Raw genomic sequence first — 135,419 nt, forward strand, 5'->3', positions numbered from 1 at the left:
TGTTTACTATGTTTTGATTGATGCTATTGTTCTTCAGAAGTTTAATTCATATAAAGGCTGTAATGGTTTTTCAAACATATCTTGTCATGGTCGAGTTCTTATTCAGAACTGACACATGAGTCACATTTTCACAACTTGGTGGAAAAGAACTGCACAATAAAACAGACATAGTTTTTGGTTTTCTCACAGTCTGAGAGCCGCCAGTTTCTTAGAAAAGAGTTTTAGGTAGAAAAACTGTAAGTGTTTGTGATTCCATGAAATAACAGCATAAGGTTTAAAGATGTAGCCTCTGAAGTGCCACGGATTTGAAGCATTTTTAGAATGTAGGATGTTAATGTTGTTGATTTTGCTGAGAAGGTTTTTGCTTTTTGAAGGTATTAACCAACATGTGTCTCTCTAAAAGTGAATATGTATGAAATTGCCATAATCATTCCACTACAATTTATTGCCTCTATTATCTTAGAAACATAATTTCTCTACAGTTGTGGCTGTATTTTTACAACAGCAGATCCCACTTACTTCTTGTTAGATCCAGTTTCTTCAGCACATGTCATCAGGTGTTCTTTGGCCAGTTTGTGTTACAGAACTGGGTAGTAGTGGAGATATGTAAATGGCTGCTGTAATAGCAACAGTGAGGCTACAAGTAGCTTTAAAAGCGATTACACTGCGGGTAATAGACACTGTATTCCGTGCAATGAGAACCAGCTGGGCCTGTCCTCTGCTGAACATCTTTTGTTCATCTTGAATCACTTTCTGACACACACATGCAGTGCCTGAATGGAAAGGCAGATGTGGGTACACTGATGCATACAATAATCAGGTGATAATGTACACTGGACATGAGTTTAAAAGCACGTACGCATGAGCACAAGCAGACACATGCATATGCATGCAGACAAGCAGGGGCTTTAGATCCTCTTGCCAAGATCATTTGGGGTGAGCCTCACAAATGTTTGGGGAGGCTGAAGTCAAAGGTAACTGATCCTGGCAGGCTCATGGGCAGTAAAATTCCACTCATCACAGCATCTAACAAATCATCTCCTCCATAACTTCCCTCACACGTCCAGAACCCTCTCTGTCAGATCAAAGACTAGTGAATCATCATGCATCCATACATTTGGCATCTTTCCTCTGTTTTCCTCTGTATCCTTCCCTTTCTCCTTCTCTCTGAACCTGTTTTTTATCTCTCGACACCTCTCAGTCTCACAAGCAGTCGTTTCTGTTCGAGGGGTTGATGTGAAGGAGGAAGGCCGCGCATGCGACGAGGACGTGTTTTCACCGAAGTGACAGCAGAGAGGATCTGGGCTTATTAAGGCCATGCCCTCGACCCATGTGGAGCTGGTTTTAAAGGTGTCAGACAAGACAGAGGTACGTCATTCTGCTCTGCTGAATTATGGACAGAGCTCGTCTTTGATCTGAGAGGCAGGTCAACCCTCTCTTTCTCTGTCTCCCTGTCTCACTTCATTTTCCCTTCATCTCTCTCTGAGGGTTCTTATGAGAATCACAGGAGACAAGAATCCCTCTCAACTCCTCCGAGTGCTGGGTAAGATAGAAATGAATCATCTACCAACATCCACAGAGGATAAAAGAGCAAATGATCCAGTAAATTCCTCTTATAGATGTTGTGGTCTATGGTTCCAAATCAGAATGTTTTTCAGACTTTGTTGAGGTACACAAAATGGTCAGCTCAGGATGATTCTGCTTCAAAGAGGAAAGCTCAAGATTATACAGATTTTACATCCCAAAGTGTGTATAGTGCAGTGCCAAGTTCACAAGAATGTATATTAAATTATTACATTAAAGCGTTCTCAGACTTTGTTTTGCAGTGGAATAAAATCAGGAATGGGTTACATTCAGTTTGAGACGAGGGCAAGCTGTCATCCTCATCACTGGCTGAATGAGCATGCTTATCATTGCCCAGAGCGTATACAGTGGATGGAAAAGTGCTGGCCAGGGGCCCCTCTTGCTCCTTTTCTTCTTGTGAAGTGTGTGTGTGTGTGTGTGTGTGTGTGTGTGTTTGTGTGGAGCCCACCATGCAGACGCTGTGCAGGATCAGCCTCTCACTCTCCAAGACAGAACCTTCTCCCAGGGGCATGGAGGCCTCCTGCAGCTGAGCCAGGGAGCTGTGGGTCAGAGGGCATAATCAGGAAAAGTGTGTGTGAGTGAGTGTGTGTGTGTGTGTGGGTGTGTGTGTGTGTGTGTGCACGCACTCCTGCATGTGCCTGTTTGTTCTTTCATGCCACACACTCACACATATCTGAACATTTCTTTCATATTTGCATGTGTGAAACATTACCTTCTTTATAAGGAGGCTGTATGAACTAGACTAGCAAAATGTAACCACACTTTGACCTGAGCTGAGGCCAAACCAAGTTCTGAATTAAGAGCTCTGGCATCCTGTAAAAGCAGTGTGACAGTCGCCATTACCAGTTGAACCCGAAACACAAAACAGACCAGGGTTTCCCGTAGGCCAAGTGAATTTTCAAGGGAAAACCAGGATATGTCACCATACCAATACTAAGTAAGCACTCAGGGATTTAAACAATGTTGTGCAACTTTCAGGAGGTACTCGGTTCTGCCCCATTTACAGCCACCAGTCTCCCCGGACATGCAGAACACACATAACCCGGGCACATGCACTCGAGATACTGCAGTTTGATTATTTTTAGATGCTCTTGGTGAACTAAATTGTACCCTACAGTGTAAATTAGCAAAATTGCTTCTTAATACAAGGGAATTATTCAGTACAGTTTGATTAATGATAGACTCAAGTTAACAGTTGAAGCCTTGTTTCATCCGGTATTATATTTTGGTGGGTTAAGTGGCCTACTGTGCAGAAATGTGAAAGATTTGTTCTACGAACCATTCTTTTCATAAAACAAGCAAAAATCAAAATGTTGATAAGTATAATTTTCTTAGAAATAAGACACATTAAAGCAGGTCGCTCCTTCAGTGTCAAGAAGGTTATTTTTGATTAATGAAACATCTTGTTAGCAAAAAATATTATCTTACCTCAGAGGCAGTTGTTTTTTCCTCTCGTATTTCCTTTATTTTTTAAACAAAGAATGAGATCTTTGCGAGTAATACACTGAGCATAGTCAAAAATCCCACAACAATACAGAGACACAGAAATCTCCAGAGGTCAGTCAGCTGATTTGGACAAACTCGACATTTTGGCAGCGGATAAATTCAGCTCTATAATGTGAGCCACCTGTGCGCCGCTCTGCGTAGGGAAAACATGACAGATGAAGAGGTGGACCGCTGACAAAACGCATGGAGAGCGCGTCCACTGGATGTATCCGCAGAAACCGGAGAGCTCTTCGGTTAGTTTAAGCCTCCTTCCTGTTTGACTTCCACATTATAGGAACTGTGAGAGCGTACAGACTTTATTCGATTAAAGATCAAGCGGATAGATTTCCTCAAGCCCGACGAATTTGTGCGTAAATCGCCCTCCACAGAGCACATACTCTGCACTGAAGAGGGAAGCATAGTATTTAAACTGTACATGAGTGGTATAAAAGGCCTTGCAGAGAGTGACTGGACTGTGGCACACAGCCTTACAACTCAGAGAACAGATGGATTTAATACGGCAGTTAATTCGGTAGTTTTATTGATCTGAGAGGCTCTGATGTTTTGCTTCAGTAAAACCTTTCAGCTTCATCAAAAAACAGAAATAGATATTTCTACAAGGGGCTGATATTATTAAATAGAACAAAAATCACCGACGATTCAAGATTTATAAAATCATTTTTAAAAAGCAACGTTTGTTTGAAATAATTAAACATATAATTCATCATTAATTGTGGTTCAACTTGGTATTTCAGGGGAAAAAATACAAGGAGATACTCCATTTGATGGAGGGACTAACGGTGCGCAAATGGCAGAGAAAAATCAAACAAAATTTACGTTGCTTCTGATAGTAAATAAGTGTCTTGTTTCCGTCATATCCCAGACACATGAAACCATGACTGGTCCCTCCTGCTTATTAACGGACCGGGACGCACACTGGCTCCCCCTCCGCACTCCAAACCCCTCCCCTTCCAAGCTCAAAAGTATTTAGCATCTGAAACCGGGGAAAAAGTTTCCAAAAAAATTTAAGGAAAAACTTCCTGCGTGAGGAGAAACGTGCCAGCCTGCAGTCTGAAAGCAGTTTCTTCCAGAGCAAGAAGCGCAGAGTGAGACATCTTGACATTATTCCTCTCATCTTTACGGATAACTTTTGACATTTTTTGTAACCACGGCTTCAAAGGTGGACAACGTTTTTTCCTCTCTATCCCTGCATTTCTTCAAGAGAGAAATGGAAGAGGGCTCCAGTTCTCCTGTCTCCCCAGTGGATAGTCTGGTGACCAGCGAGGAGGAGCTGGACAGACAGCAGAAACGCTTCGCGAGGAAGAGGAGACACAGTAAAAAGTCCAGCGAGGACAGCAGCGGCAGCAGCCCGGGTCCGGTCAAACGGGGGAAAAAACCGAGTCCCAGCAGCACTCAGTCGTATGAGGAGCTGCAGAACCAGCGGGTCCTGGCCAACGTCCGGGAGAGGCAACGGACTCAGTCTCTGAACGAGGCCTTTGCGTCTTTGCGCAAAATTATCCCCACGCTGCCTTCGGACAAGCTCAGCAAGATACAGACGCTGAAGCTCGCCTCCAGATACATTGATTTTCTCTGTCAGGTGCTGCAGAGTGACGAGATGGACAACAAGATGTCCAGCTGCAGCTACGTCGCGCACGAAAGACTCAGTTACGCGTTCTCCGTGTGGAGGATGGAGGGTGCTTGGTCTATGTCAGCATCTCACTAGCACCCAGAAAACTTCACTTACAATGCCAAAGCGGTGGGTACCACAAACTGAAGCAAAGAAAAGCTCAACAGTAACAGAATTAGCAGTCTTAGACAGCAACATTAACGACGGAACAAATGTTAAATAAATCAGTGGCTTCATAAGACAATTATTGATATAAACAAAGAAATATTAAGCAGTTAACGAGGAGTACGGTGGTGTAGGCTGTCCCCAAAGTGAGGCTGATTCAAAGATATGTAAAAGACATCATACGTGTATGTATCGTGTGCGTTTTCCTCCTGAAATTCATTCCCCTTTCTTCGTTAATTTTCTGCAAAATGTGAGCAGTTGGTGCTGGTAATTTGGCCACGTGTCGTGGATTTAACCTGCTGCTGCCAACATTTTGATTCACAACATACACAAAACTGTGGCCGGATGTCGAGATGAGTCGTGTGTATCAAAATTTAAATTCACATGTTGGTGAACTTGCCTGTTCGGGGCGCGCTTGTTACGCGGGTGGCAGATTTCACACCGAGGCCTCAGCGTCCTTCATACGCCGGACTGTGCGTCTGCAGCTGGATGCTGCTGTGCGCCAGGGCCTGGGTGACCTACACAACTGGTCCATCAGAAGTCCACAAGGTCCCACAGACGTCCAGTCAGACCTAAACGCACAGGTTGAGTTCAGGGTGTGGAAAAACGAACATTCATTTTTGAGAAAAGGAGAGACGTAGGCGGATTAACACAAATAATATTCCTGGAACATTTTCACATGCCAGGCCGAATTAAGAAATGCCTCGTTGACCAAAAAGAACAACAAGACTGTTCTGTTTTGTCCAGAAACTTTTAAATCAGCTAGTTGTGACTTTTGCAGCTAATCCTTATTCAACAGCATTTCATAATGACTGGGTAAAAAAAAATAAAAAATACGTCCTGGGCCGCAGCAGCACGCAGCTGTAGTGCCACCACGGGTAATTTATATCCACAATAGAGCGCTTTCCTGTGTGGAGACCGCAGGAATGGGCAGCTCGGGTGGACATGAAAGTTCAAACCAGTGTGAGACAATAAAAACAGAGGCCCGTATTAACGAGCAGTCGAGATTTGGTCACGTTATTTTGCAGATTTTTCAGGTCGGTTCGCACATGTCAGTGATAAGCCCCAGTGACAGTTTAAGAGCCGTTTAGGTATCAGAGGACATGACAGCTGAGAGCAAACTTCTCTCTGACTTTTGTTTCACCTTCCCAAATAAGTGATTTTAGTGGACTGAACTTGTAATTTTGGAAAAGAGGTGAAAAGATAAAATCAGAAGTCAGGCAGCTCTGACGGCCTGCTAATTTAAGAACAAACGATCACATCCTCCAAGTTTTTTTCAGGTAATATTCCACTTGTCACTTTTAAGTAAGTTTGAGCTCTTACATAACAATAATTTAACGGCCAAGAATGGACTCCTCTGCACCAAATTGAACAAAAATAACGTTAATGTGAGCTGTTGATTTAAGGCCACTTCTCATTAGATGGTCTGAATAAGGTTTCCCCGTCACTGAGCACAGAGTGGGAGACACTAAATAACCCCCCTGGTTAAACTAAGTAGAAGCAGAGTTTGTTTAGTTCTCATGGGCCTGACATGTAGTTAACAGACCGCCCATCAGCGAGGCTTTGTTGTCTTATAAATCAGCACCGGTGCGGAGAGGGGGAGAGGAATAAGCTTCATTACAGTGATTTGTGTAAGCACACTAAATTTGAAGGTTTTTTTCCCCCCCCCACTGAGTTTAATTGAGCTCCATGGAATGTAAAAGAAAATAACAAATCACTGAAAGGTGCAGACTGACCTCTCAAAATATGTGACATACACAGAAATGAAACTCTCCTCTGTCCTCCGGGATGAATTCATTTGCTTTTTGCATGGATTAAAATTGGCGAAATGAAAATCAAAAATCACATTTATTCATGAGCACGAAGAGGGACCAGTCGAAAAAGAAGCCTTTACACATCGTGTCCTGAGTGACCCTACTGAGATATTTCAGTAAAGACTCTGAGCCTGATGTTGCTCTGAGGAATTAGATTTTATTGTTTTAGGAGCGTCCACTCATCCGCAGCGAAATGAAGACGCGTCAGTTTAGTCAGGTGCTTCAAACTGGAAGCCAGAGAAACTTCACTTCAGCTGCACGACTACACTCTAACACAAAATGTTCTGTTGTCATATGGTTTTACTCAGCTCGGTGGCTAATAATTGATTCATTAATGACTTCCCATATGCTAAGCGAGCCAGTGAATGTGAAGCCAGTGAAAAAAACCATCAGATGCCTGCAACCTCACACAGAAAAATCCCTCCAAAATATCCCTCATGCGTAAATTTGCTTTCAGTTTCCCCCACATTATCAATAATTTTCTTTTCAAATGTCTTTGTCTCCATCGCAGACTGTTTACTTCTACAAAGTATGAAGAGCAAAAGGGATTAATTGAAGAACCCATCGACCTCAAAGGCATGGCGCAGAGACGTAATGTGACCCACAACTACAAACTCTTGTGGAGTGTGTGTGTGTGTGTGTGTGTGAGTGTGTGAATGCAGATTGATCACACTGCTTCTGACTGTCTGGAGCTGTTTGTGGCAGAGAGGAGGAGGAGGAAGAAGAGGAAGAAAATTTAAGGCAGATCCTCAGTGTGTTTTGGCCAGAGACGGTACAGCTCGGATTCAAAGCCATCCCTAAACCGTTTTTTTTAGAAGGATATATATTTTGTTTTTTGTTTTTCGAAAGACTTTAAAGCAAAGTTATAAATATATATATAAATGAATGCATATTGTACATACCTGTGTAAGTACGCCTATAGCCTGTAAAGGGACCAATGCAATTTAGAGTCATTTGCTGCATGGATTTATGTCACCGACTTTCTTTAGCAAGTCTCCAAAACTCCGTCCAATGTACATTTTTGTTTTTGTTTTTTTTTTTTTGCCTATTTATTAAAACACATATTTTTGAACGAAATCTGGTTGATTTTTTAAAATCGTTATTATTATTTCCGCTCTAGCTTCTGAGCTCCCACAAACACATCAAATAAATAGCACGTAGTTCAGCTGGGTAAATAAAATCAGTCGAACTGTTAAAAGTTTCTGGTGAATTTCCATCTAACAAGATTAGAGTGAAAAGTCAGTTATTTAGACCAGCCTTAAACTCCGTGTTTCGCTTGTTAAGGTCCCCCTTGTTAAATTAAAAAAATAAAATACCAACACTATGTATTTTCTTCACTGCTGGGTGTGAGAATTTGCCCTTTTTTCTCTCCCCTCCTCTTGTTATGGAAAGAAAACGCCGACTTAAAAAAAAAGGACCATAAAAAATACAGCTTCATTAACAGTGGAGGAAATTCGAGCCAGTTTAAAACTCAGCCATATAAAATGCTTGTCCGCTTAAATAACGAGTAATCATTTCAAATGGCGATGCCTTTGGGCTCCCTAACGAGCAGGGAGCCCCAACAAGCGCAGATAAGGACAATAACTCTCAGCCTGCAGTTTCTTAAAAAAATAAACCCGGATTTCAACTAGACGACTGAAGAAATCCCTTTGAAGCTCTCGCTCTCACTCTTAAAACATTAAAATTGTTTACATCTCGTTTTCCCAGACGTGGTTAGATGCAATCTAAACACTGAAAGGAGCTCATTGTTAACGCGGGGCTACTAGTGTAAACGGTCGCCTCACTGTGCGCGGCTGTTTCACCTCAGCTTTGCACTGTGGGTCTGCTGCTGAAATCTGAAATACTTTTAGAGCCTAATAATTTTACCACCAGCAAAACAAACATCCAACTGCCATTTCAACTGTGTTAAATCGATATTACATTTTAAATGGATACGGGCCAGTAGATGGAATACCAGTCAGACAGTCCCCAGGTGGAAAACTGCATTAAAATAAAAGTATTAGGAGATCATAAATACCACATAGCGCATAAACCAACTATTGTTTTCCACAGGCAAACCCTAAACTTTTGTGGAAATATTATAGCAGGTCGTTTATATTACTGCCAGCCTGTCTGATAGTCTCAGAGTCAGTGTGGCTTGAAGGGGAAACACCTGCAACCACAGCAGCTTTGTCCTTCTGCTGCTGATGCAGCAAACCCACATTATTGTCTTATTTATGAACGTTTTCTGCATCCAGACTTTGTGATGCGGCAGGCCAGTTTCATGTTTGAGTCCTGGGTACATCAGCGGTGACCTGACAGCATGTCATGTATCCCCTGCTTTCATTTATTTAACTCTGCATTCACAAAGGTAAAAAAAATATCACCTATTTTCATTTCTGTGGCTAATTCTAACCCTGCCCGGTCAGGAATGACGTTGCCCGGGTCCCACAGTGACAAAACACTAAATCTGGGTCAGTACACACACCTGCACACCTGATCTACAGAGCAGAGCAAACAGGGTCATGAGCGACGCCGGCAATTCAAAGTCATGCTTTCTATATGACCAGATTCAAATACTCACCACTTGAGTCATTTCTAGCAAACATTTTACGCAATAAGAAGCTAAATCCTTTCTTAAGACTTGTAAAATCTTTCACAATAACATGACAAAGATGAACAAGTCTTGGCTTTTGGCACGGTGGTCTCAGATGTTGTTGGAGAGCCCTTCCTACCTCGGCCGGCTTATCCATAGGAACCCGTTTGATACCTGCTCATTATTCCGGCCCTCACAGCTGAGCAGCACAGAATCACCCGGGGCCACTGCTCCAGCGGTGCGAGAGATCCAGATGTTTCCCGTAAAATCAGACGGAAAAAGCTACAAAACTTTAATTTGCAGTAAAAGGGGAATAAAGTGAAGGTTTACACTCTGTGTGCCTCAAACGGTATTCTGTGCTCGTCTGGTTCAGTAAAAAAATCTGAAGGTTAGCCTCATACCACTTTGGAGGCTGATGTCGGCATGACTGAACTTCCCCTGTGTGTATGTGTATGTGTGTGTGTGTGTGTGTGTGTGTGTGTGTGCTTTCTGTGTTGGCAAAGCTGAAAGTCAGCTGCGTGGATGCATAAAATGTTACACAGACTTGAGGTACACTTCAAGTATTGATCTTTGTCTTTCTGTCTCTCGCTGTGTGTTGTGGAGGATCATCTGCTCAGATGGATAAAATTACATAACAATCACTGCCATTAAATTAAATTACATTATGGCTCATTAGTCGCATGTCAGTCATTTTACAAGAAATGACATGTTGTTCATGTTCAGAACACAGGCAACACTGTTTAACATTATGAAAAAGGTGCTGACTGTGCTGTACACTTTCTGGACACAACTGTTGAGTGAAATATCTGAAGATCCTTGAGGTCCTGGAAGATGCCGCCGTACTGCACGGGAACTGTATTATTTGTCTAATACAGTGAAAATAGATGAATTGACTTTGGTGTTCGGACATATCGACAGCTAAACTAATAGAGTGATCCTGCTGCTTAACAGACCAAACCCCACATGGTGGGGTCACAAGAGTGAGATGCCTCTCAGAGTTCCTGGCAGAGTCTTGGCTGTCAAGGCAGCCTGGATGAAAAGGAATAAGAAGTTCTGGCCTTTTCTTCAGCCTGTCTCTGCCTTTCCCTCATTCCATCATTTAAGCAGGATCCCTTAAGACTTTGATCCTGCACAGAAGGGCCCCGCTGTATTATCATCAGGGCCCAGGACTAGTGTTTTTTCTTTTTCATTTCTTTGGAGAGGGTGGGTACACACAACTATATATGAACACATATATGAATTTACCTAACTGGCCATAGGAATATGTTGAGAGAAGATATTGGCTTCAAACATATCCAACCTTGGAGTGCTTTATGACACAACACGGCCTTAATCAAACACTGACAGACTCTCAGTTTGGGTGACAGGAGATTCGATCATCTCCGTACCTGTTTGAGGATGCTTGAGGGAACAGCTTGACTCCCTCTCTGCTCCTGGTCCTGCAGTCGCTGACCCTGTGAAAAGAGAGAAGTGATACCACCATGCTGAGTGCCCCTGTCTGCATCCAAACCTTTCTGCTCATGCAAGGACAATCTGATTGTTCTTCACTCTCTTGAAGCTGGCTCTATCTTTCTTATTAAATGACTGAATGTCATCTCTCAACTCTAAAATCTTACTCCTAATCGCATGACTAATCAGGGGTTTGTTGTGGACTCTGGATGCTGGTGGGAGTGAAATTGGACAGGAAAGAAGTCATAAAAAGCACTCCCCTAAAGCATTTCTATGGTGCCATTCAGGAAAAAGAAGAGCAGCCATTTTCGATTTGTGTCATATTGTGGATCTTTCATCACATGTTGTTGCCCCGTAAGCAAACTCTGGGCTGTCATTTTGTTTTGTTTTGTTTTTTAATTCGCCAGTATGGGATCATTGTCATCATAAAAAAAACAAAAAACATGGAGGATAATCACTAAGACTCACACTGTTGCATGCAGAGAGCTCAAGGCTGTGACATGCATCACTGTTTGTGCAGATGCTTCCATTCAAATCCTCTGAGGTGTATGAAGGGTAATTAGGGTGTCTCCAAAAAAATCCATCGAGCAGGCAATAAACAAATAAATAAACTAATAATATCTGGATAAACATTCTATGCTGAGCACGATTAGACCCTTTATGGTTTTGAATATGCATGGGAACGTGACTGCACTGCATTACTCTTTATATGCGTTTGTGTGTAACTTGGCTCTGAGCCTTACAGCACATCTTCTCTTCTGGCATTTTCTTTTGTCCATCTGGTCTCCTTTCTCTCTCTCTGTCTCACTCACACAAACACATACGTACACACAAAGTGTATAATATAAACTACTATTTAAACTAATTCTTTCATCCATCCTGTTTCTGAATGAATCAGCCTTCACCAGCCTCTCTGTTAGTCTGCCTACGCTGGCCTTATCTGGTTCTTTCACAAGTAGTTGTGGCTAAGACGGGTATGGACATAAGTGAGGCTACCACTGATTTCAGTGTCCACAAATAGAAAACATCTAACTTTAGTCAGTGATGGGAGCCAAACAACAATTACAGCTTTCCTATCCAGTTCAGATGAAGGGCAAGCTGGAAGACGTCATCTCAGCATGCGTCATTTACCATATTCACAAACACAAACAAAACTCACTGACAGCCATCACTGGGCATTCGTTTTACAGATGCTGAGTTGTATGATAAAAATAACTGGCATAATTTGTCTCCACCAGAACCGAAATCTCGCTACATTTCTCTTCCCTACTCATCCAAGAGTCAGTAACAGTTCCAGCATCTTTCTCACCTCCAGCTGCGAAACTCGTTTCGTCTGGGGGCCGTGGAAGAGTCGAGGGCTTCTGGTTACGTTTGTGGAGCGACATGCCAATGGCCCCCTCCATCGCTGCGATGGTCGCCAGGGTCAGCAGATGTCAGTGGGTCGCGCTGGTTCAGGAGCCAAACTCACCTTTGTATTCACTTGTACTTTTACTTGTGGGAAGTGAAAAGGAGAACTTCTGAGGATGCAGTGTTGACTAACTTAAAATTAAATTTAAGTCTAAATTAAATTATTTACTCAAGGTAACACTGACAAGGAAAGCTTCTGCTACATATTTAATACCTTCTTCTTGTATATAAGTAACTAAATCCTTTAGATTACATATATTTTGTATATTTCACTTTAAGCTTACACTCCACTGAAACAATTAACAAGGGGTGACCGGGGGCAGTTGTAGTATGGGATGGCTGAAACACCTAGAAACACAAATGTGGGCCAGATATGAAACCCAGAGAGAAAGGTGAGGTAAAAGAAGTAAAAATATAACTTTTCCATCAGATATTTTGGACCAGTTCACCTGAGATAAAAACATGTAGTGCCTTTTTACAACCGTGAATCAAATATTTTGATTTACAGTTTAAAAAGTCCTACATCGTATAGAACAGCCAAGTTAATGATAATCGGTTGCTAATAGTTTTGTAACCTGGACATATTTCATGAAACCACTTGAAGAGATTGTTTCTGTAGCAAATTGGCAATTCCAGTGTAAATGGTTTTTAATTTATGGGGAAAATCACTCTCCCTGGTGTCCCCTTCTAAATAAATAAAAAGTTAGAAAAATAAAATATAGACATGTTCCGAGACTCCTTTCCAAGTCACAAAGTATTCTAGCAGAGCACCAGCAAAAAGGGGACAGATTGTGCAACAGCGTACCAGTGGACAGTCTGAGGACATGTACTGTTTAAACACAGTCTACATACAGTCACTGATGAATGCCCTTGTGGCAGGGCTTGAAATAGCAACCTCAACTACGTGGACCTTGACTGACTTCACCATCTATTTAACTTTGATATTCAAAGAGAATGTGCTGAACTATATACTTTAAACAATCTACAAATAAAAAAAAATATTTGGATCATGTTGGTTTATGGGGAATACTGTTCACTATGCAACAAGTTGCCTTTACCAATGCCTCACTTCTCTTTGTCCTCAACTTCCTCCTGTTGTGATCTGGCTTTTTCTTCTTTACAGAGATCTGATCAAAAGGAATGAACTGAGGTAGGATTTTCTTTTTGTTTGGACCTTGACCTTGAAGATAAATGTAAGAAAATGGCTGGCAGCATGTTTAGTGGACTGTCACTGAACTCTGCACTGCTGCTTGTACTCTTGACACCCAGGCTGGCAGTGACTAAGCCTCTGTGTTATATTTGCATCAGCTCCTCATAGCCCTTTGTGTCTCTGACCTCTTGATGTCAGTACACGTTCAGCACCAGACTAAACACATACAGTAGCAAGACAAGCAAACGCCGCACGGCTTTTCAAATACTCTAAGGATCAGACGTCCCAACTGGACTGGTGGAACATCCAGTGGAAAGAACAGCAAACGGTCACAGATTCCCTCATGTGCATTTCCATTGTTTCCAAATTCATGCTTGGAATAACATAAGTTGAGGGAAACTGAAGACTTAATATTGAATTAGTTGGAATTTTTGTCAGCTACAAAATGACTTGTATAAAGATTTGCCAGTGCATTTTGCCAAAATGTGTAGGAATGTGTTTGAAGGTCTGACATGACCATATCATGACAATAAAGACATTTTTACAGTTTAAAAAGAAAGGTTTTGTTGCATTTGTTATGCCTACCTGCATCCCTATCCCTGTAACATCTCATACAAACATAACTGAGTGTAGGAAGTGCTCAACCCATCACATTTTTTGTTTATCTGTTGTGTGTTGATGATCCAAAACTGATTCTAATGACTCATCTGTAATTAGTTTTGTCATTTGAGCAGCTGGCCAAAGCCTCATTGCCATTTAGAGTCAGTCAAACCTGCAATTAAAAAGCGCGGTGATGAGTACAGCTGGGAGGATGAGGCCTTTTATAACGTATACCGGTGGCCGGGTAATGACAGAGCAAACTGACAACAGCCGATGCTGCAGGAAGATGAGCGAGGAAAGAGAGCTGCCGCACACCAGAATGCCACTGTGGGGAAACGAGAGGGAAAATAGATGGGGGGGTTTCCCAGATTTCAATCCTCACTGACATTTCAGTCCTTTGTTGTGGGGAAGAGGCGGACATCTTGTGGGTTTGCCTTCATGTTGGAGGAAAGTTCCTCTGCCAGGGACTCCACCTTTCCTCTGACCCGACCTTACTGAGGGGGTCGCAGGAGTTGTGTGTCACTACATGACAGAGAAGACGAACGTGTCGACGCCTATGGTGAGCTAAAGGTGAGCCAGACAGTCTGTGTGTCACGAGCGCAGTCGTTAGAGCGTCCCTGAGCACCAAGGAACCGTAAAGAGGTCACATTCCCAGCTTTATGTCATCCTTTTTTACTTTGGGGAGCCCTCTGGGCTCTTTACAGCATCTGTATGATAGTAAATATTGTCCCTCATGTCTCTGTTTAACCCTTATTCTCTCAAGGAAGCAGAGATGTGCTCCTTTTAGTTTGCCTTTGACACTGCCTGGCATCTCAAGCTTCCATGATTTACAAAGATTGTGACGAGTCTACAAAGCCTTAGGCTGCGGTAGTATTTGCACTGTTACTCTCTAAGTTCAGCGTTTGACAGGAAAGCAGTGGAATGTGTGTTTATTTGAGGGGAGGTAAGGCGGGATTGGTTTTGTTTGCTTTCTGACTGTTGTCTTAGCGTTAGTTCCACCACCAACCGGGATTCACTGCTGTTTATTTGGACACCAGCTCAGACCTTTGACCTGTCCAAATCAGTGGCTAATCCAAGTCAAGACTACTGTGGGGCCCTTGATGCCATTCCTGCAATGCTGCCTCCCTCTGGGCTTAAATAAGAACTACAAAAATCTTAACACATAAAGGTCTGATTAGAGGTTTCATTAGAGGCAGTACTACTGAAAATGTGAAAAGTTGTAAAGTTCAAAGTTCGACAAACTGCCTCATGTGACATCTCAGCTGCAGGGTCTGAAGACTTTGAAATGAAAACCTCTGGACCAGCTTCATCTCTATTTGAGGCTAGCGGCTCGAGGACAACATGACAACAGTCAAGCTGCATTGTGGGTAATGTGTAATAAGTGCCAGGTTTTGACAAGGTATGGAATAGAAAAGATCATCTTGTCCATCATGAGTCTGAGAATTTTACTATGCTGCAATGCGCTGTGGAGTGCTTTCTTAAACAACAGGGTAAAGTATAAAGTAACCTGCCAAATCTAAATCAGATAAGCTAAAAAGTTGTATGACAAACCTATGTGCACAATTTTTTTAGCTTTCTCTCCGTGTGAGGACAGACATCCCTCATACCCGACAGTGAGTATGTGAATCGGTGAATTTTCTATGCAATCAAAAGCATCAACTAAAAATTAACTTGAAAAACAGACATTGCAGTTTTTCCAAAACAATACTTTATATTGTGATGTCAAAGACAACATGTTAGAGCAAAGGTTCCCGAGAAAAATGCACTAGTTCTGTAACAATGGTGGAACAAGTCAAAAAACGTAACCGATTAAAAAAAGAAACAAAAAGAATATGCATTTTATACATATGTAAACCTAGAACTGTTTGTTTTTGAACCACAGTGGTCATAGCGATAACTGGCTTATTCAGTGGAATGGACAACCAAAGCAATGACCAGGCATCTGGATGGAGCCCTTTGATAAGTCCAGATGTGACGAAGGACAAAAATGTCTTCCCAAAAGTCCACCAAAGTCACATCCTGCCTGGTACAAAAAAGAAAAAGTTTTCCACTCTGTTGTTGCAGTTTACAAAGCGTCCCCCTAAGACAATCTGTTTTTCTACATAAATACAATAAAATCTATCGTCTGTGTTACAAGTGCTAGATATTTTGTCCTATTTTTTTTCGTAAAATATTCAAATGAAGTCTTCCAGGTTTGCTGATTTCAGATCTTACATGTGAAAAAACAACAACAACAAAAAAAAACAAACATAGAAAGCACCCAAACTCCTCCCCAGCAGAAACAAAAAAGCAGTACAAGAGATAAGACAGTCTGGATACAGTGAAAGTACTAACGTCCTTCAGTGCTCATTCCCTTGTGCTGATATGTGATATGGGACGGACTGACGGACAGACAGACAGACAGGCAGGCAGGCAGGCAGGTAGGCAGTGCATGCAGACATACAGATCATGCAGAGAGAAAAGAGGAGTGGAGTGGAGTCAGACCAGGCCATCTAAATAAATAGTTTTGAAGCTGGCTGGACTAAACTATGAGGGTTAAACCAAAAAGAAGATATGCCCCCTCCCAATAAATGGAAATCATAACAAAATGGAACATCGCTGCTTTTTTTTTTATTACTAGACATTGTGTTCAGACTAACAGTGAAGACAGACGGCTGGACTAGCCAGACAGCGCTAGTTTTGGCTGGAGTCAGCGTATCCGAGTTAAGGTGACGCTGAGGACAGTCTGACATTTTCATATTCCAACCACAAATACCTCCGTATGCATGAAGTATCGCAATAATGTGAAAATGTTCCTGGAACGAACTCTTGACAAAGTTACAAGAAATACAGGAGAAAGTGATTGTTGTGTAGGCGCCTGATTTAACGGGAATCTACAGAAAAATCACATATCTTACACATGACTATGAACTTAAATATGGAATAAGACTAAAAAATGTGACGCCCAGCAATGCTTGGACCTTAGTTGTTTCTTTCATGGCTATTTTATGACACACATTTCATGACGAGGACTGATTCTGATTTGCAGATTATTACTTTTACATTTACAAAGTGGCAGTTAACATAAACATGACTAAATTTTTACTTTTCTGGCTATTCAGTCAGACTGAGGAAAGATACTCCTGCCTGATTGAGATTTGAGAAAATTTCAATCATCAGATGACAAATATGTTCCGTAAGACATAGAAACTGTTAAAAAGAACGGTCCCAGTTAAAGGAGAAGCCATAAACGGAGTTTTGGTGTTCTGCGAGGACAGAAAGACGTGGGCTCAAACACCTGTGATCTTTTGGATGCAGGACAGTCTCGCTGAATCAACAGGCCACCCTGAAACTCCACAGCATCACTCAGCCGATGGAAGAGGTTTCACATGTAAACAAGATGAATTTAAAGGAATGTTGATTCAAATTAAAACCAAGGACATTTGGTCTGATAAGGAAATAAGTGATGATCATGTGAATCATTTGTAAGGCCCATCAGAGGGAACTGAAGTAGGGGAATAGCGTGGCCATGTTCCAATTCAAATCCACCCATCCCATTTTTCACGTTTTTAGAGGGTGAACTCATAAAGCTTTAAGGAAACAGATCATCACTTTGGTAATTTTTGAGATGCTCAGAAACCAGCTTTTTGATATTTGTCTCTAAATACTCTCAATGAATCCTGTAAATATGAAAATTTAGAGGTGCCAGCATTGTGTTTTCTTACAGTAACATCTACAGGAATACAATCACAAGAGTGTGAATCGTACAAATATGTGCAAGGAAACGTGAGGCTGAGCAGAGGGCATAGACACACCTACTGTATAGTACCAATAGGAGGACTAAAGCCAAAAACTAGCAAACAGTGCTGAAAGAAAAGAAGATGACCAGTAAAATGCTACTCAACACATGAGCAGCCGTAATCAAGGACAGTACACGGTGCCTTCAGTAACACCCTAAAAAGGGCCGAATGTATGCAAGACCCATGAAAAGTATTTTTCAATACCAACTTCAATAACAAGGTCATAGTATTTCATTATGTATAGATATATATATCTATAATATACTAATTTCTTTTCATATATAAATCTACTATGAACAGACAGTAAATACACAATTGTTCATCATTACATCATTATACAAAGTAGAAACATTTGCATCCCAACCCTCCCACAAAAACCCTCAACTCAGAAAAAAAGAGGCCACTAAAAACAGAATCTGAACCCTCACCTGTTGTGAAGTATGTCAGCTTTACAATGTAACAGAGAGACAAAGAGGGGACAGCCAACAAATCAACAGGGAAATGCATTTAAAAAAAAAAAAAAAAAAAAAAATAGTACAAAACAAAGTCGCTGGAGCCCACCGAAAGAGCAACACAACCGGAAAAAAATATGACACATAGGAGGGGGAAAGACGGACAGAAGTAGAGTAGTCATTGACAACTGTGTGTGGCAGGAATACTCAGGAGATCGACGTCCTATGTACAGTAAACGACAGTAAAAACCACAGCATTCTGTTTCATGATCACTGGAAATATACACTAAATGTCATTAGCTTGTAGACGAAACAAAAGCGAGAGAAGGTAGTCGGGCCCAAAACAAGATGGTAGGATGGTTACAGGCAGGAAGTTAACTTCTGCATGCTGCGACTATTTGTCAAATATGTATTGTTTTAAAGGGAAAAAATACCTTGTACCTCTGATATTTTGGATGCAGCAACAGACAACCACATTTTACTACAACTGTGCTGATGGCTGGTGTGTTGTACAGTCTGGCTAGTTCTGCTAGGCTCTGACAGCCATTTAAGTTAAAGTTCTTACTCGTTAAAGAATCCCAAATCGTTAAGCTCAGGGTGAACAAAATTAACCTTTTAATCTTTTACTTTTGTCTTCTCAAATATTAAAATATTTACAACTACTCTAAAGGGATTCAGATATGTCAGATTCAGTGAAATGTTTTTGAAACCCAACCCTACAGCAGGATTCAGAATCCAGAGCAGAATCTGAGCTACATGTGCTATTCAGAGTTGCAATGATATTCATTAAACATGAGCTTATCCCACTGGCTGTATCAAAGGACCATAATAAAGAAAAACAACTATAAAAATATGTGTCTACAACTGAATAAAGAGCAGCTTTTGCTTCACTGTCTATGAACAGATGTGTATACGTACACACACACACCTGCCTCACAGCACCTGACATTTGGGCAGCAGATGTGCTTAACAAGGGCCTAAAGATGTTAAACCAGCTGCAAGAGCCTGTGCGGGACTGGAAAATCCCAGGTGGTTCTGTCATTGTTACCACCAGGACACAGTGGTCTTGAAGAGACGGCTCAACAAATTGGTCCATATGAAGTTAATTCCTCTATTCCCTCATTATTCTGCAAAACGGAGATTGAATCTAATGTAAAAATTTAATGGTTGGCCTTAACAGAGATGATGATCATTTGGCTTCATTTTTGTCTTAATACCACTTGAATGCCTTTCCAACTCTGTGCCTTTGCTAAGGTGGCATTGATGTGCAGTGCCACCCGGCGTGCACGCCTGCACCGACTAACTAAGCTGTTTCATATTGTTCTCCTAACCAAACATTGTATGGTGCTGTCAAGATATGATCTACAACATTGAAAGAGCCTTTTGATAGTCCTTTACACCTAAGTGAAATTCCATTATTTTCCAGGACAGTTTTTCATGGTAAAAAGTTTGCATGTTCTTACCGTGCCTGCGCTGGTTTTCTGCAGCTCCCTCTCACAATCCAAAGACATGCAGGTTAGATTAATGGACTGGTTGCACGGCGGACGTTTTAGGATATCACAACAAGAAAGTCACAGATTACATTAACTGAATGTTGAGATCCTGCTATTGGCTGGCTCAAAGTTACAGAGACACGTAATAAAACTGAGCCGTTGTTACTGTTGTTGGATCCATCTGTGTTTTTCCTGAAGTGACAAGTCAACAAGTTATACTATCTGAAGGTGTGAATGCGAGCACCTCCCACCAAATGTCAGCTGCGACTGTGTGGAGGACAAGTGGACGTAGTGAAGGGATGGTTGATTGATGAACACTTAAAATAATAAAACGTTTCAATCGGATGCCTGTCCAAAAACTTCCCTCTGGCTGTAGGTCTGTACCTGATACATGGCTACACTGAGCAATACTAATCCCAACTTTTAACTTCCTTTTAAAATGAACCACCTTCAAATCGTGGCTGGGAACTACCTTCTAAGCTGAGATTATTAAAAATGAGGGGAAAAAGGAAAGACAGAGATACAGTAGGCTGCTTGCAGAGAATTCATAAGTAAACATGCCAAGGTCCTCCAGTCTATGTGCCAACAACATGCAGGCATTGGGTGTCTTGCCAGGATAGAAATGGGGAGAAGAGGCCTCGTTCCCAAACCTGTTTTTTAAGGCAAAGCTCTTTCAGTAGAGTTCAACAGAAAATCCACCAAGTTTGGAAAAAAAGGCACAAACGCACAGTCACTGTCAGTCATTTTGGAATCAGAGCATCTGCTGACCTTTATCATCTGTAATTTTCGACCACACTGCAAGAAATTCAACCACTTTTGTTCCATTCATCCAGATATCTTTAAAGAGCAGGAATGATTCATCCGTAGTGCAGAGTCACAATCACATCAGAAAGTGAGATCAAGATAAAGCACAAAAAGAACAGATTGATAAGAAAAGAAGATTGTCTCTGTACGGTGAAGTACATCTTGTCTAGTGTTTTAAAAGCACTGGTACACAAGGTTGTCAGTGTGGGGTGGTTGAGTCAATCCTCTTATATCCAAGGTCCTGACCAGGCAACACAACACTGATCAGTCTGTGCGCTGCTAATCAGTGAATGCCTTACTCATCTTCAGTGTTCGGTTTCCTTTGAGCGCCACTGTTGTCAGCTCTGCTTGTTCTGTCTCACAATAACATGCCATCATGATATGGCAGAGGTGAGACACAGGAGTGGCATTTAAGTTGACATGGACTCAGTGAGGACACTGTCAAAGACTGGTCTCAGTGGTCAAAGTTCTCGGCTGTTTCTTTACATTGGAGCTTCCTCTTCCATTGGTTCCTCTTCAGCCCTGGGGAAAAGATAACATCAAAAACACTGCTGTAATATTACCAGTTTAAAGTATTGTGACAGTACACTTTAAGGACTGTACATGTAGTTATAAAGCTCTGACTTCCAAACAACCAAAGAACCAAAGAAAGGTAGAAAGATAATATGAAAATATCTTCCTCTCTGTTGTCAAACAGTCACACTTACTTGATTACTTATTGTCTGTTCAGTAAATATCGAGCCAGCAGCCAGTTAGCTTAGTACAAAGACTGTGAAAAGAGCTCACCTGGATCTCTCTGAAGGTAACAAAATCCATATAGTAGCACCACCAAAGCTCACCATTTAACATGTTGGATTTTATTTCTTTAAACCACGCATAAATCATAAAAAATGACATGTTGAGGTTACATGGGGGGTTATGTGCCCGACTATTTCTTGGCTCGGCCCGGTCACTTCCTGGAGAGTAGTGCTGATCATCTCATATAACTCACAGCATAAATTCGAATTAACATGTTGAATAATTGTTTTAATTAGACACTATGGTACACCAGTCACTGAGGCCTACTAAAACACAGACAACACCATGTACCTCTTTACAATCTGCTTGTTGGCGACAGACAGTGAGGCCATGGCAGACACTGTCTCGGCTTCCTCTGCGTCACGCTGAAGGGCTTCGCTCAACGAGCAACCGAGTGTGGAGGCAGAGCGTTGCAGTGAGCGCCAGTATTTGCCTAAGACAAGGACAGGGTGAAAGTCTAATGAGAACAGTTGCGTTACATGCTGGGCTTTTCACAGCTGAGAGATTTGATGTTTGTGCTTCTACAAATTTTGCATGTGAGCTAGTTTGTTTTACTTAAAAAAAAATATTAATAACATCTACAGATGCTCAAAATATATAAAAATAACCAAATATCATTTAGGAAGACACAGTCTATCACTTAGTCACGCATGTTGTGTCTCAGTGCAAATGATCCACTCACTGTGAGCTTCAATAACTTTCTCCAAAGAGTGGACAGCATTGGCGTTCGGCCTCTGCTGCAGCACCTTGTCAGGGATGGGGTCCAACTGAAACAAACAGAAAATAACATAAAATCACAATTCCTGCTTACCGTTTAATGTCAAAAGTGGAAAACAACAGCACTGCATGATTTCCCAGTATCCTCTAACAAAGCCTGGGATGACACTGGAATGGAACCTTTGGGAACATCTGCTTGGTGCGTTAAAGGTCTCCAAATGTCTCCTTTTTCGATACAGTGGGTATGGCTGAATATGTGTTTTTATGAATGCGACTGACAGGTGCTCAGAAATGCTGCAACAGAAACACGACGGAAACCTCACTTGAACTAATGCTCCTGGTTCCCTCCTGGTTTAAAGGATTGCTTTTGAGTGTGGACCATAGCCCGGTGTTGAATCACTCCAAGAGGTGGAGAACAAGCTCGAGCTGCTGACACAATAGAAAATATGCCTCCAGATGCACACCTCCGCCCACTCGTGGAGAGCTTTGCTACTCTTTGACACAAGCTACAATGTGTGCTTTGTACTGTGTCCCACGCTAAGGACACATACTGGTGCACGCAAATGCGCATGGAAACTGCTTGCTCATGCAAACACACACAGACATGCATACTCAAGCACAGTTGAATACAAACACACACACACACCTTAGGGAGCCTGGCTAAGCCTATGAAACTCTCCAAGCCACAATTTAGAGGAAACAAGGCTATTCCCCAATGTGCCTTCCCAACCCGGAATGATTCAATTTCCCCTTTGGCTGACTGCACATACGACACTTTCTCATCCCATTTTGTCAAACAGGGCCATTCAGCTCCACATTCCAACACAAACGACATGCATCCCTTTTCTCCTTCACCCCAAAGGAATAAAGGACCAACTGAGAAACGGGTTAAGGGAGGCATAGAGGAAGAGAAAAAAAATGGGAGAAGAATGTCAGAGAGAAGAGGAAAAAGCCATCGTCGGTCGGTCTTGCTTGGCCAAGGCTGGAAGTTTTCTTTTAATTAAAACAAACAGTGTGTGGGAGGGGTCCACGGGTGCCGAGGGAAGAGGCAGTCGGGGGAGAGGGATACTTTAATCCGGCTGTGGCACGACAGGCTACATCATGCGCACAGGGATGGACAGGGGTGCATGTGCCCAGACGCACACATACATACAGTTTGTGCATAAATATTTATGTTGGGTTGTTTCCTATTTGGCTGACATTCTCATCCTGGGCAACTTAGAAAACCGTCCAACAGCAGAGTGGGCTTAATTACATCATTTGCTATAAAGACATCACAAGCAACCTGCAGATTCTATGAGTAGACATCATAGTTTAATAGTTTATCCATGCAATCACTCAAACCCAACCTTATATTTTCACATTGCAATCAGGAGGAAAACAAAAAAAGCTCTAAACTGCTGAACATAAAAAGGCTCACCCACAAAAGGGATGATTGTCAGATAATTTCATGTAATCTAATGACTCTCATACAGATTTTTTTTACAGTTAGTTTGATCAATTCCATATTTATGTATTAATCACTTCGACTTAGAGGTTCTGTTCAACAGTTACCCAGTTTCTAAGAGAGTCGATTGTTCATTTCAGATGGTGTTGAATTCTTTTTGCAGGGTTGGCGGCTGAGGGATGGCTGATTAATCTGTTATGATTTTATAATTAATATAATTTTAAGATATCTATATTTATTTTTTAAAGCACTGGAAACAGACATACAAACTATTCATTTTAAAATGAGTGTTTTGTGTGTTCAAATGGACAACAGTGCACATTCGTCAAAGTATAGTCCCACTTCTTCAGACTGTGAAGTAACACACTGATACCAACATAGTCCCTTGAGTTTACTTGAGGTAGGGCTGTTTTTGGTTGGATTGGACAATCAAAAACCTACACACTGGGGAACTACACAGAACTGTCAGCTATGGAGATCATCTTTGAGGGATCTTAATTCAAACCATCAATCTTTCAGTCAAAATGTTCTCCTTCAACCTTAAGGCTACAGCTGCCAACTTTTCACCATAGCCCCAGGCAGTCCCAGTTCAGCCCATACTAACCCAGCTCTCTGTCAGGGGTTCTCTGGGGTTTCTAGGGGATCACCTAAGTGCAAGGTTGGACGGGGGCAGCCTGTCAGCTTGATGGACAGCTGGGCCTCACGCTTATAAACCTTAATGGCTCTTGTCAGGGTACTCTAGGGGCCCCCACCTGGCAGGTATGGCAAACACACACACACAGACATGCATGTGTACTATATGCAAGCACAAATTTGTCTGCCACATTATCCACAGCAACATTTCTGTTAATTTAAGTTTGAGATCCTGGCTGTACCTGCACTTCTGCATCTTCACACCACCAGAAGTACAGCAGTCTTTAAGAAAGATGGAAATGTTCCTCAAACATGGTCTGCTGTGACCACGAGAACTGATTTCTGATGCACTCTTTTTCTCTGTGTGACACAGCTGTCCAACACACTAGCTCCTGGCCAACACAACTGAGACACCATGAAAAGCCATGAGGTGAGAGCGAGGAATGTGCCTGGTAAAAACATTCCTGAGGGAGGCTGAAAGCAAAACAGTGGAAAAAGGCGGAAATCCACTTGTTCAGCAAAAGAAAAGTGCATAAGGCATCCATTGTTTACTGTTGTGTGCATGCATGTGCATATGTTGGCAGTCACTGAAACCGGTTGATTATGTTATGCTAACTGAACAAGGTAATGATGTGTACTGTGCAAAGCAGGCGATCTTTTCAGAAAGGTGTGTGGGTTTGCCTTTTAGTTGGAGGGTGGCGGTGAATACTCAGGCCCAAAGGAGGGGCAGTTGATGTTGAGCGTCTTACTGTAACTGGAGTGTAAACACACCGAATAACCTCATTGACAGGTGGTAACAATTAACATATTAGCCTGTTGTTTATCATATAATTGCTAACAACCGTGGCTCGAAGTGGGCCAACATCTGTTTGCGAGCAATCATCAATTAGGCTTGGGTTCAGAGTTGACTAGCGTAGTCGCCAATGCATCATTCATGAGCTATTTAACTAAAAAGACTTAACGATTACGCACTACAGTGGTGGGGGTGAATAAAAGACCCCGTAAAGTCCATTCAGCAATTTTCATCCTTCTCTTTCCCAGCTAATTTGAGCAGCTTTCAAAGGAAACCTAATGCTCATTATAGCAAAGCTCGTCTTGACCTGCCAATAAAAGCACAGATATGTTTCTCACACTAGCAAGCAGTAAAACGCTGGAAATACAACCTACACAGGAGGTGAAGAGGATTTAAGTAACACCTTTAGGATGTTTTGGTTCCAGTGCGAAGCTTGCCAAAATCTACCTTTTCAAACTGCCACAACAACAAAAACACTAATAAACACACAATTAGGATGGTAAATCTTACCCACTTACATTGTTTTTACTGGAAATGAGATGTAATTAGTGGGCTTTGCAGCATTATGTCAACTCCAAAGTTAATTTATAAACTCTTTTGAACTTTTGTAATGCAGAAACTCATCTCTGAGTCCAAACTGATATAACAAACAGCAACACTCACTGGCACGTAAGCATCATTCAAGCCATAATTCGTGGCTTAAACTACAGTATCTGTACAGCTACATAAATGTGGTAACGTCTTGGGTTCTGGACACTTCCAGACAGCTGGTCAGCTGTGCTTCATAAACAAAAGCACAGCTGACCAGCTAATCCAGCTGTGGTCCCATGCCTGGGCCTACTCATTCGCTCCATTCACAGTCAGCCAACACACACATGCACAAACCAGAATGTGTCCTCTAGAAATAACCCACTCAGTGGACATATTCAAACAAGTCCAAAATTAGTACAACTGTTGGTCGCTTGCCGAGATCTGCCTTGATGCTCCACCTGGTTGGTGAGGCTATAGTACCTACTGAGGTCTAAAACTGAATTAAGTCTTCTGTTTCTTCTTCTGATTCTTTTTGCCATCAGAGGCCATAACTGGACATTTGTCTGCAAATGAGGAAAAAAGAAACAAAACACCAGGCCTTTTCTTTTATCTCTCCCTCCAGCTCAATTCCTCACTGATGTTTCCACCTACATTCCAACTCCATTACAGAGGCCATTGCTGAGATTATGATAAAAAGACTTGCTTCCTGCCATTCTGATCTGATCAGGAACATTTTAGGCTCTCTTTCTTGTTTGTGATCAGCTATCAAAGCTCCACACAGCAGAATGATCTGCCTTTGTTCAAACAGCTGACATCACTTGCTGCCAAAGAGCCAACCAGTACTGTACAGGCTTTGCTGGTTTAATTTTTACTTGAGGCTATGTGTGGTGTTCAGTATGTAGCATGCTGTATTCCACAAGTTGCAATTCTAAACAATATAAAATTGCCTCCAAAATTATGAGGAAAAGAACAACATCTGACTCATTTTTTGTAAAATAATCTGTCTCAAAAATAAATATAATTAAAGTATATGTATATACGATATAATTAACATACCTTTCCAGACTTTGAAGGCCCGCAGAGGTTCTGCACTCTGTACAGCTGTTTTATAACAATAGTTTCCACCCTCCCAACTTCAAATGATTACTCCATTTCCTTTTATTATCTGATGCCTACAGCTCAGGCTGACCCTGCTGGAAGAGGTGCGAGGGTAACCGTTTTCAGATGTGTACTAGTGACAGGGCCCCGGGTGCTCGGGTGAGAGGGGTGTCCTGCAGGGCTGAGGCAATTGACGCTCCTTGCCTCCAGCCTATTTTCAAATTTTCAGCTCCCCGTGGCACCCATCCAGTGACCTCCTCCAAAACCCCTGCTGAGGCCGACTCTCTGCAGCCTGCTGAAACCTAAGAAGCAAACCCCCGGATCCAATTCCTTATTTTTGCAGCAGGGCGGTGTTGTGAGGAACGAGAGCGTCCTTCAAACTGGAAGTCCTGAGTGCAAACCTCCGTGACAGCAAAAAGCACCCGCCCTGCTGAAGTGTCCTTGAATTCCTGAATCCTTACCAGATGTAATGGCTGGTGTTACTCTATGTAACTTTGAGTCATTGGTGGGCACAGCACAGGTAAATAGAATTATTAGATTAAACCTCTAGTTGATGCTTCCCCCTCTTATGCACAAGCCTGCTTCAGCAGAGCTATTCGTTTTCTTTGACAGCTTTGGCACGTTGAGTGGCTTTCCTCTTTAAGAAGAAATATTAACAGGTTAACAACACAGTGATTTAAAGAAGCCCCAGTCTGTCCCCTGTCATTTTAGTCCTGCACAGTTCATTTGTCTGCGGTGGTCAATGTCTTCGTGTTCTACAGGACGGTGGTCGGGTTGGTCACAGTGACCGAGTTTTATTAATGTGATCCTGTGTTATTGTTCTGTTTGTTTTGCTCTGACGCCAAGATCCACATGGAACAAGGCCATGTGGCTTTTTTTACAGTTCCAAGAACTCATTTATAGCTTTAGCTGTCTGCAAGGAACTGGAACAAGAGGCTGAGGGATGCTCAGATACCACCTTTAACAAGGCAGATACTGATTCAGAGCAAAACGTTTAAGTATCTACTCAGTCAATTAGTCCATACAGTCTTAATTTGTTTTGAAGTTGAGACTGAAATAAATTCAACCGCACACGACAACTATTTTAATTTAGCAATATAACTACTAACTGTGAATGCTTTCAGAATGCCTGCTGTGCAATTTGTGTAACCTGACCACTGATTTGAAGCCATATTAAAACAAAGACCATAGCAAGTGCAACAACCTTTAAATAAATGTCTCAAGACATTTGCCACTGACTGTATGGTAGGTTTCTCACTACAACAATACATTGTTACACCATATTGTGATGGCCATATGCAGTTAAATATGCTATGCAATGTACTGTTTCTACCTAAATGAGAACTGTAGACCCATATGCATGAGGAGAACTGTTCTTGATGTCTCACCGGGCAGAATATAATGGCTTTAACAGGTACAGTAAGATTCCAGCGGCAACCAACACTCAGGGTGCTTGTGGTTTGGCTTGCAGCAATACTTATAAGTGGTCAGGATTTGTTGAAAAAAATAAAAAGTTAATGCAAGAGTGTCAACGTGGATATTCAGTTTTGATATGGAGTTGACTCGTGATGCAGCCTGGACATCCAGTATCTGGACAGAAAACACTGATATTTCTGAACCAAAAAGACACAGAAAAGTGTAGTTGCACTCAGTATGCACCATTTCTTCTACAAATATAAACTAACAGTCACACCTTCTACTCTTCCCATAAAGCTATACAGTATGATCTCTATTCTGTAACACAATTTAGTAGTCCTTCAGCAAGGAGATATCTTGGATGCATAATGTCGGGGGAGAAAATAAGACTTGAGAAGTTCTTCCAAAAAAGCACTCCAGCCTCTCCATTAGCTGGAAGAAAAGAGTGGGCAGCTTTGAGTAGTTGCAACTCTGTTGTGTGCCATGAATCACAGAGCGCTGCTGTTTGTTCAGTTCCACGGCCCAACCTACACACTACCACAATTAACCTTCTGCCTGGAAATCCTCTCCCTCTGACGTACTTGTGCGTGTGTCTGTCTGTGTGTAGTGTGTGTGTGTGAGTGCGTGTGTGCGTGTGTGTGTGTGGTGTTGACTTCCTCTCTGAGTGGTAGAGAAAGCATAAGAGAACATGGAGGGAAAATGGTTTTGGCAAAGATAAAAGAACACTTTTTGTCAGAGGAATATACAAGCCTGTCCTGTATTTTTAATTTAATATCTATATAATGGGGCCATCAAAATATTATCCTGCACCTTTTCTGTGTTTGGTAGTTAAAGTAATTATTTTTGCCAACACTGTTTGAGTGTTTGTTCACAACATCATTTTAATAGCCATTCATGTGAGTCACCTACTCAGTGGACACAAAATCCAAGAGTTGCCTGAGATGTAAACATTCAAAGCAAGAGTTGGACTTTTTCCCACTTTACAAACAATCAGGAAAACTTGTTGTTGTTAATACTTTATGTTCACGTACTTGATCACTTGGTTTATTTTGAATTAAATGTAGCCAGAAGTAAAAAATTGTGGTAAATTGAGTGCAACTGCATTCGGAGGATTTCATGCAGACAGCACAAATAAACCTTCACCTGATTGTACTCTGCATGTTCAGTTCAATGAAACAAAACGTACAAACTGTACTAATGAGACTATTATTAATTAAGCTCATTAATGCATTAATTAGAGCAGAACTGTAAATCTATGTGTACTTTATTACTGCCATTAAATTGAACTTTGCCAACTTGACAGTAATATAATAAAAAACAGATCATATTTTCTATAAAAGGATATTTCTGGTGAGTGTATGCAGGATATTTGTGGTGTATGTTTGTAGCTCCCATCATAAACCTCAGTGCTTACTCAAGTGCACAATTCCAGATGTATTTGTCAAATCTTAGTGGCCTGCTCGAGGTCATTTTGACAGTAAATTATGAGGATATTTTGAAGGTAATTCATCCCGCCTCCTCTTGGCTCTCATCTTACCTCATTGCCGAGCAGAGCAGAGACGCAGGCTTCGGAGGCATCACATATGGCTGTGAGGTCATGACCCCCCTCCAGGGCGAGTACCAACCGACCGCCTGCCAGACCCATCAGCTGCCTGGTCAGGTAGCCAAAGCCTGGACGCACAGGAAATGACAGCAAAAAGAAGGCAGAGAGAGCAGGAGCAAAAGAATGAGATGGGGGAGCACTGATGTTCAAGCTCTAACTTCCTTTTTGGATATTGATCAAAGAAAAAAAGAGAAAAATGGGGTTTGGGCATGCTTGAGGAAAGGGGGTGACTGCATCAGAGAGAGGAAGAGGAAAAAAAAGAGAGTGCACTGTGGATTTACTGGGGGCCAAAAAACAAGCCATAATATAAGCCAGGTTTAATTTCAATAAATGCGGCTTTGCGTTTAGGCTTGGTCACAGCCTTTGATCTTTTTCTTTCAGGGCGAGGGGAGTTTTAATATATGCATTCAGCCATACTTTCTTCTCCCCTGAATTCTCCCCATATCCCGTCTTCCTGCAATCCTTTTTAAACCACCCATATCACCCCCTTCACAACCAGACCCCTGCTCTTATTTGAGATCTGCTGGGTGGTTTTATAAAAGCCCTTTGCTGGCACGCCAGGGTTCTGGATCTGAATACACAAGTCAGACACAAGGCATGCATTTGAGTGTCTGTGTGTGTCTTTTTTTTCCCTTGTTATCAATTGGAATTACCTCTGCTGGTTGTATCTCAAGGCTTACCAGTCATGCTGCAGTTTACATCCACGTCTGTCCATAGTCACATCATATACTGTATTTAGTGACCGATAAAGAGTTTCATCACACGGTGCAATTACAATCACCTGAAGCTCAATATCATCTTTACCAAAGAGGTTGTGGTGGACTACAAAGCTTTAAATCTGGCTGCTGCTGCAAAAGAGCTACAGATTCTAAAACATGGATGCTTCATACACAGGTTCATCCTGGCAGCAAAGAAATTCCAAGCAATCAGTTTCAAGGTAGAAATCCAAGACCAGTGTCACCAATTCAGTATCTGACCAAAAGGTCACAGTGACCTTTGACCACCAAAATCCAATCAGTTCAGTTCTTTGAGTCCAAGTAGGTATTTGTGTCAAAACTGAGAAGTTGCAGTCATGTTTGTTGCTGGTACAGAGACATAAAAATTGTGTTGCAACTTCACGAGTGAGACCGCCTGAATCAAGTTTTTTTAAGATTTATTTATTTATTTATTTTTTTCCAGTGTGGCATAAAAAGGGAGAAATTAACTGTGTAGCTGCAGTCAGTACTTACATTTGGCTGTGAGTTTGTATCCTCCCAGGGGTGAGGCATGGCCGTCTACCGCATCAAAGCCTGAAGATACCAGAACCACGTCTGGGGCAAACTCATTGGCAATAGGCATAACCACCGTCCTGGAGTAACCAACAGGAAAGAACTGTCAACAAAATAATGTTTTTTATGGCGGTGACTGTATAAGACAGAAAAGTGGGAAAATTTTCTGAAGTCATATATAGGACACTTTGTTTGAAAACACATGCATTTGGTTTTTGGCTTTGCTGCCCTCCACAGGAATCCCAGAAAGCAAAAGTGGACTAAAGATTCAAAAGCACTGACGGCATGGAAAGCTTGGTGATAAGAGAAGTAAAGTTTAGAGAGGCAGTCCCCTCGTTGAGTCCATTAATAAGTCATGCTGCCCGTCACTAATAGATATTAGACCGTTTGAACAGGAGGACTTTGCTACAACCAAACTTTTACATTCAGATGAAAGAAACTGCTGCCACAACAACTTCAATGTACAATCAAAATCACCAAGCCTGATGAGAAAAGTCTTCAAGATTTTAATACATTATAGTAAAATATTCTACCATATTTTCAGGACATTTAACTAAGTCATTCACAGTTTAACATGCACTATAGCAACAGTTGATTTGATATTTGATCGTGAACTCTGTCACCTCTGATGGCTAAGAGAAGACGACTATTAAATTATGTATGTGGAGATACGCCTTCAGTGTGTTTACTGTCTCTTGGATGATGATTGTTGCGTTTGGTGGAACCATGCAGAGAAACTACATGCCATTTTTGCAGTACATCAGCTGCTCTATTTTACAATTCTTTTATGGCTTTTCTCTCTCTTTCAAGGTTTTCAAAGCAAACATCCACCTAATGAGTTTGTATGCACAGTATGTGTGTGGCAAAGAAAATTACAGCATGCACTTTTTGAAGTGGAAAGTTCGGAAATTTGAAGACAGCAATACACTACAACATCCCTAAGTAAAAAGGAGAAACGGAAGGACAGATTTAATTGCATGTGTGTATGTGTGTTCAGTATGCAGGATAATTCTGACACTGGATGGGTGTGGTGAATGAGGGCTGTTTGTGTACAACCTTCATCTAACAAACAGCTGGCAGGGATGGACTGCAATGTGTCATACACATAAATCCAATCAGCAGTGGGATACTGTGCAATGATTCACTGCAAGTTGTGGCTGGAAAATCCAGTTCAGTTTATATGGTGATCTTGCTTGAAAAAAACGTAAATGAAGTATGTGCATTTAGTACTAAAATAGTTTTGCACAGGAAGATTATAGGTATAGATCATGTAAGATTAGACTAGTTTGAATTGATAGGCTTCATTTTATTTTTAAATTTAAATGAAATAAATAAATCGAATTACAAATCAGGTAATGTACGCATATCTTAAGTCAAAAATAATTCAAACTCTAAGTTTCATTTTCTGTTTGAATACCCGTAAGGGTATCAGGAGGTGATCACGTAACTGATGTATAATATTAGAGTTGGCACACTTATGGTTTTAGTTGTCTTTTTAAAAGTACAATGTGTCATGGTAATCTGGTTTAGCATGATTTAGTTCATAAATAGTTGGACTTCCCAGATGGCAAATCAAGTGGTTCCCTATGACTCAGGTTCTACCCTGGAATTTTTGGGGACCTGGGATTATTGGACAAGCAGTGTTTTGGTGAGATCTGTGAGTGACGGAGTACCACAGGGTCCCCCCATAGGTCCTCTGTACTTTGCCAACCTCAGAAACACGGTGTTGGTTTGCTGGCTGTGGGCAAGCAGCGTGCCCTGAACTCCGCAGGCCACTGGTTTTTCCATTTCTTGTTAACCACCAAATTATAACCCTCAACTGTGCACACCACACCCCCGACCACAACACAAAACACATACGTACACACAGCTGTCTGGGGGAGAGGCGGGAGGCAGCATTAGGAGATTTTTGGTAGGCCCAGACAGCAAGGACACACGGAGTGCGTGCGTCACTGTGTGTTAGCGTGCATCTGGCAACATTTCAGAGGAAAACCTCATGTAAAGAAGATGAAGGAATAGGATGGAAGACAAAAGTTTGAATGAGAGAAATAGAGATACAGAAAATGAAAAAGCCTGAGAAACCTGTTGAGGGGAGGGAGCCTAGAAAGAAAACATGGACTGAGACTGAGTGAGACATGAATGAACAGTGGATGAAAGATGGGAAAATTATGTTGGCACAGTGAGGCAAGTGAGAATGTGTCTAAAAAGCATTAGACATCATCTGTTGTGCCAACACATCATGTTTTTCCCACACATGATCTGTTGCATCAACAGTTCATAAGCTTCAAATCAGACAGCATTCAACAAGACAAACTAGACAATTGTGCAAAATGAACAACCACTCTGTCTAAGGAAGTTAATATTTTCCAGCTCCAGTTTCTGAGTTTACCGCATGTGTTCACAGGTTTTCTCTCTCTTTCTCCGCCTACTCACAGACTTACATACACACACAGAGTCTTGGCCCATTAACATTTGGGCCATAAAAGACCCCACACTAAAGGGAGTTGGCCACAGGCAAGCATGTGGGCTGACACACGGCGCAGGGGGAAACCTTGACCGCCAAGGATACTTTAATTACAGAGGGCTCCCCAGTCCCCCTAACCCCCCACCCCCACCCCTCCATCCAACCTTGAATACAGAGACAGTTCTGGTCACGATGATGAAAACTGCTGGTGTCATCAGTTCCAACCCCCACCCCCAGGAATAATATACTGACATTTAAGGAAATAAAAAACCACAGCAATCAATTAGCAGGCTGGCATAAAGGGAAACTAGTGGTTTTAGGGAAGGTTAATTGTGCGTGAATCAGAGGCTATGTATGTGGAGATGAAAAAGCTTTTCTCTTAATTACGGGGGAGGGTTTACAACTGAGCGGTGGGACATCCTGAGCAAAGAGGCTGTGATCTAAACCACTGCTGCCTCTCTCATGACTATAAGTTGTCTAACCTGGGTGAGCATGCGGTGTAAACTTTTGTTTGGCCTTGTTTGGTTTACATAGCAACAGGTGCATGTGTCACAGCATCAGCTGAGAAACGCTGGACTTGGGCCCATGATCGTATGTGTGAGTGAATTTCTGGGAATGATGTGTGTGTCGCTGTAGTTTGGCCATTCATAAAGTTAGGACTTAAAAAAAAAATCAATCAGTCAAATCAGTGGAGCAGGGGGTCAAGCTCCAGATCCTACAGACCTCTGCCAAAGTAAGTGGACACTTTTCACAGGCTGAATAGTCCTCATCGTGATGAGTAAACTGATCTTAATGCACCCCCCCTTTAACTTTAATCCTTATCAACGATTGACGAGTGATAATTAGGCTTGAGTAAATGCAGAAGCTTCGTCAAACGCAGTCATACATTTGATACTTGCCTTGGGAGGCCCTGAAACTCATGAAGGGCCTTTTTTTGATTTGCTCTGCTCTGACTAATTATTCCTCTTCTGATCCTGATGAGTGTATTCAGTTTTTGGCAACTGCTATGATGCACAATTTCAAGTGCACACAAATTCATTCACACAAGTTAATACAGCAGTAGGTCTGGGCATGGTGGTAATTTTCAAAACATCCTCTCTAGGGACTACGCATCTTTGTGTGATTACTATAGTCCATAATTTATCCTTTTCCACATCTTGATTAAGCCTTCGAATCCAATGTACTCCAGGTTTCTAACAAGCAGGGCAAAGGGCTGAAATGTGGCACTTGTGCTGGGCCGTCGACTATAGATAAATCATTTAATACAGCTTGTGTCAATCAGAATGTGGTAATTTGTTAATCCACAGTACAGAGACAATATGTTTAATGTTCCATATCTGCTTAATCTGGATTTGATGCAAGTAGCATGAATCAGCTACAAGTTGGGAGAGGAGCAACAAAGACACACCTGTTTGGAAAGTTCCACAGGTAAACGGGTAACAGGTGATACCATCATGATAGGATATGAAAGCGGCATACTTGAAAAACTCTGTCGAGACCGGATTTGTCGCATTATGTTTTAAGATGCTCCAACTCTTTGGAATTGGGAATGATTTCAAAATTAATTTCAGCAGTATTAGTTCTTATGGTTTATTTCGTCCATAGATATTAGAATATACCAGCTATCAAATATTCTAAAAACACTATGCTAGATAAAATCCGCCCATATTTAGATTTAGGGATGATTACCATCACCAGTTAATTCCAAGGATTTTAAGGACTCATCATTGGTGGAGAGATGCAACCTCACACCTGCAGTAAACAGGCCAGGTGAGGCCTGTTTTAGAAGAAAACATACTTTGTCCTTTAGAGGGAGCCGTGCTCATCAAACCAGTCAACAAATGGTTAAACTGCAGAGCTTCAAGGCTTTCCCTCTCCGTTCATAAAAAAAAAAAAAAAATCAGAGGAGAGCGGGAGAGGAGAGAGAGAATAAGAGAGCGAAAAACTCACACACGCACACTTACACTTCAAAGCCCTGTCATCTGGCACTGAGGAGAGCTGGTTTGAATTAAGTTTAATTCTCCTCCTCTCTCGTCTTTCCAAGTTCATGGCAGAAGAGGGAGTGAAAGGAGGAGAAGGAGAGAGAGAGAGAGAGAGGGAAAGAAAGGCAGAGACGGTGCTTCTGGTTTTCATTAGGGCCAATTTTCTTATCTTTTTTCTCTATGCTTTCTGGAGGCTCAGACTTGATCCCCTGCAAATGCAACGTGGCACAGGCCAGCAGAGGAATGGGAAGGTGCCGACTGCAAGGCACGCATCCCCTCCCGGAGAGGAGGAACGAGAGGACCACAACACACAGATAAACAATGAGGCTGAAAGAGTGAGACAGGCTGTGTGTATCAGGTGTCCACTCACATGCGGTTGTGGTTGTAAATGTTAAAGCACACTGAATGTAAAAGCTGCAGGTGTGAGCATTTGTGCGTTTGTTTCTCTGCGTTCTTGTGCATATTCATGCACCTTCATTTAGAGTTTGAGCGCAGACTTTCTGCATTTCAGTGTGTGCTAATGTGTGTGTGTGTGTGTGTGTGACTTCGTCCAGTACTGTTACAGCCACGGGGATTAATGGCGCCAGGGTCTGAGGTGGTACACACCCAAACTCTCGTTTTTCTTTACTTTATATCTTTGGACCTCTTTCACAACACAAACTATACTCATTTAATAGCCTAAAATAACATAAACAGAACACACAAACACAGTGCAAGCCTCTCCAGATGCTTGTTCACTCATTTGGATGCAGGCACCCCTTACATACACGCACCGAATCTACTATAGGCTCCGTCAAGGTCAATAGCCCACTATTCTATGATATGCAAATCAAATATTATATGTTAAGAGGTTGTCTTCAGTGCCTAAAGGCAGAAAGAGGAGAGTGGAGAGCTGGAGCACATAGAGGTCTGGGGTGCATTAACAGGCTAAGGTGTGCATCCGGTGGCTTGCGTGCCAAAAGCTGCGAGAAGACAGTGTCCTGTCAGTTTGATGTGTTTGGCTCAGGCCAAATGGACACATGGCTGCAAACACGAGTTCGTCTTCAAAGAGCGCTGGAACCAATGCAGCCCTGCTCCTTAACAGCTGTATGAACCAGAGATGTGCATGAGATGAGTCCATGCCTGTGCACTTGCAGGCCTTTCAAGCTGTGTGTGTGTGTATGTTTTTCATGTGTGGGGGTGTTTGTGTGTGTATATATGTGGGAGATTATAAATAGTCCAAGAGAGTGGACCCAATAGGAATCAGGCCTGGCATGAGAAGAAGCTCTCTACCTACTCAGCAAATCTCAGCAGACCATTTGACAAACTACAAACTTCTCTCCAAGACATTTCAGGCCAGAAAGTGACCATCAAAAGGAATTAAATCTACAGTCCATTCAGACCATTCGGCCAAAGCTTCTCTCCAAGTGCCAGGTGATATCATATCTTACCTAAACGCAGCCAAGTACTCTGCATCACCCATAGGAGGTTCTAGTCCTCCAGTAAAGGCCACATTCACATTGAAGCCTTCACCTGCTCCACTGCCCACCTGCAACACACACATATGCAAGCCATGGTTATTTTATCCAAATAATTCAAACAAACAGATGGGCAGACACACAAAGTGGTGCTACATCCGACCTCGTCAGGTGCTCCACTGCCAGGGAAGAAGTTCCCATCATCGTAGCGATGCAGTGACAGGTAGAGGACACTGGGGTCTGTGTAGAAGGCCTGTTGGGTGCCATTACCATGGTGAACATCCTGGACACATCAAAAAAGGACAAGCTAAGGTAAAATCTTAAGCAGCGTGTAGCAAAATGAGGCATTAACAAAGAATATTCTCAGGATAATTAGCTTTTGACTTTTGTGGCTCAAACAATCAACTAAACACCAGAGGCTTAACAGAATTGGCCTTGTTTCATGGGTTTCATGGAGACAGAGCTATCAACACATGCACCTGTGCTAAGACCAAGTGAGTGACAGCCAGAGACTGCAACACTGCCAAACACTCAAGTCTGTATCTCAGCTGCAGTCTGCTGTGATGTCAAAAAGGGATGGGTCAGCAGGATTCAATAAAACACTCAGCTTCACGACAACAATTAAATGACCTCATTGTCTACATCCCAAGAATGTTTTAAAAGACTGATCTTAAAAATGTCCCTGTTGGCTGGAGGCAAAGTGGCATGACAATGAGTTTGCTGGCTGCGCTACACGTCCCCCTGTGACAGACAGAGAGGAAATGAAAAGGCCCTTCAAAGGCTTTTAGGAATGGGCATGACCAGCTGGGGACGCCACTGAAGAGAAGCTCTCCTAGACAAGACCGAGGCTTTGTCATACCTTCTACTAAATTACTTTGCGTCTCTTTTGAAAGTTTGAGAGTCTGACCTAAATAGCTGATATGTTAAGCTCTTTTTTCCCTCTCATATAAGCACAGTACTCTCTTTGGGACTGTTGCACTGTTCTATTAAAGCAATTGTAATTTTGAATTGCGGACCAAGAAGTCTGATGGGCACATGCATGCATTCCTGGGTTTGAATTTGGCTTATTTTTACACAATCTCCTGCCTACCAGATTGTGAAAAGAAAACTGAAAACATGCAAAATAAATAAGATATTTAACTACAACCAACATTACGTCAGCTGCAGCGTTCATTGTTCATGGGCTGATCATTGTGATCAATCCCTGTAGGGCTAAATCTGATTGAATTCCAGCAATAAACAGCTGCTACAGCTTGACTGTGTGGTATGTGGAACTCACCCAGTCCACGATGAGGATTTTACTGACATTGAGCCTCTGCTGCAGGAGTTTGGCTGCTATCGCGATCGAGTTGAAGTAACAGAACCCCCTACAAGTTGACAGAGAAAGCAATAACGCAGCAATAATAACGTTCTAAAATGAATTTATATTCACTAGCATGAGAAATACTGTACTTGAATGCAGCCATGACATTAAAGTTCACATACAGAGCCTTCAAAGGTATTGGAACAGCAAGGCCATTTTGTTTGTGAGACAAAATTTTCAGTGAGCAAAACTATTGGAACACTTTTACTCACTGAAAATTCTGAACTTTTGTCTCACATTGGTCTTTTGCTCTTAAACCAAAATGTGTTCAGTGTACGGCAATAACAAATAAAATGGCCTTGCTGTTCCAGTACCTTTGGGGGCTCTGTATACGTTATGTGCATATACACAGGAATATTAGAAAACAGAATGCAAATTGTCTAAGCAAAAAAAAAAACAAAAACAACAAAAAAAAACAACAACACACTTTTATGAGGTACAACGGAGGAGGATGCCAGGGAAAATGTAAGTTCTGAAGGGAACTGAATACAAGGGGTAAATTAAATCAAAGAGAAATTTACTTACATTGGCGTATTCTCCTCAGCGTGGTGTCCAGGTGGTCGAACTACTGCAAAGCCATTCTGTCAGAGACAAAAAATAATCATTTATACAAACGTATGTCAAACAGTTACCGTGCATAAAACATTATGGTCTATGGAAGCTGCTTCTGTGCGACCATAAACTTGCTCACTTTAATGTAACAACAACTTTTCTGGTCAGACGATGTTGACAAATCGTCCTACATAAATTAAAAGCAATATTACTAATTACTAATTATTAATCTCATAAACCACAATGTGTGTAGGTCAATACCAAACCTAATCCCTGTCACCATTATTACTTTTCAAAAAAATGTCTGGGGACTTGCAAGACTTGCAGCAAGTGTTTTTGGGGCTCCCACTGCTATGCGGGGACATTAGATAGATGCTCGGGCTGATGCAGAGTGAAGCGAGCTGGACTAATGATGTTGAGTCAGCTGCTGTGGATTAGCAGCCAGCCAGGAGTTTATTGTAGAGACAACTGCTTCAGCTGGTTTGAAGACACTTGGTTAAAGCAGGCTGTGTACATACGTAGGTGCATGAGAGACGAGGGGAAGGTGGACTGTTTGTCTATACAAGACGAAAATAACAGTGAATTAAAATAGAAACGAGGGAGAGAAATAAAAAGCAACAGATGGAGACAGAGAGACGTTTGTGCATGGAGCAGATTTATGGCGGTCTGCGGAGTTCAGAGAGTTGCTGGTGCAGGTGGAATTTGGTCATTTGGCTGTGGAGGATCCTCAGAGGACCATCTGTGCGAGTATGAGCGTGCATGTGTGAACACGTGTGCGCGCATGAACGTGTGCTCACGTGTGCATGTATGTGTTAAGATCAGGTTAAGCTGAGGGCAAGCCAATACTTGTGAACTTTAACCCTAGCTGAAGCAAGTCCATATTGTTCATGTTTCAGTTACGTTTAGCATTTTTCCTCCTCGGATGTGAGATGCATTTGATGTTCCTTTTTAAACTATGATATTAACAATCACACCACGTACCGCAGAGAAAATCCAGACCATTATTTCTCTAAAGTAATACTGCCTGCATGTAGAAGAGGCATTAAATGCTAGCACAGCTAGCTACCTCTAAGTGCGACGGGTGCTCTGCAGGTGGCTGCGGTGTAACGCTAATAAAACAGGCCTGTTAGTGTGGATTGTTGGCATTTGCAGTGCCAGTGCACCAGGCCTCCCTGCTGTGTTCAAACAGTAAGCAGCCATTGCCACAGACACAGGAAGGCTGGCTGGTAGGCAAAGCGTAACGGGGGTGGGGATGTCTGTCTGGGAGGTGCTAACGAGACTTTGGGTTGGAAAGATCTGGAAAGGAGGTTTCTCTTTTCTTAAGGTGTTGGAGCAGTAATGTAACTAGCAATATTCTCACATACATAATCGCTCACGGGCAAAAAGCATTTACTCTGCCTCATTCTGTAAAGATATTTGGCCATCTGAAATGTAGCTCAGCTGGAAAATGGAATGAGGCAGTCAAATGCTGACAGGCAGACTAAAAACTCAAACCCTTAAATGTTCTAATCAAGAGCCTATTTTGGTGGGGTCCATCTGAGGTTTGTTTCATGTTGGCTCCATCTTTAAAAAGTTATTAAATGCATACACAGAATTACCCACATATAAAGGCCGACACAGACATGACAAATGCATCCCTCAGTCATTCCAATCCCTAAAAACAAAGCCTGGCAAACAGCTAAGACTTCGCCGCTCATTTGACTCAACTCGAGCACCCAAACTGACCTTCAGTTCTGCTGTTGCTACTTTGAAGACGAGCTCCACCACCGAGCCGACGGCCAGACGAGCCGCACTGGACGAATGGACGTCGTTCCAAATAGTGTCGCTGTCCACCTGCACACACACACACACACACACACACACACACACACACACACACAGTCATCTCTTGTTTCTGTCACGTTTTTTATTTTTTAAAGGAGCAACAAATATGCAACAAATATGGTACTGTTTTCCATTTATTTAGCAATTGTAAAACTGTGAGGACATTTGAAATCATTTAGTCTGTGTCATTTCACAGCATCAAAGTTGGTCTTTGAAAGTGGCAGCGACTTCTGGAAAATGTTTTCACTGACATGGAGGGAAAACAATAGAGAGAGAGAAAGCATGAGGCAGTAACACATATTTGGAAGCTTACTCATACAGAAGAATGGTCAAACCTGCACGTACCCGAACAGACAGCATCGTTTCTGAACATCTGAACGTTTACTTTAGCACATTAAGGAGCAAAACAACTGAGTTTTAAGCAGTTCATCAATACAACCAAACCTACCTTAAAAACATAAAATATTTCTTAATAATAGGTTACTCATTCTGGCATGTAATGTAATTTCATGTGTCTGTTTTGAGGTAACAGGTGTGCCAGTTACGTTATTTTTAGTTTGCCAATATGTGAAAAAACATTAGATGAAAAGACAGATTTGAAGTTACTGATGAAAAAAAATAAAATTCACATAACAAAAAGTCTGCATACAAACAAACTGGAAATTCTGCGTTAATTTATTTCAGTGGGTGAAAATAAGATTTCAGGATTGATTGTGTGTATAGTTAAATGTGCGTGTATGTCTGTGTGTGTGTGTGTTTCTGAGTATGTTCAGACACAGGGCCACCATTCAGTGGTCAAGCCTGATTAATGCTGAGGCACGCTTGGCCCTCCAGCCCAATCACAACAGTACACACACACACACACACACACACACACACACACACACACAAGCACGCATACAAACCAAATGGACCATAATATTCTATGGGACTGACAGTTAGCAGGGCCATGCACAGGATAATATACACATCCCTCCATCAGGCATGGCAGATACTGCAGGCAGATGGAGGATATGATAAACAGAGAGAGAAGAAGCTGGCAGAAGAAAAGAAGAAAAGGAAGGTCTGTATGTCAGTGTGTTTGAACTGTGCACACATGTGCGGTGCGGCCGATGCCAGAGCTCTGGCGAGGCTTTCTGATGTAAACCCGAGGCTCTTCTACTGTGAATATGTCAACTTTAACTAGACAGCCCAGGCCAGATCTTTTCATCCACGCTTACGATCTTTCAGTCAGTCAACTGCACCGACTGGTACATGAACTCCTGCCACCCGGTCCTTCAGCCAGTCTGCAGAGACTGCAAGAGACTCAAAAGCTTTTCAAGGCGGCCGGACCACTTTGCTTTCCTCTTGTCTCCATTGACGGGAGTGATCAAGGCCGGAGGAGGACTCCATAATAACATCCACAGGGAAGAAAAAAGCTCTTGTTAAGTTGGGCCAAGAAAGACTCTGTCACGAAATAAAACTGAGGCTCATTTACCAAAGACTAGGAGCTACAAGGGAGGGAGAGAGGAGGTATAGAAAAGCATTGTTGAGTGACTGATGGAGATGAATATGAAGAGAGAGAAAGTGGAAGACACGTGCAGTAGTAGCTGAGTCAGTGATGGAGTGAGCGAGCAAACGAAGAGCCAAGTGAGTGAGTGAATGGGAAACCGAATCATATATACAAGTCAGGTTAATGAGCACAAACAGACGCTGGTCTAAAGCAGCATGTGGAGACTGAGTGGTTTATTATTTCCCATGTTGATGTTAGTTTTGCCTCAAGCCAGGAGCGGGACACAAGCTAGTCAAGAAAAAAGTGAAAAGGAACAAGTATGTCTGTGTGTGTGTGTGTGTGGGATATAGAAAAGAGCGGGAACATGCTCGTATGACAGAATGATGGTTCTCCGCAGGCTGACAGCCTAATTTCAGCCCCTTTCCTCTGTAAATCTGTGTGTGTGACTCGTACATGTGTGTGAGAGAGAGAGGAAGGGAGAGTGTGTGTGTGTGTGTGTGTGTGTGTGTGTGTGTGTGTGTGTGTGTGACAGGAAGACAACAATTTAGTCCCATTTGCCATTATAAAGAGCAGAACAGAGCAGCGCGGAGCTCCGGCTCTTCTCGTTCCCACCACAGCAGCAGCAGCAGTAAACCCCAAGGGAGGGAAGACGGGAGGGGAGGGAAAGAGACGAGGGCCAGGAGGTATGGATGACATGTAAAAGAGTTGGACATGTAGAGAGAGCAAGCAAAGGGCAGTGTAGGTGTTATGTGGGTGTTGGTGGGAGGGTCCTCAATGCTGTGACAAAGACAGCACACACGCACAAACATACACAGGTGTGAGACTGATCGAACATATCAAAAGACAGCAACTCGCCAAGAAGTGTCTTAGCACACAAACATCCCCAAACACACTGCTATGCACACAAGCAAAAACTTACCCCCCACCATACCAATGCACACACACACACACACAGTTTGTATGTTGAAAACATCTGGTTATAATTACAAACACGGCGGAAAGGCGAGCAACAGCTTTTGTTGCCTCTCGTCCTTGAGGGGCGGTGTTTGTGTGTGCGTGTGTGTGTGTGTTTGTTTGGTGGAACAAGAACAAATGGGACCATTATTTAGGCAGGGAGCGGAGAGACAGAAAGTGAGCGAAGGCAAACCAAGTTATTCTACTACTATTTGATGATGCTGAAACTATGCTCATTTTTTTCATTACAAGGTCAGACGCTGCAGTTCCAGTTGGGTATTGATTAGATTAACACAATGTTGTAAAAATGCAACAGTCTATGACAACAATTTTCCACTGAATAAACCAGCGTGACTAACACCGGCAATTTCCACGTCGTATCACGAACACAAATTACAAGTACTTAATTACACAGTGAATATTTGTAAAATGACTTGAGTTTGGATTGACTTACTTACCCCTATGCCTCCACATGGTAACCTCACAAACATGGGACTCACTGAACCTGAAACAGACAGAAAGAAATGGAGAATTAGAAAGAGTAACAGAGAATTAGAGAAAGACTGAGTGAAAGGTCACCAGGTGAAAAGGTAACTTTCTGGACTCACAGGCACAAATGGGTGAACGACCCCTGAAGCTGAGCATTTGACTTTCTGACCTGATCCAACAGCAAGAGTATACAGGGGCACGATTTAATTGGCCAAGGTGAAGACAAAAAAAAAGATCTGATTGCCCTGGCAATCAAACCTTCTCTCTTTTCAGAGGGAATGAAGGTTTTAGGCCAGAAAAAGATCTTTTTTTGTCACAGAAAGTAGAAATGTACTCAACTGCAAAACTTTTTCTTTAAAACTGATCAGAGGATGTTGAACTCATTGACTGATTTTCTTTACCTGTTTTACAAGAAATTTTGAACTACCCAAATTATAATAATTATTTTAGTTATTATAATAATAACTAAAACTAATCTCAATTCAGTGCCGACAAGCAGATTGGTGTTAAGTTTCAGGAGTACGACAGCAGACCTGTGAAGCCGAGTGCGACACTCGCATTACCAGGTTTAGGGGTCTCCCTGACCTGAATCCCTGACTAGTTGCCACCTTTGCGGGTTTCTAACTTTCCTCTTTTCCATTTTTAATTCTTTGTGTGTGCAAAACCACCTGCAGGCTGAACTTGACACAGGAGTATCTGGTAATTCTCCTGTGTAAGCAGTAATAATAAGGGGAATTTATGTCTTCACTGGAATGAAAGCTAAGATGACCACTGGGGTTTGGCCCTTAGGTTTCTGAACACACACTCATGAGCATGCGCGCACAGCACACACACACAGAAACGCGCACACGGCGACACCTGCGCTTTAAGCCACAAAGGCTAAGTGACTAAGCAGCCTGTGCGACTTTAAATTAACAAGCTTCAGCAGGTCCTCACCTTATAGTAACACCTCCAGGACTTTGTTACGACACGGTTAAAGCATTAAAGTAGATTCCTTTAACAGACACTGCGGATTCACGCATTCACATGAAGGACTTGGTCTGAGATTTAGTCTGCTGCAAGAATTCATATACACTGATGTGTACAGTGTAATTGTTTGTCTTGAACTGCACTCCTGCACTAAATCTTTGGCTTGCTGTGCTTGTAAGCAGTGTTTAAAATACTGTGAAACACAGCAGTATTACTGTTCACCTCAGCAGTCCTTCATTTCTGTGTGAAAGTCTGATTGCCTAGAAAGACACACTGACAGATCAGGTCAAAGTTGGGTTTGTGAATTTGGGTGCGTGCATTCATTCGTTGTTGTATGTCTTACAGTCTAGTTTCTGCCGCAGTGGGTTGGTTCCATACAGCAGGACGTGGGCTTCAGAGTGGACCGTCTGCAACTCCTCCAGTGAGGCCTTTCTACCACGGATACACTGGTCACAGAGGAGGACGGAGAAGAAGAGGACACAGGAAGAAAGAGGGGAGACAGAGAGAGAAAAAATATGCACTTGGTCAACAATCTGTGCTCACCATCCAAACTGCCAGAATCACATTGCAAGATGACAAGTGCTGCATGAAGGTAGTCACATTGTCTGGAGTTCAGAATACTTCATTCAGTGCTAAATGTAGGAGGTTAATCTGGTTCATTTTCAATCCATAACTCTCTCATAAGTGTCAAGTGAAAATGAAAACACGGTGCCCCCTTATGGTCATAATAATAACCTACAGCTCAGAGCTGACAAAAGCCACAGCAGAGGATAAGAGAAAGAAAACCTGCCACTGACATGTTGCAACACCTTGTCGAAAAATAAACAAACTCATAAAAGTTACATGATGTGCTAACCCTAAATAAGCATGTTTCCTATTATTAATATTGGTCACAATTTACAATCAAAGACTGAAAAGCACAATAATCTACAGATTTGTGGTACTTGGCTCACTGCAACTCCAGGACAGGATAATTCAGCTGTAAATGTGTCCTCACCTCACAGTGTGCCCTGAGGCCTGTTTCCTGTAGTCGGGACCAGATACTCTGGATGCGGCCTGCGTGCTCTGGATGAATGGTTGTGTTCCCACAAATACACTGGTGCTTCTGCATCAAAGAGTCGTACACCAGGCCTGGAAAGTTCCAAGAGTTCAGAGTTTCACAGTAATTGTACATCTTTGACAGCGAGCACAGGAGCAGTTGTCACGACGAGATTCCTCTAATGACAAGTCTTATGCTGTGATTATTTATTGCACCTGTTTCTTCATAAACAAGAGGTCATGTGAGAGATAAGGTCATTCTGCACAGTAAATTCATAGTGGATTACATCATAGCGGGGGGGGGGGGGGGGGGGGGGGGGGGTGATAGCAACAGCTTTGTGCATATACGCAGCCATTGCATGATACCTCATCACACTGTGTGGTTTCCTCTAACCTGCTGTGAGCAGGATGAAAGCGTTCTAGATTACTGTATGTGACTCTAATTAATGAGAGATCTCTGTGTGAGCACAGCACACACACCTATAAAAAGCAATACTGTCATTTTTAGCTGCAGTGAGCAGTCTAAGACCTACATCATCACCATTTTTCATCACACCTGTAGTAAATCGAGGCTTGGCAGGCGGCTCCTGTACTACCATGGGGAAGGAGGCGGAGGCTGGAGAGGACTGAGCCCTGGAGAGGGGCCGGTGTCCGGAGAAGCTTACTGACAGCCCAGCTGCTTCCATGGAGGCTTGGTAGTTCCTCAACTGATGGATCCGCTGCTGCTCTAACAGCAGAGCCTGCTGCTCACACACACGCACACACACACACACACACACAAGGTGAACTGAGAGACCATTGGACTGCAGTATCTTTCTCTTGCCAGAAGATGGCACTAGATACTTGATAATATCAAGCTGCATATCTATGAAGATTCTCAGTCATCCAGGTCATAGTCAAGGTTGGAGGTCTCCGTTAAGTTCCAGCAACTGGAGGTGAAGTTTTTCGAAAGACGTTTCGCCTCTCGTCCAAGAAGCTTCTTAATTCTAACTGATGGTGTAAGTAATGGAATTTATATAATGTGGGTGTGACAAAGGCATTGGGGAACAAAGGTGTCTCAGGTCCCTCCTATTGAGTGGGCCGTTAGGGTCACCAAGCTGCTGTGCTACACAATAACAGGCAGTATTCACAGGAGTTGATACTGTGTTACGCAATGACACACCAGCCTTATCTTCTGTATAGTGATCACATGACAACATCACATGAATATGACGGGAAATCCGTCACACATTCAACTCAGAGGTTTCTAACCTTAAGGGCTTCAAATAATTTTCATGTGAACCTTTTGAAAACTGTACATATGTGGGTCTTTACACTAAGAGGAGTCTCATCAAGCTGTCTTGTTGTTCAATTCTGATGGGCGTGTCTGCTTACACTATGGGCGCCATGGCGACAGTGAGAGGAGTGCCTGATTGAATTTGCCCGAGCGGCCAGCAGGGATGGGCTAGACAGATGAGGACATGGTGTCCGGAGTGTGAGTGTACATGTGTGTGTGTGTGTGTGTGTGCGTGTGGATGAGTGTGAGCAATATAGATAATGTGTATTGTTTGTGTCCATGGGCAAGTAATGCAAAACTGGAGACTGAGCAGAAGAGGGTTTCTGTGTGGGCGTGCAGTGAGTATTTAGAAAGGCTGAGAATGTGATTGTCCATATGGAGTCGTGTTATGGAGTAGTGTGGAGGAGGTACACTTGCCCTAAGCCATTCAAAGAAAAACACACTACTTTTCATTAGTAAAACATGTGTAGTTTCTGCAAGTTATGTTTTGTGTGACTTGGGGGGGAAAAAAGGCATCTAAATACAGCTTAAAATATGCCGGAGTGTGGGCTGGAGAGACCGTCAGGAAGAATAGAGCATAGAGTGTAATGTTTCAGTCAGTCACTGCTAGCTCCATCTGTCAACTGTTGTTAGATAAGTCTCATCCATGGAAAAAAACAGTGAAAAAGATTGCCCCATAGTGTCAAGTTCTAATTATTTTGAACCTGAACATGTGTATGATGAGATAATGTTTCTGTGAGGGGATTTTTCGCTGATTTGATTGCTTCCTTCACCCTGCACCCTGGACTTTCTGAAAAGCTGATTAAAGTTGTGGAGCCTGCCTTTTACTTGACTCTGTTTGCAGGCCCAGTCGCTCTCCAATTTCCGTCACTCACTCTTACCTGTCGGAAAAGAAAGTCCTTCTCGGCCTGTCTCTCCCTGTGCTCCCTCTCCTCCTGCTCTTGGGGGTCTGGGGGCTCCTGCTTGATGACCAGCCCTCGTACAGGCGCTGTCTCCTGCACAGATGTGGAGGAGGAGGATGAGGAGGAGGACAAGAGCCCCTGGTGCTCCCTGAGCTCCTCTTCTGTTTCCTCTGGGTGACTCTGGTGCTGCCTGGCCGGCCCCGAGGTGCTAGAGCTTGCAGCCGAGACCTGATCACCGGGCTTGGACATGATCTAGTAGAGGAGAAATGAAGTTCAAGTGAGATGTTTCACAGTGCACTGCTATTACTGGAGGTCAGATTTAAGAACTAACTAGCTAACTAACTCACTCACTCACTCACTCACTAAATAAATAAATGATTCAGACAGTTTAGATTGCCTTCATCATTAGCAACAAGTCTCACTCACATACAGTTAAAATGCTGTGGTGAAAAGTGCGGGTTAAAAAACCACAACGTGAGTTTTCTTTTTCGGGTGACTTTATAAAACATCCTGCTGATGAGGAAAGTTAACAGAGCAGACAAGAAGAGGGTAAAGGTGAGCAGATTACAGTAAAAAAAACAAACAAAAAAAACAGAAAACACAGTCTGTAAAAACATAGTAATCAATTCATTTTTCATGGAACACTATCTCAAATCTGTCACTGGGAGAAATGAATTATCAAAGTGTCAGATAAAAAAAAAAGCCCAGTAACCAAAAGTCATCAGGACAGAAAAACAAATTCAGCTTCAACAAGTAAAAAGAATGAAGGAAAAGTTCAGCAACTGAACATCAGGGACAACAATGTATGACAAACCGCTTTAACAAGTGTTGGTCAACTGAAGATGTTTTTAATTCCAAAAATAGCTGGCTGATCTGCTCAAGCACAAAAAAAGGAATATGTGAAATACCTCAAGTTTAACCAAACAAAAGCAAACATGAGCCAAGTACTTTTTGTACACATGAAGATAAACCGGACCCGTACTCTGAACTCTGATGGGTTATTCATTTATTTTAAAAACTCCTCAAAGCACCTCTGAGAATATGTTTGACATTCAAATGCAGGTAGTTAAGTTCACTCTGGCTGGGCCTGAACAAGAGGAGAAAACCGAGCAAAGGACATGAGGGAGAAAGAGAGGAAGAAATGCAGAGGGGCGATTGTCGGAATCTTGTTGTGGCAGCTGTCCCCCGTCCCTCTCGACAAAGACCTCAACCTTGTTGTGTAGGTCATGATTGGAGTGGACCACTGTTTGCGCATGGAACACAGACACACACACAGACACACACACAGACACAAAGACACACAAAGACACACAGAGACACACACACTTGGCTGGCATATTGCCCAGGGAACAGTCCATTGACGTCAGAGAGCAGGCTCTTGCCTCATCCCAGTCCCTCTTCTCCAAACAAACTCAAAACACTCATCCACTCCTGCTGCTCTGATTCTCACTCTTCCTTTCTCTCTTGCTTTGCTTTTTTTACTCTCCTTCCAACAGCCCTTTCTGACAGAAGAAATAGTTGCTGGGATGTGAACCATGAGGGGGACAGAGGCTGCATAAGCCTGTTGAATCAGTTGGAAGACAGAGAGGGAGAGCGGGAGGCGGGGAAGGGAAGGTGGTTGTATACACAAACACTTGACACTAGTTGACTCTTGTCACTATCTGTCTGTGTCTCACACACTCTTCCACAACAAAACCATGTAAGTGAGTACACCACAGAGCTGCCTTAGCTGTCTCAGGTAATTAATGGCAAGCAGCAGGCTCAGGCTGGAACCGTTTCAAGATTCCCTCGGTCCTTTCTTTGCTGCCAACATGACTGTTACAGCCAACTTTTAAGTTAGCAGGAAGGGCTCCTTTTCACTGCTGACTTGACCAAAAAAAGGGAACAAGAAAAGGATGGGAGGATACGAATGATTCATGTTGTACAAAGTGGTGGGTGTCCCTTCGTGAACTCGGTAGATCGGTGAAACTTAACATACCATAACACTGGGACACTTGTAAAGCTAGTTTGTGATAGAGAACTCGTACAAATGCTAAAGTATCAAATTTAATGGTGGTCACGGTGGTCCTTATTGCTATAATAAAAGCTAGTAATAAAAATGTTCAGCAGAGACATGCTGCTATACCATAAGTGCACTGCAAGTGTATTGTTTTCCAGCACCTGACTTTATTATGAAGCAATCAATAGCATTTCTTGGGGGTACTTCAACATTTTGGATCCTGCTGGGTTGTTCTGAGAGGCAGAAAAGAGACAAAACAAAATAAAGACTAGCTGGGGACACGTATTTTATTTATATTGCATTTTATAAGAATGGGACTGCTGGGTATAACTGCAGTGACTGCAGACCAGCCTGTTGTCAGCAAGCTGGATTTTTGCAACAGTGGAGAAAAACAAGGATTTGACGGCTGCATTAAAGTGTCTGCAGATGTCATTGTCAGAACCTGTTTTGCAGCAGATTGTGATTTTACTGTTACTGCGCCCATAAATAACAACATTAATAAGTTGGTGGGATATGGTGCCAATACTTTGACTGTGCATCATCTGTGCCAATATTGCACAACTCATTCGCTGTGTTATTCTTACTTAATTACTGATTTCTGTTTTTGATTAAGTAATACAAAGGTTTGGATTAATGCTGATAAGCCACTGAATATAGTCAGTTACACTGCCAAATTTATCTCAGAGAGTATCACACATCTCAAGGGAGTTAACTTCAGTATTCCAAGTGATATTTAGAGTTTTGACTTGAAAAGGCAGGTTAGAACACTGTTAAATGGGGCAGATCATTTTAGTTAATTGTCCTTTTCAAGCCATACAGAAAGTCGCCTATCGACAGACAAATGAACAGCCAACGTCCTCTCCGTCTCTCCACAGCAACAAGTTCTGAATTTAATTGAACACAGAGCCAGTTTTCCTTAACAGTGTGGTAAACGGTGATAATTCCAATCTGTGCATCAACTTAAATGCTTCAAGTGGTGTAGGGAAAAGGATTAGGCTACAGATAGGGTACACCCTGAACAAGCTGCCACTCGCCGCTCTATCGCAGGGCTGACACACTGTACAGACAAACATAGCGCAGTCACATCTACTGGGTATCTGGAAGGCAACTAGAGGAAATTATGTAAACACACAAAGTCTGCAAAGAGAGGCCTCAGCTGGCCAGCAGGTTCAAACCTGGTACTGCTTCCTGTGAGGCAAATGGGCACCACAGCAGCCAGCCCATATTCCTACAGTGATAGGAAGCAACATCTGAAGTACTGGAAGTTGTGAATTATTGGTGATATGTTATTAGAACTGATAAAGTAAAAGGGAGGTTCCATAAATCGCTGGTACAGGTGTTTCTACCCATTATGTGCAGCTTCATAGTGATCGAACAGAAACTTGAGCTGCCTCAAAACAGACCGGAGGACCTTAAAATCGGTAGTAAAACAACTCACGATGGGGGTTTTAGGCATTTTTTTTATAAAGCTTTCATTGATCAAAATTATATTACGTTAACTGTATGATAAAGAGCGGACACATTTCATCCAGGGGATATTGGCCTTCCGGTCACCGTGTGCTCTGTGCCCAGAGGGATTGCGTAGACAGTTAAGTCTAAGTAAATTCAAATTCAACACAAAAATATGGCAAAGATTACTCATATTTCATAAGCCGACATTATATCAGATCTGCACTGAGCACTATTATAAGGTTATAATCCTTATTAACCGGAATATCTGATGTAAATGTCTTAATTAACACGGATCTATACGGAATGGACTGTGATTCGATACACTGAATTAGAGAAGGAATCCTTTTGCACACAAGCACAGTGAATTTAAAGCACGGAGTCCAAACACACTCTCAGTAATTAAAGGCGCCCTTTTTTGATTTTGCAAATCTTCCTCAACAGTTAATATAATTAACTTTTGTGAAATCTACCCGAGAAAGTAACAGAGAAAACAACCACACCTACCTAACCTAAATCAAATAAAGATGTCATGTTATAACGTTACTCTTTTCACTTATAATAATCACAATGGCTCAAATACAGCTTGCCAGCACTTCCCTAGTTCATATTTTGAGTGGCCCGGAAAAGAGCATTAACACAAATTAACGCAACATGAAAATAATCTGGCTTTACACCTGAGCTCGACTTCATTAGCTGCAGTCACAACAGCATGAAGTCTCAAAGACGAGGGAGTGGCCAACAGCCCAACAGTACAAGGTAATAGAGCTTAATCCTACAGGAACTTCAGCGCGCACGCAAACAAACACACACACAAACACAAACAACCATCTCCCTGTTTACAATGACCTTATAATGCTGCAAATCCCCTCATCACCTTGTGCACACACACTCACACACACACTTCTGCACACACACCCACAACGATGCAGTGAGTCACACATCCTGTGTGACCATATATGGAGGCCGCTTCCTCTACAGCACAGTTGCTAGGGCGACAGGAAGAAGTAGGGATACACGAACACAGACAAGAAAGACTTGCTGGAAGACTTTCTTTCAGCAGGCTGATTCACCCGTCTCTTGGAGCAAAGACAGGATTCACAGACATTAACCAAATCAATGTCGCGTACATGGACAAATACTCCTACACAAACAAACGCCCAGGCACACTTGTGCACACATGCATACACATGGCTGTTTAAATGTTGCCATGAGCCCTATTCACATGGGACTAGTTTAACCTGGGGACCTCCCCACCACGTGTATCAGTGTTGCAGAGGTAGAGCATCTGTCCTTCAGGAACACGCTAATATAGTTTAGAGTTGTTTTTGGACATTGTCTGCATGTGTTACAAGCATAAATACATATTTGCAGTTCATTAAGATCAAGCAAAGCACTTTTCAATGTTGGTTTTGATAAAATGCTATACAAATAAAATGTACTATTATGATTATTGTTCGTTATTATAAGTAACAGATGTTTTGTGGCTGTAACCTTTTGTTGCTCCTGACTTTCTTCATCATCACTCCTTTCAAATGTCAGTAGAGCCAATCAAACACCACAGCTGTTGACTGTTGTTCAACATATCATGAGCCAACATCAAATCGCATATTTGTTCAGCTGTCGGACAATTGAAAACAGATGATAAACAAAAAGATACAAGCCCAAATCTGTGAGATGCTAATTCGCAGGGGACTAATATTCTCATATGATTTCTATTTGACGAAATATAAATCGTAAGGTGGAGGTGGAACTTTTGTCTTAAAATTATGGGAGGACTGATTGTACAGGATTAAGATCACATAGAACCTCTAAAATTATTAGAAATTACTAGAGGTCCACAAATACTACGCCCGTGTGAATAAGGCCATTGTTACCATCGTTCACACACACACGCACACACACATACACACACGCACGCACACTTAGCTACCTTGTTGATGATGATGTGCTGCTGCTGCTGCTGTTGGAACTGTTGTTTGTGTTTTTCCAGGAACTGTTGGTGCTGCTGCTGAACCACCAGCTGCTGCAGAGCCTGGGCCTGGCCGCATTGCGGCTGAGGCAGAGGGGCCGACTGGGTCCTCCCCAGGGGACGATGGCCCCGTGCAAGTTTGGAGACAGAGGGTGACGGTAGTGGGAGGCCACCCAGACCGACTGTGGCAAACGCAGAAGTTTATGAGCTGTGTTTTATTTTGTAGTAGTACAGCAGTAGTATAGCAAAAATACAGTATTGTATGCTATTATGATAAGAATGATACACCTAATGCTAACTGCTGAGATGTAAAGAAGGTAAGTGTCACAGTTAACACTGACCGATTGGACTGTGGCCCTGCTCCAACAGTACCATGTGTTGGAGAAGGGTGTTGTGACCAGCCGCGCCCCCTCCGGCCCCCTCCCTGTCCAGAGCTGAAGACGCCAAGTAGGAGGGCAGGTGGGTAGTGGGCAGGAATGGAGAGGTCAGAGGAATTCCCTGCTGTAACGCAGGCAATGCCAGACGACTCTCAGCGTCTTGGTGTCCTGATACCACCTACAAAAAAAGAGGAGAGGCAGAGATTGAGACACAAAGACGCAGAAGGAAAGAGGCAGGCGGACACAAAGGGAGGCAGATGGACAGAGTCAAAGAAAGGTCAAATTTGAATGAGATGGAGAAAAGCAATCAGAAGGAGAGAGACACACATTATCCTTTTTCAGTTTTTCTGTGCACAGGTAGAAACCAAGCTCAGACTTGGCATATTACATGAGCGTAGACAAGCTTTAAAGATAACAACTCAGTGACTTTAATGAAGCCATTATTACTCTCTGTGGAAAACTAACAGGATAGAGCATGTTGTCTTTCCATGTAAACCACCACCATCTATTAAAGATGCAAGATTCATTCTGGGTGCATGTGTTGCAAAATAAACATACAGTACGTTGGTGAAATTAGTAAGGTTGTGTTGTGTCATGATAATAATCTGGACTGACTGTACTCACAGCGCCAGCAGGGCCTGTGGCTGGCAGTCCCAGAGTGATGTTGGGCAGAGAAGGGGAGGTGTAGAGAGAGAGCTGGCTAACAGAACCTTCCCTCGCAGCCAACCTCTGAAGCAGGGAGGCCTGAACACACACATCCACACATTACAGTAAATACTCAGAGTTTAGACACAAAGTACTTCACTTTGCCTATCTCTCCCTCTCTCACGAACACACACACAAAAACATACAAACATGCATTTATAGAGCCTTAACTCTATTGTTACAATAGATAAACCATCTCCTCCTGCAGTCCATTGGCCACCTGTCTCCTCTCAACACACACACGCACACACACACACACACACCCAAACACATGGCAGCCATGTTTACCTCTCCTGGGCTGCTGGAAATGGTGACCCCGTTCTCACTGGGGATGTTACTGGAGCTGTTGTTGGGGGAGCTGGGACCTGAGCCTGGTGCACTGTTGCATGCAGACTCTAGAACACACACAGCACAGGAATTGGATTTCTCCAAGTGCTGTCGCGGGCCAATCAGCTTTCTGAGCTAAAAAATGAATCTTGTATTCTGTGACCTTGTTGTGTTGCAGCCCTTAAAAACAAAAGTATGGACTTGATTTTGATTTTTACATCAAAAACCTTACTGATGATAGCATTTAATTTTATTTGTATGACAATGAAAAAATAATCCATGTTGCAAGGCAAAATGCAACTACTGCTGTTACATGGGGTAGAAAGGGGATATTTTAATCTCACCAGCCACATCTAGGGACCGTTTCTTGGCGGTAGTGATGGGACCATCTTTCCGTCGGAGAAGAGGACTGCTGCGGCGCTCTGTCACCTTCTGCCTTATCCGGGAACGAAGCTTCAGGTTGGGCTCAGAGGCTTACAAGATAAGATGATTTTTTAAAATTTGATAAAGCACTACTGAAAATGTAAATAAATAAATAAATAAATAAAAAAAGTAACGTCAATATGGGCATTTGTCAGCAAATGGACCATCCCATCTAAAAGCATTACACACCAGATTAGTCCCATAAATGTGAAAATTACAGAACGTCTCTCGAAACTGTCGCTTTGGCACTCAACTTTGTGGTAGACTGCTGGGCTGCACAAGTGGGAGGTTGTTCGCAGGCATGCAGCGGGGTTAATGAGCTCGTCCCTATAGGCTACACTGTATGTGTTGGCTGATGGATTCAGGAGCTGAGGTTAGCCATCATCATGCGACAGTGGGAAGCACTGCAACAAGAGGGGAAGCAGCCAACTGGCAGCTTTCTTGACCCCACGCTTAATGATGTAGCCTCCACGCTCTGCTAATGAACACTGCTTGTTTCCAGACGATGTCAATTACGAAAAACTGCCCGTGTGTGTCTTTGTGTTTGCTTGTATGAGTATGTGTGTACCCGGTTCCATATTTATTGGAACTGCAACTGCAAACAGATGCTCATGTTCGGGATTTGATGCAGAGCTGTACTGGCGAGCGCTACATGAGGACAGGAAGGAGAATAAGCTTGCAGTATATTCTGGGAGCCTCGTCAGGGTCAGGGATGGACCCTGCCCTCTTCTGCACAGTCTTGCTTTGGTGACTCTCTGCCAGACTACCCCAGACACACAGGGCTTTATTCCCTCCTTCACTGGCTTCCTTCCCTTCAATTAGCTGGTGCTGGGCTGTTGACCAAAGGTTGAACCTATGCTCGTAGCTCACAACCTTGTATCAAACAGACCACGCTATGTTCATTAGACTCAGAGAGAGAGAGCTGGGACTTTTTTGTATAGCCAAGTGGAAGCAATTGATTCTTCTTTGTATACTGCAGCAATTTATTATTGAAAGTCAAATTCAGGGTCATTATAAACCCTTCTGCCCTTGCTTCCTGCAGCCTTGAATGTCCAGGTAGGATGAAGCTCCACAAAGTTTTAATGTACTTCAAAGAGGTGCAAGCACTCAATAAACCTCCTGGTCAGTGGGGTAGAGATGTTCTATTGTGATTCTATAACCTCTAAGTACTTTGTCAAATGCACTTTCAATTTTAAGAAGAACATGGTGCAGAACTTATGAAACTCAATTATTTAAAAAAGAGCTTCTTCTAAGTGGAGGGCGGTATTCCAAAGTCTTTGTTAAGAGGGTTGCGCATGTAATGCTATGCATTAGCTGAACTGGAGGAGACAGCAGCAGACAATGAGAGAAAGAGTGTAGTGCATTTAAGTTCAATTTTACCCTATTGTACAGGCAACTGCAGTGGTCTTTCCACATTATCACAATTATAGCCATAATTATAATACCATACAAAAACTGTAATTGAAAATCAGATTTTCATCTTACTATGCATGTGTTGAATCGTAAACAAGCATTTGACATCTATTTTGTTAGGCTTCACAAAGCAGGTGTCACAGGAAACATTGTTAGCATCCACTGTGTAAATCTACTGTCAAAAGACTACGAAGGTGATACAAACTGTGGGTTATCTGCTGGGAGAGGAGAGGACAAGGAGGAGGAGAGACGAGGCACAAAAAGATGGATGAATGGTGGAGGGGGCTGTCAAGGTTGTGCCTGTTTGTCCTGAGTCATTAAGAAATGGATGGATAAAAGCAGGAGTGGGGAGAGAGAGAGAGGGGCGGGGAGAGAGAGAGAGAGAGAGAGAGAGAGAGAGAGAGAGAGAGAGAGAGAGAGAGAGAGAGAGAGAGAGAGAGAGAGAGAGAGAGGTAGTGCACATGCAAGGATACAGGGAAGGTTAGAGGGAGGTTAGGAGGACAGTGAAGGAGAACGCAAAGGAGAGTGAAGTGTGTGTTTGCTGGGCACTGGTCACCACGGGGGCGTCCACCTCAGGACACAGTGACTTTGAAGGGTGTTAATGCCGACTGGGCAAAAGCACACCAGTGCGCACACGTGCGAACACACTCGCTGCAGAGGGCCCAGACTGATTTTAATGCTGACGCTGGCATTTGACCATAATCCTCACTTCCTTCTTCAACTCCATCCATTCCTTCCTCTGGCAGAACTTCAGCCCTGCTTAATTGCTGAGGCTTTCTCCCTATTTTTTTTCCTCCACAAATGTTCATAGAAGCAACCAATGGCAAAGGTGGCTGTTCCTCTTTGTTACAGCATATTTTCACTATTTCATTGTCCTACTTCATTGTCGTTGTTTTTTTTAAGTTTTTCAGATTTCCTGGCACATCTGATGACTGAGGCCATTGGAGGCCAAATTACATTCGAAGGCGGGGAAGTGACATAAGAAACAATATCCCTGAATCCAAGGTAAGACTGTTTATCCACTTAATATGTTATGTACTATATGAAAACCGAGTGAAGTCTCAATGTCTACCTGTCTGATGACATGTCAATACCAGATTAAACGTCTCAATAAGTGGTGCTTAATGTTTCAGTAGGGAGTGTGGGAGGAAACTGGTTCTCTTATACAAAACATATTGATCAGTTGTTCATCTGTTGTGACAGATGGGAGTCCCGAGCTGCAAGAGTCATGCCGGGGGAAGCCGTGCAGCTCTTTCAAGGAGGGGCAAAGAGTGAGGGAGATTTATGGAAATCAATAGAGTAGTTTGCAGAAACTCATCAATGCAGCTTCCCAGAAATATATATCTTACGTTGATGATACATTAGATAGCTGGGTTGGAAGGAAACACTGCAGGTAGACAGACACACATTTGCTGTGTTGTGACTGAAAGCATTAACTCTTAGAGATTTCCAAGAGACATAAATTTAAAATGCATACCTGTCTTTCCTGAAGTGAATATAAGCTTAGTGACACCAAAGAGCTCAGTCACTGGACTCTATGGACTGGATGTATTAAACAAAGTACATGGAAGTGCTATACTTCACATGGACATACTGCAGGATTTAAATGTTCAGTGCACAGAAAGGAGTGTGTGTGTGTGTGTGTGTGTGACTAGGGAAGAAAAGGGGGTCAGCAGGACAAGTCTCTGTCTGTCATGAGGGCCTAACAGACTTCCTGCCACAGCTTTCAAAGTGGCCCTCTGTGTTCTCAGAGCCATTATCACAAAGCCTCTCACATTTGGACAATGAACCGTTGTTTGCAATATAGCGTCTGCTCCGCCTCGCTTCTTAACGTACATTTTCAATTTACACGCACACATGGCCAAAACGGGCACAAACGTCATGCGTGACGGCTCCAGTCGTCAGAGCGGCACACAACCGCGGCAACCGCTGTCACTCACTTCCTCTTGAGCACAGTTCATCCCTCTGTCTCCCTGTCCAGTCTGATCCATGTCTGCTCACTGTTGACTTTCTCTCAGGAGCTGTTCCATATGTGTGCAAATGTCGCTACTCCCTCTCTGCCTCTCCTCACAGATAAGATGACGGTCTTCAAATCTCAATCTCAAACTCCACTTCTCCTGAACATATGTCATTTTCTTTACATATTGCACAGCCATATGTTTAGTGTGCTTTGTGTCAGTAGGAAACCCTAAGTTGCGAACACACTGGCATCTCAAGAAAGTCCTGAATTACATCCGAGTGTCCCTGAGAGCTGAAATTTGCCATCACAGGTTGTGTGCCAGGATAAATCATTCCTGCCTCCAGCTCACAGCAGGTGGACAGGAGTGGAGAGTACACAGAGCTTGACCTCCAGCTGTGAAAGCAGGCAGAGATACTGCCGAAGCAACTCCTCACGCTAAGTGAACAATCACAGCTTGGCCGTGCTTGAAATGCACAGACGGAAAGGGAAATAACAGTCTGATGCATTGAAAAGGCAGGGTTTGTGGCTCTTGCGTGCTTCCTACACTTCTCAGAGCATTCAGGGGTTGTTTTGTTGAACAGTCTGATCTATGACATCTGAGAACAAGCCTGCCTGAATGTGTTAGTCAATACCTGTGTGAATTGGTCAAAGCAGGAAAATAGCCAACTGGCTTTGGAAGATCTTTCGATATCAAAAACACCTAATGGTGAAGCAAAAAGGCTGAACTGAACTAACCAATCATTCAGTATTCCCACTTCCATTCAATGTAAGACATGGAAAGCAGAGAAAAACTAAGTCTTAGAAATATTTAGGACTGTTACTTGGCTCACCATGGCCGTAAAACTGTCAAATTGCTATTTCTACACTTTGTGCTTTGTATTCAAATAGGCCAATCTGTCAGCAAGACAGCAAATAGGCACATTTCTCAAAATGTCACACTGTTCCTTTAACACATTTTTTTTTTTATTGAATTGACTGTTTTTAATATCATAATTTAGTGTAGTTCCCCTCCACATTATTTTACATTAGAATGGTTCAAAGGACCTCTAAAATAACCTTTGATTACCTTTTTTTGATGGTATTTGAGTTCCCGTTTTAATCCTACAGTGACTGACTACTAGTTCATGTGCCCGACTTTACATTTCAACTGTTAATGGAGGGAAAAGAAAGACTGGGGCTCTCTTTTAGACATGCTAAGAGTGGCTGGTCTTAAGAAGAGGGGGAGTATGGATGTCAGAAAATAACAGCACATCAGCAAAACCATGGCACCATTCTGTACCTGTTTTCCGGAGAGGAAAGTCGTCTTTCGAGTCGTATGTGCCCAGCATTGGGTGGTTGTACGCTGACAATGCTGTTTGAGGAGGGGAGCTCTGGTCCAAAGAGCTGTGCTGGGTTTTTCTACAAAAAATGTGAAAAAAAAAGAAATACATCAGTGTAATATGCAAAACGTCAAGTGATGTCTGCCTCCTTAGATGACACTGTGTGCCTACTTTACTTTCCCAGACTTTCCACAGGCCCACACACACACACACGCACACAAAAAGGTCTAGTGACAAAGACGGCTTCCATCTCCCTCCCCAAGGTCAGCACTCTAAAGGACGCAGCAGAGCCTGTACAACAATGTGGGTGGATTGGAGACAGAGACAATGAAAAGAGAGAAACATCCTCTGCTTGGCTTTTTCACCTCAAGCAAGCAAATACACTGAGGCGTCGTTTGAAGAGGGTGAGAGATGCAGTTTGCGAGAAGATTTGAGGTTGAAAGAGGGAATTAATGCAGGGAAGACCTGAGGAGAAAGCAAAGAGGTAGAAGAGTAAAGAAATGGGAGAAATGGTGACGTGGTGAGACTGACAGAAAACCGTTTCTTTTTTTTCCTGCTCTATCATCTCCTGCCTTGGCAGAAATGTTTGACTGCTTAAAGCCTCTTCAAATATTTAAAGCGCAGGAGAGGTGCCATTGTCTTTTCCCTGTGCCCACTTCAAGCGAACGCGCACACAAACACACCTCAAAGAGAGCCAGCTGCCAATCAGCAACTACAAACATCGACGCTCACTCGGAGGTGACTGGCGAGGACTTTCAAAGACACTAATGTTGATGCTGGTAACTTCTTACAAACACACACACAGGAACACACACAACAGGAGTTCACGACACCGCAAGGTTTGCCGCGTTTACAAGGCAGCCTTGATGAGGGACGCTAACGCTGCTCATCACTGTTGCTTTAATACTTGATATTTACCAAATGTGGCATTTTTTTAGCAAACAATGCAGTCTGATATATGATTGACACAAGGTTTCATTTGCATGGAATGTTTCTGACTGTTGTTAAATCACAAAATAACATTTAAAGATTACTAAAAGGTTAACATGAAAGAGAAGAAGGGAGCAACTTCTGATCCTTAAATTGCGTTCTAGTGCATATTTTGCAATTTTGCAGAAGCATCATCTTTTATAGTTTGAACTATTAAAAATAATGCACTTTTTAAATTCGACAATGACGTTTGCTATAGAAAGAAAACATATTACTGATTCCAGGCCGTCAGGTGAAATGACGAGTGACAGGACAGGAAAGCTCAGCTCCCATTCTGCCGTCTTCTTCTCACTCTATTTGAAATCTCTTTTACAAATGATGTGTAAACTAAAATTGAATTTTGGATTAATATCTGATAAATTATTCGTAGGTATACCACCAGTCACATCCCCAGCCACAAGCGGTCCTGCAGTGAAGGGCTGGGACACTCACCCATACCAAAAGCGTGGGTCGCTGGGCACACAGTGGTTTAAGTTTCGCTGAGCCAGGGCTTTCTTCTTGTTCAGTACAAACTCCTGAAGCCGCATCTTCACTTCTGTACTGGCGACTGCACCTGACAGAGAGATACAGAGGGACACAGTTTGTATAATTTTCCCCTCCTTTGTCACCCTGTACTTACTCCCCGTACTATAAGCGCTTCTTCCAGTATTACATTTCTGGAGAGGTTTGTGCTCCAGTGCCTCGACTGCACTGTACACTCCTGTCCAATCTGTGATGCTAACATGACGATTATAACAACATCCATCCATCCACGCTTCGACAGATAATGGGTTTTTACCGACATAGGCAGTGTGCAGTCCTGTATCAGAGTTTCACAGAAATTCCACAGAGACGACAGCAATGTTGTGCGACTCGTCTCGAAGACCCACATCATGAGTTTCACTCAGCTCCTGGTCTCTGTTCAATTACCACTCTCATTCTGTAGCTACAAACAAATCGTCCAGGGAGGGAGACATGGATGAGTGAGGGGGAATGAGAGAGCAAGAGAGAGTAAATGAGGAACAGAATGAGGAGAGCAATAAAGGGGATAAAAAAAAAGGTGTTGTGAGACTACACAAAGAACAGTGGAAGTGTATGTTTCTAGGGATGTGACAGTGTGAGCGATCGCAGGTGATGTGTCAAGCCTGAGAGAGAAAGCGGTAAATACGGTATGTGACAACAGCTAATATATCCTCTCTAAATCACAGAGCATCTGGAAGTGCTGACATCCCAATATATCCGCTTAGCCACTGAGGCAAATTGGCTTTTATGAGACTGCCTTCAATGCAATTTATTGCAGTACTTAACAAAGCTCCCTCTGTTTACAACCCAATGCTCTTTCCATAGACGTCAAACTGTAGGCTCACTTTGCCCAGCACAGAATGGTTGAGGAAAAGGAAAATCGTGGTTCCATATGTGGGTGCACTATTAAGTATATTCAGAGGGATTTGTGATGGAAAAAAAAAAAAAAACACATCATTGCCTGCCAAAAACAACCCACATGAGAGCAAACTACAGCCACACTAATAATCATCAACCCTGACTGACTGATTAACTTTACTACAAGAATTAACTAGAAAATATCTCAGTCACCATAATCATCCACATTATTGTATGACTCGTACCAACATGAACTTTGTAACTGCAAACACAGACTTAACAGCAGTTTAAGCAAGGCATTTTCCCCTCATTAGCATACACATGTACAGTATGCCAAATTCATCTTCCCAGGATGAAGTCATGACCCGCCCTACTCTGCCTCTCACCAGCTGGTGCTCGTTGCCTTCCTCGGTTAAGTTGGTTAAGTTGACCGGTTAGCGTGAGGGTAAAATTATCAGGGGTAAACCAATCAGAGGCAGACAAGGGTGGGTCATGTCTTCACTATCCTGAAGGAAAAAAATGGGTAAAGTATGCAGTCTTTTCTAAAATATATTGTAATCAAATCAGTTCTTTCACAATATTTTAAAATACATTCAAATCCTGTATCAAGTGGATACAAACAATAAGCAACATGACAAGGTAAATTTAAGTCTTTCATGCCACAAACATCTCCTACTGCCAGAAAAATATGCAACTGTTTTAAAACAACTGTATGCATACACTGTTTCCCTGAGTAACAAGACACCAACATTTCTGGTGCACTTTTGACTTTACCCCTAAATAAAGTGGTTTAGTTAATTTGGACAATCTCTTGGTTAGTTTACAAGCGGACTGATCATCTGGCAGTTTGTGTTTCTGGTTTTTCTGTAGAAATGTCACTGTGTTCCCAGATCTCAGCAAGCGGTTTGGTGAGTAACATGTCATCATAAAAGCAAATAAAATTAAGACCCGAGCTGAAATGAACAAAACAATCCTTTGAAGGAACGACAAATAAATTGATGTCATCAGATTAGTACAGTTTGGGTTCATTTTATTTCTGTGCAACAAAAAGATGCTACAAAACAAGAACACAATTCTAAAAATGAGGGCCATGTGTACCACGGGAACATCTTGCAGCTTGTCTTGGCCGTCTCATTCTGATGTTTCCTGTGGTAAAGGTGTGAGGTCAGGCTGTTCTGACTGCTGGGCCACAGGGACAGGTGCTGTGACAGAGGGCCTGAAAGGGCCAAGACTCTCTGACACCTGCTGTGCTAAAATGCCACGGGGCTTCAGCACAGCTACAGCAGATGTTGGCGGTGTTCAAGAGGTGGCGACCGTGTACATGCTAAGTCAGACATGACAGCTTCATTTAGAGCCTGACAGGAATGACACATGACACCACTCCAAACAGATCTCATGCATCTCACTTTATATTTTATTCAATTAAATTTGCTCTACATATGCCAACACACTCCACTTTCAACAGATCACAGCTCAGTTTTTAGATGCCTTATAAAATTAAGGCGAAGAGTAATTGTTCTGCTTTGACTCTTTGAGATTTTTTTGTACTTTGCACATCATCTTAATACAATGAAGGGTTTTGCCATTTTCTTCTAACAATCACATTCACTCACAGTTGCTACTTACTCTCCTGTCCCCGGTCCTTGTTTTTGAGCTGCTGGAGTTTGTATTCCCGCTGCTGTTTCTCCAGCTCCTGCTCATGACGCTGCTGCTCCATCTTCCTCTGGTGCTCCAGCAGCTCCTGTTGGTGCTTGAGTGCCAGTAAATCCTGTTGGTGCTGGTGGAGAGAGAGAGGGAGGGAGAGAGAGGGAGGAAGACAAAAATAATGAAGGAAGTAAGGGCACAAGGAGACAGATAAGATGGGTTAAGGAGATTACACACAGTGGGTGCAGCCACGGTCTACCATAAAAAGTTTACTAATGAGCACCATGATAAACTGGACCACTGAGCAGACTGGAAGACACACATCAGCATTATTTCCATGCCAGACCGCTTGTTCTGATAGGCAGATTTTGTGGTCGTGACAACACCGGTAAGGGTTTTTAGCAAAGTGAGACGCACACAAAAACTACATACACACACAATGTGTATTAAGGCGAAGGGGTGCCACAGAGATGACAAAGCAGCAGAATACTGCCACCAGATCAAATTACACCGCCAGACTCACATCACTTAAGTGTACACATGCACACGCTTCCTACTGTCCTTCACGAGGTGCATTTCTGCTGAGTACAGCCATGCTGTAGCTATATCCTAGGAAGCACTCCTCATCTCTCTCACACACACACACACACACACACATATACATACACATACACTTGCAGAAGAGAGGTCTCACCTTGATATGTTCCTGCAGCTGGACTTCATGTTGACGGGACAGTTGTTCATGCTGCCTCTGGAACTCAGCGATCAGTAGCTGTCTCTGGAGCTGCTGCTTGTGTTTGAGAGCTACCAGCTCCTGCTGTAGCTGCTGCTCCTGGTGGTCTGTAAGAGATTGTAAAGACTTTATCATTCCGAGTGACTGGGGTAAGGGGCTCCTTTTGCATTAAATAGCCAGGATTTGACTTTTAATCACCCCCACTTACTAATGACTGACCCACGGCCTGGCTCACAGGACGTGGGACAAGCTGTGGAGGTGGGCGGTGTAGGGTGAGGTTGGGGAACCAGGCCGAAGGGGGGCTGCTGCTGGTGATGGTGGTGGTGATGGTGGTCCACTACGCGCAGGTCCATGGGGAGGATGGCTGTGGCGGCGGGGGGCACCTGCATGGGCAGTGCTGCAGTGCTCACGTCCACTGGAAGAGGCCAGGGGAGTGGGAGAGGAACAAGCACAGTAAAATAGAGTTTGATTAGAACATGCAGTGACAAAGTATTTACAGTGCAAAAAGCATCACAATCCAGCTTCGACAGGCCAACACACATGCTGTCCAGTCCTTTTGTAGAGATCACCATGTCAGACCCAAAATGCAACTGTGCGCATGTAAAGATTTTGACCTCAACAGCACACTTGACTCGGGGTGGAGGAGGTTGCAGAGTTAAAGCTGGCAGGAATAAACCCTACTACAGTGTCAACTTGGAGATCCTCAACACAACTAAAAGCCCAGTCTCCTATTGAGTCATTAAAGAAGACAAAGAGATGTTGAAGAAACAGAAAATTCATGTAGCCTTGTTTAGAGTAAACTTATATAATTAACTCAAGGCCCAAACTGTTTCATATCCTTTGAAGGCAGCCAAAATACTCTTAACTGCTCCAAATAAGACACATGAACATTTGTTACATCAGCAGTCTGGACGCTGCAGCTGTGACTGGCTGTGGTGTTGGCAAACTAGTGACTTAAGCCTGTTCTGGAGTTGTACACACGGAGGTTAAGAGCATTAGCAAAAACATAAACGTGTCTGTGATTTAGAGAGATCATCAGAATGACAGTCTGTGTTGTGGTGGGAGCAAAGTGTATAAGGAAGCCTCCCTCATATACCGTGTGTACACCACCCATGCAAACATCATTCTCAGAGAATCCATGTATCTCTCTCTCTCTCTCTCTCTCACACACACACACTCGCTCACATATTTTCAGTACAAAGATGACACAAAAGACAAGCACACACACAGGTAGAATGATGAAACATGGCAGCGGAGAGCAAAAACAATCCCCCTGAAACACGAGTTTTGCAGCAGGGATTTGCCGACACGCATACAGACTGTGTGTGTTTGTTTATGTGTGTTTCCGCTCTCACTGCGTATATGAGAACAGTGACACTACATTTCCCTCTTTGTTTGTGTATTACTTGCTACAAAGAAAGAAAAGGTTGTGTGTGAAGATGGATCCTCAGTGGAGGACAACAATACACCCAAAATTCACGCACTGCAAACACACAAGGTCGGGCGTAAAACAAAAAAGTCACAAGTGCCTGAGACAGTTTGTCTTACAGTCCATATGTTGCATTCAATCCCCACCATTTATTCCACTTTACTCAAATAATCCCTTCAAGTAGTGCATGTGGGTAGAGCTGCTGAAACATCGAAACTCAGAGCAAAAACAAGAAATAATAATATCCCTCCATCAACATGGCTGACATGCAAAAACCAAAGAGTATTAACGTAATCAGATTATTTCTCCAAAACAAGCAAACAACACAGCAGCTTACCAACACACAGTAGTATAACCCGACTACACGACACTCCGGAAACGAGAATGAATGCAAACAAAATGTTTGCCAACTTTAAAGCCTCGATATTTAACTGGAATACAGCACACTGTGATCAAACATTGTCAACATGCTACTTCATTTATTTGAACTACTTGAAGGCTTAATTTTTCTAACAGTGATGCTGCTGCAATTAGAGATGATAGCATGAGCTTATTATGTGTAGCTGTGTGTTTCATTCAGGCTATATAAAGAGACACCAGTTAAATCTACACAAGCCAGATCTCTACTATTAGTTGATGTGTGTTACAAAAAGCGAGTGAAGGTTACGGCTCCATGTGACAAAATCTTCAAACTCAATTTTCAATTCGCATTTGACATCTGAAGGCAAGATCAAACCGTCCTGTGAATCAGTCAGTCTTTTCACATCACTATCTCCTCTGGAGAGAACCACCTTGCACTATGGCAAGCCCTGAATACCCTAAAACCAGTGGAGAGCATCTGTGACCTATTATGGATGTCTTGGCATCCCCAGTGGCCAATGAGGTGGTGATGGAGTTGCAGTAAGTTGCTGAGACAGCCAATGACATCTTTGGTACCGGGCAGGTTTTCAGTGCGGGAGGAAACTTAACACCACCCAACGGGACAGCAGGGAGAGAAGAGAGGGTGTGGCCGAGCCAGACATGCTGGTGCTTCATGGTGTGTGTGTGTGTGTGTGTGTGTGTGTGTGTGTGTGTGCGTAATTGCATCGGTATACTTGTAAGGACTCGCTGGAAAGCTGGACATCAGAAGTAGCTATTATTTGTCTGGAACCTTAGTTTGGAAAAATGAAAGTTTTCACCTAGAGTGAAAGTTTGATTTACCAACAACGCAACTAGATGTTTTTAAAAGTCACACAAAATCACACATTTTAACCCATTTTTTAAAATAATTTTCAAGACTTAAGGTCAAAGAAGAAGTCATGTGCACATGTGAGTTAAAATGATTCCTTGACCTCTGACCTACAAATTTGTATGTTTCACCTTCAGATTAATGAGCATATGGAAAGACGATTGCATTAGAAATCACTGTTGTTTGTCATTTACGCTCCGACCAATCTGTGCCAATCAACCCTGTTATCCACACAAAGACTTTCCCAGTGAACCATGATAAACTTTCAGCCCACCACCCACATGGTCACTGTACACGCATGCATTGAGACACACATGCCCGTCAAGTGCTTGCACACTTAATAAGCTGTAAACAACAAGGTCAAGCAAACAAAACCTTTTGTTGGGTCAGTGCACTTCAGACAGAGTACCACTCTTCACATTCAAGAATCCCGGCGCCAGCAACTCTAACACCGCGGTGCCAAACACGCATGGAGCATCATCTCAATTAACGCCTTTTCTGCTATATATTTTCCCATACAGACCTTTCCTGGCAAGGCGGGTCCTGGAGTTAGCCTAACACTCGCTCCAAAGCCTGCACTGTTTATGTACAGACAATCTGTAAACATACCACAAGCTTCACAAAGGCTGTTTGTCTTCATAGACTAAAGGGGTTCCCATCCTCAAAACTACACAACAAAGAAATTGCACATGTTGCTCCCACGTTTTCAATGACAAAATTTCAAATCGTCCTTTGGGGAAAATGAAGGGCAAAAACACTTAAAGCAATACAAAACTTTTACTGAATTTTACCAGCAAACACTTCAAATACAATGTACAGATGTTGTTTCATTTATTATTATATCTTCTGGAAGTTTGGCTGTGAGCTCTGACAGCATGAAGGGACAGCAAACCAGATTTCTCCTTGGGAAACCAATAAAATAAATTCAAATCTTTCTGCTCTATTTAGTTAGCGTGGCCGGTCACTGACAGAGCAGTGATCAGAGCTGAAGCATGGAAGAAAAAAAATTACCTAATTACAGGCACTTATCCTCAAGCTGAGGGGCTAAATCGGGTGGCACAGAGGGAAAGAGACGAGGAGGAGGAGGAGGAGGAGGAGGAAGGTGGTGTAACCAGCTACTCAGAGGGGTAACCACACTGACTGGCACACTGACATTGTACAGCCTGCCACGGCCATCTGCAGGTTGTGATATCTGCTATACACACACAGTTATTTAGGAGCTCAAACCTTCTCATAAGTGTGATGCATTTAGTGTCAAAACTACAGTCTATCCCTGAACCACACTGACTTGTTGTGTCATTTTCAGACGCCACAGTAAATTTTTTTTTTTATTTACATGATATTAAGAAAAAAGAGGAAGCTTTTGGATCAGAGGTTTAATGGTGTAGAGTAGTCTGAGACTCCACAAAATTGGTGCATGTTATAAGATGTGGAAATATTTGATTGTTTAAAATCTGCATTTATCAGTACCTACCACTGTAATTTGATTAATCACAGTTTCTAAGGCGTGCAAGGCTGTGACGATTCCAATTACTTCTGTTGTGGATAATTAAAGGCACATTAGAAACACATCTTTGTCATGTCTGACTGACAGCTTCTGGTCAGGCTGACATGACCCCACAGGATCGCACTGTTGCTGCTGTATATGACCTAAACAGTGGCAGCTCTCTGCACAACAACCTCACGAGTGTGTTTACTGTAAACAAAGCTTTGTGAATGGCAGCAGACAAATAGGGCGACATACAGCACACTGCAGGGTGTAGGCACCTGTGAAGTAATTATCCCAGCTTACAAGGATGGCACTCTGTGACTGTGGCGCTAGGATATGGTGGTGAGCCAATGGGAGGAGAACTGGATGCACAACCTGACTCACCCTGACTGCAGCGGACATGAAAATGCAAACATGCCTGTTGAAGGCACAGCTGAGCGCGCCACGGTCGGGGCTGACATTGAAAATGATAAATTAAATTAATACAAAATGTGTACGACAATCAAGAGGGTTAACTTCACAAAATCACACGCTCATTTTCTTACATCATCATCACATGTAAGAGTTCTTTCCACATGCAGTAGTTTAAAAATGTGCTGTGGATGTGCAGCAGTTTAAGGGAAATTAAAGCTCTGAAGAACCATTAAAGCCATGAGGGACAGAAGTAAGATAAAATGATTTCCAGCAGCGAAATCTGTGTGCGCTTTGCAAGACTCCATAGTGATGTGAGGTTTCCCTACTACAGGCGCGATGATGATGTAAACTCTGGCTGAACTCACCGAAAACTGACACAAACACGGCTGGCGAAATGTCAGCCTTCGCCTCCTAATTTTCTGTCCCTCATCTATTCATCCATCACTCTGTGTTCCTGTGTCTCTCACTCTTCCCCTCCCTCCCTCCATCCTCTCATCCCCCACTCCCCTGATCATGCTAAGATCATGGATCACACAGAGGGAGTTATTTATAGATCAGGATTCCCGAGGGAGCTCCTCGCCCCACCGGGCATCTGTGCACTCAGACAAAACCCCCATGCATGCTTCACTCACTGCTTGAGAAGAAGTGAGTGCACACGCTCATTTAAAATTCAAATACAGTCAGGAAATAGTCAGCGTGTGAGTGGTGAAAACAAAGCCACATACAAAAACAAAAAGCGACAGCAGCGTAATGCCTGCAGATTAAGAATGAATATCGCTGACATAGTGTTACCCACGCACACACACGCACACACACACACACACAGGTGCCGGCAGAGGAGGGAGGCAAACGCCATGGCGACTGGTGGGATTGTGGTCAGTGGTTGGTTGGACCAGGCAGGAGGGGGCGGGGCCAGAGGTGGAGGAAGGACCAATGATGGCAGGCAACTAATTCAACACATGGCCCGCATGTGCATTCAGCTCAGCGCTACAGTCAAGTGTGGGATTGGTGTGTGCGTGTGCATGTTGATAGATGTCACTGCACGTCCCCTGAGCCTGATAGTTTATTGTGCTGTGTGTCACCACCTCTTTGTTTTCTTCATCTTTCTTTCCTCTTTCCTGGAGGACAGATGGTCAGCATTAAAGCAACTAGAAGCAATCTATCGAGTGTTTTAAAACATTATTTAGGGACGATGTGTTTTCAGGAGGGTGTAGGGGGATAAACCACCAGTCTACTAGGGATTTAAACCTTAGCTGAAAATATTACAGACATCACACAGAAAGTGAGCCGGGAAGACGTGGAGCCACATGGCCACCCTGCATGCACGCTGGCCACTGACCAAAATACAAACAAAACCCTTATTACCAACTCACAATGAAATCTGACACAGAAATCTAAACCAGAAGAAAAGTTTTGAAAGAGTGGATTCAACATGCTGCTTTTCCTTTTTGTAGGAGCTCTTCATATTTCGGAATATTCAGTCATTTTCATTTTCATTTTAAGTGTTAAGCAATCAAAACACTGTAAATATGTTCTTCAAAACTGATTTTTACCCAATATGGTCAAGAACATAAACTTTCATAGATATTCCTCAACACACACACACACACACACACACAGAGGCATGAACACAAACACACATGTACACAATAGGCTGTGGGGAGGAACAGACGCAGCCTCTGCCATCTGCTCCATTCAGTTAAAGCCTGCACTGAGTGGTGCTGAGCAAGAGTCTCCATACATCAGTAGCACTCAGTAAACACTGCCAGTACTCAAAGCTGCACACCCACACAGCAAATGAACACACGACTGTACCTCAGGTGGACACACACACACACACACACACACACACATCTATAGCCTGAATGAGTTCATATAAACACATGCAGAGAATCACACATACACAGCTAAACATAACACAGTGTGCGATTTACCAACATACATGCACACGCGTGCACACACACACACACACACACACACAGAGCTTTAAAAAGACTCATCCTCAAAAAACACACAATCGATTACAGACCATCTAAAACTGAACAAGAAATAACAAATAAATAACAACAGGGGCTCTTACCCATCAGTTGTGTTGTTCTGTCCGGCAGTTGTGCGCTCGTGTGTGTGTGTGTGTGTGTGGAGTACAGTATCTTAAGAGAGTGAGAGAGAGAGACAGCGCAAGCGTGTGTTTGTTAGCCAAAAGTGTAGTGCTGTAAAGTCCACTGCGGTGCAAAAATACAGCAGACCAACCTGGTTTTCGTAGTGAGAACAGACCTCTCTCTCCCGCCCTGTCTTTCACACTCTCCGTCTCTCACTCTACAGCTTCTCTCTGTTTCCCTCACTGACGTGCCTCATTCTGCCCTCCGGCTGCCTCCCTCCCTCCCTCTGTTCCTCCGGTCCCCTCCCACTCTCTCTCTCTCTCTCTCTCTCTCTCTCTCTCTCTCTGCGTGACATCAGAGGGCAGTCTCAGGCATGTTGAGCATTTCATGGGAGTCTTCCTGCTGACACGCCGACCAGCCAAGAGGCGGAGGGCGTCAGTTTGTGACCACGCTCTCATTTGACTAGACAAACGCTGCACTTTTATGAGCCACCTCTACAGAGCTCATTGTTTTTGTTGCTCACATTTCTTGATGTGTGTGTTACTTGTTGCATGCACACACACACACACACACACACACATACACACTTCTGGATCCTCGCTATCTAAAATCCACCTACAGAACAGACCTTTGTTGTGAATTTGACTTGATGATAAGGGTTGCTGCGTGGCCTTGCAAGTGGAACACTTTATAACTACTGAAGACACACACATGTACACAAACATCACAGACATCCGTCTTAGTCCACTGCACACACAGTATTTGCAGTATCCTACAGTTATGGCTTAGCGCCTAACTTATTCTGAGTCCCGCATGTATGCTGATGTTTGCCTGGATGCTTTGTCCGGTCTTGTTTACAGTGATTTAAGTCAGAACTTCACACATTCCCTGCTTCTGAAGAGCAAGGTGTGTGTGATACAAAGAAGGCTGTGATTTGGGGGGACGGAAACGTGGAACAACTAACAAAAAATTACCATGAAAGAAATATCTAGGGGGCAATAATTAATTATCAAAACAAGAAAACGAAAAATGTAAACCCAGAGAGATGGTCTCAGAGTCTGAGACAGATTTAGACATGCATGCCTGAAAAGTGCGCTGCAGAACAGTGATGAGGCCTGGACTGAATGATAATGAGGGCCAATTAGGGCGGTCGAAAAACTCGCCTATCGAGTGGCATCAGAGTTCACAAAAGACAAGCGCTCCTCCGGGTGCCACACCGGACGTGCGTCATATCAATAGGCAGATTGATACCCAGCTAATAGAAAGGAATGGAAAAAGGCGAGATGGGACTCACTACAGTGTGAATAGTTGATTTGGTGAATGGAACTGGGACCAGCAGTTTTTGCACCCTAACTCTCCACTATAAAATATTAACACGCTACTGTCAGAATGTAGCCGCCCAGTCGGATTGGAATATGTAAATTCCCACACCTGAACACAATCAGCACAAAAAGAGGTGGACATGGAAGGATCCAATGCCACGTTCACTTCCATGTGACCCTCATTACTGACATAAAACTATGTGCTATGCAATAACCCGATTCTTCAGAAACAAACGGCCTCCCATTGCCACTAACATAAGTTGAGAGGGGACTTTTTGGAAAACAAAAAAACGCATTATGTGTTAATATTTCACAAAGCACCGAATATTAAAAGGACCTGCACACCCACACTGGCGTTTTCACTTACTCTGACTAATTAGACCTCTGCTCAGGTTGAATATGAGTGGAGATCATGTTGGAAAGTATGTGATTTCACCAAACTGTATGAACTAATGATGATTAGGTGCAATTTGACCCACACTATCAAGCTACCCTCCGAGTCTTGTGAAAAAGCTTAATCAGTCTGTAGGTGTGTTGAGTCTAAAGGCAAGGAAACAAACTTATTTATTTAGTTTCAGTTTAAGTCAGACTTGTGTTGGAACGCGAGACACAGCGTAATCGTCTTTCCGTTGATCGCACTGCTATCACTCTGCGTGATGCTGCATGGAACAGAATAAAGGTTGTCTCTATCAAAAACACAGCAAAATAGTCCGATTTGTCTTTACTCCTTACCTCAACAAAAGGTGACTCACTGGGTTGTTTACTTCAGAAACCCAACAATAATTACATTATCGAAGTTCATGTAAACGCACTGATTTTTGTGTGTGTGTAGAGTGGTTTGCATCTGTGTGTGTTTGCAGGAGTTATTTTTGAAGTACAGCGTAGAATCCAGGAAGCCAAGTTTTGTTTGATCAGACAACACGCCCACACACCTGGCTGCGATAAAAGTCTGCATTATCAGCTTGTTGTATGGTGTTGACGTCAAAGGCTTAACTGAGCTTCATGCAGCCATGACACTGATAACAGCAAATGCTACTGAGCCAAGACCACAATGGCATACACACACGCACACAAACACCTTTTTAGAACAGGGAGAATCGCACTGGGGCGAAGGTAGTGGCCAGACTGTGAAAGTGAAGCTGAAGAGCATAAAACTTTGCAGTAAAAATCAGTGTATGGACATTAGGTCAGGTGGTGGATGGCAACACGGTCAAAGATCAGAGGTTTTGAGCAGACAGCTTGGCAAACAAAAAAGAACAGTGGGACACATGTCGACAACTTGTGAAGCCTTTGAAACTTACATCCATATCAACTTTTCCACCTGTCCTTGTTCAGCACATGACTACACAACGAGTCCACGTAAACAGACGCCACGTGCTGGTACTTAATGAGCAGGACGTGTGCACATTATATGAAAACATGCAAGAATAAAAGCATATGAAACCTTAGGTGCAGATGTGGTGTGTGCCCCAAAGTAAAAGCAGTCAATGTCTACGTGGAGGAGAGCTTTGTGCAGTTATTTGCAACAGCCTGTGAGAGAAGCAGACGAGGCGATAAGTGAGCATATCCGAGATAAATAGCTCTGTAGCTATCTGCATCAGAGTCAGCTCGCGCGTGTGCATTAAATAATGCATGTGGCATAATGATTGCAAGGCATGCTGAAATACACAGTGTGGCAGCCTGGCAGACAGGACTGATGAATAAGTAATGCACGCGTCCGCCTCGTAATGTACACACATGTGCATACACATACACACACACACACACACACACGCATGCAAACCATAACCACAAGCCGATTCATGCTCAGGAGACAGGGGGAAAAAAAGACAGCAACTCTTACTTTTTGCCTTCCTGCGCTCTTGTCTCCCCCCTCCTCTCCACAGTGACGGGGGAGGGAGGAGGGAGGAGGGTTGCTTTTTTCATCCATCTCCCCTGAGAACCCCAGACCCGACTCCAAATATGTGAGATACTGTGTCATTTATTATTGATTTGGGTTATTTATAATACACACACTCACTCTTTCTCTTTCTACATACCACCCCCACCCGCACTCCCCCTCCCCTCTCTCTGCCTCACGTCCAATTGATTAGTGTCTCTGGGAATCTCAAAATACAGACACTAAATCTGAAATTTCTATTCAGAGCGGTCGTTAAACTTTCTCAAATAATCCACCTCAAGTACCTTTCTTTGTCAAATAAAAACACAAGTTTAGGTGATGCAGTGGATTTATAAGAAGCAGCAGAAGCTCAGTTTATGCAGAATATGAGATCCCACCCTTTTAGTACCCTTTTATGTCCTAATTTAATACTGCTATAAAACACTGCTGAAGTGTAAAGAAACTCTCACTTGGTGCCAAAATCTTGTACTTTCTCCCTCGCATATTCTGCTACTTCTCTTGCATTGCCAATACATGGCAACAGACTTGAGGTTATTAAAAAAATATTTTAAAAGGCTTCACAGATCAGCCGAAGTAGAAAGTCGTGAGCTATCAGCAGTGTAGTCGGTCAGTGTTTTCAGCTGTCTTTGGCCTGTTCTTGCAAACATGGCAAATGCCCTCCATTTTCTTTAAATATGTTAACAAGTGTAGAAGGAGCAGACTGATATTAAATGAGTCCATAGTTATTTTAAAAGAGGAACAAATTCAAATGCTAGAATTTCTATTGTTTTTGTATAAGACAAAGTTGCAAGTTTACATTCAAAACGAGGAAGAGTTTGGAGCAACTGTATTGCGCGTCACGTTTCCATGAAATTGCGATAGGAATCAATAATCAATTGTAGCTATAAAACTGAGTTGTTGTCTTTCTGCCTTTCTCTTTCTCACACACACCAACGAAAGACTGCACAATCCTCAGATCAAGTTTGCCTCAAGCTGACAACTTGATAGAGTAACAAGCTCTAGAAAAACATCCATAACAAAAATCATTTTTGAATAACTCTGAGGAACAAAACATCAAGGCTTCAAAACAGCTTCTTTAAAACCAGACCAGGTGAGACAAAGGGATGTTTTGAGCTCTCGGCTGCAGTGCGGAGCTCCGTTCATTCATATTTTACGCCCTCTCCTTCCGTCTCAATGGTAATGCCTTCCCAGTCTGTGTGGAGTTTGCAGCAGACGTAGAGCCATTAGCTGTCGGCGATGCTAAACTGAACTTATAAGAGATGTGAGCTCACCACACTGATCCCTGTGCACTTTAAATCACATGGGTCACAGGAGTGGCCCCCGTGCACTAAAGCTGGACCCACAAACTCTTAATGTGCAGTGCGGATTATAGCAACCTGTCTAAAATGGATCTCATCAGTACTTCCTAGGGAAATGTAAACAGACACAGAGGCCGTAGATACGGTAAAAACTTAACGTATATAAATGGAGGATGAGCTCAGGTATAAACCATGACAAAATAGATCAAGGATTCATACTTTAAGAAAACAGAAGAAGAAAACCAGCCTAGCTATGGAAATACAAGGTGTTCTACTTCCTTCTGGTGTAGATCTGCTGATAATCAGCTTTGTGAAGGACCTTGTCTGATGACACATCTACTCGCAAAGGCTTGTTTATTGTGTTGGACAAGAGGAAGTCTATTCTTGAATTTGTGTTTCCAGCCTCTTCTCCATTACTTCTTTCAAGTGTACATCATTTAAGAACTAGAATGAACAATTTCAGACAGCAAACCATGGTCTATTTCTTCCTTTACATGAGTTTGTGGTACAGTCTATCCCTGACCACCATGCTGTAGCCATTAGGCTGTGGGTTTGTCTGTAATGAACTCCTCTTCCCGGACAGGGGGAGGCCCGCCTCTGGTCACAATGGTGTTGCTGGCCAGAAGCTGCAAAGGTCTGAGCCCTGGAGTGATCATCCATAATAGATGGCTTCCAGAGGACTCCGTTAGATTCACATGGTCCTGCTATGGCTTTTAAAAGCCTTTACAAAACACACCTCTGCATTAACAAGTGAGTTTAAGAGGAAGTGAAACGGCTAAGCATGTCTGGAGTCAAATATACATGTGTAATCCATCTGTCTGTCTTTACATCTGAACATACACAGATACTCTGTAAATTCACAGAATGCGTTACGGGATACTTAAGTTTAAATATCTAAATGTTACAGAAAATATGGCATCTTATATGTGGCATCCCATGCAAGCTTCTATTGGAGTGATAATGTGACTCATTACCAGGGCTGGGAACTAGGACGATTTTAAACTGTGATCGACCTTGCAGGTGTCCACAATCTAACTTTCAGGCGAAACATGGGTGGTGTTTAATGTTCTCTTACTTCTTTCCAAATGTCACATAACCTCAATAACATATCAGGTCTGTGTAAACTGATCAATTAAAGTGATGTAGCCGGTTAGATAGCTCTGCTGATTGGATAATTTTTTTTTCCACGTGGCTCATCCTTTGAGTGATGCAAACAATGCAGTGCAAGTTATAGCTAGCAGCATGGCAGATGAGCTTGTGTGAAAAACAAATTATCGTTAATACAATGGTGTGTTTTAACGATGGAAATGGTGAAATTTTCAAGTTTCAAGTCTGGCTACAGCCTATAGGACCCACCCCTTTAAAATTGAGTATAGAGACTGCAAAATGATAACAAATGAATACATAATATATAATAGGTTATATTATTTTTGGCCAGACCGCACACTCCTATTCATTAGTGCTGAAAAACAATTCAGAGAAGTGTCTGTTGATATTATCATCTGTTGGTGTGTCACAGCAGAGCCAGTGAGACATCGGCCTCAAATTGCAGAAGGGGAAGGCGACAGAAGCCAGAGATGCCCATCAACAAGTCAAAATAAAACAAACTGGAATGTGCCGGGCTTGTTGGTTACAGTAACCAGGTGCATTTTAGTACTTACAGTGTAGGGTTTAGAGAACGGTAAGATTCCATCCACCATGTAAAATGGACATGGATATTTGTACTTTTTCAATCTACAAAACTCAGACATGCAAATTTTCACCCCTGACCAACTGCAAAACATCTGGACATTAGTGGCTTTTGAGGACAAGTGAATAAACGTTTCTGCAAAACTGGACTTACTTTTGTGCTATTCTTATTTATGTTAATTATTTTTGAAGTTGTTTGCCACTAGTTTCTGCAGCTGACAATGTGATAACATTTAATCCACATGCTGATTGCTTAATAACAATAGCTAAAGCTGTGATAGCTGGACACACAAAGACATATTCAGACTAACTATAACATGTTTTGCAAACTATGTAAATTTCATATTTTTTTTTCTCTGTTCTTTAGCTGTCCATCTGAACAGTAGAAAAACTGACAATAAATTTTAAAGGAGATTGTATTCATTCAAACACACACTGCCACACACCGTGTGAATCTCCAGACGTCTAGGTCTCGGAAAGTCGAACCAGGCACTGAGCAAGGCAAAATACACCAGGCCATATGCAAAATTCATGCCATGGTAAAATCTTTTCCCTGTGCAATATCTACATAAATACAACCTGTCACACACACAGTCCAACCTGCTATTGCTGTCAGGATAATGGCACTGGTGCAGACAAAGTAGGTTAAGGCATTGCCTGTTCTGCTGGAAGACAAAAACAAGTCTGGCTATGAGCACTCTGCCATACTTTCAGACCAGAATGTGAAGAGTATGTGTGTGTGTGTGTGTGTGTCTCTCTCTCTCTCTCTCTTTCTAATGGAGTTGACATGAAGGCCACAACCTCAGGCTATGTCTGTAGATATCATTAGGCACTAGTACATTGTCTTGTATTCCCTTTATAACTCCAATCTTTCTCTTGGGATCAAATCTGATTTTGACTCTTTTCTCTGATAGCTTTAGGTCTCCTTTAGCAGGCTACTTAAACCTACTGCTTCAGTACATTGTACATGCAATGAACTTGCTGATATTCAGCTTCTATTTTTATTCCGCATGGAGGTATTTTGAAAAAGAAATAATAATAATAATAATAATAATAACAATAATGAAAATGTTTTAAGAACATGAAATGAGGTAAATTATGGAAGATTTTATTTCAGTTCATCAGAAGTTCAAGTGAACCATTTGGAAGCATCCCTTGGGCAATGAGTTTGACATGGTTGTTAGTGTGTGTGTGTGTGTGTGTGTGTGTGTGTGTGTGTGTGTGTGTGTTTGAGAGAGAGAGAGAGAGAGAGAGAGAGCCTGATGGTGGCTGAGGATAAAAGAAGCAGCTGCCCACCGACTCCTGTCTACACCAAATTGGCACAAGGCAGGGGAATCCATGCCAGGTCAGGGAGTGAGTGGGGGTGGTGGGGGGCTTTGGGGGCCCATCTGGGGAACTGGCACCAGGGCTTGAGGGCCGTGTGGGCTCCCCAGTGAGTATGTGTATACAAAACAGGTTGTCTTCCATTAGGAAAAGTGGCAAATCAAGCAGGTGCTGATTGTGTCTGTCATGGTTAGGCTGTAGGACTAAAATTCACAATGACGTTACAATCTTTTGAATCTCGGATTAACATTTGATTTGGTCATCCTGTTACAATAATTAATGCTTCACGCTTTAATGCTTACACTTTGCCTATGGTAGAATGGGCGCACTCATTGCAGATTTAAAGCTAATAAGTGATGAATAAGTGAAATTATCTGTTGGCAAGACAGAACCTGTTCATTACATTTGTACAGGTTAACTGAACTCTAAATAAAATAACTCAATGATTTCACTCACCATAGATACAACTTTTCATTTTGAGCATCAACTGCAGCAAAAGCAAAGAAGTAGTGGGGTTGAGAGACTACATGCGGAAATGAAAATAAAGAAGCAGATGATAAGCAGGTGAAAATGAGTTTAAATTCTGCCTGCCTAACTCCCAAAATCTTCATGTAAGGCAGGTTTCTTACAATCACAGAGCAAACACACATATTTACAATACCAAGATCAAGGTCAAGCATTCAGTCACTGACACAAACACATGCAACTATAAAACCTAATGTTCCAAAAAGCAAGGAGGGAGGCGGCAGGGGTCTGGCCAGCAGGCAAGTGTCTTTGTGCGGTCATGGCGACCTTCCGGCGGGGTGTCCTCTGGAACACACCTCATTGTCAGTCTCTGACTTCTCAACACTAAATCCTGTCCCATTTCAACTGCTTTTACACTCTCTTGTCTTCATGTACCACGTTATTTACAAATGCCCATTGTATTTACCCAAAAATAATAAAGGGATATTCAGAGTGAGGAGGAAAATGTGATTAAATCACAGTTATGACTGACTGTAAACTGTTGATCATTTCTTATGATTACAAGATGAAGAGCATGTAATTATGATATCAATATGTCACTACATACGCTACTGAAGCTTAGTAGTCTTGACAGCTACAGCAGTAATACGTTATGAAACATTCACTTGCTTTGACTCTGGGTCAAAATCAGTACATTAGCACAGGTTCTCCTTAACGGTGTAACATGTGTGTTTTGAAGCTGAGAATCTGCACAAAATTTCGTTATGCTTGCATAATGACAATAAAGACTCTTGAATCTTGAATCTTGAATGAAGTAATTTCCTAAAAAGACAAACACAGGTATAGACTTATACATTTCTCTCAGTCATCCTTGATGAGCCTCTAGAAGTGTGTGCTTTGCAGAAACCCTGCCCTTTGCCTGCATTCACCTCTTCTCTTAATACTTTGCTGTGTTGGGATGTTTCTTGAAGTCAGCCTTTGTGTACCTCTGTGCAGTCCCCAACCAATAAAAGCAAGAGTTCAGGACTCTTAAAAAACATTGTGACCGAGTGTGCTGTCTCTGTCTTTGTCTGTCTGTCAAAAAAGAGATGTAAGCACGTTTGTGTGAGCTACACTCAGGTAGGCAGGCTGAGCGGAGGCACACAGGGAGGGAATTGAACCTGTAACCTCAACTGTACTCACATAAAATTAGAAAATAATATTTTATTTTCCTGATTGCATACTTGCATATTCTAAAAGGTCTTGATTTCTGCTGCAACATGCAGATGCTACCGACAGGGTTTGGTATCAGCAACATGAATACATGGCATATCCCGCTTCTTGGTAGTGCATAATGTGGATATGACTACTTTTGTGGCACAAATTTGGCCCCTTAATACAGGCAATTATGTCAATGCCACATCCTACCCAAGTATTGTTGTTGACCATGTGCATCCATCTTCTAATTGCTACTTTCAGCAGGACGACGCACCATGTCAGAAAGGGAATATTTTCAGCAGTTATGTGCAGCCAATAAATCTATGATTCATAGTGCTACCATGTCAACATGGACCAGGATTTCTGAGGAATGTTCCAGCATCTTGTTGAATCCATGCAACCAAAAATTCAATGAGAAAATGAGAGAGGAGACCGGAGTTAAATACAACAGCAAGACAGCTGACGTATGTGTGTGAGAGGGAGAAGGAAAAGGAGTTTGAGAAGTAGAGACACAGAGAGACAGAATGAATTTGGCATAGCCCAAAAATATGCTTCTCTCCACTTTCGTGATTTCCTTTCCAGAGTTTTGAAATGGTAATGAGCATGCTGATATTTGCATAATGTTCTTTTCCTCATCCCTATTTTTCTACTTATCCTGGCCCTCTTCTCCGAAAATTGCCCATCTCCTCCCATGTCTCCTTCTTGATATCTTTTTTTATCATCTCCATTTCCCCCCCATCAACCTCCATCCATTGCATTTATTTTACCCACTCCTACCACGCTCTCAGGTTCTCATGTGCTCACAGATAATTCACAACTCTAAATAAAGATAAGATGTTCAGTCAGAAAAAAGAAACTGGCCAACAGGTCTGCCGCTTCTGTGTGAACAGCTCCCCATTCTTCTCTCTCAAAATGCTCGCCACCTCACATTCTGCTAAGTCTTAATATTGCACAGAAAATGGACATGTGCACAAAGCATTGAGACTAAAAAAACAAAACAAAACAAAAAAAAACTAAAAGAGACAACTGTCATGTTTTCTGATGATTACCAACAGTGCACACCAAGCCCTTGTGAAAGGAGCCATAATGAAGCCTTTCTGCGAGCTACAAAACCAGTTTTGGTCTACATTATGTGTCACTTCTTCTCCTCTATTTTCCCATCTTCTTCCCCTCAACCCACTTCTTCATCACTTCTCTCACCTTCGCCTCACTCCTCCTCACTCTCTGCAGTGTCTGTGCTCTGACAGTTATGTGTTAGTGGAGCGTGGGCTGCTGCTAATTTGTGCAGAGTGGGAGAAAGCTGTTTTGGCTTGGGGAGAAAAGAGCCTAGTTTAGGCTATATGGCGGGATGGATGGGCAGACATGCCCTGCACACGTGTGCGCACACGCAGACACACACACACACACACGCACACACACACACACGCACACACACAGACGCACACACACACACACTCCCTCCCAAATTTTCGCTCCATCTCCTAATGTCACATGTTCATTCATGGATACAAGCAGATGCCCAAACCCACGTTCACATCCAAGTGTGGAAGTGACTCTGAAAGGTGCCGACTTCTGTTCCTCTTACAGTACCTCCTCCTGTGCACAATTTAGTCATCCTGCTTAATATGCACCCAAATCTGTCTCATCCTTCTCCTCCACCTCTCTCTTCCGCATTTTCAAATTGTCAAACAACTCATTCGCTCTGATTGACGCTCATTCTACTTTTGATCCCAAACTTAGCTGTTAAAAAAACGCACAAACACGTGCACAGGACTGGTTACTTTCAGGCTGCCAACGCCGGCTGCAGCTGTTGCAGATTTAGTGGGTTGTGTGTTCACACGGTCTTGAACAACACACACACACTCATATACACACACACACACACACACAGGAAGTGTTACTGTTGCTCTTGGAACCCACTTAATTAATTCTAACACATCTCATGAATGTGTTAATAGAGCATTGTACTGCAGTTATTCCAATCAAATGCTGTTGTCCTTTTTTTGGCAGGCATTTAAAAATTTTGTTATTATTAGGACTGTACCAAACTGAAATTTGAGTTTTTTCAAGTCTAATTTGATTGAGCCATTTCTCAGCATTTAAAAGTGTTTCAAGTGTACTTGAAATTACAATTATTATTTGTATACATCGTAATTAATATGATTAATGAACCTATTTCTGAAATTTCAGGTTGTTTATTAGCAATGAATATTGAGTTTAATGAGAGGGTAAGAGTTTATAGGATTGCTACTCAACAAAGGAAGATAACCCACATGCCACCTAAAACAATAAATTCCTTACAGGCATAAAAATACTCTTAAAATAATTTTGCATCATAGTTTAAGAGAAATTTTACAGACGTCTTCAATTTTCTAGCTCAACATTACTAATTAACTCAGTCTAAGACTTCACTTTTTTCTACAGCTGACCTCAACAATTTAACCTCAAAAAGGCTCCACACAAGCATAAAGTTGCATTTATAGACTGTGTATATGCAACTTGTCCATGTGTTTGTGCAGTATCGTGTGTCACTGCTGCAAGCAAAGAAACATGCTATTAACAGGCTAATGCTCCAGGTCTTGGCAACCATATCTGTGACAACACAGCTGCATCAGCATTTCCTCTCGCCACATGGGACAAACATACCGCTTGTGGGTTGATGACATGCTGATGTGGCGTGATCATCCCACGTTCCTGTCAACAAGAGTGTGAAGTTCCAACAAAATGTCTCGTTTCACGGGGACTTTCATGTACACGCACGTGTGCGCTGGCATGTGCGGAGCAACATCTAAAAAGGAGTCGGCCACTGAATAATACATTGCCATGTGCTAAAAACAACGCACAACGTCAGCCGGTGGAAATGATTACATACTCAGGAGTAAATGATAAGTCTCCTCATAAACAGACACTGACAGAGTGTATTCTTGAGCCATACATTTAGCCAGCTAAGACAACCACGATATCACCAAATCCCCCATTTAGCACTGACGTCCTGTAATCACGCACAGTGCACGACACATTGGTCAACCTGAAGACGTGACTGCATCAATCACTTAGGCTGTAGGTGAGTATGTTTCTGACACGGAGTAGGGAAGCACCACAGTTAGACAGGAACAAGGAAAACTGGGTTTTTACAAAATGAAACTGATTCAAATGTTCAGGGTTAATGCAGCATCACTTCCTGTATGCCAGAGATTTGTTTGCTTATAAAAGCAAAAGCTGCTATAGGACATTTAGAAGAGCAACCTTTCACGAACTGAGAAGAAGTTGAAAATTGAATCAAATCAACTACTAAAGTCTCCTTTTGATTTGTACAGGTGATGAAAGGAAACTGTTATGGAACACAAAGACACAGACATGCGCGCACACACACACACACACACACACACACACACGCATAGATTTCCTACCAAAATGATTGAGTGCAGCTGGCTTAACAAGTTCCAGGGGCTGCTCGTTGCTGGTCAAGCCACCTGTCAGAGAGTAGAAAAAGATGTCTCAAATGTGGTGTTTGCAATGTTACTGAAATCAGCAGCTAAATGGATTCAAACCACCAACAGTGTCTTCTAGCCCCCAGGAAAAGAAGGTACAGACTATTGGGCAGGGATACAAAGGAACCAAGAGGATCAGGAGGAGTGGGATGTGAGACAAAGTAAGCAGAAGGTAGAGACAAGCAGATGTGTACAGTAATAAATCTTTCAGTATAGTCTGAAAAATGTTGGCTTTCAGGTGACAGCAAACAGTCTTTTGCTTTGATTCCATTCTCATGCCTTATAGTCCTGAATTCAAGCTCTTTTGTTGAGAGTGTTTGCATTCACTGCACAAACTTGTCACCAGATTTCTGCTCCCACCTGCAAACAGTTAGGCTGAAATTATGTCATCACTCAGCCTACATCGGCTTATCATTAAGACTGGCAGCTGGTACGGATGGTAGGGTCAGTAATCCTGCAATTATCACCACTTTCAGGAAGCAGACTTTCTTACAGTCACTTACTTCAAACTTCGCCTATACTCAGAGTTCAGTTGAGAAAGTGTGCTAGACAGGCAAATATGGTGTCTAAAACCGATGAGCAACTTTTTCAGAGACAGCTTTAAATTCGAAACGAAGTGTGGGCACGTCTGCAAGCGTCTCTCAAGCAAACATCAGAAATATCCATCGCAATCGTCCCTGAGCCAGCGGAGACAGGCGTGAGGAAAGAAAACTTAGTCTAGAAGGAAGGAAAATGTGAGAGCAGAGTATGTGCTGTGTCACACATGAACGAGCGGCAGCATGACATACCCACAGCTACTACGGATTTTGTTTTTCTGGGTTGCTAGGCGCTATTTTCAGCCTAAGCAGACTGCTCCATGATTAATACATGATGGAAGGAGGGGCTGAATTAAATATTCATATCTAAGCCTACGCACAAACACACACAAAATGCATATACTTGAATTTCATATTCCATTTGCTTTGTTTGTTGAACAAAAGTAGATAGTAAGACAAAACTACACCAGGAAACCAAATAAAAACAGAAAACATTTTCTTATCTGCAGACTGTGAGGGGAGACCTTTCTCTAAAGGAAGAGAAGAAAAAAAGAGAACCGGTTGATGGAGTATTATATGAGCACTTTATGTGTGTGTGTGTGTGTGTGTGTGTGTGTGTGTGTGTCAGTAGGGTGGCAGTGGCAGATGGCAGAAAGACAACACCAGAGTTTGGTAGGCGAGAGACAGGCCAAGCAATCACACACTCAAACACACACCCAAAGGGAGAGCTGAAAGTGTAAGTGAGAGTTTTGCATCTTCCCTCTGCTACACTTACAACTGACCCCCTCGGTTTTTCATTTTGCTCTGTGGCCCCCTTAAACCCCTTTGCAAGAGTCTTCACAAAATTAGAAAGTAATAGACAAAAACAAAAAGAACGTGACAAAAAAAAAAAAACCTGATTTACACAGTAGATTTGCACTGGAGCGTGTGTGTGTGTGTGTGTGTGTGTGTGTGTAGGTCTATGTGAGGACAGTGTATGTGCCAAAGGGAGGAACATACATGCGTATATTTATCTCTCTGTGTACAGGAAACGTATCTCATGGAAACCAGGCAGGTTTACAGGTTGTCCACCCATGACCTCTTAACGCCTGGGGAGGAAGACAGGCCAAGTGCTTTCTGCCCTAACACACGACGATGAGAGAAAACCTCCATGGAAACCACAACAAACAGATACGCAGAGAGAGAAAGAGAGGGAGACTCGTGTAACAGGAAGAGGAACTGTTTTCTCATAAATATAGTTTTGTTATTATCAATGCCAGCACTACAGGCATTTAGCCAGTATGTTTTATAATCTATAAAGTTTGTGATAAACTTGCTTTTAACATGTGGGCATAAACTAGAGCTCACAATGCAAGCTGTTGTTCACATACATACATAAAATATACAGCTCACGCTTTCAGTCACTTTTCTTTCCAAACACTGAATTATTCCTGGATATATTTTTTTTTATAGTATTTGCTGACTTTTTCTATTTTATAGCACTGTAAATGAAATATCGTTGGGTTTTGGACTGTTACGCAACCAAAACAAGCAACCCGAAGACGTCATCTTGGTATCTGAGAACATTTGTCACTCTGTTACATGTTTTTGCAGCATTTTATAGACTTAAAGATCACTCTGTTAATCCTAAATGAATGGGCACTGATGGATAGGCAATCAGCTCTTAATCTGAGAAGTCACTTCATTACTAGTAAGTCTGCGGATCATTCTGGTCACATTTGCAATTTACAATTATTTACAATTGTTTAATTGTTGAAAAGACCTCCTCCTCTGACAGCAAAATGTATGTGCTTATTTCCACTCAGCTCTCTCGTGATTTACTGTCTTCCAGAGCCAGCTATAATGGACAGGGGGCATGTATAGACTGTCCACTATAGAGTAGACACTGTGCACAGACACACGTATTAACTGTGAAGCACTCTCATCCATGCTGTTCACGGTACTCATCCATCCCGTTCAAACCACTTCACCATTGTCTCAGTGTTTGATTGAAAGGTTGCCCTCTCTGTCACACAACTATCATCTGCTGTTACAGCGGTAACAAGAGATAAAGTTCAAGAGAGATGAGACACAGTGGTACCTCATTCTGTGGTCCATCTTTCATCTATGCTTGAATGACTGACTGACTGAATGGATGGAAAGAAGGGTGTCCTGCTGGGAAATCCAACCATAACTAAATGTATTTTTAGATGCTTTCAACGAGGGGTAAACACTAGGCCCGTCTTCTATCCTTCATTTTTACACTATTTAAATATAAACGATGGCTTTGTACCATAATATATGTAGCATTACCTCATTATGTAAGTAAGTGATGACCTGAGGGGTGTTATTGCTGTGCTGAGATGTGTACAATATAGGACACCATTACTGTGGGAGTCATGTGGACCCTTTAATGTGCTGACCTGCATGACCTGTGCCATATGCATGGCCCACAGCAACAGTCAAGCATCTCCCCAGTGACATGTAGGAATACAGATATGGCCAATAAAATATATATATATATATATAAAAAAACATACATGCACATCAAGGAAAAAGTACATGCACGGCTCCAAACCTGGGAAGGAAAGTGATTTGCTCTTTTCACATGTGTCACATCCCATTTTTAAAAGCCTAGATGTGTCGACAGACTTCCTTGTGGACAGACATACGTGATCACCACATGGAAAAAGGAAGAGACAGAGTGCCAAGTTACCGACGTCTGGCAAGAAGACAAGTTGGCTCGCAGGCTAGCAGGAAGCAGGAGTGCCCGCTTCAGTGGATGCACACCCGGTGTACAATGGAGAGGAGAACCCTTCCATGATGTAAGAAGAGATACGCAGATCAATCACGACCATTCATTAAAAACACATGCAAAACGCATGGAAGGTCATATAGTATGACTGCATGTGTATGCAAGCAAACACACTGTAGGCCCGTTAAAGTGCCTTATTGCGGGCCGCCTCCACCTGACTTCCACTCACCACAACACTGTGCCAGCCACACCAACCTGTCTAGTCCACTAGAACTCAGTCTGGTGTATTCTGAGCCCTCGATATCAGCATCATAGCTCTGCCATCCTCTGCTTTGCCAACTATGCCATCCTGTCTGCTGAGGCTCCACCAAAATTGCCCTTCTGCTACAACCAAACTCTGAGCCAGTCTGAGAGTGTGCCAGCCACGCCAACCTGTCACCGCCACTCTACAGCACAAGATAACCTGCTGGGAGGCCGACATATGAGGAGATTCATTCCAAAATGAGATACCAATCATTTTGTTGAAAACACAAATTAACTACTTTTCACAGGCAAATTTGCGGCTTCACTATCTAGCTATCGAAAACTGAATGCTGGGACTGGCCTCTATGCTCATCCAGTCCAACTTCTTAAATCATTTTTTTTAATAAGATGATGGATGTTGATAAGCAACTTATGGCTCTATGACTCAGGAGTTTCGCAAGAAGTTATCATAACCTGATTCCAGTCGAGGAGTTCATTCTCCATTCTGTGTCCTTGAACCTCCCAACAACACTGATAGGTGTCAGGCTGGAAAATATGTCCTGCTGCCTTGTTAATAGCAGCAAGTCAAGCTGCCACAACTGCTGCCAAACTTCTGCACCATGTGTTAACCTTGGTGGACCGTTTCCCCCACAGACTAACTTGCTAGCATCTATATGTTGGGAGAATGAACAGTATCAAATGACTTTTTACAGTTTGGCACATATTTTTGTGTGTTCACACACAGACTGTCACCTCCATGACACAATATGGGGACACAGTGAATTATGTCCTTCTTGTCTCTCACTTGTGACATTTTTATATTTTTATTTCTTTATATCTTATCAAATACATTACTCTGTATTACAAACTCCTGGTCTGTAATATAAATAAAACAGAGCAAATGTTTCCAGTGCTTAGAAGTTCACATGTGTGTGTGCAGGATTAAACCCCTGTGAAACTTCTCACCACTGCCTTTCACTTACGAGGTATGAAGAAGACAAAGAGACAAACTTTAAGTGTTGTTTACAAATGTATTGGTGTGTATCTAGAGTGGGTACACTCAGACAAACATCAACACCCTCATCATCATCACAGACATGTAATACACTGACACTGAGACTGGAATCTGAAATACTCAAACTGAGAATGATATCTACACAATCAACCAGCAGCACAGAAGTCCAGAACTTAAACTGTTTGTACTGCAGTTAACCAGGATTAACATCAAAACAGGAAATGTACATACAGTTTGGAATCACCTCTTATAGTGATGTGTTTCTTCTTCCCTTCGATAGTGACCCATTTGGATAAAACCATTTAAATCAGACACCAAATGTCTTGTTGTTGTGTTTTTGGAGCTGTTGAAATCAGCACACATTTTTGAGACTTTTTATTACCAAAGACTGGTGATTTTTTTTTATATTGGAATCTTACTGTTGCTCAGACGTATCTCTGTCTCTTTCTGGTTTTTCAGTTGTAAGTCTGGGTGAAACACTGCACAGAGGTCAGTTCTCCTTGTACCACAAAGCATGTATTTGCAAAGAGGACTTTCTTCAATCTAAAAGCACAAAAAAAAAACGTTCAAAAATACAGACTAGTCCTCTCTGACATCTGACAGCACCACATCCAACTCCGGGGGCAGGTAAATCCAAACTTTTAAAAGGTGGTGTGACACAAAACACCTACACATATTGCTACAGTTGTTATCAAGTTAAACGTGACAACTGATCGTGATATAGATTTTAGATCAGATGGCACAGAACTTCGATGCACTACTCTTACTGTGGCTCACACTATAATTTTTCAGGAAGAGAGGCCATGTGGTCTGGCAGCAGGCAAGTAACACAAGGTCCACTGGGACTTGTGTGTGTGCTGAAAGAGCTGAAAGTGTACTGAAAGGAACAGAGACATCTGTAGAGGAGTGCAGGGGTCACTGGGTCGAGTGAAGGGCCTCTCTGTTTGTAAAAGGTCTTACACATGTGGACATCACATGTTGGATTACATTTTCTGGTTACACAAAAGGTCACAAATATTGTAATGCACATGTATGAAAGTCTATAACATACAAATTAACATCACCTCAGGCAAGGCAGAGTCAGAATCCGTGTTCTCTGGGCTCTGCCACCACAGAAGAGAGAGCGACGGCATATCTGTGTCGCCATCGACTACATGACCTTTCATCGCAGAGCAAAAAATGTGACAATAAACATGCCGGGCATTCAAGGGATTCTACAGCATGACAAATTACATTTGGTTGGGCTCTGTTAAGTTCCTTTGAAGACAAACAAGCAAACAGACTGTTTACCTTTTAGCGTCAAAGACACAGGACACCCGAGTAAATCTGAACTTTTTCACATCACACAAAAGTGAAACAGACCGAAAGGCTTATCTTCAAGGAAAGAACTCATCAGTTCAAATGCAGCACTGAGGCCAACGTGGTGATAACGGTTACAATCTCTCCTCACTGCTTCTCTCTTCCAGCCTGAATTTTTTGCCCAGTCACTTTCTCAAGTCACTCACACAGTCACTATCCCAAATTACTCATACTTATTCCCGTCACTGAGTGTTACCTTGCAGAAACAAAGCGAGAGACAAGTAGAGAATGGACATGATAAGCTAGTTACATCAGCGAGCTGTAAACCACTGCTGTGAAGTACACCTTTTGTGTCTCAGTCTGTTTTCACAAGAACCGTCTTCACTTTGTGTGTGTGTGTGTGTGTGTGTGTGTGTGTTTCGATGCCTGGAATATGGGTGTGATTCCCAGCGTGTCCAGTCATGTTGAACCATGTTAAGTAAGTGTTGCAGCCACCAGCTTCGAAGATCACAGTGTGTGTGCATGTTTTTGGAGGCCTGTGGTTAGTTAGTCTCTCTGTATGCTGTGGGTGTGAATGGACAAGATAAAAAGCTGTACGTCTTTGAAGTTATGTTGTAGGAGGGCTGGACTCCAGAACCATGAGTTTATTTTCTACGAGCCTACACGTACCCTCTCTGATGATGACATTTACACCTAGCAGACCCTCATGGACGCAGAAAGTATAATTACAGCTTTAACCGTACTGGACTGTGAATGCGAAGGTCTTTTGTAAAACCAACACAGCAAGCTAAAAGGTGGATGTAGAGTTGCAAAAGGCCTGATAAAAACACAAGCTCATTTATAGACGAGTACACATGCAGCAAACACCGTAAAAAGACATGTTCAACTTCACAAATCCACTCACAGTGCCGTCCACCTTTGGCAATAAAGCAATTGCAATAAAGAAACTTCTATGTTGTACAGATCAATATTTCTGTGCGAGAAAAGGTAAACACTGTTCAAATGACTGCTGATTGCCTGTGATCCTACCTTGAGAGAGGAGGAGAGTCAAAAGCATCATCAAATTTGAAACAAAAAGGTGAAGTACATCAAACAGAAAAGTCAGAAATAACATGAATACATGAGCAAGACTTCTGGACCAGGGTCGTCCCTGTGTCCCACAGCCTCAGGTGTTGTTGGTAGGAGCGCAGGGTTATGTTGTGGGGTCAGGTGAAGAGTGCCGCACCTCACATTTTCCAAAAATAGTGTGTGTGTGCATGTTGGAGTCAATGAAGTCACTGCCACTCCCACTGGAGATCCCGCATTACTGGGGTGAGGACTTGTAAGGTTGGATGCTAAATCTTCTAGTCTGCTCAGTCCAGTTTTTCCCCTCAATGACTTTCCAGATATACGAGGTCAAATCTAACACCAAAGCTTACTTTGCTTTCTTTTGTCATCATCACCACAGTCCAGAGTCGAGTGGAATTAAGTGTAAAAGGGTCAATGAGACCGTACCCGCATAAATAAAAACATAAAAAGGAAGGAAAAATTGTTGGTTTGTTTATTTATGAGTAGTTTATTGGATTGTGCTAAAGATGTTATTTTGATAAGTACCCTTGTTTAGTTCCGTTTGAGTGCATAACGGCACACTAAATGTGCAGAAAACAATGCAAATACTAGCCAAGCATCAGTATTTTTCTGAAACTGCTGTTGATTCAAATCGATGCTGAAGCAGAGTTCCTCCCTGAAAGAATAAAGGAGACTGCTGGCATCACTATGGTTCAGCCACTGATGGCCTCCTCCTCCTCTTCCTCCGGTGTTTTGTTTCCAACATCTGTCTTCCCCTCCGTCTGAATGTGTCCGATCAGTAGCTGTCCCCCTCTAATAAAACGCATCCAGAGGGAGGAAAAATAAGCTTAAAACATTCCTCCAGTTGATATGGGAGCCTCCACAAATCCCCTCCTGTCTCCATTTTCAGCGCAAATACTTCCTGTGTGCATGAAAACCCATCACACCTCATCATCACACTCCCCTCTCCTAAATTAACTCACTTTACACTCATCTCAGCCTGTGACCTTTTCCCTTACACTGAGGCAGCAGATCTCTAAAGACCTGAAAACGATTTACTTTGGAGACACCCCATTCCACTTTTAGCTTCCTTTTTTTGGCTCTGTCACTATCCATCCCCGCCTTCTAGAAACGATGTTCCTCTTTGCAGTAACTGGCAGATATTCTAGAAAACAAACAAAATGCTGAGGTGAATATTTAGTCTCCATGTCTCAGTACCCTTTCTAATATAAATCATAACCCTTTCAGGTGTCGAGCTTAAGGTTTTCATAAACATGCTAAACTCACGTTCACATCATTCAGTTCGCAACATTCTAGTAATTAATTAGTAATAATTCTAGTTGTATTAATTGCCAAACCCACAAAATTTCACTTTCCACAATCATATGTCATATCGACAGTAAAAATAATATGGCCAACATTTGCATTTTCAAGTAGATAACAGTAATTAATCATCATGCATCAGAGCATCACTATTGCTATTTTTCACAGGCGCATAATCAAAAAATACAAATTAACAAGTTAGAAATTTCAGCTCTGCGAAGTACGTTTACTTTCTTATTCCTTCATTTGGATGTTTTTGAGCATCATCGTACAGACTGAAGTTTGTGCAGAGTTAAAGGCTGTTTTCGCATTTGCCCGCTTCAGGGGGACTTCCTCTGTGCTCACATTAAACAGTTCAGTTCATCAGTTCAACACACGCACGTTTGAGCAGGATTTGTGACATCACAACTAGTTTGGAGGTGAATCATCTTCCGGTATGCAAGCATGATGTGGAAACTAGAAAAACTAAGAAACCTCCAGCGTACATCAATTATGAATGAACTTTTCAGTGAAGCAGAAGACATTCTTTGTCGAGCAGGTCTGGATTTCTCAGCAACGGAGAAGGAACTGATGCGCATTTTTAAAGTGATTCCGGAAAAAGATATATTGGCAGCCTGGCAATGAGATGGTATTTATTTAGCTGTTACTACAGCATGAATCAGTAGGCAACACTTTCTATCCACCAAAGACATTTGAGAAACTCTGCCTTATACCCCTCTAATGTGCCATTTCATTTTAAAACCATTACAGATAGAGGATTCTCCAAAAGCTAAAGATATTAGCAATAAAATATATGAGATACACAAATGGTTTGGAGGGAAAGGTGAGCCACAGTAATAAAGACTAACCCTAATAAGCTGAAACCAGTTTAAAACTGTTGCTGCGAAAATAAAATTATGAGCACAAGCTAGGAGATGCTCGTACATTCCTGAAAAGAGGAAAAACAGGTGCAGCACAAGGACCAGTTGGTCAGAAGAAATAATCCAAACACATCAGGCCTACAGCACCACGAGAAACAAATCCTGCACCAGTGGGTGTAGGTGTCAGTTGGCAATTTTAAATGATCTCCCGCACGGCCATTTAGCGAGTCGGAATGGAAGAGGAAGGAAGGAAGCAGAGGAGGAGAAATAAGCCTGGTCAAAGAGGAAGAGGAGGTGGTGGAGGAGGAAGAAATTGGACCTGCGGGGATGGGGGTGGTGGGGGGGTATGAGAATGAATCCACTGAAAGGTGGTCCTGACTATAAAACAAAAACCCACCTTTTAAAAAGATGAATATGAACCAGAACATTTTTATACAATAAGCCAGTGCATTCCCAGTAATTAGGAAGGAATTTCTTACATGTGGCTCTCTCTGACGTCAATCCTGTACCTTCCCAGAGTTTGCTTTCTCTTCCCCAGTGCTGTGAATGTTTAGTGTTAGGCTGCTTTTGGCAAACCTCCCAGACCTGGGTGCCAGGAGAGGTTTAGGGGGGAGGGTGGGGTTTCTTTGCTTGTTTAAAAAGCAAGCAAGGATGAGCATGGTAACCTCAGTTCAAGTATTTGGCTCTCCTGTGATTCTGCCCTGTGTTTATGTGTATGTTGGCAAATGCCACATCAGTGGAGCTGAGAGGTTTAAAATGTTTGAGATATTTAGAGCAAAGTGTTTAACAGTGAGGGAACTTCTGCGACATCTTAACTGGCAAAGTGTGGACTGGACTGCACGGTAGTTTAAGCACTCATCAAACAAAATGAATCCCGGGGCATTTTCTCTGTAGATCTACACTATTGGATAAGTTCATTAACAGAAAATATCCAGGTCCAAGTTTAGCTCCTTACAACAGCAACTGAGTCATCTGATGATGGTTATATTAAGTGCTTACAGCATTTGAAGGAAAACCCAGGGCAGGCAGCAATCCACTTAAAACACATTCATAAAATCATTCCAACAGGACCTTTCGAAGCAAGTTCTATAGACGAGCAGCCAGAAACAAATTCAGCTTGGGACTTGTGTCATTTCTGTATCCCTTTTTTTTTTTTTAATTAAGAGAAAAAAGGTAAAGGGAGCATCTTACCAAAATCGGATCAAACTGTAAAACAAGACAGTGCTCATCATATATGAACCAAGTCTCGGTCGTTGCACTGCATATTTCCCACCTGACGTGTTAAATATTTTGGTGTTCTGTTCAGCTGTAATACAAGATAATTTGTTACCACACGGCTGCCATATTGTTAGTTGTTTCATAACAGACAAACCAGAATCAAGCCCAACTTGCGGTTTGGCACCAACCAGTTTATTGGTAGCTGTGACACAGTGCATCCTGGTGGTTTTACGTTTTCTACCTTTTGAGCAAAAGGGAATACCACCGCCCCTCACCAATTTCAGATATATTTTACTCTTTCTACATCACAAACATCCCAGATTTATGACAAGACTCTTTTTTCCAGCACTGGAATTCTTCAGCAGGTACATCTAGATCATGTCGGCCATGTTAGTTGAACATGTTAGCATGCTAACGCTTGCTAATTAACAATAAACATTAGTTCAGCTGGGCTGATATGACTGTCACTGTCACTGTTTTGCATGTATTTGGTCATAAATCACACCTGGAGGCTGAAGAAAAGTTTGGGGTGTCACCAATTTCAATTATGATTCATCTTCTGTCAACTGCAAATGTCTGCACAAAATTTCAATCCATCCAAAAGTTGTTGAGTTATTACAGTTTGGAGTGGTGGACCAACCACTCAACCTATAGAGCAACAGAGTAACAAATTAACAGAGTGACAACATCATCTGTAGAGCCAAGCAGCTGACATGACAACAATTCCCTAAATTACTACTACTTCCACAGTGTGAAACAATGTGTAGGGACCTCATGTCTTTGTCCTTTCAAACACTGTCAACACTGGGCCATGCATTTAGCTGATTACAGTCTTTTAACATTCAGCCAGCACTGCAGCAATAAACTAAAACAGTTTCTTAGTGACACTATACACAGCAGCCATCTGCTTTGTTCTGTGATCTTTGTGGCTGTCGACACTGAGAAAATAGCTGAAATGCAATCAGTTTGGTGCCGGTGTGTGTGTGTGTGTGTGTGTGTGTGTGGTATAGGCCTGTGATCACCAGCACGTCACACAAACCAGACCAGGGGATTATCTGCGGTAATACTGACTCACTCAGGTTTTAGCCAGAGTTTACTGTGGGATTACCGAGCAATCTGATGCCGAGTGGATTGCGCTGTCATTGTGATTATTATAATTATTGTCCGTCATAGTGGGATTTATACAGTATGTTTCCTTTACTAAGTGTTCTGTTTGTACAAGCATCCTATATCAAATTACTTGAACTGCACTCCTGGATACACAAATAACTCCTGCACCTAAAACAAGGGAGGCTGGGATGGGATAATTTGTCAATTTTCCACTTCAACAGAGTACTTTTATCATGCAGACATACCACAAATGGTTCAAATATTTGTCATCAGATTAATACATAATTGCACTGTGTTATTTAACACACAAAGACGTTTCATGGTAAATTAACCTGACTGAAACATGATTTAATATCTTATAACAGATCAATATTGGTACGTGCGTTGGATATGTTTTGACCATTACCCAGTACTGAGAGAAAACACTAGTAAGTCCTTTCTGATAGCCAGAATATTCTTGTATCCATCATTTTTCTCTACCAAATGCCTATGGGAACGTGCCAACTGTGGGGATACTTGCTTTGGGCTTAGTTTATTTATTTTTCCCCCTCTCTACGTGCCCATTGCAGGTTTGCTCGGGCTCCTTGGTTGAGCCTTGTGTGTGGATTCATAGTTCCCATGCCATCTGATGTCAACAAGCTCCTTCAGCAACACTAATCCACTCCCAAAGCTCCCTGAAGCTCAGTCAGTGGTGGTAGCACTCTGAAGGACAGCCAAGTTTCACACAAGTGTTGTTTAAAAGTCGAGATCACCTCATGAAAAACACAGTAATACTCTAACAGACTGTGCTGTCCATCGCTTTTGTACACTAAAACAAAACTGGGTGGAGCAAAAAAAAAAGTCCAGAACATGTTGTTTGTTTAAGAATTTATATTAAAACATTTAAACATTTGAATGGGCAATTAATTTAGACTTACAAAACAGACTTAAATGATTTGCGCTAAGGGTTTTAGTTGTGTATGAAAGGACATTTAACTCACACTCAATCCCTTACTGTCTAGTTTGGTGGATGCTTTCTCCACTCAGTCAACTTAACTAGAAAATCGGTCAAGGTCAATCTCTTCACTCGTATCCACCAGTAAGCAGTCCATTAGCCGGCTCATCTTTCCTTGAACTGCTGTGATATTTGGAAAAGCAGTGGTGGGGAAGGCTGGGCTGAGATGACAGAACAATCAACATGGGTCTCTGACAAGGCAGAGCACTGCCATTACTTTCATGTGAGAGGATGGGTTAATTATAAGATTTGGTTTCTAATATGGAGCCTGTCAGAGGAAGTGCAGTGCTTATAACCGGTAATTAGACATAAATCGTTTGACTGAAGCAAATGTGGGGATGTGGGGGAGGGGTGGGGTTGAGTAAGATCAGGCTTTGTGTGTGTTAAGGAGTAGAATATATCATCCCTTGCAAACACAAACTGTAAGCTTTCAGTGGCTTAACGGCATATTCATTGTTTAGTGGGACAGCATGATCTAAAACTTATATTAACTGGTAACAACATTGCGCAATATGTATGTATCCCAGCATCCTAAGCTGTCTGATGATTCAGTATTATCATTTAATAACTAATGATATGACATTATTTCATCGCACAAATTGTTTTGATTAGCATAATTCATAGCAGTGGAAAACAGCTCATTGAGTTAAACATCTATGTGACTGTATTATGGGTGTGTTTTCATTTTGATAACAGAAAATATTTCAACTTTGTTGCCTCCTGAACCACAGAACAATCACAGACCACACAGATTTACGCCGAAGCTATTTTGCGACAGAAACTCTATGTTTGGGGGCCAAAAAAGGTGCTATGTTAAACTGAAACACATCCACAGTATGGCTAGTGTTTCAAAAAATGTGCTATAGCTCAAAAACAGCTTGTATCACACTTAAAACGCTGTCTGTCGCTATTGCTACGCCCACATTTTCTTGGCATACAATTGCGATTGTTAAAGCATCAAAGCATTGTGTGTTTTTAGCATGCCGGTAGCATGGCTCTATAGGGATGTCGGCCAGTTGGTCCACCACTTTGTTCCACAGTGAAATAGACTGTCTTGTTAATTTCTGGGTGGATTGTTTGGGTTCAAATACTGACATACCCCATTGGTTGAATCCTATTGACTTCAGTTATCCAATCAATTTTCCTCATTTGCCACTACGAGGTTCACATTTGTGGTTTTGAAGCATTCATGTCTTCTTCAGGATCAACTGTAATAATTTCTTGTCATCCTCTGCTGTATGTACTTCAGTGCTCGTTAGCAAATATTAGCATGCTAAGATGCTAAACTAAAATGATGAACATTGTAGAACATCACATCTGACAATCAGTATGTTGTTACATTGTTACTGCAAACATGTTAGCATGTCGACATTTCAAAGCTCCGCTGCACCAAAGTATAGCACCACAGAGCTTCTTGTGTGTTGTTATTAACCTATACATGACAGTGTGAACAGTGTTAATGACACTGGCTGATATACAGTGGGCTTTATGAGATGTAAAAATCAAATTCCATTCAAATAAAGTACAAAACAGAATCGCCTAATACATCAAGACTGACCAGCTGCGGCCTGTCTCTATTGATGTGTCAGTTCTACCAATTATACAGTGCATTTAATAGGGCAACTTCTGGTTGTGTCCAGTATTTCATAAAGTGTTCACACACTGGCCTTATTAAACATTGGTGGGAACGCTCCTGAAAGCCTCACTGAGCCACCGAGCTTGCTGCAGATTTTAAGTGGTGAGAAGACAGTAAGATGAGACACATGCAATGAAATGTCAGGCTGTGAGTCATACTAATGAAGCAGCGAATGAATAAAGGTAGAATAAACCCTTCTGGAACACTCTCACACTAACTAACGTAATAACAGTATGACTAAACACGCTACACTTATGGCCTTTGACTGACAGATTTTATAGTACCATTTCATGAAGTGTCAGTCATGACAGCTTCTCTGTTCACATAAAAAGGGAGAAATGAAAGGGCCTGTGCTCTGCTCGCCCTGGACAACCACACAAGGAGTATATCATCATACGTTAACAGAGGCACACTGAGCCACACACACACACACACATCCATTCATCCCCTCTGATTGGCTCAGTCCCTACACCAATTTTCTGCCTCTAATTACAATTAAAATAGTCACGCTTGTTTTCATGCAGAATAAGCACACTGGAGCAGAGCTGAGAATGGCTCGCTTGTTTATTGTGGTTTTGTTGACAAAAGGGCCTTCAATAACGAGGGCCTATGTTCGGCCTGACCTTTGCCAGTGGAGATGCAGGCTTGCCTCTCTCTCTGCCCAGAATATTAGCAGATTGGTTCCACATGCCATCTAAGGAGCTAAAAGACTGTCGGTTCAAACTTCCAGTACACAAGATACTTTCTACAGGCCAAAGAGACTCAACATGTGCTTGTACTAGACTATTTCAAGGATGAACCTCAAGAGGTCGTGTCAAACTGACCCAGCACTAACATTTTGGTTTGATAAACCACCAACAATGAGCTAAGTAAAAACACTGCAACCTCAGTGACATGTTGTGGCAAACCCATCCCTGGCCACCATCAGCTCCTTCAATGAAGTGCGCCCATCTAAACTGTCCTTCAAATCGTTCTGACCAATGCATTTACATGTGGTCCAAATTAATGCTTTTCATGTTTTGGTAAGCAAGTGTGTGTGTGTGTGTGTTTTTCTCTCTGGTTAAGGCATTCACTTAACCGGTTAGGCAGTATTTAGCTAAATGTATGTTGTGTTCAACATGTCATTTTGATACTAAAATTTAGCAGTTATTATGTCCACCATGGTCCCCATTTTAGTTTAGCACTACAAACCAAGGTACTGGCCAATGTGATATTTTGACATGATGATGGACTTCACCAAGTAAAAAAGCATATGAAAGTATGGGTCAGTTTTTTTCTGAAAAGTCAAAGGAGCACGAAGTCAAGTCATGAAGTCAAAAACACGTAAATGTGCATATTTTGCATCTACCTAACGAGCAGATGCTGAGATCTTTCACTGAATAAGTGAAAGTGACTGCCCTCCAGTCAGCAGTCAACAAGGGCGAAGAGAGACTAATTACTGTACGTTACACTGCGGTTTGCTGCTGCAGACAGGTTGAGAAATGAGGCTGAAGATAAATCCACTTATTAAATCCGGTAAAGTAAAGAAAAAAAAAAAAGCAAACTGTGAGCTCTCCTGCCACTGCTCTGGATCAGAGCAGAATTATCAGCTATTTGGTTATTTATTCCTCCAAAAGCTCCAGCCTTATTCCTTGCTCCCCGTAACCTCCAGAGCTTTCCAGGTCTCAGCAGTTGAGCAGCATCTCTGCTGCTCATCTCCCCACACAACAAAAAGCCCCACAGGTAATGTCAAACTGGACCAATTTGCTTTGCATTGTTTTGAATTTGCATTGTATTTAATCGGGCCACGCAAAAAATCTGCCTCCTGTTTGGTGCGAACACAGGGGAATTATTTCCCCAGACATTAGATTTAACAGATTTTTACAGTCAAAAAACGGTAATTACCAGATAACAGAAACTCTGATCTGTTTACTTGCCCCGACTCTGCTGGCAGTAAATCCGCAGAATGAACACTGTGGATTAATGGCACATTAAGTGACATTACATAAGCCACTAAGGTCTGGGTGATTACATTTGTCAGGCACTGTAATCTATAGTAGAACTGCTTTTAGATCACTGTCAACCTTAATACAGGTCTTTACTTCATTGACTAATGCAACAGACTGCCTTGAACCTCTATGGACGTAATACCGAGGTCATAACATCACTGGGCAGACTGAGGATGGCAGTGGCTGTTCATGTGAAGCTTAAAGGGATAGTCCTTCTTTGTAAAAAGTGAATGAATGAATAAATAAATTTCCAACATTTTTTATTGCTATGCAGAGAGAGTGTGTGGTCAAAATCCTCCTGGAATATTGATGACATTATTGTGAGACACGAAATTAGAATCAGCTATAATGTAAGTATGATGCGATTAAATGGTTTCTGTGATAGAAAAGCATCATCATGAACACAACAGCACATTTCACTGCTGTGTTTGTACTCCGACATGATTTGTTTACTTGCGTTTTGGCATGAGGCTACTGTGTGTCTGGTGTAGACAAAAGGGGATAGGGGCCCCATTAGATCTCTGCTTGCAACAAAATGTCCTCTGTTCTCCAAATGAATGTGTGAATAACTTTGTGAGAAAGGAAAAGACTTGGGGGTGGGGAGGGGGTGGGAAGGCGCAAATTGTGTCTATTAATAGTGTCTATAAATAGATCAAAAAGTCACATGACAACTAAATGCATAAAATTGGTATGAGCCATTTGTCATGCAATATTGCTATGATTAAAACTTTAAAATGTAGCAAAATGATGCTACTAAGTTGGTTAAATTACAGTATTTTTTTTGTTTCACTTTATCATCTACAATGCATTTGGAATGAGGAAGCAAAAATACAGCTAAGGGGATATTTAATATAGCAATACTGTTTGCAAACTTTGCAAGCTCATTTGTCAAGCCAACACAAACACAGAGCTTGTAGTCACTAGAAGTGTCCCAAAAACAAAAACTGATGAGAGTTGTCCTTGTAGCTGATCAATCACTACTGCCGAAGAAAATCTATGTGACGTGAATCAGGCAGAAATGTTCACAGGTGATGGTTTAGACATTTAGAAGCACACACAGACTTCCTTTCTCACTGTCTGACTCTCTGCATGTGATAGGTGAGCAAATGAAACGCACCGTTACCTTGACAGACTTCTCTGGGGTTGAGTATTGTTGTAAAGATTTGGGGTAATTTAAGTACACTATTTGACAAATGTCTTGTCCTTTTTGAAATTATTATGCCAGTAGTTATGCTGACTGGCAAATTTCAGCAGGCAACAGCTGCAGTATCACCAGTGTTTGAAAATCAATACAAGTTTTGGGGCAAAATCACTGAAGCACAACCAAAAAGACTCACTGCACGAGATGTGAGAAATATAGCACATTTATCTCAAAATGAAATTTTACTTTCCCTCGTGATTAGATAAGCACCATTTAAAGGCCCTGGGAACCTCCAGCATCTAAGTGTGGCTTTCTGCACCCAGTGTGCCTGCCACGAAATATCTAACTGTTCAGTCCACACGCCCCTTTGAGAGTGCATCTTTGTCAGGTCAAATAAACATTCCCACGGAAAGGACCGATGTTTGCGTGTATTACATGATGTGTCAGCATCTTCCATTTCATTTCCATGAAACGGCTGCAGTGTGGCTTGCCATTGCACGGATGCTCATTAGAGTGTGAGCTCCCAGTGCAACCGTGTGATAATGACAGTGAGCCCGATAGACGCTGACACAAAAGACAAAATCAGAGTCAGTGTGACAATAACACATAGTGAGGAGAACAGAAGAGAGTTCAGTGTGAGAAAGCCATCACTGAGTTTTCAGCGAGCTGCAGCAGGAGTGAAAACATTGAGGCTTGTTTTAATACTTTCACTTTCACTACAGTCACTAAATTCTAAATTTACCCCTCTCCAAACTTTGCCTTAACGAAACTTTATTTGTTTTATTTCAGCAATGTCCAGTTTCACACGGTCCATAAGACCTCTCAGCTACTGGCTAACAATAAGCCAAAGTAACACGCCCACAGAGACAGGCCTGTCACGACAACTACGTCCAGCTTTCTTTGTGTGAATGTCGTAGGAAGGTGGCTGGTTTGGATGGTCTGCAGATAAAGTGCAGAAACTTGACACCAGAATCCAGGATCTGCATCCAGACTGCAGTCTGTGGTTTAGGCAACAGACACACTTTGGTTAAGGTGAGGGAATGACTGTGAATTCAGTAAAATATTGATAAAAAGTCTTAAGTCACTGCTGACTTCTTCTGCATTAAAACAGATCATGATCTCTAAACAACTTTCACCAAGCACTGCCAGTGTGCAAACATATCCGTAAAGACACTTAATAACGCTGCAGTCACTAGAAGGTATTGCAAGATTACCTATTTTGGCAGAAGATGAATGAAATACATTGTTACATAACATTTTGTTGATATATTCAGTATAAACATTTTTGCAGCTTGCCAGGTATGTTAATTAACAACACTGTTTCCTTGTGTTAACAGAAAACATAATTCGGTCTGTCATCTTCGGTCGTAATTTCTAGGATACAAGGCTGAAGAAAGAACAAAGCCATCAAGACGCAAACCTTTTTGACCATTAATTTTGGTGACGAGCATACAGAACCAGAGGTCACAGTGAGAAAAACTTTTATTCAACTAGCATGTTCACACCAGCTCATTTGTCAAGCCAACAGCAAATCTACAGCGTACCCTTGGTGCTTCATTCATCTAATAGGCTACTGCTCCTGAAAGCTGGAGTAATGAGCTTGCTATGTTATGCAAATGGAGAAAGAGAAGTCTGGTAAATTACAAATGTGGGAGGACAACAAACCCTGGTTTCATGCGCTTTGACTGATGACGAGTGCTGTTGAACTCTGTGATCTTGCACAGATTTCTGCAGTGGGGTTCCTGAGTGCACCACTGGAAAACCTTTGTATAAACTGCTGGGAGTGGTGGTACAGTAACACTTTTTTAGACAATGAGGGTGTTTTATATTCTTACGAGTTTATGATAAATGTGTTGATGAAAATAAAGCCATTCTGTGATGATTTATCAGTCGGTCATATCTGACAATGTTGGAGCCAGTAACACATAGCTGATAAAACTGCAAAAGTACCGAACATACAGGTTACATAAGCTGCTTCACAGCCCCAAGTCCTGGAGGTGTTGATTCAGATGTTAACAACACTAAAATCTCAGTGATGTAATGTTTAAAAAGTTTAGCGGGGGGACCAAACAGAAACACTGCTCATTATCCACCAGCTGTATGCTACACACTGGCAAATGTTACCTTCTCTAGTTAAACATGAGGACGCAGAATCAGCTGCATGGTTTCCCTAAGAAAGATTCACCACCCCGACGCAGTCCACAAGGGTCCACACCAAAATGCTAGCGAGCATTATTTCTTTCATAAAGTCTAAAAGATGAAAACAGCATCCTGAAGTATCCACGAGTTTCATTCTGTCCTTTGGGCAACTTCATGGAATGAAAACTAAATTAGCTACAGCTGACAAAATTTTTATGTCAATCAACAATAATAAGACTAGGTCTCTTAATTCATTTCATTTTAATGAACCACTGAGGCCAAAGAGAGCAGAGTGGTTTTATCTCCTTCTCTGCAATTTACTGACCCAAGATGAAACTCCACTGGAGTTTTTATGTTCCTGTTTCCTCTAACCCTTCCCTTTTCCTTGAACACGGTCTCAGGAAAATACTGAATGCTATAAATGAGCTAAAAACCATCTCCTGGTGTGTTTGAGGGCTGTGTATCCATTTGAACATTTAAAAGTTCAGAGGTCTTTGTAGTTCACTCTATGAGGCTAAATATACCCGAAACATAAACTTGACATTTTGCAGCCATGCTGTTATCTGTCATTCCATATTCAAAATAGCAAGCATGTTTAGCCAAAATATTGTGGATCTGTATGCTGTTAAGTCAACGCTAAGAGTGTGCTAATGCTACATTTTTAACATTTTTTATTAAATCACAAAAATCTGTTAAGTAAACAGCAGAAGAGTAATGACCAACCAGAACTAAAAAGAAACTAAATGATTTGATTTCTTGTAGAAAAGAAAAGATGCAATAAACCTGGAAATAAACCTAAAACCTTTCTCCTGTTAAGGTTTACAACTCGGAGGATCATTTCTGTGTACTTAATGCTATGATGTAAAACGTTTACAAGACCAAATTTGACCATCATTCATTTAAGGGGTGTTTACCAAAAAGGGTTGCTTTTTCAAAAAAAAAAAAACAGAAAAAAACATGCATTCACACATGCAAGCTGCCAAGCACAACCACAGGAGTCTGCTGCTGGCGGCTGAGCAGCTCCAGTGCAGCAGGAGTTCAAAAGCCTCGCTGAGTCGAAGCCTCTGAGTGAGGAACATAATACGATCACTTTAACAAGCCTGATTTCCCCAGCTGAGTCACAGTTTAAAACGCAGAAAACTCCTGGTTTAAAATCCACTTCACCCAACTCAGGCAAACTGCTCATCCACCACATGCAGGACGAATCTCCTGCTACAGAGTGAATTTCAACAGCTTTTGGAGATCTGGTGATATTGTCACAGACTGGAAAGTGGACGTTTGAGGAACTGTTCCATGTTGGATTGGCTTGCAGCACTGCTTAGTGAAAGCAAAAACTAGCTAGGGCAGCCATAGTCAGGTGGAGAGCATGTTAAATCATGGGCCAAGCACGCAGAAAGCCACTCCTAAGCAGAGTCATCAGCATGGCAGGGCCAATCCATAGCACCCTACTGCTGCCTCCTGCCTTCAGAGGCAGAGGAGAGGAGGTGTCAGTGAGATCAGCCGTAATGAGTCTATCTCGTCACTTGATGTTGCAAACCGCCATCCTGATGTCACCAAAACTCTGTGAAAGTGTTGGAGGATTAGGATGCGCACTGCCTAACTAAGAGCACTGCACCCAAGTAACAGTGTTCAAACAGGGAAGGACACAACTACAAATGCTGAAAAAACAGAACTTAACCCTGCAGTAATGCAAAGCCACTACAGCATCTATATGACACAAACACCAAGGAACTGTTTCTTTGCCCTTTGGTGTACAATTTGAGTCAGGAATTGAATTCAGTGGCTATTCTGAGATGACCTGTTGGATCCAAATCGGCATCAGACAATCTTTTTATGTCCAGGTATACGATCCTTTGATAGCATATAAATAAACAGCTGGTAACAGTCAGTTTGAAACAGGAAAGGCAATGGCCAATTAGTCTGCCAATACCCCCCCCCCCCCAAAAAAAAAGAAAAATACTTTACTTGACTTCCAACTAGCACGTTGTTGAGCAGACAGATTTTTGGGTGCACTGTTCCTTTAAGAAAATATATATAGTCTGTGTCATTTTATATTATGTGCCATAGATTTCAGTGAGATTACAGATGCTGCTGACAGTAGTGATGAAGAAAGAGTAGTTTGAATCAGCTGCTGCTGCACAGCTCAGACATCTTTCCTTGGGCAAACATTAATAAAGGGGCGAATCATTCGGCACACACCGGCTATGATTCAGACAGCAGCTGATTGATTCGCTGCTCTCACCAGTTAATCTCTTGTTGTCAAAGACTCGAGCCTGCGTTTGTATTTACACAGACTTTACATTCAGTCAACAGAAATACATTACATAAGATCGCGATAACTTTCTCTCATTTTCTCTCTCTCTCACTTTGCATGAGTTTGATACATTTATTGACATTACCATCCTTAATAGAAAGGCTTGTTCATGACATCCCAGCAGTAGCCAACATGCATAAAAGCAAGCGAGCTGAGAAGATAGACATTTTTTAATGTTTTGTTAGGTTGTGTACTCTGGCATCTCTTGGTGTGGAGGAGGGTGGGGTGAGAGATTGTAATTGATCATCAACCCACGAGACAGTCTTGAAGACAACAACATTAAAACATTAAAAGGTGAAAGACACAGCATTTATTTCTGCTTTTAAACTGCTTTCCTGAACAGCTCAATATTCAAATCAGCACATTTGTGCCACAAGTACAAATCTGAACTGAATGCCAACCGTGGCGAACACAGAAGCTCTATGGGGCATTTCAAGCATTTTTAGTACACCACAGCACACAGCGGAGTTTGACGGCCTCTGTTTCAGGGCTTATCCTGAGATTAGTGCCTGGAAAAGTTCATTCTGCCCTGGGAGACCCGGGGTGAACTGAGCCCTTACTAACAGGGATTGTGTAACTGCTGGGAACTTTTGATTTTGTTTTGCTCATAGAAGCAGGAGGATTACATCCTCAGAGACCCACCTGATCCGCCTCCCTCTTCTCTGCTGTCCCCCGTTGAACCCGTACAGAGGACTGCACCTCCCAACCAGATGGGAAATACAGCAAAGTAGGGATGCTGAGTCGCACTATAGCAGGGCAGTTTGCAGCAAAGAGGACTCAAAGACAATGAGAGAGCGAACATGACCTCTTGCATTTCACTCAGACTCTAAGCTTAGTGGCAGATGTGGATCCTTATGGGTTAATCTTCAAGGTCTTGCATGTTCTTAATCTCCATATTTATTACAGACTGGACATCTGGGCTATTCTGAGTGCTGTGTGGTAGCACTCAGTGGGTATATCAAACATAAATATCAGAACCTGAATCCTTCTCTCGGGCCACTCAAAGTCAAATCACGGCTATTAAACCCACAGAGTTAGTGTGTTAAAGCTTCATAACATGCCTTGATATGTCTGCTGAAAGCCAGCCAGAGTCAGCCAGAGGAAAAAAGGTAGAGCTAAATGTTATCAGTCCTGATTCCAAAAAATGTAAAAGTGCAATGCCACATTCCCTAATTACGCTCCCAAATTAACCATGAAACCATTAAATAACTCATAGTGAAAGAACAAAAAGAAGATTGGTGGATCTTTGTTTATTTGAAAGCACAGAACCCAGCAGTTTGAGCACAAAACCATAATTCAGTTCTGAGCTTCTCTTCCGGCAGAAGCAAAGATTTGAATGCTTAATAAATTCTTCCCAAGGCTAAATTACACACTTGTTTCATCTGGCAATGAGATTACTTAAATGGAAAACTGTGGAGAGGAAGATAATAACGAGGCAGTAATCTTATTTCTCCACAGCAGCTTCCATTGTTCTCTTAAAAAGCCTTCTGTTTAGTCTGGTTCAACTGTCATTCCCATCCGTCTTTCCATTGAGGGAAATTTTTGCAGAGCCATGTATAAATGAGGACAATAACATTTCTGCAGCACTTGAATGCATCAAATGAAGATAGGAGGGCCTGCTATTGTGTCCCTCTGGCTCTCTGGACAATCACCAGATAGCAGTGGTGACTGCAGGAGTGCAGAAGCGCAGATTAAGCGAAGAGCTTCACTCTCGCTGAACATTTCTTAAGTAACTTCATGAACAAGGCCTACTTAATTTTGCCTCTTGCTTTGATTGACTTTTGTCATCTTTATACAACTTTCCAAACGTTAAGACTAGAACATATCAGTTCACACCTCGGGCCTTTTCCCTGCGACGATGGCCCCTGTAAATGAGGAATCATCCACGTGGGCCAGCAGGGGTTAAGCTCCCTTTTTGAAGATTATGCTTCACTTTCCAGTGGCCCAGCCCAGACACTAGCCACTCTCCTCTAATCCACCACTGCAGGCTTTTGATAGCTCCCACTGCGAGTCCTTATTACAGTTACTGATTAAAACTGAGAGACAGAGAGAGGAAAAAAGACAGATAGGAAATAAGAGTGACAGAAGAAAAGTAAAGGCAAGCGAGAGAATTAAAAAAAATTACTTTTATTTTAGAGGCAGCAGCTGACTTTAATTACCTCTAAATCTAAGGCTTCAGCTTAAATTTGGTTACTGGATACACATTTTTACTTGACTTAAGCTTGGGTTACACTAACATGTTTAAGAACTGCTTTAAAGGCAAAACCTGACCCTAAAGGTCTGAAGCATTTATTTCATATTTGATGGGGAAAAGTGTCACCAGAAAAGCTTAAAAATCACATCCCTGCATCTGTAGTTCAGCTCTGCAGCATGAACCTCCTAAAAGCACTTATACACTATATAGACAAAAGTATTGGGACACGACACTACACCAACAGAGACTTTAATGACATTACATTCTAAATACACAAATATTAATATAGAGTTGGTCCCCCTTTGTAGCTACAACAGCTTCTTCCGGGAAGGCTTTCCACAAGATTTTGGAGTGTTTCTATGGGAATTTTTATCCATTCATGCAGTAGTCATGCTGGAATAGAAAAGGGCCTTCCCCAAACTGTTGCCACAAAGTTGGAAGCATAGCATTGTCCAAAATGTCTTGGTGTGCTGAAGCATTAAGATTCTCCTTCAGTGGCAGTAAGGGGCCGAGCCCAAACCCCTGAAAAGCAGCCCCATAAATAGATGTGTCTGGATACTATTGTCTATGTAGTGTAGGTAAATGTTAAAACTAGATATGGATACAAAACAACAAAAAAAAAACAAGTGTCACAGCTGTAAAAGAAGGAAATTTAATCCAACATAATGATGTCACAGCAGTCCATCAATCACAATGAAGATAAAAACAACAACAGTCTTATCTGGCATCAGCTGTTTACACTCCACCATCATTTGAAAAGCACTTATTGTGCTGTCAGCCCTTTCAATCACTGTGCCCCTCCTCTCCGATACTGAATAATCTCTGGGATAAAATCTACACATGGCCGTGCTCGTCCCAAAAACTTGACATGAATAATTCACAACCATCTGCCGTGGATTGGCACTCTGAATAAGACTCAGAAAAGTGAGGAGGTGTGATTCTTCTGTTTATTTTAAAAACCAACTCATTCTCACTGCGGCCCCCACCCTGTGCCTCAACACTGCACTACTGCAACAACTAACGCAGAGACAGACAACTCCAACTCCACACACACACAGATCTGCCAATCTAAAAACCTGCAAGTTAAGATAACGCATGTCTTTTCGTCCACACTCTTACTGGACTCTGTTAGTTTTACTGCACACATGATGGTGGAGGGTGTGAATTAATCTTAGGGTGGCAAGATGGATAAAAGCATGCATGCAAATGTAAGTTAACAAAATGTATTCACAGGATGGAATGTAATCGCAGATTTGGGCAACAACTAAATCCAAAGGGACATTCAGCTATCTATGAACAAATCTACTGGGACAGCTTGTGTATTCTCGCTACTAAAAAGAAAAAAAAAAAACAAAAACAAAAAAATAGCAGATTCTCTACTGGCTGCCAGTTTAAAGCACAACTATCAGCCAGCAACAACTATATCATCATGGAAAGGACAGGATGGAGAGGTTGCGATCACTCCAAGTAGTAAAATACCAAGTACAGCTGGTAAACAATACAACTTGTACTAAACCCAGCAGGAGCTTTCTCTTTGGTCAGACTGTACAGGCCTCGGAGGGTTTTAACAAGCTACACAAGGCCTCCAGAGGCAGACGGCCCCTCTCTCTGTTTGTGTTCCAGGCAGGGGAGTCGTTCGGCGTGACGATTTATTGACGCAAGATCCCCCCCCCCCCCCCTCAGCCAGGACCTGCCACCGATTACTGCCGCTGGAAAGCAGCAGGGAGGGTCTTGTTGGGATGAGGGAGTTTGTCTCTGTGTGGGTGTGTGTGTGTGTGTGTGTGTGTGTTCTAACTCTGGCTCCAAGGCCATAAAACCAGTTCCAAAATGCCAAGCAGCATGTCAACATGCCAGCCTTTGCCACCCAAGTTTAAGTCAGACAAAGGGGCCCTTCAGCGCTCTAGAATGGTGGTTTGAGAATGGGAAATGATGATCTGTCATATATGGAAAAGGAATCAGCAATACTGCACCGATGGGAGGGCGACAAGGGGAAAATTAACTGCTAACTGGAGATGAAATCGAGGAGTGAATGCTTCATCCTTAATTTCGGAGCTCCTCAAGGGAGAGAAAAGTCAGCATTCAGAAGGTTTCGACTTAAGACAAAATTTCAGCAGAAATATCCCCCTCACCTACCTTTGATGTTACAGTCCTGCATGGAACATCTGGCTCCATTATGAATCGTAAGACACCTGTTTTCCAAAAAGTGGGATTATGTGTATCCATCACCTGAAGGTGAGTAAAAAAGATCCCCTCCCTTACTGAGGCAGTCTAAATGACATGAAACAACCGTGGGTTTGGGTTGGGATTTTTGTGTATTCTTGTCCATGCAAGTACAAGCAAGTCAGGTAATATCTCGGAAACTGACAAGCACAAAAACTGACAACAGCAAAATTGTAATCCTTAATGTTATTTTAGAACCGTTTAAAGACTTGAAGGAAAAAGCTTGTGAGAACTGAGAGCAGACAGAACATGGAAATCATCTAAATAAGAGGAAAATAAAAAAGGAAATCATGCCCCACTTCAAGGTTCCACTTACATAACACAATGTATTTAAGAAAAAAAGAAGAAGAGGAGAAAATCACAGCTATGTGAATGGCCTGAAACATCCACTCTGACGCAAACCATTTTGGCTGGGACAACGCAGCGTCTCTACTCAGAGTTCAAGAGAAAAGAAAGTGATGCCAGCGACCCACATTGTGCCACACAGGACCAATAGCAGCACAACAACGTCTGTGACATCACTGCAATGAAGGGAGCCAAAGCATGATGGCCACAAGTGGCCTTTTGTCCCCTTTGGTCTGCAGTTGAGAAACAGCGTGGACGGCAGGACGCTGGTCAAGCCCTGCGGACCTGCTTTTTCATTACTTCCCTCCATCAATTTGTTTTCTTGGCAGCGGCGTTTTCTTCGTTCGAATGTCAGCGCAAATCAATTAAAACCAACCACAAACACACAAAAAAAACATTACTTTCAAAACATTTGCTTTCTCCCAGACACTGTAATTGTTTAAACAAAGCAACATGTTGAAGCTGGTGGTTTTGCCAACTGTCAAGTCAACCATATTAAATCATTATTTCTTTATAAGACTGAAAAGATCAAAATGGCAGGTTTGGTCTGTTTGCCAAGGTGTAACCAAATGATCAACGACAGCAAAGAAAAGGATGTCGTCAGAAGCAGAAATTTGCTTACTAATTTCCACTGTTCCGACATGAACCAGCATGAAAAAAACTGGAACAAGTCTTCCAGTTCTCAAAAGAGGAATAGATATACTCAGACTCAAAGTGGGTGTCATGGAGGTTAAGCCAAATATTTAACAACACTGTATGCATACATAGGCCCTGTGAAGAGCTTTGTTGTTGGGGAATTCTTCACCACAAATGGATGAATGTGTACACTTCAGTACGCATCATCATATACATAATTCCATTCACAGAAAGCAAAAATACTTCTTTTTTTTTTTGACATCTTACCCGATCGACTGTGAGAGCTCATCTTTATGGTTGTTGTTGCCAGACAGAACTGACAGAGGTCAGCAGTGAGGGTGTCAGTGCACCTCTGTGGTGGCTGCAGTGACCACCATGTGCTTCGCAGCCAAGTCGGTGCTTCCAGGTGGAGGCTCCAGGCCAAGGAGGGACAAAGAGTAGTTGTTTCTTAAGGCCTCATCGCACTGAGCCACAGGTGGAGACCTCAGTGGTGTGTCGTGGCAGGATTCCTTCCACCAAACAGTCGAGCTGTGAGAGTTGGACACAAAAAAAAAAAAGGTGAAGCTCAGAAAAACACACAAATTAACTTCCACATTATACCAAACTAATAAGCAGGGTTCTGACTGAAGGGTCCTCATGGTCTGGTGGCTTGCATGCTTTTTTATTCCTCACTGAGCCAAAACTCCTACTAACCTGAGCCCTGTATGGAACGTTAACTGGCCGGGGAGGAACAAAGACCTGCAGGTCACCAGCCTTCAAAGAAACCCATAACCCTATGTTTCATACACATGTATAAATCGCTATAAAAGCCTGGGAGTGATAGCTCCTAGGCTTTCATAGGGATAAGTATAAATCCATAGATGGGATTTTCGGTGATGTTCACAAAGTTGTCGTGAGTTGGACTGTGGATGCCAGAGTTGAGGCAACAGCCACTGAGAAAAGAAGCCTCAGCCAACAACAGCAACAAATGAGAAACTTTTAAATTAAACAGCAGTGAAATTCTTTGTTGTTCACATAAAGAATTTATGAAATCAACTCCTTTTAAATAAATGTTTAGCTGTTGTTCATTACCAGCAATACAAAAAATGAAGTTCAGTGAATCTGTTGTAACTCATTACAAATACTGATCCTACCGTTAATAAAAGCCATCTTATTCATTGTGGGAAAGAGAACTACTGATGTAAAACAGCTCTGGCTTCCTCCAGTTCAGAGCTGTATCATGTGTCTATTTTTTATTAAATGAATGCTTTCATTTAAACCATCTGGAATCACTAAAATTGCAGCATGTTTACATAATCTAAATGCAAAAGCTCATACTGCAAGTCACTGTCAGTGCTGTTACTGCAGCCTCTCAGGCAAAGCCTTTGAATGTGGTCTAAGAATGGTAAAAACGAACCCTGATTTTCTACAGAAACCGTCAAAGTCTGATGTGGCCATAAGCACAGATAATGAAAGTGACTTTCCAAGAATTTTAACATTTGTCAACTTCGTGTGACATGACTAAATCTTCACTTCCACAGCTTGCATGGTCTGCTGTGGAAGACTTGTGACTTAATAAAAAGCTTTTTGGAGCCCGTAATGAAACGCAAACAGAGGCTTAGACTTTCCACAGAGTTGATAAAAATAGAAAGAGGAAGAAAACTTTTCGTAATGTCTAGTGTGTGTGTGTGTGTGTAATGGTAAATGGACTGTATCTGTACAGCACTTTTTGTTCTTCTGATCAACCTTCACACACTGCTGGCAGAGGATACCACCTGCACATCAGGACTGATAACCATTTACATGAAGATCCACTCACAGATGGAAGAGCCATCAGGAGCAATTTGGGGTTCAGTGTGTTGCCCAAGGACACTTTGACAAGTGGACTTCAGGAGGACGGGATGAAACCACCGACCTTCCAAAAACTGCTCTACCTCCACAGATGGTCCTGTGTGTGTGTGTGTGTGTGTGTGTGTGTGTTATGCAATCAAAGCTGCAGGGAGTATGTAAACACACATACCAGGAAAGCCTCTGGCTATTAAACCCAAACAGAAGCTCAAACTCACCTCTGTCACATCTAACAACCTCAGTGTCAACAGAACTGAACACAAACAAGTGATAATGAGAGCGGCAATCATTCACAATAAATACCACAGAGGCCACAATAAAGTTACGTATGTGCTCCCTCCCTCGCTCACTCACATACATGTGCGTACAAAGGGGCAAGCTGGCATGCTGGGAACCATCACTAGACGGCGATACTTTCATGTCACACCTCTTTTGCTTCCAGACCTCAGGCACACTGTCTAAAAACCACATACCGGGGCAGAATTATGCCGCCATTGTTCGGTTGTAGCACGAAGGAGAAAAGCTTGTGTAATGACGGCTCTTCTTTTATTTCAGCACTGCAGGACCTCTGTGTGAAAACGTGTTTTTGTTGTCGCCTTACAGCTGTGCAACCGAGTTGCTGTCAAACAAAAGAGTTCAGTGGAGGGAAGGTGCACGCATTCCACGGCCAAATAAAATCTCATGGAAACAGATCACTGCCAGGATTCTCCGGGGTCTTACTTCACTTATCAGGAATTGCTGTAGAAGAAAAACAGTCCCTTAAGTGAATGCTTGTTCATTAGCGTGTGAGAATGTGAGAAATTAAAGCATCACTTTGGAGGAAAATCAAGCTTATTGTTTTCAAATCTACTAGAAAATGAGCTCCAGTGTTGCCCTCACGTACACACTGTGAGCTTTAGTTGACTGAGTGTGAGAAAACAACACATCAGTGCGTTGCTGCGACAATGAACATCCTCACAATTTCTCTTCTACCTCAGCATCTTTGAGGCCCGGGGCAAAATGACCAGAGGTGAGATTTAGATGTTTATGTGAATGTTTGACATGGAGGCATTTGTGTTGGATAGACAACACTTTGACAGCCAGGTGCCTCAGAGTGGATGGGAAGCTGAGACATGAGGTGTCAGAAAGAAAACCGAGCGTGTCGACTGGAGGCAGCGCTGTTCTCACATTCAGCCGCCTATTTTTGTCAAAGGAGTCGTCTGTCACACAAGAATTCAGGCTGTGCTTTTACAACTTGTCATACTATGTCAACAATCACCTCAGGCAGCCGGTGCTCTCACTTTCTCTCTTTGCCACACTCAAACAAACAGAAAAAAGCAGACTTGCACAGCTCAAAGGGAAGCCAAGCCTGCTCATTTTCTGACACAGTCAACCTGCAGTTTGTGTCAGTGGTCAGCTGTCAGCTGGGCTCATGCGGTTTGTAATATTCCTTCCACATGATTCCACTTATTCTGCAATTTAAACTCTTCTTCAAGGATCCCATTAAAAAGTAATATTTGTACAACACTGCAGGTATTTTTATTGCACTGCAGAGCCGTAATACACCACCTGCATCACTTCAAGCGTCTCACTTCCTGACACTTGGAAATTAGACGAGATTTATTGTTCTCATGCAGTTGAGTTTGAACCTGGAAACGTTCCATGGCGCTTGACAGGAAAACAGCTCTCAGGACTCCTTAATGGACTTCATTTCCCAAGCACTCTGAGCTGCCGGGAGTAATCACGATGGCATAAAAATAACATGTGGTGGGGCAGCGAGCAGTAAACAACAATTAAGAGACCCCTTGCATGGCTCATGAAATGAATCATTGAAAATGCACTTGTGCCATGAAGACAGCTTCAGCCTCTCAGCCTCTAATTGACTATGAATTATTCAGAGTGGGATTATTGGCACCGCCAGTATGCTGTTGATTGACATGTTCTGGATTTTTCTTTGTTGTTGGCCAAAATAGTTGAGGTGTCTTTACAGTGACGGATATCAGCTTAGAAAACACAACAGGCTGTCTTCCTTTAGAAAGAGGAAGACTTAACGTCGGTGTCACACAGGTGAGTGGGTGAAGCACGGCAGCTGACGGCATGAAAGGTCCTGCTGTAATACAATACTGTGTACTGCTTGTTCATGTTTGCAAGTGAACAAGGGAAGCTATGACCGCAGGACATCACATCAATCATCTGCTGGTTGAACTGGGACAAAGACAAGGAGCTCAGGTATCAAGAGCCACAGGGGGATCATCTGTGTTGATACGGAGCACCGGCAGCCCAGCCGTGAAGCACCACGGCCTCCACCTGCAGGCCCTGACTCCAGTCTCCAGGGGAAGATACCCCCCCTCACACCCCAAGTGATGATGAGCCAAGAAGCCAAACATGAGCTGTTCTGCTGTGCTGTATTCTCATGTAAATAAACTTCTTTTTTCTGAAGTTGACTGACAGAACTAAACATTTCACAATGGAAAGCAAATGAAGTTGGCATTTAACACAGTGATGACACGACTGACACCAAAATCATGAGATAGTGCTTCAGGCCTGTCACTTGAATTGTTCAGAAATTCTAATGAAGTCAAAGTTTTCCCCAAATGAATTTACTTTAAAATGCATTTGTAATACAGGGCTATGCTGAATGCTTGTTTTGCATTTTAAAGCTTTGGTACAAATAATGGAGAATGGAGGGAGACTAGTTAACACACCAGGCTATAAAACATGTTCTTTTCCCCTTCTCCATTTCCCAACTTTGAAACACACTGCAATTCAGTTCTGCAGAAATGCACAATGGAGAATGGCTGCAATTATACACCAGCAACGTACTTAAAAATCTGCTTGCTTTGCATTGTTTTAAATGCCATCGGTAGCAGACAAACTGACATGTATTTCCAGCATAAAGGTGGTCTTAATTTAGAAAGGCGGCTGCGACAGAAACACACAACAAGAAAATGTAAAGTAATGTCTCCATCAAACAACATGACTTTCAAAGTCATCAGACTGGAGTGTAGCGTGACATACATGCATTCACTGCGAATGAAAATGTGAAAATTCATAGTACTGCTTATCTAGTTTTGAGTGGTCTTGTAGTTTGGCCTGTTGTCAACTGAGGGCACAGTGGGACTAGGCACACAAGTCTGTTGATGTTAATGGACAATCGAACCCCCATGTGACGTTGCCTTGGAAACAAAAGTCCGACTATTGCGAGTCAAATCAAAAACAGGAAGTTGCATCGTTCCATGCGGTGTGCCAAATCCTGTGAGTGACGAAAGCTCGCTGCACTTCCCCTTCTTTCCTCACATTTTTGTAACTCTTATTTGTTCTACGTTATTAATTATCCACCTCACCCTTGAGTAATTCTCATCCACAAGTTTGACAGTCAGGACAGACTATGTGGCTACTTTGGAATAGTGAGTCCACTCCTGGAAAATAACATACTGTAACAGACAAAAGCAGAGTGTCCTCAAGCAGCTTTTGGAAGAGAGTCCAGTCTGCAATATTTCGTGGACATATATGGGACATCTCACTGAAACCCACCTTTCCTATCTTTATACAACCTGGTGTCTACTGTGAAATGTATTTAATTTGTACACAATAAAAAAAGAGATTTGGCCCTTGAGCAGGCCACACTGACACACCAGAGGAAAAACTCCAAAATCAATTTTCAATAATGAAAAAAACTGCCAACATGAGGGGTTTAGATATGTTATTAAAATGTAACATGTCAGCATGCCACTGATTTGGTGGAGTGGAGAGGGTGGTGGGACAGTTTGCACAGTCCTGCTGGTTGAGTGTGCCTGTGCACCACAGGGTCCTGTCACCAACATTACAGTGCCATTAATAGACTCAATTAGTAACCATTAGCCTGACATCCACAACATGTCCACAAACAAGGATGCCTTTCCCAACTGTCAACTCCTCCAACACTTGCTAACTGCGTTTGGGGAGCTAGGACGGGTTCGAAGTCAGGACACGGTCCAGTCAAAGCACAAAGGAGCTAAAACAGGTTTATTATTGGAGCTGTGAGGCACAATGGGGTTTAAGGGGCTGAATCTGGGAGAATGATTCGCAGCCATGAACTCATTGGGTGACCACAAGGATCAATGCAATGATTCATCAAGCCTCAAATCACATCAGTTGAGGCTGAGAGCTTCTGTATAGCTGTCCATTAAAGGCTCTGTGTCCCTTTTTACTGCTTTGAATCTTTCTCTTGTCTGCTTTTACTGCTTCTCTGGACCCCTGGCCAATATCCAACCTCCTTTCCTTTATCAAGTAGCACAACCGTAAGTCTAATGTGAAAAGGCAACATGCCCATGCGACTGATTTCTCTGACTTTGGAGTTTTATGCTTACTTCATTCAAAAATGTAAAAAAATAAATATATATTTAACATTAATGTCAACATATCTGATTGGTTATTATGACAGACAGGGAAAGGATTGTGCGTTAAAAGGCTGTAGCGAAATGACGATTCTTCCACGTTTCATTCAAACTGTAACAGAGAGCCAAACAAATCAACATGGACCAATATGACGAATCACAGGACGTTGAAGGGAAAACGGTGCCAAGCAGCTTACAAACTCTCTCTGCATGAATGTGTCCGTGCTTTACAGGTTCCTGTCACCTTACTTGGCCCCAAGCATTACAGTGGCATTAATCAACCACATAAGTGTCTGCTAGCGTGACAACATCCACAAAAAGTCCCACAAACAAACAAGCTTTACCAGTGCCAGCTTGTGCTAAATGATGGGAAAAAGTTGGAAAGTCATGCCTGGTTCCCCAACAAAGCACAATGGAACTGAGCTAAATGAGCTTATTAATGAGATTACAAGAGGCAAGTAAAGAGCAAGAATAAAGAGCTCCAAAATGTCTGTATGGCAGGGATGTGCAAGTTGGCCTCTGAGCCAAACAGTCAGATGGGCTGGATTCAAATATGCTGGTGGCTTTACTAGAAGATTTCCCAACTGTATATTTAAGATGGTAAATTTATGTTCACCCCACTGAGTCAAATTGTGTTTCTTATTAGAAAGCTTCCTCAAAGATGAAAAACAGCAGCAAACGTCAGTTTGAATTCAGTCTGTTGTGATTTACTCCAGTGTTGTGGTACAAGATGCAATCCATGCAACCAGAGGACTGATCCATAAAGTGAGTTTAACAAAAAAAGTCAGGCTTTTTCCATACAGCAAATTAAACAGGGTTCAAGCTCAGTTACCATGGCGGGTTATGCTTTGAAACTGTCAGACTAAGCAAGTGAGTCGTTGCTCAACCAAAGTTCCTGTAACACTGATCCAACAGAAAAGTGATGGCTTTACCAGTGACTCTCAGGTGTGCTGCAACTTATTAACCACTAGAAGTAAAAAAAATAAAATTTATAGAAAATCAGTTTAACCAAATTAAGTGAATTATACTACAATAGATGAGATATGGACAGCTTTTCATTTGTAAATCACAAGGTCCAGAGAGGGTACTGTTCTGATCAAGAACAGAGAAAAAGCCACAGAACGCATCTAAAGCCAACTAAAGTAAAACTGTCAAGACAAACAAATCATTACTTATTTACACTGACTAGAGCATTCATAATAATAGCTCACAATCGGCCGGGGCGAGGCACAGTTTGGAGTCCTCTCACTCTCTCTCTCACTTTCCTACTGTTTCCCTCAGGGCCAAAACTTCTATTTACAACCACAGACAGCAAGCAGACCAACCGACCTAAGTGACAAGTCTGTCTCTCTGTCAGTCTGTCTCCTCTGCTCTGATCTCCTCAGTGCGACTGACAGCATCACACCTACACGAGCATTCATCTAATTTAGCCATATTCATTTCACCACAGCATAAAAGCCCTTTTGTTTAGCTACAGCGGGTCCAGTCACATATCAAAATGTTTAAACTCAGTCCTCGGGCATCACCGATCAGTAATTTCTTTGCAGTTTTTCTCTCTGGTTTTGTTTGTGGCAGCTGTTTCACCTCTTTTGGTTATTAGATGATTGGATTCTTCAGACATTTCTCTACACGTTGGCGCCAACATGGCTGCTCACTGTTTACCGCTGCTGTTTGCCCTGGCCGAGTCGATCTTGTGTCCGACCTCTGCCTGTCTGAAAAAGGCAACAGCGCAAGACCAAAACTCTCTGAAACACACACGTTTTGGAGCATTCTCACTCCAATCTTGTAGACAAATATATCTGTTAAATATGCCTGTATGCTTTCAGCTTTCAAATACGTCTGTCCTGTTGCTCTTAGAAAGGCATTTCATGTGCCGTTAACTGCAATACATACATCACAAACTTATGTCGTTTTCTATTCAGGCTAACAAGCGGCAAAGTCTGGCCGAGTTTATGTCATCCGTTAAGGAAGATACTGTCTTAAAAAGTTGCAGACTTTGGCTTTAAAAGCAGCTTTTAATTGCACAAGGAAGCTCTGGCTAAATTGATCGCTGTCACAAGGAGAGCTGTTGGATGGAGGAGTAAAATTAAAAGATGGGGTGACACAAGAGAATCTGCATTGTAGAGACACGATGAAATGCTAAGAGGTGATGGAAGCAGCACTGATTTAACTGTGTGCGACATACACTTTAAGGTATGGCAAAGCAGTGAAGGGAAACTATTTTTGCACCAGTCAGAATCTGCTCAATTTAAATGTCACGACACAAAAATCTGGTAATGGGACAAAAGACTGTAATGTATGATTTTCTTGCTTTTGGGATTGTTTAAGATAAACACCAAAACAGTAAAGTTAACAGCACTGGAGCTCTGCTAAGATGATGTGAAGCCATCACAGTCGTAGTCACAACAACTAAATGTGACCACATTCAACAAGTAAAAGAGTTTCAGGACTTTGTGAAGCTGCAGAGAGTCACACAGACTTAAGCAGAGATACTGAAATACATTTCTCCTTGTATGGATTCTGAATCACCCCCCTTTCACTGTAACTCGATATAACATCGGCAGTTGAATGGCTAAGATATATTCCACAAGTAAAGGCCAATCGTGCACAGAAACGCACCGCGATGAATCAGACTCTCGGCAGAGTCGTCTTTTAGGAGAAGCACTGTGAGCTATTTTTTTTTTCCAGTGACCTTGTTCCTGTGGGGCCTGGAGTTTACGAGCAGAAGAGCCCCAGAGCTTGTAATGCTGAGGGAACAGTTTCCGCCAGTGAAGGCTGAAAGGCTGAAAGTCTTCGCAGAGCAGAGGCACAGGCCTGCTGTTACAACGCTGAGTTTAGCCTTCGATTCGCAGCTTCGGTTCCACAGTTCAGAGGAAAGTTAAGGGAAATTTTAATGACAACAATGAGCAAAAGATTCTGTTTTTTGCACCACTCGCTGTTATGGAAGGGTGTCAGACATCCTAGTTAAACACTAGACCAGATCTACATTAAAAAACCCCACAGGTACAGTTGTCAACATGTTGACTTCAGGAACTGTTCAGATGTGTAAAACTTTTATTGTATTTGGGAACACACAAAAATGGATTTCACCATTTTATTCCCCTCATCCAGACCACACTGGACCAGGTCTAAACCAAACTTAGACTTGTCAAATCTGGACCATATTAACCCAGAGAAGCTGAAGTCTCTTTAAAACAGTTTCCCCCACCCCATCCCCCAAACAACCTCATCTAGCCCCCTGGTCTAGATCAAAACTCACCACACCCAGGCTCGTCAAATCTGGATTAGATTAGCGAAGTTTAAGAATGCACGTTTTTTTGCACATTCACAAATAAAACAAAGGTTTCACAATCTTTAAGCAGTTACTGGAATCTTGCTGATGCAGGTCCAGGTCTGACCTGAGTAAATGTTTCAGAGCTACACCTGGTTTACTGTTGTCTGGAAGGAGAAAACGCGCTTTTCTGGGGTTTTCTTGGTTTGTTTGTTTTGTTTTTTGTTTTCTTTTACAAGCACAATAATGTGTTTGACAAACAGCTTTAAGACTTTAATGCTAATGTTCAGTGGTGCCGTTAAAAGCCGGGATGGTGTCATTCACGTTTCCCTTAACTTCCCCCTTTAACTGGCGAATCGGAAACAGCGAATTAAAGGCCAACTTCAGCGTCGTCCTGCTGCTGCTCTCTTGTGTTTACACTTCACGAACAAGTTTACACCGAAAGCTGCGGCGGTTCAAACACACACACACACACACACACACACGCACGCACACACACACGAAAGCGTCTGCTGGCTGTGTGGAATCTGTGTGCGTAATTTCGAGTCCATACTGTAAGAAGACAACTTTTTTTTTATTCAGTTCCTCTTAACTTGCGACGTACTTTAACTGGTAAATTAAAAACCGTAACTGGGTGACAAAAAGTCCCCGGTACATCTGGCAGCTCAAACCTCGCACTTGGGAGGAAAAAACATGTCACGTATGTCGCTGTGCTGCAACACAAGTCACTAAAGAGGAATGAAAAGTTTCGACAGTGGCAGCGACTAATCGCCTGCTGTGCCGCTGTGTCCCGACATGACAGCGCGTTTCAGACGGGCTGGAAACAAGCAACCGAACGGCGAGATAAGAAAGAAAAAAATCCAACTTAAAACCGAGCAGCCAAAGCTGGTGGAGGAGGGACGGTGTTGCACAACCCGTACGGATTTTATATCCACTCCTAATTGATAATGCTGAACACCAGCGCATGTCTTGCGCAATACTCACACTGTCTGCTGACTGTAAAATAGGAAACAAACTCGCAGAAAAGCAGAGCAGAAAAACAGCAACTCTGTGACTTCGAGGAGGAAAAGCGCACACACGCAACCGTCAACAGAATAAACATTTCTGGAGTCGTGGTTCTCTCTAATTTACACCCACAAGCCAAAGTGAGGACTGTGTAATTGTGTTTTTTATTTTTATTCTACAAAGACAGAAAGGAAACACTACCTGAGCTGAGCACCGCTGGGCGCAAGTGTCGTGTTTTCCCCAGGATCTCCAAGAGCATCCACAGATCAGGGTTTTAGGACCCGTCGGTACTGTAAAAACACCACTCAGCCAACGGCTCCGCCATACTGACGCGATCACGTGTCGGACAACCTCGTGTGTTTCCGTAGGAGGCGGAGTCTGCGGGGCCGGGTGACTGACAGCCGACAGGGAAATGATGTAGGCTGGTGTTTACATGAATGAATGAATGAAGTCTGTCGCTCTGCTCTCCGCGTTGCGCACAGGTGTGCATCCAACCTGTTCACACCGAGTCTGACAGACGTATCAGTGGGTTTGTTTTGTTTGTGCTTGGTATCATGTCGCTTTACTACTGTCATTACATTTTTATTTTTATCTTGTTGTGTAGTGACTTTGTTACTCAACAGTGAGTCGCTGTATTTTTTATTACCAGAGTTATCACTGTAATATACATTTGGTGTTTTATATAGCGTCTATAATGTGCTCCAGAAAAAGGATTAAAGCAGATAAGGCAGTTAAAATGCGATTACAATAAGACTAAATGGTGGTAAAGTCAGTGAGAATAGAGAGGAATTAAAAATGTGTCCACTACATTATTATTTTTATTATGCTTATGGATTTATTATGCTAAATTTTACAAGGACATATTACAAAATGTCTGTGATACTACACATTATTATGCTTTTTATTCATCATCTGTTGTAATAAAATAACAAAATGCCAACATATTTTGTGTGATTATACCAGGCTACAATGCATTTTTATTTTTATATTCATGACTACCTAAGCAACAGTCTAAAAGTATCCTCAGCTGACTTGGTCATTAGACTGTGTGGTTGTGGATTGATCAGATCTGAAATGTTGTGTTCATGTCTTATCAGTCAAATCTTAACTACAAGCAGCCAAGTCAGAAAAAACTATAATGTCAGCCTCAAAGTCGGTGAAACCAGCATCTTCTGACAGCTACAGTGTCTCCCTCTTGGTGGAAAGAAGTACTGATGTGTTAACAAACACATGGCAGCAAAGTCTGCATTTCTGAGAGTTACATTTAACTAAAATATAACATTAGTGCTAATAAAATCAATTTAGCTGATTAAATGGAGCCCTATACTGTTTTTTGTAGTTTTGCTTTTTTTATGGGATCTTAATTATAAACAAAGCATACTTAGACACAGCCAACAAACATCTTAACAGTTTGTTTGTTTTTTATTCTTCTCATTCTTCTGACATGGCATGAAAGCAACACAAACAAACAACCTCCAAAATGTCATAAAATTCAAATATTTCTCAATTCTGATTTAGTGCCAAGAAGTACATGACGCCATCTTTTCCCGCCCACTTTAAAACAGTACGAAGAACAAATCTGTCATGTTAAATAAGCAAAACTTTTGCAACTCTGGCAAAAATGTTTGTGGGATCACGTGCTGTAGAAGCCGACTGAGAAAACATGTTTTTCAGTACCTTTAGATGAACATGTAGGGTAAAGAATTCCATAAACCTTCAGATGCCTGCCAATGAGGTCAAGGTCCTTGTCCGGACTCTCAGCCTGGCACAGATGGCACAGTGGCAACAGATAAGACAAGCTATCCCCATAGGGCTTTTTCATAGTAATCTGCAAAGTTCAGTGCACCCTTTGTGAGTGAAAATTGTTATTTACTTCCTTGTGCAGCCTCAGTCTTCCTCACCTTGTTCTGTTTCACTTCTGTGATTTCCGGGGAATTTCTTCAAGAGAGCATGTGTCAACTTGTCGCATTCGGCAGTTGTCTCAGTAGCCTCGGTGGAGAGATGTACACCATCAGTCGATTTTCCAGTTGAGAAACGCGACGCTTGTTTTCTTTATCTGAAGCATAGCATGTTTGCTAAAGGTGGTTCTCCAAAACCTGATACGATAAGATTATTTATCATAAAATCCATGATGGGCCATTTGTTGCTCCCGGAAATGCAGGTTTTATCTGCAGCTCATAACTTCTGGTGAATATTTCAAACTGTCTTAAAATGTTTAAAGGTAGCTTCTTTGCTTTAAAGGAACAGTTCAATAGCAAGAAAACCAGAGGTGGAATATTTGCACCTGGTGTGTGTGTGTGCACAAGCAAGACAGCCTGGTGATTTACTTTTAATTTCGCTTTATCTACCCACGTCTCCTTCGCTCGACAAGTGAGGTGAACACCTCAGGCAAAGCACAAAATAGTCATTGGTGTCAGGTTGTCAGCACATGGGAAAATCATTAAAAAAAACAACATAAAACTGAGAAGAGAAACCATGAATTTCCTCCAGTAAACTGGTCTTCAATGTGGGCAACTTATCCCAACCGTCCCGTTACATAATAGTTGGCTCAGACTCGTTGTGTGATGCTTAAGAAAAATAAAAACAAATTTCCAACATCCCACATGGATATCACTGAAATCTTGACTGAAAGATTTCATCTAATCTCAATAAATTATCACTTATCCTTAAAGCACATACCATTATTTGTTTCTTTAATCATTTTGTAAGGTATAATTTTGAATCTATGTTTTCTAACTCATGTTTTTGATTTTTTTTTTTTTTGTTTTAAAAAAAGACAGTAACTTTGTCCCTGAAGAAAGTCTCTAACAGTCAAGTCACATCTCCCTCAACTTTTAATGAACAGCTGTCAGCATTGGGGTAGTAACATCATCTTCATCACTGACAGGCCTTGAAAACAACAGCACAATATCAGTGAAAACAAAAACATTGCTGTGCAGAACAAAAAAAACAATTTTAATTAGGTGGATGGGACAGAACATTGAGCTGTAAATCTCCTTTCTTCAACTCCTTTGAAACACTATCTCACAGATTTATTATCCGAACACACTGTGTACAGCTCATCATGGAGACTTAAATAAACATGCACATTTTTTCCCCCTTTATGATTAAAACAGAACCTCTGAAGCCCTTTCCTGTGGAAAAGATGTATAGACTGGAGGGCAGCCGTAGAGAGGGAAAGCAACAGAGACAAGATAGGAAGGTGACGAAGAACTGCAACTGACTTTATGTGGATACTCGTTCCTGTCTTCCAGCAGTGTTCAGTATGTGCTCGTAGTCAGTGATCCAAAGCAGAACTGCACAACAGTGGCTCATATTAATGCCAGATATCAAAGGACACCTGATGCTGCCTCAAATGCAGCAAGAGTAAGACTGGGATTATGTAAACAGCGGCACCCTCCTACCTCCAAGAGTGGGGTCCTCATTTGAAAAGAAATGAAACAACTCAACTCAGTGGAGCCGCTCTCTAAAGAAAACACTGACAGCATAATAAGCATCCACTCAAACTGGCTTGTCCGCATTAGCAAGTAAAGAAAGCCGATTTGAAAATAGATGGGCCAACTCAACCCGGGCCACGCTCTCCTCTAAAAGGATACCACTGACAACATAATAAGTATCCTCTGAAACCCGTCCACGGCAGTGTGAAAAAGGATGCATCCAGAATATATCTAATGGAAGCAGATGTAGCTCGCACATGGTGCCATACCATTCAATATGAAACTTGGAGCAGTTACAGAAGATTTTATTAGAATCACCTCCTTGTCCATCACTCACTAATGCCAGAGCACATTACATGTATCTAATGGAGTTCTATAAAAGATTATTAGCCTTATTTGCACAGCGAGGTGCGTAATGGCAGTCTGAGAGGTGAATGAGAAGAACAGAATAAGCACGATAAGTATTGTATTTACACTATTTGGTGTCATTCTTCCTGTCACATACAGTCCATGTCCAATTACAGATCACATGCCACAATAGCTTATACTGTATACACTTTTTTTGTGAGATATTGGAGCTCGTGATGATTAACAAACTCCCAGTCAGTCACATCAGCAGTCTCATCGCCCTGAAACAGCTGTGCCAGTCATTGTGACACATGATGGCTCAACAAATGACGAGACGCCGGATTACAGGTTATAACGGGCCTGTCTCATTTGTGCTGAGATGCGTGCGGTTATTTGAGCATGTAATTTAATCAAGGTAAACACAGTGGACAGCCATGTTTAGTGGTACGGTGCTCTGCCACTTGTCAAGTCAGATTTATCAACATGTCTGTCCTGCTGTCTTCAGACTGCTGCAGGGATTTAATGAAATGAAGACAAAGCTTGATACAGTATATAAAGCAGCAGTGGGACGTTCTTGTCTTAACCACATTAAATGTAATTTGAGTGATTTAAATACATCCATCAGCCTGAAGTGATTTCAATTCATCAGAGCCTTAATGTGGATGGCATAAAATGACACACAAAAACCTGTGTGACATGACACAAAATGTCCTTGAAAGTGTTGTGCTGTTCATCCTCCATCTCATGAGATCATGTTGATCTGCAGTGTTGTTCCTCACTCCCTTTAGTAGTTTTAATCAGCCTTGAGGCCTTTTTCAGGGTTAATTTGGTTTTCAGTTAGCTTCCTACCAAATCCCACCAACTTCACCCTGCAAATAGCCAAACATTACCAGGCGTGTGACATTGTAGAGTCTAGTCATCAGGTGTTTTATTGACAGTGGCCTTTACCACTAGCACCAAATCTGAACACAAGCCGATATGAATAACAAAGACTGTTATTCAGTTCATCCCTGGTCTGGATTTCCAGAAACATTCTGTCATGGTTTTGCAAGGTGAACCCAAACGCAGGTCGCAGGAGGACACATGAGCAAATGCTTCCTGCTCCAATGTTTCATCTGAAACACAGAATTTACTCTGACAGCGTTGCAAATGACACCAAAACGTACAAAGACTGAGGCTCGTTAAGGTTCCTGAGGTTTAAAACAAAATGTCAAATTAAAGAGCATAGCTGCAGGGTCTCCACCAGCGACAACATTGAGGTTTATCGTAGTATTTAGGTTTCTCTTTTGTCTTCAGTTCTAGTGAGCTGAACTTTGCAATAAAAGCCTCATTTTCTGTCTTTTTTATTTTTTTTTGTCACCACTGCTGACAGCACTGACAAGGTGAGTGTCAGCGCAGGTGAGAAAAAGCCTCTTGCCACATTGTCTTGTCATTCAAACACTTTGGAAAAAAATAAACCGTCACTTATGTCACTTTGTCACTTTGTCACTTTGTCACTTTGTCAAATGTTGCAATTCTGACAGAGAAGGCTTGATAAAAACTACTGCAAAGGTGTTGAGGGGTGGCTGGTTTCCTCCTCCACTGTTTGTTTCCTCAGACTTCCTACAACCAAGAGGGGTCCAGAGCTCCTGTTGGAAACCATAGCCTCTACAGCCGAACACTGAATAAAAATGTGGCTGTAGACACACTTTTCTGTAGGTTATATCAGATGTGTCAGTACAGAGTAAAGAACAGGACACCTCAAGCTTCAAGCATATGTGCCAGCTTTCTGTTTCCCAATCAGGTAAAAACATTATCAGTTTTTCAGTCAGTCAGTTTGTCAGTTTTTCTTTTGGGATCCTGACACTTAACGTTATTGCCCCCACAGAGAAACACAGGGCAGAAACTGCAAGCCCACAGAAAATGATCTGAAATCTCCTGCAGATGGAGCAGAATATCATAGCTTGCAACAAAAGCCAGTGGCTTCATTCTAATTTTTAACAATATGCATTTTGTCTTCATTGCACGAAAATACTAATAATCCACAACTAATTCCTCTCTGCTAACAGAAGCAGCTTGTACACCCAAGTGCTGTCAACAGCCCTCCAGAAATACAAGCCAATATGGGCCTTTCAAAACACCTGCTTCAAGAAATCTGGCTCCTCTTCTTCCAAACATGAGTTTTAATTCTATTTGTGCTTCCAAGACTTCTGAGATCTGCAGGAAATACACACTGTATGCCTTCACTATAATATTGCTATGACAGCAGTGGATGGATTTCCTGCACTTTATGACGAAAACATCACTTCTTCCAAACCCACGATAGCCGAGTGTTCTCCAGAGAGCACAGCATTATCTCTTAAGAGATAAGCTAACGTTGGCACATTCACACGCTGTAGGTGCAGCGAAGTGTTTAGATGCCAGGGCATGCAAATGTAGCTCACACAATAAACAGGGGAAAATTGCTCGTACTGTTTCAAACTGCTGTGAGAGAACAGGGTTTTACTTGTAACCCTTTTGGAATAATCTAATAATGTTCCTCTTTTCCATTATCTTATTTAATTTCAAGATTTCAGCCACCCACAGAAGAAGGGAAAAGGCTAACAGGGCGTGTGTTTGTGCATCCAGCTAACTTAATTAACGCCCAGGGTTTTAGTCCTTTATGTTGTGAATGCTCAGCTCATTGATCTGGCCCACTGGTCCAGCACAGAGACAACTGTCTTTCAGACTCAAGTGATTTTTCTTGTTCAAGATGGTGAGAGGAGAGATTTCTGACTGCAGATGGGATTGCATACTGATTGCTGTAGGAAACAGGATTGTGGGTTTTAATTGCATAACAATAAGGAATTAAATGAAAAAGTTTTTTAAAAAATTGCAAAATGTGTAAGCTGAGGCTTTATTGAACCTACCCCTGTTTACATAAGGCAACCTTTCACTACAAGGTTTACGCTGTACAAAAACAACATCATTGTACTGTACTGTAAAACCAGGATAGTCGTTTTTAAACAACTCGATCTGAGAACAGAAAAGAATCAACGGATGATGATAATAAAACAACCACAAAGAAAAGGTGGATTCGGAGATTTCAGGATTTTACAAATGCTTTTAAAAACAGAATATAAGACAACACAGTGACACAAACACAAATGATTTGAGCTGAATGTGATTCCAAAACTCTATAAGAATACACATAAATGGGTTTAACGAGAAGCTTTTCTTCTGCCACAGGTTTAAGGAAGGGATAACCGACAGGAGATAACAACAATCCTTCCTCCACAGTTTAAGGTGCAGTAAGTGGATATGAGGGATTAATGGTATCCAAGCCACAGCACACCAGCCAATCCTGTTAAACCAAGCCCAGTGCGGCGGTAGCATTGCAGATGTATATGGCTTCAGTGATCCCTCGTAGGTCTCCTGACACCCAGGATCCCTCAGAAGACTCTTATCATGCCTGCCTGCGTATGAGCCATGTCCCCATTGTACGTTCCCCCTTGTGTTTCAGTCTTTTATGTCTTTTATTCTTGGTCTTTCTCTTCCTCATCATCTCGTTTTTCAGCGCAGTTCACACGTTCATATATTTTCTGTTTTTCTTTTCCTCCTTACTCTCTTTTATCTGCTTTTCCTTTTAACACAAAATTTCTATTTTCTTTCATGATGTATTTTGAACAATGGACTACATTCATTTGAACCAGCACATCCCTATAGCAAAACAATCCCTCCTAGATTAGCAAAAGCCAGAACAGTTTGCTTCTCACTTTTCACTCAGTTCTTTATCTTGCGTTTTTCATTACATCTGGCTTAAGAGTTTGACACAAGACCCAATGTGTCATTTCAGTGGATTAGGTGTATAGTTGTTTCTGGAGTCAAACAACCAATACTTTTTGTTACAGCAATTTTTCAATCCCTGTAGTCTCGGAATATCTACATCGAAAGTGCAAACAAGCAATGCAGACAGTTTTTGCGTGTCTCAGCTACACAGAGTCCATTCCAGACTGTGTGCTGATTCACAAGCCTGCACTGAAATGCCACTCAGGAACATCAGAAAAGGACTAAGAGGTATGGAGGACACTTCCAGCAGAGTCAAAGTCCTGTGACAATGCGATAAACAGAATGCAGCTCTAATCCAGCAACAAAACCAACACATTTGTGTGCAGAAAGAGAGCTCGAGGAATGACAGCGAGGTGGAAAAGGCGCTTTGATTCTTACTTTCAGCACAGTGCAATCTCCACGCCAGTTGTGAGCAGCATTACTATGGTAACAGCGGATTATCATCTATTACATAACTGGGGCTGTGCACTTAAACCCACTGAATAAAGAGTCACATTGTTGCTGGTGTTGTTGCTGGCTTGTACAGTACAGGCAGCAGTACAGCCTGCACTAAATTAAATCACTGCCAAATAATGTGGAAAAATTAAGATATTAAAGAGTATTTGTTTCTTGACTTTTGAGTTTTGTGATTGTTTGGTGCAAGGTTCTATAAATAGATATGGATTCCGATTCTTAAAAACAATATGTATTAAAGCACAGTAAAAGTCAAGAAATAAGTCTTGATAAAAGAACATTTGCATTAATGGATCCTCAAATGTTCCATTCAGAGTTCCATTTAAAGTTTCGTCTCATCTATCAAAGGCATACTGCATTCAAAACACTCGACTGGTTGGACCAATTAAAAAGGCTTTCCTTTCTAATTACTGCACCGAACCATGTACAGAGTTTTTGTATGCTATCTTAGTCCTTTTATGACAGATAATCTACTGTGTACAAGAGCAAAACCCTGCAGCTCTTCACTCTGTGACTCTAAATCAGTGCCTGATTGTCCTATTGGGGGACCTTTGAGAATAAGAGGCACTCGGCCTGCATGACTCACCTCCACAGCTGATCACATAAGAGGTTTTCTAATGAACACGGGCACACACTTGGCACCCATATGCCTCTTACACCATGTTATAGAACTGCCGGCATTTTATACTCCCCTATGGACACAGAAGAAATAACATTATGGTAAGACGAGCGCAATCTAAGTGCCACTTGACAGACCACAGTGGGAGAAAGAAACACTAATTAGATATGTCTTATCAGAGAAATAGAGATACTATAAATAGTGAACAGAAATTAAAGATGACATAGTGATTATAAAAGTTAATGAAGGTATTAAATAACTACATTGGCACCAAATAAAACTTAATGTTTTACTGTACATGCATGTGTTACTCATAAACCATTCAAAAGTGGGAATCTGATGAGTGAAATCAGTCATAGGCTACATGATATTTTAAATGGCAGTTTTGTTGTTGTTGTTTTAACAAATGTAAAACTGTACGACTGTAAATCCATTCTATTCTTCTCTTTAAAGCACGCAGTAAACAGTAAGGAAGCCAAACAGTGAACACGTCCAGGGAATTTAACCGTACACTGCAGTCAACAGTGAAATCCACCGGGGTCAAGTGTACCTCTCACTCCTAATTACTATGTTCCCCGGTGAAATTTAAACTCATTTATGCCTTTTGTTCCCTGGAAGAACTTTTAACGCAGAGCCCCTTGAAACATTTTGATGGTGTATTTGAAATCAAGAAAATAATTAAGCAAAGGACTGCGGTATTCACAGCATGCTTGAACCCCAAGCTACAGCAGGTAGTTTCATTGAAGCTGTTTGTCAGAGACGTCCAGCTGACCTAGTTAGCTCTGTGTTATTGTTACGATACCTGGGTAGTTTGTGATTTGTTTGTTTAGGGGAGTATTTCACATCACCACGTTGATATGTACACACTGAAAAAGCCAGCATGCTAATTAGCGCTAAACTTAAAGTACAGCTGAGGCTGGTGGGAAAGGTAGATTAAGAAAGCTGATGAGACAGTGTTGATCTTTTTTTTAGTCTACAATTGACTTTTCCTGTAAATAATTATTATGCATTATAAGTCCTCCTTTTAACAACTTGTGTTTGTACTAATTTGGCCAGACAAGACTGACGCAAACTGATCATCGTTTTGCAGGGAAAGCATCAAAGTCACACTCACATCATCTGACACTTCATTCATGCATTTCCATCAGTTGATAATTCGTCAGCTGCTTGGCTACCAGCTGATCGGTAACATCCAACTATGTTCATGGATGTGGACAAAGCAGCCTTATAACTTTTTTACCCAGCCTATACAAATCAACATTGTTTGCTGCAGCTTTTCCCTCCTCCATCCCAGCTCCTTATGTGTTGAGCTTTTGTTAACTTTACCAATATATTATGTACTTTAATCTTGGAGAGCAAAGAGCCGAACCTTTTCTGACAGATGCAACTGTGTAGCCACAGGACACAAATGACAAAAGTGTCTCTGAAAAACAATCTAATTGTGCTAATTTACTGTTCATCAATCTCAAACATATAATTGTGACTTTCTGCATTAAAATGTCTAAATACTATTAGACCTCAGTTATACATTTCCTTGAGTTATGTGTATGTAACTATGTTATGGAATAACATTTTCATCATGATAACTATATGCATGTCTCCTCTAGAAGGAGGCAAATCTCAATTAAGACATCAAAAGACAATAAAATAGACACAGAGGTTTTGTTACAGTACAGCACTGCTCTCATAGAGCTAATTAAACCTCTCTTCTGATGATCCTGAAAGTCTCTCACTGTTTTGTTTGTTTGTTATTCAGAGTGAGGAATCAGCAGCACAGGTTCTGCTCGGCAGGGTGAGTGAGCCCAGTAAAAGAACGGGGGTCTACTTCCTGTCACGGTGGGGCTGTTGCTAATTGTTTCCCCAAGACCAGCGGCACACCAGACAGCCAGACCTAATTAGGATTTTGAAACAATCCAACCTGTCAGACTGTTCAAACCCATTCAGCGAACGGAGGTGCACATTGACTTTTGTCTCAATTAATGAATCTTATCAGTCGTGTACAGTCTTACACTTGTATAAATGTCGCATACTGTTACATAAAGGCCTGACAGCTGATTGCAGCATTAGCAATAACTTGGATTTTTAATGAAAAAGTTTTAAGCTTCAGATGAGACGCAATAAACTTAAACTTACAAAATTTCAATTTTTTTTAATTTTTGAAAGTCATGTATTTACAATATCTTATTTGTGTCATTTCATATTATGGCCCTCTCACTTAATGAAAATAGAGAAGGGGGCCGTGGTAATAAAAACAGAATGTGGTAACTCATGTTTCTCTTTTCACCTCTGAAAATTAAGTGTTATAATCTGTAGAGACTCTAAACTGACTTTGGCACTCAGTGAACATTGGTGAGCAGTCTGGAGGCTGCAGGAACACACCAAGCTGGATGCCAGCTGTTGTGCGCCACTCTGCCACATGTCCTTTGAAGTGCCCCAGCCAACCAGGCTGCATGAGGAATGAGCCAAGAAGGACTGAGGGAGTTATCGCCATGTCAGTGCCCTAACAATGAAACTGAATCTGTCTCTGTAACAGGGGTAATATTGCATCACATGTCTGACCAGGATTTTCCCCTCAAACACTACGAGAATTATTAGAAAGGGCACATGTACATCTGGTGAGAGTGTACGAGACTGGCATGTTCAGAGGAAATATCAGTAGGCACAGTGGTCTCCACAGCACAACAGGACCCCTCTTTTCAATTTCCTGCTCCAGTTTCCACCCCTGCGTTATGTCGTGCAGGGACCTGTGAAGTGGGACTCACAAAGAAAGAATGCAACATTTAGCTGATATGGCACCGCAGAGCACAAAAAAGGAAATTGATTCTGTCAAAGGCAATATTTGTGATAATGATCTCAATAAAAACATAGGGTGACTGCAAAGAGGGCTAGCAGGATTCCCCCTGGGAGATTTTACATCTAGCACAGCAGTGGTCTCTAACTGGCTTTGAAACAAGTGTCATACAGTTAAAATGTAATACCAACCTGTTACCTGATGTGGATTTAATTTCCTTATCCAAACTAAAGCTTGTCTTCGGTAGTTTGACATCAGGCCTCAGTTAAGTGGTGTTGATGTGCAAACTTCTTTCGGTTTGATTTGGTGTCCGACATCCATCAGCTTATGGTGTTATGTTTTTCTAGGCTGCAACTAATGCTGTTTACTCATGCTGTCAGTGAGGACTTCTTCCAAACTAACATGTCTCTCACGGATATAATTCACTGACTTGTCTTTATAGTAAAGTTAGAGTTACAATAATAAAGTATGACTAGACTTTAAAACAGGACTGTCAGATAAAATTCTTTTTTTTTTTTTTTACAAATAACATAGTGTGAAATCAAGGTGACCGTGTACCTGCCAGTGTACCTGCAGAAAGTTATCACCTTGATCTGCAGCTCAGCTTTATAGTGAGTTTCAGCTCACTGCTTAGCTGTCCAGCCCTCATTATTACTGTTCTGGTTCAGCTCTCACTGCCCTCGTAGTGTTGTTTCCTCCTGCAGCAGGCAGCTGTTTTCAGAGAAAAAGCCAACAGCGAGAGCCAAATATTTGCTTCAGGAGTTGCAAGAGACCAAAAACAGAGCTAAAAAAGGGTGAATATTGGATCCACATTATGCAGATGGCCAGAAACTCGACTCCAAATGAATGATGATGTCGCTCTGAAACTGCCGGTTGTGTAAATAAGCAGGTGTTTGCCAACAAGTTCACCATCTCAGCTTAAGTCCATGTTTGTAATTTGTTTCCACTGCCCTCAAGTGGGCAGAAATAATTAGTTTAAATTATTTAGTCGATTATTGTTATTTTGTTAATTATTGCACGGGTGTCCTTGTGGCCAAGTGGACACATATTATATTCCATATTATATCATATTATATCCCCTCCTTATTTTGAGCTCAGCGATCACATCATTCATCACATCATTTCCTATCTGTCTGGACCACCAGCTGTTGAAATGAGGTAAAGAAATGCTGTTTATCAGCTAATTTATCAGTCTAGCTTTAAAAAAAGAAACAATCCAGTAACTCTTTTACTAGACCTGTGAGTTCATGTGAGTGGATGAATGAGTGTGTGTGTGTGTGTGTGTGTGTGAGAGAGAGAGAGAGGTAAAGAGAGCATGTGCCTCACTAATTAGACTCATAAATGTAGCACAGAGCAACATGTTCACCAACCTGGATTTCCACATCTAAGGTTGCCACAGGAAGCAGACACAACAACACTCAACAGTAATTTATTACTCTAATTCTTTACAGATGATGAGGTGTGTGAAGAGTTTGGTTGACTTTTTTTTTGCTGCAACTGAAATTTTCCAATCCAGTTCAGTCATACTCGTAGTGACACTTTACATTACCAAGCTGCACTTTGTGTGTGTGTGTGTGTGTGGCTCTGTGGTGCTTCAAAGCCAGCGTTGTTGAACTGAAGGTGATTGACAGAGCTTGTCGTGTGATGTACAGGAGTTTTCTTGCTTTTACTTGACTAAAATTGTACTTTAAGAGAGTGACAACCCAGTTTAAACTTAAGATCTGTGTTGCAGAAGGTGCTGGCTCCAACAGCCTTGGCTCAGCTGGAAACATTCTTAAAGTATCGCATTGCTATTATTGGAATGAAAATATTCCCCCTCCATTTTGGGAGGATCCAATTCCAATGTCCCATCCCACATGATTCTTTAACAATAATGTTTTCCTGGTCTTGTATTTCAACTATGAAGATCTCAGCCTCTTTCCTGGAAGGAGGAAAAGAGTGGAAAACACTCCTTCTTTTCTCAAAAAAATCCCCCCAGCTTTTCCTTCTGTAAAGCGTAATTTAAGCGCTCAGTGTACTTCAGATTGGACGAGAAAGTCAGAAAAAAAGCTTAACATCTAAAATCTGAATACACATCCAGAATGCACAGCAATAACAAACTGACACATTGGAGAAAATTCTAACAATTTACTTTACTTTCTTTGCTTTGAGAAACACTTGAAGAGAGAAAACTGTTCCATCTCGTGCCCATAAAAGCAAAGGGCCTACTAGGGAGCAAAGATGGCATGCAGCAGTTTGCAATCACCATCACTCTGCCTCCATGACACTAAGGGGAGACCTCCACCCAGCAAGCCTTTGATTAAAAGTAGAACATCAAATCTCATCTTTGTGCCTGTGCTACGAGGAGAGGTTGTAGAGGAGCAGATGTGTTGTATTTTGCTTACGTTTGTTTGTCTGTGAGGTTGTCATGGACGCAGATGAGGAACAAGTCTTAAGGGGCCAGAGGTGTAATGTGACATCTAATGTAAGATGAAATTTAAATGTCATCTAAATGAGCTGTTTTCAATTTTTGCACACTAGCTTATCTGATGTGATTCAGTGATGAAACCACTGCTCACACAAACACACTTGGATACATAGTGAAAATTGATTTATTTAATTAAATAATGTCATGTCTTAAATTGATGATTTCAATCTCTTCTTAGATGTATTAAGGTATTTTGAGGTAGGTATATTTAAAAGGTATTTTGCCATTTCAAAGCTCTGTCTTCCAGGCACATTTCAAAACTGAATGTAGATCACTGTGCTCCAACACAAATAATTAAGAATCGCTTGTGTTGTCAGACTGTTGTCACTTATGTATTGTCCTGTACAAACACACACACTTGTTGACAGTGGATTTTAATGACTGAATCATCAAGGTGAAGTTGACACTCTCCATCATTTCAATTTATTGTAACCATTACACGTCCTCGGTCTTCACAGTGTCTTATATATACGTGTGTTTAACCCACACGCTGGCAGGTGCTCACCCATGTGCAAGTCATCAAACTTTTATGCAAGTTAATCAAGCTGACCTAAAAACATTCCATGAAACTATGAGCGAATAT

General features: G+C 42.1%; 2 protein-coding genes across 5 annotated transcripts; one reads left to right on the forward strand and one right to left on the reverse strand.

Moving 5' to 3' along the window:
* Positions 1–4,053: 4,053 nt before the first annotated feature.
* Positions 4,054–7,769, forward strand: twist2 (twist-related protein 2). The gene is made up of 2 exons (XM_046404644.1): positions 4,054–4,825; positions 7,187–7,769. Exon 1 carries the CDS (start codon positions 4,298–4,300, stop codon positions 4,790–4,792), a length of 495 nt encoding a protein of 164 aa, XP_046260600.1. The 5' UTR covers positions 4,054–4,297; the 3' UTR covers positions 4,793–4,825; positions 7,187–7,769.
* A 12,543-nt stretch (positions 7,770–20,312) lies between these two features.
* On the reverse strand, positions 20,313–121,457 carry hdac4 (histone deacetylase 4). Of its 4 annotated transcripts, XM_046404645.1 has the most exons (28): positions 121,116–121,457; positions 110,724–110,984; positions 83,384–83,446; positions 64,329–64,535; positions 64,082–64,227; positions 63,370–63,520; positions 60,817–60,937; positions 59,355–59,473; positions 54,624–54,752; positions 54,241–54,347; positions 53,872–53,991; positions 53,212–53,425; positions 52,832–53,052; positions 47,430–47,702; positions 45,829–46,015; positions 45,232–45,365; positions 44,578–44,680; positions 43,235–43,281; positions 40,232–40,339; positions 38,480–38,535; positions 37,871–37,958; positions 36,755–36,874; positions 36,565–36,662; positions 30,650–30,768; positions 29,355–29,488; positions 21,865–21,949; positions 21,474–21,615; positions 20,313–20,906 (listed from the first exon to the last, which is right to left on the reverse strand). In XM_046404645.1, exons 2-28 carry the CDS (start codon positions 110,743–110,745, stop codon positions 20,867–20,869), a joined length of 3,354 nt encoding a protein of 1,117 aa, XP_046260601.1. In that variant the 5' UTR covers positions 110,746–110,984; positions 121,116–121,457; the 3' UTR covers positions 20,313–20,866. The 4 variants fall into 4 exon arrangements, with proteins under 4 accessions (XP_046260601.1, XP_046260602.1, XP_046260604.1 ...); XM_046404646.1 differs by lacking the exon at positions 83,384–83,446 and having other exon boundaries at positions 121,116–121,456; XM_046404648.1 differs by lacking the exons at positions 83,384–83,446; positions 110,724–110,984; positions 121,116–121,457 and adding an exon at positions 70,931–71,024.
* Positions 121,458–135,419: the final 13,962 nt, after the last annotated feature.

Source organism: Scatophagus argus, chromosome 11, assembly GCF_020382885.2.
Source record: "Scatophagus argus isolate fScaArg1 chromosome 11, fScaArg1.pri, whole genome shotgun sequence".
In the NCBI taxonomy this organism is placed as follows: domain Eukaryota; kingdom Metazoa; phylum Chordata; class Actinopteri; family Scatophagidae; genus Scatophagus; species Scatophagus argus.

Coding starts and splice junctions, on each gene's coding strand:
- twist2 (XM_046404644.1), top strand. CDS start 4,298: ATGGAAGAGGGCTCCAGTTCTCCTGTCTCCCCAGTGGATAGTCTGGTG.
- hdac4 (XM_046404645.1), bottom strand. CDS start 110,745: ATGAGCTCTCACAGTCGATCGG. Junction 54,348..54,623: donor ACGGTCCCTAGATGTGGCTG/GTGAGATTAAAA, acceptor TGTGTGTTCTAG/AGTCTGCATGCAACAGTGCA. Junction 47,703..52,831: donor AGCACATCATCATCAACAAG/GTAGCTAAGTGT, acceptor CTCCTCTACTAG/ATCATGTCCAAGCCCGGTGA.